The sequence below is a fragment of the Oncorhynchus clarkii genome, chromosome 6 (assembly GCF_045791955.1).
Source record: "Oncorhynchus clarkii lewisi isolate Uvic-CL-2024 chromosome 6, UVic_Ocla_1.0, whole genome shotgun sequence".
In the NCBI taxonomy this organism is placed as follows: Eukaryota; Metazoa; Chordata; class Actinopteri; order Salmoniformes; family Salmonidae; genus Oncorhynchus; species Oncorhynchus clarkii.
Window position 1 is genome coordinate 48009744 of NC_092152.1, and position 121896 is coordinate 48131639.

Below are 121896 nucleotides of genomic sequence, written 5' to 3' on the forward strand. Positions count from 1 at the left end.
GTAGAAGCTGTTCAGGGTCCTGTTGTAGCCAGACTTGGTGCACTGGTACCGCTTGCAGTGCAGTAGGAGAGAGGACAGTCTATGGCTTGAGTAGCTGGAGTCTTTGACAGTTTATTGGGCCTTCTGCTGACACTGCCTGGTAAAGAGGTCCTGGATGGCAGGGAGTTCGGCCTCAGTGATGTACTGGGCTATACTCACTACCCTCCGTAGCCCCTTGAGGTCAGATGCCTTGCAGTTGCCATACCAAGCGGTGATGCAGCCAATCAAGATGTTCTCAATGGTTCAGCTGAAGAACCTTTTGAGGATTTGAGGGCCCAAGACAAATCTTTTCAACACTATGGTGTTGAATGCTGAGCTGTAGTCAATGAACAGCATTCTTACGTAGGTATTCCTTTTGTCCAGGTGGGTGGCAGTGTGGAGTGCAACACAGATTGCGTCATCTGTTGATCGTATGCGTATGCGAATTGGAGTGGGTCCAGGTGTCTAGGATGATGGTGTTAATGTGAGCCATGACCAGCCTTTCAGAGCATTTCATGGCTATGGACATGAGTGCTACGGGGCGATAGTCATTTAGACAGGGTACCTTGGTGTTCTTCCACAAGGGGCCTATGGTGATCTGCTTGAAACAAGTTGCTATTATAGACGGGGTCAGGGATAGCTTGAAAATGTCAGTAAAGACACACTGGTCAGCTGGTCAGCGCATGCTCTTAGTTTGCCTTCTAGTATTCCATATGGCCCCGCGGCCTTGCGAATGTGAACCTGTTTAAAGGTCTAACTCACATCGGCCACGGAAAGCGAGACACAGTTGTCCAGAACAGCTAGTGCTCACATGCATGGATCAGTGTTGCTTGCCTTGAAGTGAGCATAGAAGGCACCTAGCTTGTCTTGTAGGCTCGGGTCGCTGGGCAGCTCGATCCACTTATTAATGAAGCCGGTGACTGATGTGGTAAACTCCTGTTATCGGATGAATCATATTGCAGTCTGTGCTAGCAAAACAGTCCTGTAGCTTAGCATCTGCTTCATTGGACCACTTCCGTTTTGAGCTCGTCATTGGTACTTCCTGTTTGAGTTTTTGCTTGTAAGCAGGAAGCAGGTGGATAGCAGGTGGAAAGCACCAAATCTCTCTTAGGGTTCCTAAAAGGCTGGAGCCGGTCCTGGGCCTGTTGATATTGCTAGGGAGGATTAATATATGTTATCTTGCTAAACAAGTACCTGGATGTCAATGAGGCTGTATGAATCAGAGTGTTGAATGATAACAGCTCGGGGAGAAGAGGACAATCGCATTTCTTTGCTTACCCTGGGTTTGTGTTTTTCATGTGGTCTAACACAGTCTGCAAGGTTTCTTGTTTTCCAATTACAACCTTACAACCACCCTAAACTAACACATATAGAAGTAGACCTTTTTGAAAGATACGTCTGCATTAGATGTTTGAAAAGTCACTTTATTGCGATGAAGTGACTAACAAAGTAAAGGACAGAGAAATATACATACTACAGGTTTATATTTCAATCTTACATACATGTCGGTCTTCTTTATCATAGCATAGTAGGTTGCTGCTGTGTTGCCGAGGTTCTGGAAAATGTAGTGTCATAATCAAATTTAAAGGAGGATAATTTACCTGTCACTACAAGATCATCATATACTCAAAGTTTCTGTTTATTAAATCTATTATTTCTTGTCATACAGTGTTAGTGAAATCCACAAGGAGACTTGTCAGCTAATTCTTTAGAAATATTCCATTCGAAAAAATACTGCGAGACAGGCAGCCAAAGTATGCAGAACGGTGGCATAACCTGAATATGTATTATCTTAGAGCCCTGTCAAAGGCCAGAACAATGGGGTCAACAGGTATTCTGTCTTCATCAGCGAGTGAAAGTGATGTATTATATAGCAGCACTGCTCTATCAATGAGCAGCATGAGGGCAGCATGACCTGCCTACGCATTCCATCAACAACACAATGGAGCAGGTAGAATGGATTTGCAACCTTGGAGCATGTGTCAATAGGTCACCATATCCACGAGAGCACATATTGTTCATCACACCACACTCTTGCAGAAAAGAGAGCAGCGGGAAGATCTCAATTGGAAGAATGCAAGCAATTTTTTCAGCTATTAATATTTGAATTTTAATCTAACAATTTAGCAGCATTTTTCTTGGTAAACATTGATTGATTAATCATCGTTGATGAATGTTTTTAGAGAACATTTGCCTATAGAAAAGTCACAGTCTAGAAATAAAATGACTGCTTGCAAATCGCTCCACAAGTGGAGAAAGTGAAAATGGGGAATTATGGTTTAAGGGGAAGAACATACTGACATGAGCCATGGTTGTAGATATGTGCATTTAAAGCATTGCTTTGTTCTGCTCATTGTCAGTGAGAGGACCTAAAGTGAATATGAAGGCCACCAAGCCATCCACTGTGCTTTCATTTCAGCGAATCAACCTCCCATGTCCCCCCTTCCCCCCAACCCACAAGCCCTGCTTGCTTTTTAATTGTAAATTTGTAAAGACTTTAAGGCAGTCTGCATAACTGCTGTTATGTCTATACTCCTGCTTTGGGCCAGATGACTGGGCCTGGAATAACAAGGACAAACACTCTTTATATGTCATCATTAATGAATGAATAAATTAATACCACATTTGATTGAGCATTCCATCTCAGAATGCAGTGCACATATAAAGTATGTTGATGGGAATATGGAAAAAGGGTAAGAAAAATAAATAGTAAATATCAAATACAAACAAACAAATATTTCACTCATGAAAACTTGTGAATATGAGGCCTGTCTGGTCCAGCGGTTACAGCCGCTGCCCCCGGCACACATGTATGTTAGTTGGCATGGGTTCAAATCTGTCCCACTGCCCTTTGGCTCATCTTTCCAACACTATACCACACTGAGTGTATAAAGCATTATGAACACATGCTCTTTCCATTACATAGATTGACCAGGTGAAAGCTATGATCCCTTATTGATGTCAATTGTTAAATCCACTTGAATCAGTATAGATGAAGGGTAGGAGGTTAAAGAAGGATTTTTAAGCCTTGAGACAATTGAGACATTATGATTATGTACACTACAAGACAAAAAGCATTTGGACACCTGTTAGTCGAACATCTCATTGCAAAATAATTTCCATTAATATAGAGTTGGTCCCCCTTTGCTGATTTAACATGCTCCACTCTTCTGGAAAGGCTTTCCACTAGATGTTGGAACATTGCTGTGGGACTTCGATGGGGTTGTGGTCAGGGCTGGTGCAGGCCAGTTAAGTTCTCCAACACCGATCTCAACAAAGCATTTCTGTATGGACCTCGCTTTGCTGCTGAAACAGGGAAGAGCCTTCCCCAAACTGTTGCCAAAAAGTTGGAAGCACAGATTTGTCTAGAATGTCACTGTATGCTGTAGCATTGAGATTTCCCTTCACTGGAAGGGAACCATGAAAAACAGCCCCAGACCATTATACCTCCTCCACCAAACTTTACAGTTGGCACTATGCATTGGGGCAGGTAGCGTTCTCCTGGCATCAGTCAAACCCAGATTCGTCCGTTGGACTGTCAGATGGTGAAGCGTGATTCATCATCACTCCAGCTGACGCTTAGCATTGCACATGGTGACCTTAGGCTTGTGTGCGACTGCTCGGCCATGGAAACCCATTTCATGAAGCTCCCGATGAACAGTTTTTGTGCTGACGATGCATTCAGAAGCAGTTTGGAACTCAGTAGTGAGTGTTGCAACCGAGGACAGATGACCGCAGCCCCGTTCAGTGAGCTTGTGTGGCCTATCACTTCGCGGCTGAGCCGTTGTTGCTCCTAGACGTTTCCACTTCACAATAACAGCACTTACAGTTGACCGGAGAAGCTGCAGCAGGGTAGAAATTTGATGAACTGACTTGTTGGAAAAGTGGCATCCTATGGTGGTGCCACGTTGAAAGTCACTGAGCTCTTCACTAAGGCCATTCTACTGCCAATGTTTGTCTATAGCCATTGCATGGCTCTGTGCTCGATTGTATACACCTGTCAGCAACGAGTGTGGCTGAAATTGCCGTATCCACTAATTTGAAGGGGTCTCCATATACTTTTGGATTTACTGTATAGTGTATGTGTGCCACTCAAAGGGTGAGTGTACAAGACAAAACATGAAGTACCTTTGAACTGGGTATGGTAGTAGGTGCCAGGCGCACCGGTTTGAGTGTGTCAAGAATGCTCAACAGTTTCCTGTGTGTATCAAGAATGGTCCACCACCCAAAGGACATCCAGACAATTTAACACAACTGTGAGAAGCATTGGAGTCAACATGGGCCAGCATCCCTGTAGAAAGCTTTCGACACCTTGCAGAGTCCATGCCCCTACGAATTGAGACTGTTCTGAGGGCAACACAATATTAGGAAGGTGTTCCTAATGTTTGTACACTCAGTGTACTTCTTCAATAAAGCAAAGAAATTACGAAAGGAGTGGAACTCCCCCAATCCTGGAAAATAAAATTAAACTGGTAATATGGACTGCTGTTCAAAAATCTCTAAATGATAAATAAATAATAAATGCAGTGAAGGGACTACAGATGTAAATTTGCTAAATCTGGTGCAACACATCATTTCTCAGTGCTCTGAGACGTATGGTTTTGTACATTGTCCCAGTTCAAACAAACTCCAATAAATACATGCATGCAATGCTTGAATACTAAATTGGAATGTGAAAATGATAAATGCATTTGTCATGTTTCACATGACAATTTACAAAGATTGGATCTCTAGACCATTGGCATTAATAACCCTCCATAATGCTATGGCATGCTGTGCTGTGCTGTGATGCATGCACGAATGCACACAAAAAAGACTGAATCTGTAGTTCATTATCCTGACCGTGCGCATATTAATTTTTCTAATAAGTGTAATATTTTATCAGCCCTTTATATGATTCATAACATGCCATGTAGGATTTGTCCAATAACCACCGTAACATCACAACTGATAACCTTGCTCGTTCAATTAAGTTTATTTTCCTAGTGTCGAGTAGTTCTATCTCACCTCTCATGTCATCATGCAGAAAATACAACCCAACTCCCTTTTTCTGGACAGTTGTGTATTGGAGCTGGTACAGCTAACATTACTTAAACATGTATAAAAATGGGGTGGAGGGGGATTGGGGGGGGTCGTCAGTGGGGTCACTGCTGGTCGATAGGCAATTTCTCAGCAGTGGCGGAAGTGATGAGACTATTTCAGATGAAATGGCTCTTCTCTAGTGGAAGGAAAAGGCTAATGCGGTGCCAAAAGGCCAGTGCCAGCAGGTGTGCTCTGGTCAGACGACCTGTGCGGACAGCGCCAGGGATAGGCTCAGAGGGGACTGGCTCATACATAGAACCTTTACGGACTCTTCTCCTGTACTGGGAGATCAAACACCATCTCTGTTCTCTGTCCTAATCTTCATTACTGTGGGACAACTCACTTCCATATGCAGCACCAAAATAAAAGGTGAGCATGGTGGTGGTCATTTTGGGCTAGATAATCCACCACCACCATACACAGTTGAAGTCGGAAGTTTACATACACTTAGGTTGGAGTCATTAAAACTCGTTTTTCAACCACTCCACAAATTTCTTGTTAACGAACTATAGTTTTGGCAAGTCGGTTAAGACATCTACTATCTGATTTTTCCAACAATTGTTTACAGACAGATTATTTCACTTATAATTCATTGTATCACAATTCTAGTGGGTCAGAAGTTTACTGTGCCTTTAAACAGCTTGGAAAATTCCAGAAAATGATGTCATGGCTTTAGAAGCTTCTGACAGGCTAATTGACATTATTTCAGTCAATTGAAGGTGTACCTGTGGATGTATTTCAAGGCCTACCTTCAAACTCAGTTCCTCTTTGCTTGACATCATGGGAAAATCAAAAGAAATCAGCTAAGACCTCAGAAACAAAATTGTAGACCTCCACAAGTCTGGTTCACACTTGGGGGCAATTTCAAAAACACCTGAAGGTACCACATTCATCTGTACAAACAATAGTACGCAAGTATAAACACCATGGGACCACGCTGCCGTCATACCGCTCAGGAAGGAGACGCGTTCTGTCTCCTAGAGTTGAACATACTTTGGTGTGAAAAGTGCAATTCAATCTCAGAACAACAGCAAAGGACCCTGTGAAGATGCTGCAGGAAACGGGTAGTAAAAAGAGTCCTATATCGACATAACCTGAAAGCAAGGAAGAAGCCACTGCTCCAAAACCGCCATAAAAAAACCAGACTACGGTTTGCAACTGCACATGGGGACAAATATCGTATTATTTTGGAGAAATGTCGAAACAGTGCCAAAATCACTTTTGATAGTAGCCGGGTCCACATTGTAACAATTGTATTTAGCATGAAACATGCAAATAGAACTGTTAGGCCATAATAACCTGAATTTATGTTTGGAGGAAAAAGGGGGATGCTTGTAAGCCGATGAACACTATCCCAACCGTGAAGCACGGGGTTGGGGTTCTTTGCTGCAGGAGGTACTGGTGCACTTCACAAAATAGATGGCATAATGAGGTAGGAAAATTAGGTGGATATATTGAAGCAAGATCTCAAGACATCATTCATTTTCAACATCAGGTTGAAAATGAGTCTTCCAAATGGACAATGACCCCAACCATACTTCCAAAGTTTTGGCAAAATGGCTTAAGGACAACAAAGTCAAGGTATTGGAGGGGCCATCACAAACCCCTGACCTCAATCCTATAGAAAATGTGTGGGCAGAACTGAAAAAGCGTGTGCGAGCAAGGAGGCCTACAAACCTGACTCAGTTACACCAGCTCTGTCACAAGGAATGGGCCAAAATTCACCCAACTTATTGTGGGAAGCTTATGGAAGGCTACCCGAAACGCTTGACCCAAGTTAAACAATAATAGGGGCAATGCTACAAATTCTAATTGAGTGTATGTAAACTTCTGACCCACTGGGAATGTGATGAAAGAAATAAAAGCTGAAATAAATAATTCTCTCCACTATTATTCTGACATTTCACATTCTTAAAATAAAGTGGTGATCCTAACTGACCTAAGACAGGGCATTTTTACTAGGATTAAATGTCAGGAATTGTGCAAAACTGAGTTTAAATGTATTTGGCTAAGGTGTATGTAAACTTCCGACTTCAACTGTACGTTTTCAAAGACGAGATCATCAGATTGTGGTACATGTTGTCATAATTTGGTTCTAAATCGATAGAGAGGGATGGGATTGGGGAGGATGGGTCATGGGGGAACCTCAGAATCCCTGCTGATCGCACTGACAGGGAGAACCGGTCTGCCGCTGCTCTAATATTTCACAGGCATCCTAACCTGTTCAATTATACTGCAATCATGATTCAACCTCTTTGGTAACCCCACAAGCCTCTCCATCTCCATGCTCCATCACGCCAGGCCCACATACATCATCAGATCAAACCTGGGTTCAAATAGTATTTAAATACTTTTCGAGCCTGCCTGGAGGACCAGACGGGCAGGGTTTGCACTTTTGGAACCCTTTGGTTCCCTTGGCAAGACCAATAAAATGCTGTAGCACAACAAAGCAACAAAGTGTTTAGCTACAACTCAGTGAGGCTAAAGAGAATGCCAGATTGCCATGGCAACAGTTCAAATGAGGTAGTTCCAGTCCAGATGAATCACAGTGCAGCCAAAAGTGCCATGGTCTGAATATTACCTTTGTGTACTACTGCTTGTTTGGAATAACAGAAGTGTAGCTCATGGCCATAGGAGGGGATGATGTCAGAGGAAAGGGCAGAGACAGAGGGGTTAAGGGGAATTGCTCCGCCCCAGTGAACACCTGGCTATTGTTATACTGCTGGACTCATGTTGCTCATTTCTCTGTTGCCAGGAGTCAAAAAAGGAGGAGAGGCGGGGAGGTGGGATTCCTATCAGGGGTAAAGCAGTTTTGTAAGCAGAGGTAATGATGCTTGACCTACATCAATTATAGCTGATTAACAAACACATGGGCCACAGGGTCCTCCAAAGAGTATCTCATGAGAATCCTATTAGCCCGAAGATGATAAAACCACCCTGATATTGTTACTAAGAAAACATCCTAATTGATTCACTTTCTATTCCTTGGAGAACACTTCCCTCCTCACTCTCTCAAAAGGGCCTTCTTGTGTCACCCGGTCTTTACTCTCTCATAGGTTCGGGTCTCCCTGCTTGGGCAACACATTTGAAAATGTATGCCTGCACTTCTATAAGTTGCTTTGAATAAAAGCATCTGCTAAATGGCATGTATTAGAGTTTTCAGGTACATGCGCACTGATGGTTATACCTACTGTAGATTGGACATTATTTGTATTTTCAGAATCATAGTTATTGAGTAAGTGGTTTGTTCAGTTTGTAAAATGTCTGTGGGTGTAATGTGTTTAAATTCAATATACAATACGCAGTGTTTAGTACCATTCTGACATTATGTAGGAGCCATATAAAAATACAATTTGAGAAAAAAAATATACATCCATAATCCAGCCATAATATTCAACTTGTGAAACAAACATCATGTAATACTATAAAATCCTATAATAGGGTATGATATGGATTGAAATACCAGTATCTGAAAGTGCAACACGTAAAAAATGTATAACTGTGCACCATGAAGATGGCCACTTATCACCAAATGTTTCTGAAGGTGTTCTAAAGTTTGTATTTCAACAACAAATCCATTGTTTACAACTCCTTTGGGTATATAAATGTAAGTACGAACCCTGAGGGCAAGCTAGAGGGGAGCAGATGACATAGAATAAAATAAGTAGATTCCCCAACAGAAGGAGCAGTCTTCCAGTGGTCATTCAATCCTGCCTGACATTCATGTGTCAGGGTCCTGATTCGCTGACCTCACCGCTGTCTGCTGGATTCCACAAAGGCCATTCGACAATGACCGCAGACTGTCCGCTACCAATTAGGGATCCTCAGCGCTTGCAACCTGTAACCTTAGAGCCCTGGTGCTTGTATGTGGTGCACAGGGAAAGCTGGTCCTATAACACCCAGCTGAATCTACGGCAGAGACCCGCAAAGGCGGTGCCCAATTAGACAACAACAAAGACAGCTCGCGTGGGGGAAAGCATGCTCACGCGAGAGAGGGAGTGCCCACTTACACAGACCGAGACCTTGAAAAAACAGAGATTGATTTTTTTTTTTTATGGTAAACAATTTGAGTCTTTCATCTTAATTTGATCCACCATCTTAGGCTACGGCTATGAGCAGAGACTGAATGGCAATAGGGCAGTTCTTAGAAACATTCTTAGAAAAAACAGTTCCAAAAGGGTTCTTCAGCTGTCCCCATATGATAACCATTTTTGGTTCCAGGTATAACTCTTCTGGGTGCCATGTAGAACCCTCTGTGTAATGGATTCTACATGGAACTGAAAAGGGTTCTTCAAAGAGTTCTCTTATGGGGACACCCGAAGAACTCTTTAAGGTTCTAGATTGCACCTTTTTTTCTAAGAGTGCAGTGGGCATGTCTAAATTGTGTTTCTTGCAAAGAGTTATCATTATTTGGATAATTATAGGTAACTGGAGGAAAAACATAGGAAGGTGTGAGGGAAATTTCTGGTTCCAGTCCGTACCTCTAATCAAATCAAATTGTATTTGTCAAATGCTTCATAAACAACAGGTGTAGACCAAAAGTGAAATGCTTACTTACAGTGAACAAGCGACTCCGGGATGCTGGCTTTCTAGCCAGGGTTGCAAAGAAAAAGCCATATCTCAGACTGGCCAATAAAAAATAAAAAATTAAGATGGGCAAAAGAACACAGACAGAGGAACAGAGGAACTCTGCCTAGAAGGCCAGCATCCCGGAGTCGCCTCTTCACTGTTGACGTTGAGACTGGTGTTTTGCGGGTGCTATTTAATGAAGCTGCCAGTTGAGGACTTGTGATGTGTCTGTTTCTCAAACTAGACACTCTAATGTACTTGTCCTCTTGCTCTGTTGTGCACCGGCGCCTCCCGCTTCTCTTTCTATTCTGGTTAGAGCCAGTTTGCATTGTTCTGTGAAGGGAGAGGTACACAGCATTGTACGATATCTTCAGTTTCTTGGCAATTTCTCGCATGGAATAGCCTTCATTTCTCAGAAGAAGAGTAGACTGACGAGTTTCAAAAGAAAGTCTTTGTTTCTGGCAATTTTGAGCCTGTAATCGAATCCACAAATGCTGATGCTCCAGATAATCAACTAGTCTAAAGAAGGCCAGTTTTATTGTTTCTTTAATCAGAACAGTGTGCTAACAATTGCAAAGGGGTTTTCTAATGATCAATTAGCCTTTTAAAACAATAAACTTGGATTAGCTAACACACCGTGCCATTGGAACACAGGAGTAATGGTTGCTGATAATGGGCCTCTGTCTGTCTATGTAGATATTCCATTTTTTTTGTGGTGTACTCCTCAAAGCCATCGGAAGAATCTCAAAACATATTTCAGTCTGTGATAGCAAAACAGTCCTGTAGCTTAGCATCGGCTTAATCTGACAACTTCCTTATTGACCGAGTCACCGGTGCTTCCTGCTTTAGTTTTCCCAGGAGGATAGAATTATGGTCAGATTTGCCAAATGGAGGGCGAGGGGAGAGCTTTCTACGCATCTCTGTGTGGAGTAAAGGTGGTCTAGAGTTTTTTTCCTCCTCTGGTTGCAAATTTAACATGTTGTTAGAAATTAGTTAAAAAGGATGAGTTTCCAGGCATTAAACTTCACGCCACTAGGAGCACCGCCTCTGGATGAGCGTTTTCCTGTTTGCTTATGGCCATATACAGCTCATTGAGTGCAGTCTAAGTGCCAGCATCGGCATGTGGTGGTATGTACAGTCGTGGCCAAAGGTTTTGAGAATGACACAAATATACATTTTGCTGCTGGAGCGCGTGCTACGGGTGGGTGTTGCCATCGTGACCAGTGAACTGAGATAAGGCAGAGCATTACCTAGCATGGACTTGTAGATGACCTGGAGCCAGTGGGTCTGGCGACGAATATGTAGTGAGGGCCAGCCGACTAGAGCATACAGGTCGCAGTGGTGGGTGGTATAAGGTGCTTTAGTAACAAAACAGAAGGCACTATGATAAACTGCATCCAGTTTGCTGAGTAGACTATTGGAAGCTATTTTGTAGATGACATCGCCAAAGTCGAGGATCGGTAGGATAGTCAGTTTTATTAGGGTAAGTTTGGCGGCGTGAGTGAAGGAGGCTTTGTTGTGGAATAGAAAGCCGATTCTAGATTTGATTTTGGATTGGAGATGTTTGATATGAGTCTGGAAGGAGAGTTTACAGTCTAGCCAGATACCTAGGTACTTATAGATGTCCACATATTCTAGGTCGGAACCATCCAGGGTGGTGATGCTAGTCGGGCGCGCGGGTGCAGGCAGCGAACGGTTGAAAAGCATGCATTTGGTTTTACTAGCGTTTAAGAGCAGTTGGAGGCCACGGAAGGATTGTTGTATGGCATTGAAGCTCGTTTGGAGGTTAGATAGCACAGTGTCCAAGGAAAGGCCAGAAGTATACAGAATGGTGTCGTCTGTGTAGAGGTGGATCAGGGAATCGCCCGCAGCAAGAGCAACATCATTGATATATACAGAGAAAAGAGTCGACCGAGAATCCCCAGCTTTCCAGTCCTTGGGGATCTCAGACGATATGAAAGAGAGGTTGAACAGGCTGGTAATAGGGGCTGCGACAATGGCGGCGGATAGTTTCAGAAATAGAGGGTCCAGATTGTCAAGGCCTGCTGATTTGTACGGGTCCAGGTTTTGCAGCTCTTTCAGAACATCTGCTATCTGTATTTGGGTAAAGGAGAAGCTGGGGAGGCTTGGGCGAGTAGCTGCGGGGGGGGCTGTTGGCCGAGGTTGGAGTAGCCAGGAGGAAGGCATGGCCAGCCGTTGAGAAATGCTTGTTAAAGTTTTCGATTATCATGGATTTATCGGTGGTGACCGTGTTACCTAGCCTCAGTGCAGTGCGCAGGTGGGAGGAGGTGCTCTTGTTCTCCATGGATCTTGCAGTGTCCCAGAACTTTTTGCAGTTAGAGCTACAGGATGCAAATATCTGCTTGAAAAAGCTGGCGTTTGCTTTCCTGACTGACTGCGTGTATTGGTTCCTGACTTTCCTGAACAGTTGCATATCGCGGGGACTATTCGATGCTATTGCAGTCCGCCACGGGATGTTTTTGTGCTGGTCGAGGGCAGTCAGGTCTGGAGTGAACCAGGGGCTATATCTGTTGTTAATTCTGCATTTTTTGAACGGAGCATGGAGTGTTGACCCTTCTTTTTCAAGACCTCTGCAATCCGCCCTGGCATGCTGTCAATTAACGTCTGGGCTAATTCCTGACTGATGGCAGCCCATTCCTGCATAATCAATGCTTGGAGTTTGTCAGAATATGTGGGTTTTTGTTTGTCCACCTGCCTCTTGAGGATTGACTACAAGTTCTCAATGCAATTAAGGTCTGGGGAGTTTCCTGGCCATGGACCCAAAATATTTATGTTTTGTTCCCCGAGCCACTTAGTTATCACTTTTGCCTTATGGCAAGGTGCTCCATCATGCTGGAAAAGGCACTGTTCGTCACCAAACTGTTCCTGGATGGTTGGGAGAAGTTGCTCTCGAAGGATGTGTTGGTACCATTCTTTATTCATGGCTGTGTTCTTAGGCAAAATTGCGAGTGAGCCCACTCCCTTGGCTAAGAAGCAACCCCACACATGAATGGTCTCAGGATGCTTTACTGTTGGCATGACACAGGACTGATGGTAGCACTCACCTTGTCTTCTCCGGGCAAGCTTTTTTCCGGATGCCCCAAACAATCAGAAAGGGGATTCATCAGAGAAAATGACTTTACTCCAGTCCTCAGCAGTCCAATCCCTGTACCTTTTGCAGAATATCAGTCTGTCCATGATGCTTTTCCTGGAGAGAAGTGGCTTCTTTGATTCCCTTCTTGACACCAGGCCATCCTCCAAAAGTCTTCGCGTCACTGTGCATGCAGATGCACTCACACCAGCCTGCTGCCAGTCCTGAGCAAGCTCTGTACTGGTGGTGCCTCAATCCCGCAGTTGAATGAACTTTAGGAGATGGTCCTGGCACTTGCTGGACTGAAGCCTTATTCTTCACAACAATTGAACCGCTCTCCTTGAAGTTCTTGATGATCCGATAAAAGGTTGATTTAGGTGCAATCTTACTGTCAGCATTATCCTTGCCTGTGAAGCCCCTTTTGTGCAAAGCAATGATGACTGCACGTGTTTCCTTGCAGGTAACCATGATTGACAGAGGAAAAACAATGATTCCAAGCACCAGCCTCCTTTGAAGCTTCCAGGATGTTATTCGAACTCAATCAGCATGACAGAGTGATCTCCAGCCTTGTCCTCGTCAACACTCACACCTGTGATAGCGAGAGAATCACTGACATGATGTCATCTGGTTCCTTTGTGGCAGGGCTGAAATGCAGTGGAAATGTTTTGTTGGGGATTCAGTTCATTTGCATGGCAAAGAGGGACTTTGCAATTAATTGCAATTCATCTGATCACTCTTCATAACATTCTGGAGTATATGCAAATTGCCATCATACAAACTGAGGCAGCAGACTTTGTGAAAATTAATATTTGTGTCATTCTCAAAACTGTTGGCTACGACTGATGACAGCTACGAAAAGTACAGATGACAACTCTCTTGGTAATTAGTGTGGTCTACAGCTTGTCTTGAGATACTCTACCTCAGGCGAGAAAAACCTTGAGACTTCCTTAGATTTCGTGCACCAGCTGTTCTTTACAAATATACATAGACTGCCACCCCTCGTCTTACCAGAGGCCGCTGTTCTATCCTGCCAAAAAAGCTTAAAACCCGCCAGCTATATGTTATTCATGTCGTCATGACGACTCGGTGAAACATAAGAAATTACAGTTTTTCAATGTCCCTTTGGTAGGATATACGTGATCATAGTTTGTCTATTTTATTATCGATTGATTGTACGTACATTGGCTAATAAGACCGATGGTAAAGGTAGATTATCCTCTCGGCGACGGATCCTAACAAGGCACCCGGATCTTCATCCACGATACCTCCGTCTCTTTCTCTTGTGAATTACAGGGATGAGGGCCTTGTCGGGCGTCTGAAGTAAATCCTTCCCATCCAACTTGTTGAAGAAAAAGTATTCCTCCAGCATGGGCTGAGTAGTCGCTGTCCTGATATTTAGAAGCTCTTTTTGGTCATAAGACACAGTGGCAGAAACATTATCTACAAAATAAGCAAAGAAAGCATACACAATAGCACAATTGGTTACGGGATCGTAAAATGGCAGCCATCTCCTTTGGCGCCATTGTTATTATTCACTACATAGAACCATTAGTCCCAAAAACATATCAAAAGCAAATTTGTTCTTAAGTGTCTTTCCTATATATTCGAGAGATTTTTTTTTAATGTATTTAACCCCATATGTTTGTCATTAAACAGTCTCCATTCATTATATACTGTACTTCCATTATATACTGTACTACTTGTGAGGCCTTTTGCATCCTAGATCAAAACAACCAACATGTACATGTTTGTGAGAGTCTCACCTTTGCACAGAGGGGTTATATTAATTTGTAGCCCTAATGGTTCGGACGATACATACAGAAGTTGGCAGATCGGCTCTACCGACCTCAGACGAGTCCACTGACACTTGGAGGTTGTAGAGCAAAATGGAGAACACCATCGTTTTCTTGAGAGTCTCATAGTTTGTATGCCAAACCGTTCGCCACAGGCGATTTTGTGAGAAGACCAATTTTCGGGATGTCTCATGGTCTGACAAACACTGCTCTAGCTCTGTCATCTTTCACCGCAGATGTGAAAGTGCGACATAGGCAGATGCGGTTGACTGAGATGCATCCAATGCAAAAAAACATCTCTCGCTTAAATTGGCAGATTTTAATGCAGATTTTTTTTATGCTAATTCGATTTTGGTGCGGGCACAGACACGACCTTTGGGGGTTTTAATTTCCACTTGTTAAAACAACAAGATATTTAGTGCATATGCTGTTTGTAAGTTGCTCGTAAATAAAATAAACATTTAAAAAGTAATATGATTACTATTGTGACACGTATATTTAGGTAGTACATTTTATGTTTTCAATATGTCACAAACTGTTTATTGATTTGGACACGTCAAAACTGTGTTTTGACATTGGGCTATTTATCAAAAGTTATTGTCAACATGAAGCAGCGACAGCATCATTTTCAACTTATGTTTTAGGAATATAAATGGACTTCTCAACATTCCTTTCCCTTAGTATTCTACTTAATTAGGTAGAAACTGCTGAATGAGTCCAAAAACATTTGATTTATTTATTTTGATGATCTACCAGAAATCATGAAAACGGGTTTGACATGCCTATAATAAGGTACATCTAATCAAAATCAAATCGCATTTTATTGGTCACATACACATATATAGCAGATGTTATTGCTGGTGTGGCGAAATGCCTGTGTTCCGAACTCCAACAGTGCAGTAATATCCAACAGCGCAGTAATATCCAACAGCGCAGTAGTATCTAAAAACAATTCATCATAATACACACAAATCTTAAAGTAAAATAATACAATTAAGAAATATATTCAAATCGAGCAATGTCGTGGTGGCATTGACTAAAAATACAGTAGAATAGAATACAGTATAAACATATGAGATGAGTAAAGCAGTATGTAAGCATTTTTAAAGTGACTAGTGTTCCATTATTAAAGTGGCCAGTGATTCCAAGTCTATGTATATAGGGCAGCAACCTCTAAGGTGCAGGGTTGAGTAAACGGGTGGAAGCCGGCTAGTGATGGATATTTAACAGTCCGATGGCCTTGAGATAGAAGCTGTTTTTCAGTCTCTCGATCCCAGCTTTGATGCACCTGTACTGTCCTCGCCTTCTGGATGATAGCGGGGTGAACAGGCCGTGGCTCACGTGGTTGATGTCTTTGATTATCGTTTTGGCCTTCCTGTGACATCAGGTTCTGTATGTGTCCTGGAGGGCAGGTAGTTTGCCCCTGGTGATGCATTGGAGAGACCGCACCACCCTCTGGAGAGCCCTGCGGTTGTGGGTGGTGCAGTTGCTATACCAGGCGGTGATACAGCCGCCCGACAGGATGCTCTCATTGTGCAAATGTAAAAGTTTGTGAGGGATTTAGGGGCCAAGCCAAATCTCTTCAGCCTCCTGAGGTTTAAGAGGCGCTGTTGCGCCTTTTTCACCACACAGTCTGTGTGGGTCAACCATTTCAGAACGTTAGTGGTGTGTACGCCGAGGAACGTGAAACTTTCCACCTTCTCCACTGCTGTCCCGTCAATGTGGATAGGGGCGTGCTCCCACTGCTGTTTCCTCAAGACCACGATCGGCTCCTTTGTTATGACGTTGAGTGAAAGGTTATTTTCCTGGCACCACTCTCCCAGTATATTTAACATTAACAAACAAGATAAACATTTCGCATCTGCTATAGTAATACAGTGACTAAAAAAACGAGATAGAAATGGCTATAACGTAGCTAGCTAGTCAGCTGACAGGCAAAATGTGGCTAACAGTAACTTAATTTCTTAGCTAGCATCAAAACAAGTACATAAAATGCTGCACAATGACAAAAAGATGACTAAAACAATGACAACATCGTCAGGAAAATATAAGGAAACAAATACTGTACTCACAGTTGTTGTATTCTCGCACAGTGAGGGATAAAACAGTTTGAATAATAATGTTAGAAGACCAGGGATTCTATGCACAGCCACAGGCAGCGAGCTGGACTTGGTAGTTAATTAACATTGCACGATATAAATCTAGGATTGTGATAATCCCATAGAATTCTATTGGAAAATAATGTATTCTATATGATATTTTGACTAGGGCAATAGCTAAAGAATCACATTCAAATCAAATTGTATTTGTGGCATGCGCCAAATACAACAAGTGTAGACCTTACCGTGAAATGCTTACTTACAAGCCTCTAACGAACAATGCAGTTTTAAGAAATTCGAGATAAGAAAATATTTATTAAATAAACTAAAGTAAAAAATGATAAATAAAAAAAGTAATAACAAAATAACAATAATGGGGCTGTGTACAGGGGTTACCGGTACAGAGTCAATGTGCGGGGGTACAGGTTAGTCGAGGTAATATGTACATGTTGGTAGGGGTAAAGTGACTATAAATAGATAATAAACAGCAAATAGCAGCAGTGTAAAAATAAAAGGGGGCGGGAGTCAATGTAAATAGTCCGGGTGGCCATTTGAATGTTCAGCAGTCTTGTGGGTATAAGCTGTTAAGGATCCTTTTGGACCTAGACTTGGCGCTCCGGTACCGCTTGCCGTGCGGTAGCAGAGAGGACAGTCTATGACACGGGTGACTGGAGTCTTTGACAACCCCTGAGGGGCCCCTGTGTTGTGGATCAGCGTGGCAGATGTGTTGTTGCCTACCCTTACCACCTGGGGGCGGTCTGTCAGGAAGTCCATGGTCCAGTTGCAGAGGGAGGTGTTTAGTCCCAGGGTCCTTAGCTAGGGAAAGAGCTTTGAGGGCACTATGGTGTTGAACGCTTAGCTGTAGTCAATGAACAGCATTCTCACATAGGTGTTCCTATTGTCCAGGTGGGAAAGGGCAGCGTGGAGTGCGATTGAATCATCTGTGGATCTGTAGGGGCGGTATGCGAATTGGAGTGGGTCTAGGGTTTCTGGGATACTGGTGTTGATGTGAGCAATGACCAGCCTTTTAAAGCGCTTCATGGCTACCGGCCTGAGTGCTACAGGGCTGTAGTCATTTAGGCAAGTTACCTTCACTTTTTTGGGAACAGCGACTATGGTGGTCTGCTTGAAACATGTACAGTTGAAGTCGGAAGTTTACATACACCTTAGTCAAATACATTTAAACTCAGTTTTTCACAATTCCTGACATTTAATCATAGTAAAAATTCCCTGCCTTATATCAGTTAGGATCACCCCTTTATTTTAAGAATGTGAAATGTCAGAATAATAGTAGAGATAATGATTTATTTCAGATTTGATTTCTTTCATCACAATCCCAGTGGGTCAGAAGTTAACATACATTCAATTAGTATTTGGTATCATTGCCTTTAAAATGGATTAACTTGGGTCAAACGTGTCAGGTGGCCTTTCACAAGCTTCCCACAATAAGTTGGGCAAATTTTTTTTGTGCACGCTATTTCAGTTCTGCCCACAAATGTTCTATTGGATAGAGGTCCAGGCTTTGTGATGGCCCCTTCAATACCTTGACTTTGTTGTCCTTAAGCCATTTTGCCACAACTTTGGTAGTATGCTTGGGGTCATTGTCCATTTAGAAGACCCATTTGTGACCAAGCTTTAACTTCCTGAATTATGTCTTGAGATGTTGCTTCAATATATCCACCTAAATTTCCTACCTCATGATGCCATCTATTTTGTGAAGTGCACCAGTCCCTCCTGCAGCAAAGCACCCTCACAACATGATGCTGCCACATCGTGCTTCACGGTTGGGATGGTGTTCTTCGGCTTGCAAGCCTCCCACTTTTCCTCCAAACATAACGATGGTCATTATGGCCAAACAGTTTTTGTTTCATCAGACCAGAGGACATTTCTCCAAAAAGTACGATCTCTGTCCCAATGTGCAGTTGCAAACTGCAGTCTGGCTTTTTTATGGCGGTTTTGGAGCAGTGGCTTCTTCCTTGCTGAGCGGCCTTTCAGGTTATGTCGATATAGGACTTGTTTTACTGTGGATATAGATACTTTTGTACCCGTTTCCTCCAGCATCTTCACAAGGTCCTTTGCTGTTGTTCTGAGATTGATTTGCACTTTTCGCACCAAAGTACTTTCATCTCTAGGAGACAGAACATGTCTCCTTCCTGAGAGGTATGACATCTGCGTGGTCCCATGGTGTTTATACTTGCGTACTATTGTTTGTACAGATGAACATGGTACCACTTGTGGAGGTCTACAATTGTTTTCTGATGTCTTGGCTGATTTCTTTTGATTTTCCCATGATGTCAAGCAAAGAGGCACTGAGTTTGAAGGTAGGCCTTGAAATACATCCACAGGTACACCTCCAATTGACTCAAATGATGTCAATTAGCCTATCAGAAGCTTCTAAAGCTATGACATAATTTCGGGAATTTTCCAAGCTGGTTAAAGGCACAGTCAAGTTAGTGTATGTAAACTTCTGACCCACTGGAATTGTGATACATTGAATTATAAGTGAACTAATCTGTCTGTAAACAATTGCTGAAAAAAAAACTTGTGTAATGCACAAAGTACATGTCCTAACCGGCTTGCCAAAACTATAGTTTGTTAACAAGAAATTTGTGGAGTCGTTGAAAAACAAGTTTTAATGACTCCAACCTAAGTGTATGTATGTAAACTTACGACTTCAACTGTAGGTATTACAGACTCGGTCAGGGAGAGGTTGAGAATGTAAGTGAAGACACGTGCCAGTTGGTCCACGATGTTGTAAGTACAAGTCCTGTTAATCCGTCTGGCCCTGCGGCCTTGTGAATGTTGACCTGTTTAAAGGTCTTGCTCACATCGGATACGGAGAGTGTGATCACAGTCACCCAGAACAGCTGGTGCTCTCATGCATGCTTCAGTGTTGCTTTCCTCAAATCGAGCATAAAAGGCATTTAGCCCATCTGGTAGGCTCGCGTCACTAGGCAGGTCACGGCTGGGTTTTCCTTTATAGTCCATAATATTGAATCTTAATCCTGTATTGACACTTTGCCTGTTTGATAGTTGGTCTGAGGGCATAGCAGGATTTATATAAGCGTCCGGATTAGTTTCCCGGCAGCTCTACCCTTTAGCTCGTTGTGGATGTTGCCTGTAATCCATGGCTTCTGGTTGGGATATTTACGTACAGTCACTGTGGGGACGACGTCGTCAATGCACTTATTGCTGAAGCCGGTGACTGAGGTGGTATACTCCTCAATGCCATTGGATGAATTCTTAAACATATTCTCCCGTCTGTGCTAGCAAAACAGTCCTGTAGCATAGCATCCGCGTCATCTGACCACTTCCATATTTTGAGCGAGTCACTGCTACTTCCTGGTTTAGTTTTGCTTGTAAGCAGGAATCAGAAGCAGATTTTGGTCAGATTTTCCAAATGGTGGGCGAGGGAGTGCTTTGTATGCGTCTCTGTGTGTGGAGTTAAGGTGGTCTAGAGTTTTTTTCCTCTGGCTGCATTTGACATGCTGGTAGAAATGAGGTAGCTTCTGGGTGAGCATTTTCTTGTTTGCTTATGGCCTTATACAGCTAGTTGAGTGTGGTCTTAGTGCCAGCGTCGGTTTGTGGTGGTCAATGGATGGCTAAGAAATATATATATATATATATATATAAACTCTTGGTAGATAGTGTGGTCTACAGCTTATCATGAGGTACTCTACCTCAGCCGAGCAATACCTCGAGACAACCTTAATATTAGACATTGCGCACCAGCTGTTATTGACAAATAGACATACCCCCGTCTTACGTAGCTGCACAGAAAACGATGCACAGAAAACCCAGCCAACTGCATATCATCCGTGTTGTCGTTCAGCCACGACTGGGTGAAAACATAAGATAATATACTTTTCAATGTCCCGTTGTTAGAATAGTTTCGAACAGAGCTCATCCAGTTTATTCTCCAGTGATTGCACGTAAGCCAATAGAACAGATGGTAGAGACGGGTCACCCACTCGCCAATGAATTCTCACAAGGCACCCTGATCTCTGCCCCCTCTATTTCCTTTTTTTCTTTATGTGAATGGCAGGGATTTGGGCCTCGTCTGGGAGCAACATTATATCCTTTGCGTCAGGCTCATTAAATAAATAATCTTTGTCTATTTTCGGTCATAAGAGACAGTAGCATCAACATTATGTATAAAATAAGTTACAAACAATGCAAAATCCCCCACAAAATAGCACAATTGGTTAGGAGGCCGTAAAATGGAAGCCATCCCCTCCGGTGTCATTCTTTCAATGAGAAAATTATGTACACCCTTGATTACTGTTCACTGTCAATGGTCCACTTTCAGTGCTAACAAAAACAGTGTTTTCCTGATCTACTATTGTTCTCCTTTTCAGAGGTTGCAAAAATAGCTCTGCTGTATTTGTTTCACAGGGTGTGAAACCTGGGACCATCGACAAGATGGTTATATCCAAATTGCATGGCAGAAGGAGTGAGGTAAGCTATGAAGTTACTTTATTTTATTGTTTAAGATCTCATAATTTCTGTCTACATTCCTTCTGTGTATCTATGTTGTATTCTACAGAAGCACACTCTGCAAAGGAATGGTTGGACTTTTGCCAGATCTCTCTGTGCTGAAGGTAGAAGAGACCTACATGGATTTCCACTTGTAATCACCATTGGCATGACTGTCGACAGGCCTCTAGTGTGACTCTGCTTCCGGGTTTGTGTAGAAGGAGAGGGTCCTATCTTACCAGCAGCTGAAGCTTACTATTAAGCACATCAAACTCCACCAAGATGCTCCACCAAATCCATCCCTACCTCAAGACCCGGAGGTACCAGGGGTGACCAGAGAGAAGGCAGACTCCTATTACTTCAAAGTCTGCATGCAGAAGTACTTGTCTGTGAAGCCACAGCACTAAACAGCCCTAGTCAAAAGATCCTTTAGGATTACATTTTTTTAAAAATCCTATTAGAATCCAATACAAAATCCTATCTGATTTTGGAATCTGTCCTACAATACACTTGGTCAAAAAATCTGATAGTGTTTTTCTATTGGATTCTTGTATTGAAATCCTATAGGATCCAATAAGATAAAATCCTATCCACCTCATTTTCTAACATTGCTTTGGGCACAGCCAAACAACGGAAGTGATGGATTTGACTTTCGCTTTACTGACCTACTATAGCGCGCCAATGGCAAACTTGCTCGAGTAAATTATTTGAAGGAGTTAATTTATAGAGTACAAAAGTCAAGTAAACAAGTGCAAGTATAACTTTCTATGTATTTACATTTTTAGTTGTGTCATGTAAGCGTTAAGGGCCATCCACCAATCCAATAACTATAATGATAAACTATAGGCTACATAACTAGAAAACGTTGGTGAGCATCCACACTAGAGGATGGTTTATCGTTCTACAGTCCTGAACCTGTCATTCAACTGAAAAACGAGGCCTACTGCAAGCTGACAATTATTAAGATGGTAACAAGACCATTCATGAGGTCTCTAACGTGCAGATAATGATTCAGACCATTGTTTTCATGGTGTGTTCATTATCATAGTATCAACTGCAAATAATACATATATGTACATGTATGCCTAATGAAAAATAATATATTCACTTAAATGTAGCAATTCACGTGCCTACAACAGCCAAAACACACAGGCGGTGATCCATACAGTGAAGCCCCACTCAGTGAACTTTACTAAGGGCCCTCTTTACCTGGAAGAGAGCTGCGTTCCCACTCTCCTTGACACCGGTGTGAAAGTGTCTTTGCTAAATGCAACAACATACAACCAGTTCTTCCAGCACGTACCGCTGCAGGGTGCAAAGATTATGGGCCTGGACCTTTTTGTCAGTCTTGGATTCTCTTTACAGGACAACAGTGGGGCCAAGATACTACATGTGTCTTCTCCATGGCATCAACAGTATCCTGAGCTGTTTGTGCAGTGGTTTGGGGTGCCTGACTGCATTCACACACAAACTGCTGTTTGACTCCAAGATTCCTCCTGTAATTCAACCGCTGCGTCATATTCCCCTGGCCCTCCGCAATGACGTCGTGGAGGATCTCCAATGTCTCTTGGCTGAGGATCTAGTCAGTTGGTGCATCTTGTCTACTCTCCTCTACATAACATGGTGTCCCTGCAGAAAGTTGAGGACGTATCGAACCTGGAACCATCATTTAGCACACTCATGGAGTACTTCAGGAACCAATGGCCTTCCCGTGTCCCATCATAACTGGAGTCATTCTCACGTGTGGAAAACAAACTGTCATACTGGGGTGATGCCTGCATCGCATGGGGCCAGTGTGCAGTCATCCCTTCAGCCCTCAGGGGTCATGTAAAGGAGATGGCGCTTGAAGGTCATCTCGGGATTGTCAAACTGAAACAGAGGGGTTGTGATATGGTGTGGTGGCCTGGCATAGATCGTGACCTTGAAGAGCTCGTCTGGTCCTACATGTCATGCCTCATCAGTGGGAAGACTGGCTCACCTGCTCCTCTCCCTCTACAGCCCCTGGACTGGCCATCTAGTCCTTGGGAGCACTCAACGTCTGTGGGGAGCTACACAACGTCCCACACCATCAAAGGTTTCTCTCTGTGCTGTATGAAATTCACTCTAAATGGCCCGAAGACACTCCAATGGGCAATGTCACAGCGGAGACCATAGTCAACTTTCTGGATCAGCTCTTCGCTCGCTGGGGCCATTACCATGGACAATGGTGTCCAGTTCCTGTCGAACCACTTCCTCTCTTACCTCACAGCCAAAGGTTAACCACATCCATACTGCTTTCCATCATATGCAGGTCATGCCACCTGCTCAGCCTCCTGAACAACAGCCAGCTCTGGCTGCCACTGAGCCCAGACTTCGTGGGTCTTCAGTGAAGAAGCATCAGCATGATATGAAGCAGAGAGCTCAGCCGCCAACCATCGAGGTGTCTGACTGGGCCGGAGTCCGTTGACCTCATCTGGCTAAAAAACGGAGCACGTTCAGGTCAGTCGTCAACTGGTGCAGTGACATTTCAACTGGTAGATGGATCTCGGTGGCATGCCAGCTGTCTATACAGGGTCCCTGATCCCGCGAACACACTGAATATGGTCAGGCAGGACAGTCCTGTTGCCATGCCACCTGCTCAGCCTCCTGAACAACAGCCAGCTCTGGCTGCCACTGAGCCCAGACTTGTCAGGGCTCGTGCACGCACTGGGCGTTTTCAGAACTTTGATATTACCTTCCATACATAGACTTTGGGAGGGGGGGAATTGTTAGGTTCGTTATTTAGCTCCTGCGAGTTTGTTGCAACAGAACAAAGACAGACAGGCTCGATCTGTAGCCTATAGGCTACTGTCAGTAGAAGCGTTTGGATATTAGACCATAATTCATAAGCTCAATGTTAGGCTTTAATACTGCAGAGAATACAACCAGTCAATTTACACAGCAAAATATTTTGTATTATTATCAGATAACGACATCATATGTGCGCACCCAAGGTTGAGTCACTCCCTCCCAGGCATGCATCTGGAAAAGCTACCATATGCTTAGGTTTTTTTAGGGACAAGAAATGTATCCTACCTAGGCTACAATAATACAATGTAATGAATAATGTTATTATTGTTTTCAAGAGATTACAAAACTAGTCTAGGCTGTAAACTGCAGTGAATAACCTATGTCATTTGAATAACCGCCAAAAAGCCAACAATTGTGCAAGTTCTCTCACTTAAAAAGACGAGAGAGGCCTGTCATTTTCATCATAGGTACACTTCAACTATGACAGACAAAATTTGAAAAAAAAATCCAGAAAATCATATTGTAGGATTTTTTATGAATTTATTTGCAAATTATGGTGGAAAATAAGTATTTGGTCAATAAGTTTATCTCAATACTTTGTTATATACCCTTTGTTGGCATAGACAGATTCCTCCATGCAGATCTCCTCTAGAGTAGTGATGTTTTGGGGTTGTTGCTGGGCAACACGGACTTTCAACTCCCTCCTAAGATTTTCTATGGTGTTGAGATCTGGAGACTGGCTAGGCCACTCCAGGACCTTGAAATGCTTCTTACGAAGCCACTCTTTCGTTGCCTGGGCAGTGTGTTTGGGATCATTGTCATGCTGAAAGACCCAGCCACGTTTCACCTTCAATGACCTTGCTGATGGAAGGAGGTTTTCACTCAAAATCTCACGATACATGGCCCCATTCATTCTTTCCTTTACACGGATCAGTCGTGCTGGTCCCTTTGTAGAAAAAAAGCCCCAAAGCATGATGTTTCCACCCCCATGCTTCACAGTAGGTATGGTGTTCTTTGGATGCAACTCAGCATTCTTTGTCCTCCAAACACAACGAGTTGAGTTTTTACCAAAAAGTTATATTTTGGTTTCATCTGACCATATGACATTCGCCCAATCTTCTTCTGGATCATCCAAATGCTCTCTAGCAAACTTCAGACGGGCCTGGACATGTACTGGCTTAAGCAGGGGGACACGTCTGGCACTGCAGGATTTGAGTCCCTGGCGGCATAGTGTGTTACTGATGGTAGGCTTTGTTACTTTGGTCTCAGCTCTCTGCAGGTCATTCACTAGGTCCCCCTGTGTGGTTCTGGGATTTTTGCTCACCGTTCTTGTGATCATTTTGACCCCACAGGGTGAGATCTTGCGTGGAGCCCCAGATCGAGGGAGATTATCAGTGGTCTTGTGTCTTCCATTTCCTAATAATTGCTCCCACAGTTGTCCTTTGACAGCTCTTTGGTCTTGGCCATAGTGGAGTTTGGAGTGTGACTGTTTGAGGTTGTGGACAGGTGTATTTTATACTGATAACAAGTTCAAACAGGTGCCATTAATACAGGTAACGAGTGGAGGACAGAGGAGCCTCTTAAAGAAGAAGTTACAGGTCTGTGAGAGCCAGAAATCTTGCTTGTTTGTAGGTGACCAAATACTTATTTTCCACCATAATTTGCAAATAAATTCATTAAAAATCCTACAATGTGATTTCCTGGATTTTTTCCCTCATTTTGTCTGTCATAGTTGAAGTGTACATATGATGAAAATTACAGGCCTCTCTCATCTTTTTAAGTGGCAGAACTTGCACAATTGGTGGCTGACTAAATACTTTTTTGCCCCACTGTATGTAAATAAAGATATATGAATGAATGATGGTACAGAACGGCATAGGCAAGATGCAGTAGATGGTATCAAGTACAGTATACCCATATGAGATGAGTAATGTAGGGTATGTAAACATAAAAGTGACATAGTTTAAAGTGGCTAGTGATACCTTTTTTTTTACATCTATTTCCATTATTAAAGTGGCTGGAGTTGAGTCAGTATGTTGGCAGCAGCCACTTATTGTTAGTGGTGGCTGTTTAACAGTCTGATGGCCTTGAGAAAGAAGCTGTTTTTCAGTCTCTCGGTCCCTGCTTTGATGCACCTGTACTGACCTCGCCTTCTGGATGATAGTGGGATGAACAGGCAGTGGCTCGGGTGGTTGTTGTCCTTGATGATCTTTATGGCCTTCCTGTGACATCGGGTGGTGTAGGTGTCCTGGAGGGCAGGTAGTTTGCCCCCGATGATGCGTTGTGCAGACCTCACTACACTCTGGAGAGCCTTACGGTTGTGGGCGGAGCAGTTGCCATACCAGGCGGCGATACAGCCCGACAAGATGCTCTCGATTGTGCATCTGTAAAAGTTTGTGAGTGCTCTTGGTGACAAGCCAAATTTCTTCAGCCTCCTGAGGTTGAAGAGGCGCCTGATCAATTCTAAAATTGATTCAATAGTTTTTTCCCTCATCAATCTACAAAAAATACCCCATAATGACAAAACAAAAACAGGTTTAACTTTTTAGGGACAGGGGGCAACATTTTCACTTTGGATGAATTGCGTGCCTATAGTGAACTACCTCCTACTCTGTCCCATATTATTATTACTATTGGATAGAAAACACTCTGAAGTTTCTAAAACTGTTTGAATTATGTCTGTGAGTATAACAGAACTCATATGGCAGGCAAACTTCCAAACAGGAAGTGGAAATTCTGGGGCTGGTTGATGTTAAACTCATCGTCAATTCACATCCCAGTAAGATATGGATCTGTTCGCACTTCCTACGCCTTCCACTAGATGTCAACAGTCAGTAGAACGTGGAATGAAGCCTCTAGTGTGATGTGGGGCCGGATGGCAGCTATTTGAGTCAGTGGTCTGGCAGAATGCCAGTTCCTGGTCAGGCGCATTACTCATGATATCGCCATGCGTTCCATTACTCTGTATACAAAAACGAATGCTCCGGTTGGAACGTTATTGGATATAACAAGATCCTGAAGATTGATTCTCTACTTAATTTGACCAGTTTATTCGACCTGGAATATAACTTTTTGAAGTTTTCCGGCGCCAGCGTTTGGACATGTGAACTAACGTGCTAGCAAAAGTACCTAATTGGACACTAGTAATGGACATTATCGAACAAAACAACGATTTATTGCGGAACTAGGATTCCTGGCCCTGCATTCTGATGAAAGATCATCAAAGGTAAGGGAATATTTATGATGTAATTTCGTATTTCTTTTGACTCCAACATGGCTGAGAAATTGTTGTGTACTTCTGAGCGCCGTCTCAGATTATTGCATGGTATGCTTTTTCATAAAGTTGAAAAAAAATCTGACACAGCGGTTGAATTAAAAATAAGTGTATCTTTAATTATATGTAAAACATGTATCTTTCATCAAAGTTTATGATGAGTATTTCTGTTATATGACGTGGCTCTCTGTAATTACTCTGGATATTTTGGAGGCATTTCTGAACATGGCGCTAATGTAAACCGAGATTTGTGGATATAAATATACACATTATCGAACAAAACATAAATGTATTGTGTAACATGATGTCCTATGAGTGTCATCTGATGAAGAATATCAAAGGTTAGGGATTAATTTTATCTCTATTTCTGCTTTTGTGACTATCTTTGGCTGGGAAAATGGCTGTGTTTTTTGGATTTGGTGGTGATCTAACATAATCATATGGTGTGTTTTTGCTGTAAAGCATTTTTTAAATCGAACACAATGGGTAGATAAACATCTTGTTAATCTTTCATTTGCTGTATTGAACTTGTTAATGTGTGAAAGCTACATATTTAAAAAAATAATTTTTAAATTTCCCGTGCTGCCTTTTCAGCGGAATGTTGTGGGGGGGTTCTGCTAGCGGAACGTGTGTTCTAGACAGGTTAAGGAAACGTTTGCTAATTTATTCAACAACAAAAAACTGGCCTCCCGAGTGGCGCAGTGGTTAAGGGCGCTGTACTGCAGCGCCAGCTGTGCCATCAGAGTCCCTGGGTTCGCGCCCAGGCTCTGTCGTAACCGGCCGCGACCGGGAGGTCCGTGGGGCGACGCACAATTGGCCTAGCGTCGTCCGGGTTAGGGAGGGCTTGGTCGGTAGGGATGTCCTTGTCTCATCGCGCACCAGCGATTCCTGTGGCGGGCCGGGCGCAGTGCGCGCTAACCAAGGTTGCCAGGTGCACGGTGTAGCCTCCGACACATTGGTGCGGCTGGCTTCCGGGTTGGATGCGCGCTGTGTTAAGAAGCAGTGCGGCTGGTTGGGTTGTGTATCGGAGGACGCATGACTTTCAACCTTCGCCTCTCCCGAGCCCGTACGGGAGATGTAGCGATGAGACAAGATAGTAGTAGTACAACAATTGGATACCACGAAATTGGGGAGAAAAAGGGGTAAAAAAAATAAAAAATAAAAATAACAAAATATAAAAAAATACAACAAAAAACTGAATCAGGAATCAGACCCTTTACTCAGTGATTTGTTGAAACACCTTGGCAGCGATTACAGTCTTCTTGGGTATGATGCTACAAACTTGGCACACCTGAACTTGGGGAGTTCCTCCAATTCTCTGCAGATCCTCTCAAGCGCTGTCAGGTTGGATGGGGAGTGTTGCTGCACAGCTATTTTCAGGTATCTCCAGAGATGTTTGATCGGGCTGGGCCACTCAATGACATTTAGAGACTTGTCCCGAAGCCACTCCTGTATTTTCTTGGCTGTGTGCTTGGGGTCGTGAACCTTCGCCCCAGTCTGAGATCCTGAGCGCTCTGAAGTAGGTTTTCATCAAGCATCTCTCTGTAATTTGCTAACCTTCGCCCCAGTCTGAGATCCTGAGCGCTCTGAAGTAGGTTTTCATCAAGCATCTCTCTGTAATTTGCTATGTTCATCTTTGCCTCAAACCTGATTAGTCTCCCAGTTCCTGCTGCTGAAAAACATCCCCACAGCATGATGCTGCCACCACCATGCTTCATTGTAGGGATGGTGCCAGGTTTCCTCCAGACTTGACGCTTTGCATTGAGGCCAAAGAGTTCAATCTTGGTTTCATCAGACCAGAGAATCTTCTTTCTCATGGTGGCTGATGAGATGGTTGTCCATCTGGAAGGTTCTCCCATCTCCACAAGGAACTCTAGAGCTCTGTCAAAGTGACCATAGGGTCTTGGTCACCTCCCTGACCAAGGCCCTTCTCCCCCGATTGCTCAGTTTGGCCAGGCGGCCAGATCTAAGAATAGTCTTGGTGGTTCTGAACTTCTTCCATTTAAGAATACCCTCCCCAGATCTGTGGCTCGACACAATCCTGTCTCGGAGGTCTACAGATAATTCCTTCGACCTCATGCTTTTTGGTTTTTGCTCTGACCTGCACTGTTAACTGTGAGACCTTATATAGACAGGTGTATGCCTATCCAAATCATGTCAAATCAATTGAATTTACCACAGGTGGACTCCAATCAAGTTGTAGAAACATCTCAAGGATGATCAATGGAAACAAGATGCACCGGAGCTGAATTTCGAGTCTCATTGCAAAGGCTCTGATTACTTATGTAAATCTGTATTACAGTGCCTACTTTCCGGAGGCACCGTATATACACACACAATACAAATAGAAGGACCTGAGAGAAATTGCGAGCTAATACTAATATGAGCGATCAATGGCAAAAAACAGGAAATAGTTCGCCGAAAGCAGATCGCCATGACATTTATTGGGCCTCCGAGTAGCGCAGCAATCTAAGGCACTGCATCCCAGTGCTTGAGGCGTCACTACAGACACCCTGGTTCGAATCCAGGCTGTATCACAACCGGCCGTGATTGGGAGTCCCATAGGGCGGCGCACAATTGGCCCAGCGTCGGCCGGGTTTGGCTGGTGTAGGCCGTCATTGTAAATAAGAATTTGTTCTTAACTGACTTGCCTAGTTAAATAAAGGTTCAATTAAAAACACACCCTTTCCCCCTATCCCCGCCTCCACGTCAAAAGAGTACCAAGACTCGGTGGAAAGAAAAGATGACTTGAAGGAGCGAAAAAATTAAAAATGTCCTCAAGGACAAGAACCGAGATTAAAAACCAAAGAAAGTTCCAGATTGGATGCAAACATAAACTTAAGGCTTTCATTTGAATTCTATGTTTTTTCATACAATTCTATATTTTAATTTTTTTTAAATTTTCAGTTTCTATGTGCATTACTTCATATTTGCATACAATAAAAAATATACAGGGCTTGCAAACTATCACAGATTACAAAGAGAAACCTAGCCGCAAGCTGCCCAGTGAAGCAATTCGCATACCGCCCCAACAGATCATGCAATCTTTATTGCATTTCACACTTGCCTCTCCCACCTGGACAAGAGGAACACCTAGATGAGAATGCTGTTCATTGACTGTGTTCAACACCATACTGCCCTCCAAGCTCATCACTAAGCTCAGGACACTGGGACTGAACACCTTCATCTGCAGGTGGATCCTGGACTTCCTGACGGGCTGCCCTAGGTGGTGAGAGTAGGCAATGCTTCTTCCTCCTCAGGAGGCTGAAAATATTTGGCATGGGCATCTCAAATCTTCAAAACGTTCTACAGCTGCACTATTGAGAGCATCTTGACTGGCTGCATCACCGCTTGGTGTGGCAACTGCTTGGGATCTGACCGCAAGGCGCTACAGAAGGTACATACATCACTGGGGCCAAGTTCCCTGCCATCCAGGACCTCTATACCAGGCGAGGTCAGAGGAAGGTCCTAAATATTGCCACAGACTCCAGCCACAGAAGACATAGAATGTTCTCTCTGCTACCGCATGGCAAGAGGTACCGATGTAGAAAGACTGAACAGCTTCTACCCTCAAGCCATAAGATGGCTATATAGTTAGTTAAATAGTTAACCAGTAGCTACCCGGACCATCTGCATTGATCGTGTTGACAAGCTGAAGGTACCGAGCTGTCTGTTTAAAATACCAGCACACAGCACAACATACCCCACAAGACTTGCCACCAGAGGTCCCTTCACAGTCCCCAAGTCCAGAACAGACTATGGGAGGCACACAGTACTACATAGAGCCACGACTACATGGAAGTCTATTCCACATCAGGTAAGTGATGCAAGCAGTAGAATCAGATTTAAAAAGCAGGTAAAAATACACCTTATGGAACAGCAGGGACTGTGAAGTAACACAAACATAGGCACAGACACATGCCTACACACACGATAACATACGCACTATACACACACGTACACATGGATTTTGTGTTGTAGATATGTGGTAGTGGAGTATGGACCTGTAATGAATGTATTGTAATGTTTTTAAAATGGTATAACTGCCTTAATTCTGCCGGACCCCAGGAAGAGTAGCTGCTGCCTTGACAGCAGCTAATGAGGATCAATAATAAAAATACAATACACTATATGGACAAACGTGCGTGGACATCCCTTCAAATTAGTGGATTTGGTTACTTCAGCCACACCCGTTGCTGACAGGTGTATAAAATTGAGCACACAGCCATACAATCTTTGTAGACAAACATTGGCACTGTCATAGGATGCCACCTTGCCAACAAGTCAGTTCGTCAAATTTCTGTCCTGCTAGAGCTACCCCTGTCAACTGTAAGTGCTGTAATTTTGAAATGAAAACTTCTAGGAGCAACAACGGCGCCGCAAAGTGATAGACCACACAAGCTCACAGAACGGAAGCGACGAGTGCTGAAGTGGGTAGCTCGTAAAAATTGGCTGTCCTTGGTTGCAACAATCACTACCAAGTTCCAAACTGCCTCTGGAAGCAACGTCAGCACAATAACTGTTTATCGGGAGCTTCATGAAACGGGTTTCCATGGACAAGCAGCCACACACAAGCCTAAGATCATCATGTGCAATGCCAAGCTTTGGCTGGAGTGGTGTGAAGCTCGCCGCCATTGGAGTCTGGAGCAGTGGAAACGCGTTCTCTGGAGTGATGAATCGAACTTCACCATCTGACAGTCCGACAGATGAATCTGGGTTTGGCAGATGCCAGGAGAATGCTACCTGCCCGAATGCATAGTGCCAACGGTAAAGATTGGTGGAGGAGGTATAATGGTCTGGGGCTGTTTTCATGGTTCATGGTTTTTCATGGTTCAGGCCCCTTAGTTCCAGTCACAGGAGGCTGCTGAGGAGAGGATGGCTCATAACAATGGCTGGCATGGAATGGTATCAAACACATGATTTCCATGTGTCCAATACCATTCAATTTTTTCCATTCAAGCAATTATTATGAGCCCGTCCTCCCCAATTAAGGTGCCACCAGCCTCCGGTTGTTCCAGTAAAGGGAAATCTTAACGCTACAGCATACAATGACATTCTGGACGATTCTGTGCTTCCAACTTTGTGGCAACAGTTTGGGGAAGCCCTTTCCTGTTTCAGCATGACAATGGCCCCGTGCACAATGTGATGTCCATACAGAAATGGTTTGTCGTTATCAGTGTGAAAGAACTTGACTGATCTGCACAGAGCCCTGACCTCAACCACATCGAACACCTTTGGGAGGAATTGTAATGCCGACTGCGAGCCAGGCCTAATCGCCCAATATCAGTGCCCGACCGCACTAATGCTATTGTGGCCTAATGGAAGCAATTCCCCACATCAATGTTCCAACATCTATTGGAAAGCCTTCCCAGAAAAGTGGAGCTTGTTATAGAAACAAAGGGGGGACCAACTCCATATTAATGCTCATGATTTTGGAATGAGACTTTTGGCCATGTAGTGCATCTACCTTAATTACCTCACACCCTTGCACATTGACTCAGTACTGGTACCTCGTGTATAGCCAAGTTAGCGTTACTCATTGTGTATTTCCTTGTGTTAATATATTTCTGTTATTTATCTTTATGTCTCTCTGCATTGTTGGGAAGGGCCTTAAGTAAGCATTTCACTGTTGGTCTACGCCTGCTGTTTACAAAGCATGTGACAAGTAAAATGTGATGTGATTTGATTTGAGATAAGAACCACTCATGGTGATGAATATGTTGGATTGTTAGTTTTTACATTTCTGGTGAAATTATTGAAATAGAGTATCTTACTAGCTCATTGCAGCATATGTGGTGGGTATCTGTGCCTGACTGTTGTGTATTCAGCAGTACTTTTCCATACTGTATGGCTTCTGTATCCAAAACGAATTCTCAAGAGATTCTGTTCCATTTTCACAGAGCGAGTCAGAGCTACATCTGTTCTGCCATTTTAAACTCCTTGTAGCATCCTCTTCACATTCTTCTCTTTCACTCAACCAACTCCAATATGGAGTGGACAAGAAGGTCGTCTGGAGTCAATTATTGACCAGTTCCAAAATAGAGATGACAAACCCACAGAGGAGAACAGGGGGTGGGAGAGGTCCCTAAACCTTTGCCACAAGCTGGCTTATGTTTAGTCCCTCTTTCCATTTCAACACAGAACCACACACCTTCAGCCTCCTACATCAACCTCAGGGTAACAATAATTCAGTGCTGGCTCATGCCAATCAATACAATCCTTTCACTCTCAATGATGTCTCCTTTAATCTCTGGAGTCCTGTAGTTTGTTTGCAAGCCTTCTTATTATGGCTTTCGATTTGTTTCTGTAATGCATTGTGGATGGCTAGATCAGCTTTCACGTTCAGGGTATGTCTATGGCAACAACAACCCATCTGCTTGAGCACAGGGAGAGCATGTTTTGATTTTGACAATGTCACAGGCTAAGTCAACTTCATAATGCTCCTTTAAAACCTCTTGAACAATAGGGAAACATGTAGATTTCTGCCTAAAGAGACATACCCAAACAACATTATATTTCATGAGATGGCCATTAATAATAACTGGTAATGCTGTATAGTTGTAGAAAGGTATGGAACTCACATTGAAGATAAAAATAGTTATACATTGCTGAGGTTTCCTCACATTTGAGGACACAAGCTCAAGTACATACTAGAAATACAGTATTATGAAAATATTCAACATAAGTGGGGCAATAGCACTTGAAATGACTGAAAGGCTTTCTAAATATAGTAACAATAAAATTATAAACTACTAACTATAAGATGTCACATTTCTTATAACGTAAAATAAATATGATCATACTTATGATCATACAATATTGGCATCATTTCATATAACTGATGACAGAGTTCACTGCCAAGCATCCACTCAGATGCACAGACACCAAAGCATAGAGTGATTTTGTACTTCTGTGACTAAGAGAAAGTGGTCTCGTTTCAATCCAACTAAATGATTTTGTATTTTTCCTGATTGAGAGCTATAAAATCAATCTGAGAACATCACAGTGAGATGAAACTGCTATTTTTGTATTTGCTACTCTCCCATTTTATATGCGCTATTGCAAGCACAGCTACAAGGTTCACGGGCACAGGAAATCTTTATTTTGTCTGCTTAGGCCAGAAAATGGGAAGTGTTGCTCCCTATGAAAAATAGCAGATGTCTTGTGTCTGTGAACCTTCATATGCGCTTGCATTAGCGCATATGAATCGGGGCTATGGAGCCAGATACCTGCCAAAAGGTTGAACGTACATATTGTTAGGATCGTAAGAAAATCCATATGTAAATGGATTGGATTTAAATTTAATCTGTGAACATACAAACACCATGTTACGATTATGGACTAGCATTTCTAGGCTTGAACAGTAGCGGTTTGTGGGTAAAATCACTGGGGAAGTTAAGCACCCCCCACCCCAAAAAAAAGCCATACAACAATCGATGTGTTGTGATAATTGCGTTGTTTGCTCTATAACATGTTAATTCATGATACATTGGCCAAGACAATAAGAAGTCCACAAAGCATATCGCGTGTACAGCAACAGACAGTTACATGACCTACAGCATGGTCAAGCAAGTCAATGTTTCTGTCATTTTCGGACCACTAAACAACTATTGATTTAGAACCACAGAGAGTTACAGCAAGTCAAAGAAAACAGAAGCTGCCTCCACTATTCCAGCACCATTTCAACATAATCAAATCACCTCTGCTTAGTCTAATACAGTGAAAACTAAAAAGATACCAAAAACTATTTAGTCCAATCAACGTAATCTAAATATGATGTGGCTGTCCATGGTTCTGATTTCTGTGTGTGCGTATGTGTGTGTGCATTCGTGCAAGTAGAAAACATGACTCACCCTACTTGTAGAGAAACGCCAGTGCCATCCTTCTCTCTTTAATGTTGATGAAACGGTCTATCACTCTGGCATACAGTTCACGCTTTTCTTTTTTGTTGTCCTAGGCTACCTGCTAGAATGCTTGCTCGCTACCCTAACTTCCATTAACATTCTACATATTGAACTTCCATCCTCAGGCCAGGGGCACTAAATGTATGAATGAATGGTTAGTTCAGAATCGCCATTATAATCATTGGCCAGTAAGGAGAATTAAGTAAAACCACAAGTCCAAATCACTATCTCCATCCATGGCTAATTTAGGAAAGGGACAATTTTAGCTAGCTGACTAGCTAGCTACTGGAGAACAACAACGCAACAATTAGATTTTTCAGTCAGTGCTGGCGTATGCCAATGAAGTATGCTCTCAATGGGATTGGATAGGAGTGACGCCAAATCCAAGCTGGCTTCCTTTGACAATTTTTTTGTGCACAAGGACCATTCACAGTTGAGCTCGCTCAGTTTAGGTCAATGCTGATTGGCACATTTAAAAAAATTATTGGTCAAGGGAGGCCAGACGCTCGCTGACTTCCCTTACCTTCAATGATACGGGCGGCAACAATGTCATACTCGTTCTCCTGTGAGATACATTATTTTCCTTCACTCTGCGGTCGGACTCATCCCAAACTATCTCAATTTGGTTTAGGTTGGGGGATTGTGGAGGCCAGGAGGCCTTGAATTCTAAATAAATCAGACAGTGTCACCAGCAAAGCACCCCCACACCATAACACCTCCTCCTGCATGCTTTACGGTGGTAAATACACACGCGGAGATCATCCGTTCACCGACACCGCATCTCATAAGGACACAGCAATTGGAACCAAAAATGTTGAATTTGGACTCCAGACCACTTTTTACAGAGTGGAATTCACTAATACAACAGTCAGAATGCCTAACAAAAGGCCTACACCACAATAGCGGTACGCGGCTATAAAAATAAATGATGCAATTATATGACCATTAAATAACACACAAAAGCATGGCTTATTTAGATAGCGGAATAGGTCTAGCCTAAATCATATTTACATTGTATTTTGCAGCTCAGGCGGTTATTCTACACATGTTCTCACACATTTTCTGAAGGCCCAAGCCTATACTACGCCATCTACTGGTATAACGTCATCGTTGAACGCAGTTCTAAAACAAGCTGTAGACTTGTATTTTGGAAATGAAACCAGAAGCTGCAAAGCAACTCTAACATCTGGGCTAGAGTTGCTTGATTGACTAGCTAAATTCGACTAGCTACATTCGGTTCATGTCCTTTGCAAATGCCAAATTACTGACACAAGTTTGTACGCATAAAAAGATCTGTAACTGAGTAAAGGGAGACAAAGTAAGAATTTAGCGTATAAATGTTCATTCATAGTCGTAACATAGGGTTTGTTTGTTTACAGATCTATTTAAACATTTACGTTTCATGTATGGCTTTTCTTACGATACGTACCAGTGCTTTTATTAGGGAGTGTAAAGCAGTTGATGTTGTGCTCTTCACAGAGCGTGCTTTACACAGAAATATTGGTCAGAACCAATCCAGAACCTCAAAGTCCCCTAAATAGGGGACTTAACATCTAAGAGATTTTTAAACATAAACCTTGTTCATTCGTATCAGTACAGACAATAGGCTACATTGTTTATTGCTGCAACAGCATAAATATGTGTTTGTACTGACACTATAAATCAGCATATAAGAACTGATGCTGTAATTAATTTTTCAACCTTGTACAACGGCACATACCGTGGGGCAAAAAAGTATTTAGTCAGCCACCAATTGTGCAAGTTCTCCCACTTAAAAAGATGAGAGAGGCCTGTAATTTTCATCATAGGTACACTTCAACTATGACAGACAAAATGAGAAAAAAAATCCAGAAAATCACATTATAGGATTTTTAATGAATTTATTTGCAAATGATGGTGGAAAATAAGTATTTGGTCAATAACAAAAGTCTATCTCAATACTTTGTTTATATACCCTTTGTTGGCAAAACAACAAAGTCAAGGTATTGGAATGACCATCACAAAGCCCTGACCTCTATCCTACAGAAGATTTGTGGGCAGAACTTAAAAAGGGTGTGCGAGCAAGGAGCCTACAAACCTGACTCAGTTACACCAGCTCTGCCAGGAGGATTGGGCCAAAATTCACCCAATTTATTGTGGGAAGCTTGTGAAAGGCTACTCGAAACGTTTGCCCCAAGTTAAACAATTTAAAGATAACACTACCAAATACTAAATGAGTGTATGTAAACTTCTGACCCACTTGGAATATGATGAAAGGAATAAAAGCTTAAATAAATCATTCTCTCTACTATTATTCTGACATTTCACATTCTTAAAATAAAGTGGTGATCCTAACTGACCTTACTAGGATTAAATGTCAGGAATTGTAAAAAACTGAGTTCAAATGTATTTGGCTAAGATGTATGTAAACTTCCGACTTCAACTGTATCATTATTTGTTTATGCTTTATTATGAACGTTTGTGTGCGTGTCAACATTGTGAATGTGTGTGTGCATGTGGGTGTGTGTGTCTGCATGTGCATGTGTGCGTCCATGCACGTATGGTTGCGTCCATGCACGCATGTGTGCATCCACACGCACGCATGTGTGCATGCACACGCACAACAGAGTAAATAAGACTGTTCCATCAACACAGCTCTTCACCACATGGCAGGGCTGTGCTGGTCTGTTTAGAGGTCTGTCAAGTGGAAAATAATGGTTTCTGAAGAGCTCTTTGAACAACAACAGGAAGCATACAGCCAAAAGCCAAGAGTGCATTAGGATGGTGAGAGGCACATCTGACCTCCCCACCATTAATTTCTCCTCCACTTAACCTTCTTCTTGTTTTCTCATACTAGAATATTAGAATAATGCGATATAGAATAGGCAAGCGTACCCAAGCATTAAGATACTCAGATATATTTCTGCAGATGGGACTCCTTGGACCAATCCATCCAATGCATTGGTTGTAGTACTATATATGTTTTCTAATATCTGCAAACAGGCACCAGAGGCATTACAGCAACTTAGAGAATGAAAGAATGAGCGAGTGAGTGAGTGAGTGGGTGAGTGAGTGAGTGAGTGAGGAGACAGAGGGAGAGAGATGGGGGGGGGCAGACAATTGAGCCAATTAGAGCAATACTAACAACCAAAGCATTGATGCAATAAAAAAGGAGCGATCATTTCACTAAAAGCTCTCTCCATTGAATGGGTTTTACTTCTTCAGATCAGCCCTGATTAAAGGACAATACATATTTCTCGTTAAGAAAACAGGTGGAAAATCTAAAGAAGTTAACGGTCAGAGAATAACTTAATGTTAGAGATCCATGAGCAAAGTGCACTCACTAAAATGGATTCATATAACAACTACAAGAAGCATTGTAAATGTTTATCCAGTTACAGTTAAGTGAGTTTACAATTGGGAGGCAACCTTCAGACTGATGCCTAAATGTGTGGGCTATGGTGATGGCAACATTTTTAGACTTATTGGCAACCCTATTTGAATGCCTTGATACTCACTTGTGAACTGAACATTGGAATACCTGATGTATTTAAATACGCATCAGGATCACGTAAATATGCTGAGGAATCTTTAGTATGAGTTCACGTCATTTCAGCTGTTTAAAATAATGTACCTGATTTGATACTAAATGTTTCTGTCCCACTGTGGGTATATTTATCAAAACTGCACCAAAGTCAAATCAAAGTGTATTTGTCATATGCACAGGGTACAGCAAAGTGTACACAGTACATTGAAATGCTTTGCCTACTTGCAAACTATCCTCTCAATTATGTTATCTAATAAAAGTATAAAAATATAGAATTCAAATTGAGATTAAATACCATATTTACACTGGAAATTAGTCATTGGAGACAGCTGTTTTGCATATACTTTTTCAGAGATGATTGCAGAGGAATTACAACCCAACGGCAGAGCATGTTAGCCGTGATGGTAAAAGTATCTCTCTAACAACTTAATTCACCTTTCATTCTCCCTCTGCATTCAGACAAACCTCAATGTGTGAATGTCTGGGAGAGATGGGCGAAATGGGGAATAGCATAGTGAGAAGAGTGATGATAGGATAGGCAAGGTAGAGAAATAGAAAAGGCCAGGGGGGGGGGGATCCTCTATCCTCTTGTCCCAGCAGAGAAAGGTATGGGGAAACATCTGTAATTTTCACCACAGGATGCAGTGTAATTGAGTCGCTAAAAACACAGATACAGAGATGAATAAAAGCAAAGGGGTGTAATAATGCAGGGGACTACCCTAAAGAGATTAGATTGTGCATCTCCTACTACCAAGTGTTTTCCTTCTTTTCATTCTACAGAGCTTTTGGTGTGTTCATCTCAGGAATAAATCTACCGTCACTTGGGTTTCATTTATTGCCTTTTTTCTTTAACTTTCTCAGAGAAAAATAATTTGTCAAAATAAATAATTTGTTCAAGCAAATAATATATGAAATATAATGTGTGTGTGTGTGTGTGCGCATGTGAGTGTGTGTTTGTGACCTAGATGCAACTCATCAATTCAAAGTATCCAGGGTTGGGGAGTAACAGATTACACAGTAGTCTGTTAGGGTAAATATGCCTATTAAGGCCACGTACCCACTAAACCCACAATTTTGGATTAAATGTTTCAACCAATTAATCTGGTTATTATATCCATAGCAGTTTTTAGTCTAAGCCAGTCAGATGTTTTATTATTAAAGTTATTGACAGTTGTCATCACACCCTGATCTGTTTCATCTGTCTATGTGCTGGTCTCCACCCCCCTCCAGGTGTCTCCCATCTTCCCCAGTATATTTATACCTGTGTTCTCTGTTTGACTGTTGCCAGTTCAATTTGTCCATCAAGCACTCAAACAATTTTAAAATATATATTTCTTCATTTTCCACTAACCCTTCCAGCCCTCCCCTAATTGGAGTAAACTAATGAACAACATTCTGAACCTATATACATCTTAAGGACACAGTATATTTTACATTAGTTATCTTGTTATTAGTCCCACCCTTCAGCTCCACTCAAACTCTCCCATCTATGTCTTAACACCATCCATATTGGATTTCTATTTGCCATATTTTTTTTCCCACAGTGCTGTTATGGTTGACAAAAGTTCTGAACCTTTCTATTCTCATAGTTTCTACAGATTGTGAATGAAAGATAATACCTTTAGAAAAACATTGTATTATACTATTGATCGATTGACTATGACTTTTCAAATCACCCAGTTGCGCTATCTGAAGATTTAGCTCCAGGTAAATGTTGCAATTCTTCAGCCATTCCTGGATCTGCGACCAAAGACAAGCTACATATGGACAGTACCAAAACAAATTATCTAATGATTCGGTCTCTTCGCAGCAAAATCTGCAGAACTAGGATGTTGTATTCCCCATATACAGTGCGGAGAACAAGTATTTGATAACCTGCAAAATCGGCAGTGTTTCCTACTTACAAAGCATGTAGAGGTCTGTAATTTTTATCATAGGTACACTTCAACTGTGAGAGAAGGAATCTAAAACAAAAATCCAGAAAATCACATTGTATGATTTTTAAGTAATTAATTAGCATTTTATTGCATGACATAAGTATTTGATCACCTACCAACCAGTAAAAATTCCGGCTCTCACAGACATGCTAGTTTTTCTTTAAGAAGCCCTCCTGTTCCCCACTCATTAACTGCACCTGTTTGAACTCGTTACCTGTATAAAAGACACCTGTCCACACACTCAATCAAACAGACTCCAACCTCTCCACAATGGCCAAGACCAGAGAGCTGTGTAAGGACATCAGGGATAAAACTGTAGACCTGCACAAGGCTGGGATGGGCTACAGGACAATAGGCAAGCAGCTTGGTGAGAAGGCAACAACTGTTGGCGCAATTATTAGAAAATGCAAGAAGTTCAAGATGACGGTCAATCACCCTCGTTCTGGGGCTCCATGCAAGATCTCACCTCGTGGGGCATCAATAATAAATAATAATAAATAAAGTTTTGAATCCGGTGTCCTTTTGCATATCAGTTCATAAACCACGTGTGTCATGGAATCGGTAAATCAAAAATCTATTATGCAATCTATATGGCACAGTTGTCCATTTTTTTGTTCCTTTAAAAAATGTCTAATTAAACGGGTATACTTTTTTATTTATCACAATTTTCCTTAAGCAATTTTGGTCTTTAATGCAGGACCTACAGACAAGTACCTTACTTTCCCCCCCTTCCACTTGCCTCTTCCATTTTTGCAGTAACGTTGCAATTAGTAATTTTGTGTAGAGCCCACATTTCCATACATTTTTGTTAACTGTATGAATGACATAACTCCACCAGTCCTATTTATGATATAATTGACAAGGATTATACCTTTTTAAACATTTGTTAAAAAATATATATGTTTTTTTATCAGTTAGTAGATTTGATTTTTACCACAATATTTGTTGTATATTTGTTCTGTCTTTTATGGTGGATTAAACTGAAATTGCAACCAACTTTCTATGGCTCGTTTTAAAAATATTTATATTTTGGAGATTGTTTCATTTTCAAATAAACGAAAGTGAGAGGTTGTAATCTGAATTAAGGGGGAAAAAGGCCTTTCTTGAACATGGGGTGAGACGTTCTTACTAATCTGCTAGAGAACCAGGTTGGATTTAAGTATAACTTTTGTATGACTGACTCCTTTAGTGAGAGGTCTAATGCTTTAATATTTAATAATTTCTGCCCACCAAATTCATATTCATTATATAAATAGGCCTAATGAATGAATGAATGAATTTTGCCTGGCTTGCCATTTCAAATAAAATGTCATATTTTTTGCTCATAAAATAAAAATCAGGTCGCTAGGTGTAGGCAAGACCATAAGCAAATAGGCAAACTGGGATATGACTAAAGAGTTAATCAGGGTGATTTTTCCACAAATAGACAGGTTTTTTCCTTTCCATGGTAGCAAGATCTTATCTTTTTTTGATAACTTTCTATTAAAATGTATTGAGAATGTATTTATTTTGGGATATATATACAGAGTATGTCAACATGTTTTTGATGCAATCTCTATTGCATTCCACACTGCCCTTTCCCACCTGGACTAAAGGAATAGCTATCTGAGAATGCTATTCATTGAATACAGCTCAGCATTCAACACCATAGTCCCCATAGGACCCTGGAACTAAACATCACCCTCTGCAAATGGATCATGGACTTCCTGACAGACCGCCCCGAGGTGGTAAGGGTAGGTAACAACACATCTGCCACGCTGATCCTCAACACGAGGGCCCCTCAGGGGTAAGTGCTCAGTCCCCTCCTCTACTCCCTGTTCACTCATGACAGCATGGCCAGGCACGACTCCAACACCATCATGAAGTTTGCCGATGACACAATAGTGGTAGGCCTGATCACCGACGACGATGAGACAGCCTATTGGGAGGAGGTCAGAGACCTGGCCGTGTGGTGCCAGGATAACAACCTCTCCCTCAACAGGATCAAGACAAAGGAGATGATTGTGGACTACAGGAAAAGGAAGACCGAGCATGCCCCCACTCTCATCGACAGGGCTGTAGTGGAGCAGGTTGAGAGCTTCAAGTTCCTTGGTGTCCACCTCACCAATAAACTATCATGGTCCAAACACACCAAGACAGTCGTGAAGAGGGCAGGACAAAGCCTATTCCTCCTCAGGAGACTGAAAAGATTTGGCATGGGTCCTCAGATCCTCAAAAGGTTCTACAGCTGCACCATCGAGAGCGTCCTGACTGGTTGCATCACTGCCTAGTATGGCAACTGCTCGGCCTCCGATCGCAAGGCACTACAGAGGGTAGTGTGTACTCCCCAGTACATCACCGGGGCCAAGCTCCCTGCCATCCAGGATCTCTACCAGGCAGTGACAGAGGAAGGCCCTAAAAATGGTCAGACTCCAGCCACCCTAGTCATAGATTTTTCTCTCTGCTACAGCACGGCAAGCGGTACCGGAGCACCAAGTCTAGGTCCAAAAGGCTTCTAAACAGCATCTACCCCTAAGCCATAAGACTTCTGAACAGCTAATCAAAGGTCTACCCAGACCCCTCTTTTAAGCTGCTGCTACTCTCTGTTTATTATCTATGCATGGTCACTTATTACCTCAATTACCTCGACTAACCGGGACCCCCGCACATTGACTCTGTACCGGTACCCTCTGTATATAGCCTCGCTATTGTTATTTTACTGCTACTGTTTAATTATGTTACTTTTATTTTTTTTTTATTGTGACAAATAAAATGTTTTGATTTGAATGGCTTGCTCAAAGTCTTTTGTTACCCTAGCACTTGCGCAGTAACGTTGTCACAGAAGAAATGGTGGTTAAAATATTGAATTCAAATTTTTATATCTGACAACTTGAAAAGATACATTTGTGGGTGAAAAAAAACATATATTCATGAATATTTTGTTGTGGATATTTCCATGAAAACACCTAAATTTAATCAATATAGATTTTTATTAGAAAGGAGCATCAAGCTCATCATGTGCACTTTCACCATTCTGTGATGTTCATCATTTCTTTCATCTGTAGCCTAAACAACTGCCTTTTTTCCTGAGTTGTAATGGGAGAACCACACAACACATTTGTTTCTATTATGGATCTCCATTAGCTACTCTTCCTGGGGTCCAGCAAAAATTAAAGTAGTAATATTCATTATACAGTTGAAGTCGGATGTTTACATACACCTTAATATATTTAAACTCAGTTTCACAATTCCTGACATTTAATCCCTGTAAAAATTCCCTGTCTTGTGTCAGTTAGGATCACCACTTTATTTTAAGAATGTGAAATGTCAGAATAATAGTAGAGAGAATGATTGATTTCAGCTTTTATTTCTTTCATCATATTCCCAGTGGCTCAGAAGTTTACATACATTCAATTAGTATTTGGTAGCATTGCCTTTAAATGTTTAACTTGAGTCAAACGTGTCGGGTAGCCTTCCACAAGCATCCCACAATAAGTTGGGTGAATTTTGGCCCATTCCTCCTGACAGAACTGGTGTAACTGAGTCAGGTTCAGTGGGGGAAAAAAGTATTTAGTCAGCCACCAATTGTTCTCCCACTTAAAAAGATGAGAGAGGCCTGTAATTTTCATCATAGGTACACTTCAACTATGACGGACAAAATGAGAAAAAAAATCCAGAAAATCACATTGTAGGATTTTTAATGAATTTATTTGCAAATTATGGTGGAAAATAAGTATTTGGTCAATAACAAAAGTTTATCTCAATACTTTGTTATATACCCTTTGTTGGCAATGACAGAGGTCAAATGTTTTCTGTAAGTCTTCACAAGGTTTTCACACACTGTTGCTGGTATTTTGGCCCATTCCTCCATGCATATCTCCTCTAGAGCAGTGATGATTTTGGGGCTGTTGCTGGGCCACACGGACTTTCAACTCCCTCCAAAGATTTTCTATGGGGTTGAGATCTGGAGACTGGCTAGGCCACTCCAGGACCTTGAAATGCTTCTTACGAAGCCACTCCTTTGTGTGTTTGGGATCATTGTCATGCTGAAAGACCCAGCCACGTTTCATCTTCAATGCCCTTGCTGATGGAAGGAGGTTTTCACTCAAAATCTCACGATACATGGCCCCATTCATTCTTTCCTTTACACGGATCAGTCGTCCTGGTCCCTTTGCAGAAAAACAGCCCCAAAGCATGATGTTTCCGCCCCCATGCTTCACAGTAGGTATGGTGTTCTTTGGATGCAACTCAGCATTCTTTGTCCTCCAAACACGACGAGTTGAGTTTTTACCAAAAAGTTCCATTTTGGTTTCATCTGACCATATGACATTCTCCCAATCTTCTTCTGGATCATCCAAATGCTCTCTAGCAAACTTCAGACCGGCCTGGACATGTACTGGCTTAAGCAGGGGGACACGTCTGGCACTGCAGGATTTGAGTCCCTGGAGGCGTAGTGTGTTACTGATGGTAGGCTTTGTTACTTTGGTCCCAGCTCTCTGCAGATCATTCACTAGGTCCCCCTGTGTGGTTCTGGGATTTTTGCTCACCGTTCTTGTGATCATTTTGACCCCACAGTGTGAGATCTTGCGTGGAGCCCCAGATCGAGTGAGATTAGCAGTGGTCTTGTATGTCTTCCATTTCCTAATAATTGCTCCCACAGTTGATTTCTTCAAACCAAGCTGCTTACCTATTGCAGATTCAGTCTTCCCAGCATGGTACAGGTCTACAATTTTGTTTCTGGTTTCCTTTGACAGCTCTTTGCTCTTGGCCATAGTGGAGTTTGGAGTATGACTGTTTGAGGATGTGGACAGGTGTTTTTTATACTGATAACAAGTTCGAACAGGTGCCATTAATACGGGTAACGAGTGGAGGACAGAGGAGCCTCTTAAAGAAGAAGTTACAGGTCTGTGAGAGCCAGAAATCTTGCTTGTTTGTAGGTGACCAAATACTTATTTTCCACCATAATTTGCAAATAAATTCATTAAAAATCCTACAATGTGATTTTCTGGATTTTTTTCAAATTTTGTCTGTCATAGTTGAAGTGTACCTATGATGAAAATTACAGGCATCTCTGATCTTTTTAAGTGGGAGAACTTGCACAATTGGTGGCTGACTAAATACTTTTTTGCCCCACTGTATGTAGGCCATGCTTTTTCAGTGTCGCCCACAAATTCTCTTTAGGATTGAGGTCAGGGCTTTGTGATGGCCACTATAATACCTTAACTTTTCTGTCCTTAAGCCATTTTGCCACAACTTTGGAAGTATGCTTGGGGTCATTGTCCATTTGGAAGACCCATTTGTGACCAAGCTTTAACTTCCTGACTGATGTCTTGAGATGTTGCTTCAATATATCCACCTAATTTTCCTACCTCATGATGCCATCTATTTTGTGAAGTGCACCAGTCCCTCCTGCAGCAAAGCACCCCCACAACATGATGCTGCCACCCCCGTGCTTCACGGTTGGGATGGTGTTCTTCAGCTTACCAGCCTCCCGTTTTCCCTCCAAACATAACAATGGTCATTATGGCCAAACAGTTCTATTTTTGTTTCATCAGACCAGAGGACATTTCTCCAAAAAGTACGATCTTTGTCCCCATGTACAGTTGCAAACCGTAGTCTGGCTTTTTTTATGGCGGTTATGGAGAAATGGCTTCTTCCGTGCTGAGCGGCCTTTCAGGTTATCTCGATATAGGACTATATAGATACTATATAGATACTTTTGTACCCGTTTCCTCCAGCATCTTCACACGGTCCTTTGCTGTTGCCCTGGGATTTATTTGCACTTTTCACACCAAAGTACGTTCATCTCTAGGACAGAACGCGTCTCCTTCCTGAGTGGTATGATGGCTGTGTGGTCCCATGGTGTTTATACTTGCGTACTATTGTTTGTACAGATAAACTTGGTACCTCCAGGCTCTTGGAAATTGCTCCTAATGATGATCCAGAGCGTGGAGGTCTCCAATATTTTTTATGAGGGCTTGGCTGATTTCTTTGGATTTTCCCATGATGTCAAGCAAAGAGGCACAGAGTTTGAAATACATCCAATTGATTCAAATGACATCAATGAGCCTATCAGAAGCTTCTAAAGCCATGACATAGTTTTCTGGAATTTTCAACTTAGTGTATGTAAACTTCTGACCCACTGGAATTGTGATACAGTGAATTGTAAGTGAAATCTGTCTGTAAACAATTGTTGGAAAAATTACTTGCGTCATGCACAAAGTAGATGTCCTAACCGACTTGCCAAAACTATAGTTTGTTAACAAGAAATTTGTGGAGTGGTTGAAAAACGAGTTTTATTGACTCCAACCTAAGTGTAACTTCCGACTTCAACTGTATTATAATAAAAATATGTAACAATTAATAGATTTTAAAACAGATTTCAAAATACATTAAGTATGTCCCTTCAGGCCACTACAACACACAATCCAAGTGTACATAGTGTGTATGTTATGTGTGTTTGTATCTCAGTGTGTGACTCTTCACAGTCCTCGCTGTTCCATAAGGTGTATTTTATAAAAAAAAATCTTCTATGTATCTGATTTTACTGCTTGCGTGAGTTACTTTATGTGGAATAGAGTTCCATGTAGCCATGGCTCTATGTAGTACTGTGTGCCTCCCATAGTCTGTTCTGGACTTGGGTACTGTGAAGAGAACTTTGGTGGCATGTCGTGTGGGGTATCAAATCAAATGTTATTTGTCACATGCGCCGAATAGAACAGTGAAATGCTTACGTACAAGCCCTTAACCAACAATGCAGTTAAGAAAAATACAAAAAAAATAATTCAGAAATAAAAGTAACAAATAATTAAAGAGCAGCCAAGGTGAGTAATCGATGATTTGATGTTCAGAAGCTACTTTCGGTCATAAGAGACGGTAGCAGCAACATTATGTACAAAATAAGTTACAAACAGTGCGAAAAAACTACCAAAATAGCACAGTTGGTTTAGAGGCCATAAAACAGCAGCCATTCCCTCCGGCGCCATTATCACAATATGCATGGGTGTTCGAGCTGTGTGCTAGTAGTTTAAACAGACAGCTCGGTGCATTCAACAAATCAATACTTCTTACAAAACAAGTAGTAATGAAGTCCATCTCTCTTCTACTTTGAGCCATGAGAGATTAACATGCATATCATTAATGTTAGCTCTACATATAAGGGACAACCTTGCTGCACTGTTCTGGGCTAGTTGTAATTTTCCCAAGCCCCTCTTTGTGGCACCTGATCACACGACTGGGCAGTATTGTTTCTTGTATTGTTGTTAAGAAGGCAAAGTAGCGATTTATTATGGACAGACATCTCACCATCTTTGCTACTGTTGCATCAATATGTTCTGACCATAAATTTACAATCTAGGGTTAAGTTTAATCTCCTCAACTCGCTCAATTTCCTCATTATTAATTACAATATTTAGTTGAGGTTTAGGGCTTAGTGAATGATTTGTCCCAAATACAATGTTTTTGAAATATTTAGGAATAACTTATTCTTGCCACCCATTCTGAAACTGACTGCTGCTCTTTGTTAAGTGCTCCAGTGATTCAGTGACTGCAAGATATTTTTGTATAAAGGCCTTTCCACCGCCATTTCTCGCATAAATAATGTTACAGACACAAAAAGATCCGACCATGTCGAACAAATTGTCTGAAAGCATTTATAAAATTGTACCAGCATATTGTGTTTCCATCAGCCTGGTCATTACTTTTTTCATGAGTCAGGTAATTCATCTGCATAAAATAGCTGTATGGAAACCAGGTTAATTATGTTTTTTCCAAGCAAGGCTTGTATTGCCATTGTGAATAAAAGTCTATCTTTATAATGTAGCCAACAAATAAACATGTCTCCAACTCATATAACACACACACTCGCAAACTGAAAACGTGCACATTGTACAATACATTATCACATTAATTTGCACATATCCACTGTAGGCCTATTTTACGAACTGCCGCAAAATTGGTTCCTGCTTCAGTCACGTCTTTGGTCATGTCCGCGTGCGTCAAACAAAATCACCCACATGATTGGTTGACAATAGAGCCTCCCACAAGGCAAGCGATGGCTGCAGGGTGAATATTACGAGCAACTGCAAACAAAAAACTTGTGCCATGTTCAAAACAACTGGGAACTCTTCCGAGATTTCAACACAACTGGGAACTCAGAAAAAACGAGCTCCGACTGAGAAAATTCGTTTTAAACGGTCATCCAACTCGGAATTCCCACTCGGGAACTCGGGCCTCTTTCTAGAGCTCCGACATGAATTACACTAACGTCATGATCTGACCTCGTATTTTTCACAGTTTCCAGTTGTCTTGAACGCACCATTACAGTCGGCTGCTGTCAAAACGGCATAACCTCTGATCGGACAATTTCCAGACCAGCCTTGGCCGGAAATTCGTCACTCGTTCATCCCGTGATTGTGTTTTCAGCCACCGGTAGCTGTGTGCTTTATATGAGCTACAGTCAATTATGAGTGCATGTATACTTATATTAAATATATAATTATTAATATAAGCCTACACTATGATAGCCAGCACATTAATTGGCTAAATAACGTTAGCCTGCCTAGCTGGAACTTCTGAAGAAGGAAAATGTTTTTCTACAATTTCCAAAAGATTACCAAACAAAAACATATGTACTTTTTAACGAGACGTTTGTGCCGTCATGTGCATCAGTATCACAGTTTCTAACATATTTGCATTCGTTTTTACTTACACTTGTAGACTTCTCCAGTGATTTTGTTTTTAAATTATGGATTTTTATTAGCGGATTATGGGGCGGTTCTGGCCCCTGAGTTAACATAATTGTACACTCGCAAAACTGACTAAGAACGAGGGCTTAGGTTGCAAATTTCCCTTGCTTGGCTAATTATTTGGACCACCGGCCAAGATGGCGACGGTGATTCCCCCAAGGGAAAAAGGCTAGGGTAAGTGGACGAGGGTGTCTTAATTGTTTGTACTGCAGCCCTGACAAAAGTGATTTACTCGAACGCGTCCAACAACTGAGCAGTCTGGCCGTCACTGGTTATCACAGCTACAAAGTAAAAATTATAGCTAAGCCCCACCTGTTTCCACAATGTGATTATAAACCTAACATTAACCAAACTGATAACCCTGTGCCTAACCTTAAATTAAGACAAAAGTGCATTTTTTAATTTTTTTACAATAGCCAATTCTGACTTTGTGGCTGTGGTAATTATTTACAACCGAGAAGTCTGGGTGGAGTTGATGATGGCGGAGTTGGTGCAGGGACAGGCCTCCGTTGCTCAGTCCGGAATGAAAGCTGACGGCTTCGCCCACGCTTTACATCGGGCCCGACAGGTAATAGGAGTAGAGGAATTCGCGAAGGAATCAACTGAGGTTGAGCTAGACCTTTTAAACGACTATACATAACTTTTATTTTAACTCGCCCATCTCTGCAGCTTGTGCTATGTGTTCATGAAAAACACTAGCCAGCGACCTAGCCAGCTAGCTAACATTCTAAGCTAGTTGACAACCACAATAGTTTCGAGTTTGCAATGAGTACTCGCGTGTGTTCATTTTGGCTGCAACAGGTCACGACTGGAAACGATGTTTTTATGTAGTTTACCGTGTTGTTACCACGAAGTCTTCAAGTTAATTTATGTTAAGATCTACAGTAGCTAGCTACGTTTTCCACACGTGTCCAAATGCAACTTGTTGTTCAGTCACTGAAGTTCTGGGGTTGAACTGTGTGACCGTGCTCTCAAACCCATAACAATCCGTGACAAGTAGGCAAAGATTCCAAACACACCCACACGTTTTTAAACAGATCGTTGTCCATATTGTTTCCCAGTTGTAAACATCATTGAGTCAATTGCCCCCCCCCCCCCCAAGTAGGCTCCATTATGTAACTGGCAAGCACCATATTATGCACTGTGCTGGTGTGTCTATTTAGGAACCCGATTAAAGAGCAGGTAAGGGTAGATTGTCACTAGTATTAGGGTGTTAGACTCCTGACCCAAATTTAACCAGGTTGTCTCAGTCTTGAACCAATATTCGCATCACCAGAATTAAATCTGGAAAACTATTTTTGATGCTATATTTATAGTAAATGTAGCAATAAATGTAGCAATTATATGACAAACATTTCCACCTCTTCCACTGTCAGCAATTACTTATGTTGATATTCTTGAGGAATGTTAATAAACTCACTGGTTTGAGACCAAATATTGAAAATACTGTGATTGAAGAAAAATTGTTCAGAGATTAAATTAATTATAATTTCTACACTTCAATATGGTTTAATTAGTTCAAACTGGAGTAGAGATTAATAACATTTTTTTTTTTACTCAAGACACCAATGGCGCATTAAAAATACTGTTTTAGAGGACAAAATTAAACTGTGGTTTTTGTGTTATACTTTGTATTCCATGTTCTAGAGAAGCTTCCCAGGAACACAGCACATTTTATATCATGAGGATAGGATTTACCAATTCTGAGATATCTTATTTAAAATTGATCGTAAAAGGACAGGCCAATATTGATCCCTTGTCAATAAAGCACCAAATAACCTGTCTGGATTCTTAAATTCAACACCTTTTGTCCAAAAACACAAGATCGGGTGGTCAGAATTGCTGTAGAACACAGAGATGACGACCCCCCCCCCCCAAAAAAAGATTAAAATGCTATATTATGCTAAAGATGCACTTCAGATGGGGTGGCTACTAATTAGGTAGTACGGAATACGTAATTTCAGTCATTTAAGCCCAATAATTTGAAGTAGGGTGGTCATATTAACAAATCTTCATGGTTGATGAAAAACAGAGTGGGTAACAATTTATGAAATTAGAATACAACTTTGTATACTGCTTTATGCAAATTAGATACATATTATGCTAATTCGTTTTGTATGGAATGAAATTAAGTATTGCCGTTTTATGCGGAACTGGGAGTTTATACTGAGGAGTAAGGTGTAGCCCGCGCACGTACCTGGGATGGTAATGGAGGACATATAATTGAGATGACATAATCATGAACAAAAAGCAGGGATACTATTTACCAATTAGTAACTGTTAGGCTGTATATATCACAGTAATGTTCTATTCAGTAGGCCAACTGATTAGGCATAGTGCAAAATAATACGCCCAACCCTGTGCCTGTGCCACCTACACACACACAGTCTAACACAGACACACACTTCTCAGCATCCCCACACACACTAGTGATGAACCGATATGACATTTTTGGCCGATACCGATATCTGATAGTTTCCTTGCCAAAAGAACTGATACCGATAACCGATATTAAATATTTTAGTGGCCTTTTAAGCATTCTAGTACAGTTAAATAGTTAACACACACATGGATGAAGCGGTCTAAGGCACTGCATCTCAGTGCAACAGGTGTCACTACAGTCCCTTGTTCGAATCAAGGCTGTATCATGTCCGGCCGTGATTGGGAGTCCCATAGGCTGGGGTAGGCCGTCATTGTAAATAAGAATTTGTTCTTAACTGACTTGCCTAGTTAAATTAAGGTTACACACACACCACACTGACCAAAAAGTTATTTTGTTGGCATTTACTTATGTCCCCATTACCAGTAAAACATAATCAAAACCTATTTCTTTCACTTACTTGCTGTGTTGACTTGACTTTGACTTGTCAAATAAGTTTGTTGACCAATCAGGACCTGAGTATGACTGCACGTCGCATAATAATTTAACGCGTTCATACATATTTTGCTAAAGTAGTTATTACACATTGATTACACTCACTTGTATTTCATATGTCACAACGATTAATCGATACGTGTACTATGATGGTGGTAAAGTTGTCTCGCACACCTACAGTGCTGGCTATAAAAAAAAGCTAGCTAGCTCATGGATGCAAACAATGTTCTTCCCTAAAAACATAGAAAAAATACATAATCTGTTTCAGTAGCTATAGTTAGTTGTAGCTATTTATTTTCATGAACTGAAGTTCAATTTCAATAGGTGAACAACAAGTTACAACCTAGCTAATACTTACTCACAAGGATTCCTAAATCATTGCTAAGAGTAATGAAAATGACTGCAGTTTCTGTTTTCAGGCTGGTTGTATTGGTGCTAGCTAGGTACCAAGCTAAAGCTAGCTACCACAGAAGTTGTGGTCGAACAAATTATGCTTTATTACCAACTCTGTATTGCAAATACATCGTTCGTGGCTGGTGTTTGCTGACTTTTTTTGTACAGCTTTGACAGTGCTACTGTATATTTTTTGACATGCAAAGACTCAAACGGTGTTCCATAGTATGTATGTCGTGAAGCTACTAGCAGTGACGCTATTACTGTGTAACTTCGTTAGGGCAACATCTGAAAAATAGAGCACTTGGTAGTGTGTACCGGTGCTCGACCAGTCGGCGAAAGTCAACATCACCCATGACAGAGAACGGTTCATTGTCAAGGGCAATGAATTCCATTATCTTGGCTTTAATGGATTTCGCCTTTGAGATGTCTCTGAAATGGTCTTACTCTTTCAAATGACTGCTTGACTTGTTGACTGCTTGATCCACACAGCAGACATTGTGGGCTAGTTTAGGAATGCTGTGTTGCATGTATAGAGCAAAATTGTATGTGGCGTCGTTACGTCATGTACCTACGTTATACAGGTATGCACGTCAGCTTTGACATCGGTTTTGCAAATCGGGCGTTGAACTAGACATCAGCCGATACCGATGTTGGCATTTTGAGCTTTTATCGTCCGATTCCGATATGTTCACTGATATATCTTGCATCTCTAACACACATCACACATAGGCTGGGTATGTCTGTGTTAGGCTAGCACAGACACACACTTCTCACTAAGTCTAAACTGTAACACAGTTTAAGGTAGGTCTACACCTGAGTTGGGTTACATTGTAATGTATTTTTTGGTGTTGATGCGTTACATTGGTGATGGGAGGATAAACTCCACCATTTCCAGTAAGAGACAGTTGGTGAGCTCTCTGCGAGCCAGCTGCACAGAAAGATAGTTAGGACACATTTTCAATTCACTGATATTTAGCTATGTTTTTATTGATTGTAGGGCTGTAGCCACTGTTATTGTAGTTTTTACTTGAAAGAATAAAACCATCAGTCACAAGAATAGCTTTTGGTACAATACAGCTGCAATGGCACGTTACAACGGTATCAGGCTCTCCCACACAGCTAGCAAGCTAGCACAAGTCATGGAAATGGGGGTGGTGAATTTGGACCAATCCCTGACAACCCATCATCAAAACGTAGCTACGAAGCTCTACTTTGTAACCTGCAATGTTTTTTCAGTGTCTCTGAGAACATTTAACCTTATATTTCAGTCCAAAGTATGTTTGATGACCGTAGAACACACTCAGGATTTTCCAATACTTGTTGGCAATACAATGTCATATCAATCTTACTCTGGTATAGTGAAGAATACCATTCGCAAAGAGCAAATATGAACACACCGATTTCACAGGATTCAGAAAAAGGGCTGTCTCACAGATTTGAACGTTTTAAGCATGACGCTTGATTTAAATTTGGGCTCATATTGCGTAAATATCATGACGTACAGTACTGGGATTTTTAGACAACTCCCACATTCATGTTTTCAAATGATTTATGTATTTTGACGACAACATTATTGACATTTAGTGAAAATTTATTTGATTACTGCAGTTATCTTTGTAGAATTCTCGCATAGCGTCCATTGTTTATCGCGTCACCTAACACCTTAGTACTATATTATGTTTTTTCACTAGATACCATAGATAATATGCCTATTTGTGCTACATAAAGGTTTTGGGTAAACGTAGATATTACAATGCTCCCTCTCATGCAAAATATATGTGATTTGTTTGATTGAACCCTCTATCACATTGTTTGACAGAATGCTCACTAACTAGCTCTTTGGCCCCAAAACTCATGGATAGAGGTGATAACAATTCGGCCTCTGAAAGATTCAAAATCATCTCAAGTGTCGACAATACGTTTTTTGGAATGGGAATGGTTGAACTGCATGGCTCCATTGGCTACTCAAAGCTCAGATGATACATTATTAAATGGATAAGAGATAAGATAATAAGAGAAACAGAAAATGATTCTATACAGTGTTGCACATTTTTATTTTTTATTTTTTTTCCTTGGTTGTCATTTGATTTCTCAAGGTTAGGCTATTTGGTTTAGGCATTTCAGTTGCCGATGAGTCAACCTTGTTGTGTTGTTCAGCAGATAATAGCTCTAGCACTCATGGTTACAAGTGCTTTTGACGCAATTGCCTGACGTGGTCATATAGCCCAATAATGAACTAAATGGCTTAACATTACTCCTTATAGTCCAAGGACCTTACATGTTCTGTTTAGAGGCGAATTGGCTCTGGCAGTCAAAACAGACAAATACTCCACCTAAACGTAGTTGCAGCCAACAGTATTTTTCAGCGACAAGACGTTTGTGGCGCCAGTCTTCCCTTTACACACAGGTCTTCTTGAGTCGCCGATGGCTAATTAGCGCATGTACGCTTCTGTTTTCCATAAACAAGCACTGTAACATGGACAGTGTAGCCTTTGGGCTGGGCTGTTACATGACACACTGCATTTCAGACAAGCCCACTCTGATTCTCCAGTTGTTTTCGGCCTGTTGTATTATTATCTCTGGTCTGTAAATGATGAAGGAATAGCTAGACTTGGTGCCGTCCCACCCTTCGTCCCCTGGCCCATTGGGTTCTGGCTAGGGGAGGACTGTCTAATATGCTATTAACTCAGCCTGCTCCTTACTGGCTGGGAGTGGGTTAGTTTAGCCAGCACACTCAGTTTTATACCTGCCGTAGGCTCATCCCTTAGTGTACCGCACTTGTGTGTCTGATATAGAAACTATTGACAGATCAATCTAATTCCATTTTCACCCCATCTGCCAGTCGCTTAAAACCTGCGATCAAATCAAATGTTATTTGTCACATGCTTTGTAAACAAAATATGTAGACTAACAGTGAAATGCATACCTACGGGCCCTTCCCAACGATGCAGAGAGAGAGAATTGAGAAATAATAACTCATAATATATACAAAATGAGTGACAAAAACTTGGCTATATACACAAGGTACCAGTACCAAGTCGATGTGCAGGGGTCTTCTGTCTGCTTTTCATAAACAAGCACTGTAACATGGACATATGGCTGTGTGGGAACCCTAACCCTATAAAGGTGTGTAGTAATTTGCTTAAAAATAATAATTTCCTGCTGATATGAACAATATGTTCCTTATGTTTCCAAAACCGTACTGCAAGCAAAGCATTTTAATGTTCAGAACAAGCGTCGGAGCTCTTAACAAAACTTCCCCGGCCAGATAATACTATCGTCACTAAAGGTAGCGTATAATGGGCTTTAGTGGTCATAGGACTGGCAATTTTGATAAATGTAATAAGCAATTTTTTGGTGAAATGTTTCTCAGATTGTAACAACAATGAATACAATGGATGGATGAACTGTTGTATAGAAAATCTGTGAAGTAATTATTATTTTCCTCACATTTCAGATGGCAGGAAAAATGAGGAATGAGCAGATTTCTCACCTAAACAGTTCCCCACCTATTGTAGACCCCTCCATGTATGGCTACGGGGACCAAAAGCGATCGGTGGAAGACGGAGGTAAGCTAGTTGCTATTAGCCATTTCATTCTTCTCTTGCCGGCGATTTTAAAGGGATAGTTTCCTGAGGTTTTCACAGTGTCTTAACTTTTTTACCTTGAAACGAGTCCATGAACGATTAGTCACCAATCAGACATGCTTTATCTACTCATTTGCTGGATGCAGAGTTCATCAGAGTTCAAGTGAAGGTCAAGAAAATCATAGAGAAAGCAAGACTGTATTGCAATCATCTCTGGTGAGTGTCGTTGAATGTTCGTGGGCAAGGAATAACTAACTACATCATCTCCACCCCTCAACCAGTATTCTACCAGAGCACAGACACAAGGGACAACAGACACACTGGTCTCTACATTGCAGATGAGCTGAATGCAGTCATCAATGACCTTGGACCACAGAAGGTATCTGCACTGGTGACAGACAATGCTGTGAACATGAAGGCTGCTTGGTCTAAAGTGGAGGAGTCCTACCTCACATCACACCCATTGGCTGTGCTGCTCATGCATTGAATCTGCTCCTCAAGGAAATCATGGCACTGAAAACGATGGATACACTCTACAAGAGAGCCAAGGAAATGGTTAGGTATGTGAAGGGTCTTCAAGTTATAGCAGCAATCTACCTCACCAAGCAAAGTGAGAAGAATAAGAGCACCACATTGAAGCTTCCCAGCAACACCCGTTGGGGTGGTGTTGTCATCATGTTTGACAGTCTCCTGGAGGGGAAGGAGTCTCTCTATGAAATGGCCATATCACAGTCTGCCGATATGGACAGCCCCATCAAGAGGATCCTCCTGGATGATGTATTTTGGGAGGGAGTGGTAAGCAGCCTGAAACTCCTGAAACCTATAACAGTAGCCATTGCATAGATGGAGGGAGACAATGCCATCCTCTCTGATGTTCAGACTCTGCTTGCAGATGAAAGAGAAGAAATCCGTACTGCCCTGCCCACTTCACTGTTGCTCCAAGCAGAGGAAACTGCACTTCTGAAATATATCAAAAAGCGTGAAGACTTCTGCCTGAAGCCCATACACGCCACGGCATACATGTTGGGCCCCAAGTATGCTGGCAAGAGCATCCTGTCTGGTGCAGAGATCAACAAGGCCTATAGTGCCATCACTACCATGTCTCGCCACCTTAGCATGGATGAGGTCAAGGTTCTTGGCAGTCTGGCGAAGTACACTTCCAAGCAAGGGCTTTGGGATGGAGATGCAATATGGCAGTTGTGCCAACATATCCATCAGCCAGCTGGTGGAAGGGACTTTGTGGATCTGAGGTTCTTTCCCCTTTTGCCTCCACCATCCTCCAAATCCCACCAACATCAGCCGCATCAGAGCACAACTGGTGCTTGTTTGGGAACACACACACCAAAGCATGCAACAGGCTGACCAATACAAAGGGTTTAAAAATTGGTGGCAATCTGGGCAAATTTTAGGCTTTTTCGAGCCTGACAGCATACCATCCTCAACAAGATTGGACAGTGAAGATGAGGCCTCAGAGTCTGATGTTCAAGAGGTGGACATTGAGGAGGTCCAGGGAAAAGACATGGAAGCTTGAGAAGAAGACAACCAAAGCTTTAGTTTCAAGACTATCATTTTACTGATGTATGTTGAAAATGTTTTTGGGAGATGCAATGGATCATTGGGGATCATTCAATATTTCCTTTTTGTTGTTTAGTGAAATCATCCCATGTGGAGAGTTAACTAATTTAATTAAAGTTCAATTCCACCTCTGAATATTCCCCCAAATGTGCAACCCTTTTTATGTACATAAAACATAGATTTAAATATTATTCCAATGTAGCAAGGTAGAACTTTTCTACCTTTGGACCCTGGTAATCTGTCAGGATCCAAAGGTATTTATTCAATATTACAGTTTTTATTCTCTTCATCACAAATCCATTCATCCACAACCCAATCTAAGCTAGGTACGAAGATGATAAGGGGCAACAGTTTAGAGACACTTTCATCAATTTCATCTTAATACAAATGACATTGAGTCTGAAAACATATGGGAGTTGTCGAATGGACCATAGGAAAGGGGTAGAGATTTGTATTTGAGATCCCAAACAATCAGCATTTTGACACTACTGAGCTGAGCCAAGTTGTACTGCGCTGGCCTCGTTACGCATGCACTGTCGTTGCTGTAACCAGGACAATGTGAAAAGAAAATATCAGAGCCAGCATGACAGTGTGAAAAGGGTATAAGAGTTGGCCAGTTCTCCTGCACTGGACGCTCTATCCTGCGGCGATGGAAAAGCGTACAGTCTTAAAAAGCCAAGCTAAGGAAAGTTGGATTTGAGTGACAAATGCCATTGTTTGCTATGATGGCACTATCCCGCTGCTCCTCTAAGTCATTTCTTTTTATTTGTCCATTTTGGGGGCCTGCCAGGCTGATCGTGGGAAGATCCATACTGAGTTGGAAGATTAAATACTGTTTAAATGTGGTCCTACTGGAGCTGACTGTAGCCAATGACACCCGACTGGATTACTGTTTGTGTATTGTCTGTCGGAGAGAGAAAAAAATGTAAAATTTGAAATCCATGACTGCTGGTTTGCTACAATGGAAATCCTCCATAAATCTCTTAGGCCTAAGCCACCTTTCTTGTGAGGCACCTACTGTAAAAGTTCCCATCAGCTAGGGATAGTCTTCTAATAGTGTCACACTATGCAAAAACAAAATGTCTGACCAATTAGAATATATTTTGCCAATTAAAAGATATCGTCAATGCACTGTGGGGGGGTGGTGTTGTAATCGCAGATCATTTAGATATTCAGTTTGGAATTTTAAGACCCCTTTAGGTATATATAAAATTTAAAAAACTTTAATGTTATTAGCCCATAGGAACACTTTGATTAACCAATGGAAAAACAGATGGTCCAAAAAGGAAGTTTGTCCTATATATGAGAGATGTGAAACTCCAGGAAAAAAAAGAAACGTCCTCTCACTGTCAACTGTGTTTATTTTTAAGCAATCTTAACATGTGTAAATATTTGCATGAACATAACAAGATTCAACAACTGAGAAAGACATGTGACTAACAGAAATGTAATGTGTCCCTGAACAAAGGCTGGGGTCAAAAGTAACAGTCAGTATCTGGTGTGGCCACCAGCTGCATGAAGTACTGCAGTGCATCTCCTCATGGACTGCACCAGATTTGCCATTTCTTGCTGTGAGATGTTACCCCACTCTTCCACCAAGGCACTTGCAAGTTCCCAGACGTTTCTGGGGGGAATGGCCTTAGCCCTCACCCTCCGATCCAACAGGTACCAGACGTGCTCAATGGTATTGAGATCCGTGCTCTTCGCTGGCCATAGTGGAACACTGACATTATTGTCTTGCAGTAAATCACGCACAGAATGAGCAGTATGGCTGGTGGCATTGCCATGCTGGAGGGTCATGTTAAGATGAGCCTGCAGGAAGGGTACCACATGAGGGAGGAGGATGTCTTCCCTGTAACGCACAGCATTGAGATTGCCTGCAATGACAACAAGCTCAGTCCGATGATGCTGTGACACACCGCCCCAGACCATGACAGACCCTCCACCTTCAAATCGGTCCCGCTTCAGAGTACAGGCCTCAGTGTACCGCTCATTCCTTCGACCATCACCCCTGGTGAGACAAAACCACGACTCGTCAGTGAAGAGCACTTTTTGTATCTGTCCCGCAGGTGTGGTGTTCGGGTGTACCGATCCTGTGCAGGTGTTGTTACACGTGGTCTGCCACAGCGAGGACGGACAGCTGATCGTCCTGTCTCCCTGTGGCGCTGTCTTAGGCATCTCACAGTACGGACATTGCAATTTATTGCCCTTGCCACATCTGCAGTCCTCATGCCTCCTTGCAGCATGCCTAAGGCACATTCACGCAGATGAGCATGGCATCTTTCTTTTGGTGTTTTTCAGAGTCAGTAGAAAGGCCTCTTTAGTGTCCTAAGTTTTCATAACTTTGACCTTAGTTGCCTACCGTCTGTAAGCTGTTTGTCTTAATTGGATCTACCCATCCCGGATCCGGGAGCGTTGTCATCAACCACAGTAATTAGCATAACGCAACGGACAAAAAATATTTTCTAGAAAATATTCATATTCATGAAATATAGTGAAACACAGCTTAGCCTTTTGTTAATCACCCTGTCATCTCAGATTTTGACATTATGCTTTACAGCCAAAGCAAGACAAGCATTTGTGTAAGTTTATCGATAGCAATCTGGTCACGAAAAGCAATCAAATTAAATCATTTACCTTTGATGAGCTTCGGATGTTTTCACTCACGAGACTCCCAGTTAGATAGCAAATGTTCCTTTTTTCCAAAAATATTATTTTTGTAGCCGAAGTAACTACGTTAGTTCTTCACGTTTGGCTGAGAATTCGACCGGAAATTGCGGTCACGACAACGCCGAAAAATATTCCAAATTAGCTCCATAATATCGACAGAAACATGGCAAACGTTGTTTATAATCAATCCTCAAGGTGTTTTTCAAATATCTATTCGATAATATATCAACCGGGACAGCTGTATTTTCAGTAAGACCGGGAGGAAAAATAGCTACCTCTGTCTATTACGCAAGAATTACTCTGAGAGCCCTCAGCCGGACACTTACGCAATGTAGTCGCTTGCGCTCATTCTTCAACATAAGGTGTGAAACTACGTCAAAATGCTGTAGACACCTTGGGGAATACGTAGAAAAAGGAATCTGGTTGATAGCCCATTCACTGCTCAATAGGGACGCATTGGAACGCAGAGCTTTCAAACATGAGTCACTTCCTGATTGGATTTTTGGAAACTTTAGAGTGTTTTCTATCCTAAGCTGTCAATTATATGCATATTCTAGCATCTTGTCCTGACAAAATAGCCTGTTTAGTTTGGGAACGTTATTTTTCCAAAAATGAAAATAGTGCCCCCTATTTTCAACAGGTTAATGACCGTTCCACAGGTGCATGTTCATTAATTGTTTATGGTTCATTGAACAAGCATGGGAAACAGTGTTTAAACCCTTTACAATGAAGATCTGTGAAGTTATTTGGATTTTTACAAATTATCTTTGAAAGACAGCGTCCTGGAAAAGGTTATATAAAAAAGACCAGGACATTTGTGGGAACATATTTACCCCCCTTTTTTAGGCACTAAACTACTTCCATATATACACCAAAAGTATGTGGACACCTGCTCGTCGAACATGTAATTACAAAATCATGGGCATTAATATGGAGTTGACATATACCTGTTCGTGAGAGACTCACCTTTTGATAGAGGGGCCATAATAGGTTGTAGGCCAAACTGTTCGGACGCTACAGACGTTTTCGTGATAAGACCGATTTTCAGGACATCATGGTCTGACACACACCGCTGTAGCTCAGCCACCTTACATCGCAGATGCGAAAGGATATCTCTAGCTTAAACAGAGAGAAATAGACTTGAGGGTTAATGAAGCCGGTGACTTATGTGGTAAACTCCTCAATGCCATTGGATGAATCCCAGAACATATTCCAGTCTCTGCTAGCGAAACAGACCTTGAAGCTTAGCTTAAAATAGAGTTATTGTCAGATTTGCTAAATGGAGGGCTAGGGAGAGCTTGTATGTGTTTCTGTGTGTGAAGTAAAGGTGATCTAGAGTTTTTTTGTCTTCTCTAGTTGCACAGGTGATATGCTGGTAGAAATGAGGTAAATTTGATCTTTAGTTTCCCTCCATTAAAATCATTAGCCACTGGATGAGCATTTTCTTGTTTACTAATGGCCCGATACAGCTTGTTGAGTGTGGTCTGGTTGCCAACATCAGTTTGTGCTGGTAGGAAAAATATAGATACATTATCTTGGTAAATAGTAGCTTATCATGAGGTATTCTAACTTTGACCTTGAGACTTCCTTAATAATAGAGAGTGCGCACCAGCTGTTCTTAAAAAACTGCTTAGGGATAGGAGTCCCGCTAGCGAGACAACTTCCGGTGAAACTGAAAGGCATGCAAATTCAAATAAATGATCATAAATATTATGGATTTTAAACATTTATGTACATATAAGTGTCTTATATCAGCTGAAAGCTTAAATTCATGTTAATCTAACTGAACTGTCTGATAGCTATTACAGCAAAAACATGCCAAGCGATTGTTTGAGGACGGCACCCCACATCAAAATATTTTTCCACCGGCACAGGTTTCATACATTCACAAATAACGATTTAAATAAATATTCACTGACTTTTTGAAAATCTTCCTCTGATTTGTCATCCAAAGGGTCCCAGCTAAAACATGTAGTGTCATTTTGTCATATAAAATTCTTCTTTATTTCCCTAAAAGGCAGTTTAGTTGGCGCCATCGATTTGAGTAATCCACTCGTTCAACAGGCAGAGAAAGGAATCAGAAAATCTACCCCTAAACTTTGTTTCAACAAGTCAAAATAGGTTTCTATTTACTCCTCAGATACCCTAAAATGTTTCTGTATGAACCTCGCTTTGTGCACTGGGGCATTGTCATTCTGAAACGGAAAAGGGCCTTCCCCAAACTGTTGCCACAAAGTTGGAATCACAGAATCGTCTAGAATGTCATTGTATGCTGTAACATTAAGATTTCCCTTCACTGGAACTAAGGGGCCTAGCCCGAACCATGAAAAACAGCCCCAGATCATTATTCCTCCTCCACCAAACTTTACACTTGGCACTATACATTGTATAGTATAATACATTCTCCTGGCATCCGCCAAACTCAGGGTCGTCCGTTGAACTGCCAGATGGTGATGCGTGATTCATCACTCCAGAAAACGTGTTTCCACTGGTCCAGAGTCCAATGATGGTGAGCTGTACACCTCTCCAGCTTGGCATTGCGCTTGGTGACTTTAGGCTAATGTGTGGCTGCTCGGCAATGGAAACCCATTTAATGACACTCCTTATGAACAGTGATTGTGCTGATGTTGCTTCCAGAGTCAGTTTGGAACTCGGTAGTGAGTGTTGCAACCGAGGATAGACTGTTTTTACGTTCTCCATGCTCCAGCACTCATTGGGCCCGTTCTGTGAGCTTGTGTGGTCTACCACTTTGCAGCTGAGACGTTGTTGCTCCTAGACCTTTCCACTTTACAATAACAGCTCTTACAGTTTACAGGGGCAGCTCGAGTAGGACAGACATTTGATGAAATAACTTGTTGGAAAGGTGGCATCCTATGAAGGTGCCACGTTGAACGTCACTGAGCTCTTCAGTAAGGCCATTCTACTGCCAATATTTGTCTATGGAGATTGCATGGCTGTGTGCTGGATTGTATACACCTGTGAGCAACTGGTGTGGCTGAAATAACGGAATCCACTAATTCGAAGGGGTGTCCACATAGTTTTGTATGTAGAGTTAATGTCTTCGTTGAAAGTAAATCAAAGAAGCAGTTGATCTGTTCTGTGTGTGCTATTTCTATGCTTTCCATTCTTAAGTTTAGTTTTTGTCTTTTACTTTTGGTTTTGTACACCAGGTTTGAACAGCTGAAAATAGAGTGTTTTTGGTTATGGAAAAGATATTTCACAGCAGTATAGACGGTACATTGATTCCCTAAGGAATGACTGCTTGTTTTGTCACAAACAGAAATTTTAGAATTTTTGCAACCAGTAAATGGCGGAGCAATTTCTGCATATTGCACCTTTTTATTATCAGCTCCAAAAAACATACAAAATAGTAGAATTGGAACCTGTAAAAGGGCATCCATTGCAGCGCATTTCAGGCTCTTTGGCATGGGTGCAGCCAATAATTTTGTCTTAATATATTTCGTATTAAAATATTTTTTAAGAAAAAAAAGTTACCTTCACTAATATATTTTTCTCTCTCCTCTGCATCTCCCTCTGGCCCTGGTCTCCTTTCCGGCTGGCTCTTGCCGACTCCCCTCATAGTAGGTAACCAGCTGGGAGCCATGGTACATCAAAGGTAAGCCTGTAGCCAGCACCAATTTACCCGCTGTATTGACAGACAGTAAATACATATTGATTGAACAATCTGTGGGATTACTCCCTCTCCTCCACTTCATTTTAGCTCACTATCCAACCCAAATACACAACACTGGATCCCCAGCGGGATAGCGCTGAAGTACTTAGACCAGATAATGATTTGTGGACAGCTTCACCGTCTTCTGCTTTGCAAATATAGCGAAGTCTAAAGTATTATGTGTGTAGGTAACTGCCAAAATAAAGGAAACACCAACATAGTGTCTTAATAGGGCGTTGAGCCACCTTGAGCCAGAACAGTTTCAATGCCCTTTGACATAAATTCTACAAGTGTCTGGAAATCTATTGGAGGGATGCGACACCATTCCTCCACAAGAAATTCCATGATTTTGTGTTTTGTTGATGGTGGTGGAAAACGCTGTCCCAGGCGACGCTACAGAATATCCCATAAGTGGTCAATTGGGTTGAGATCTGGTGACTGAGATGGCTATGGCGTATATTGTTTTCATGCTCATCAAACCATTCAGTGACCATTCATGCCCTGTGGGAGCATAGCATCTTATGGGATGTTAATTGTTTAATTCACTCAGGAACCTCACCTCTGTTGAAGCACCTGCTTTCTATAATATACTTGGCATCCCTCATTTACTCAAGCGTTTATATTATCTGTAGTTCATATGCTCTATCACAGCGATGGAACAGCAGATAAGTGTTATCCATAGCCCTGTAGTGTAGGTGCGCAACATAATCATTTATTGACTCATCTGATGGCCTTTCTACACTGTATCCGTCTACTGCTACTGCCCACAAAAATATTAAATTGTCGTTTTTTTACGCGTACAAAACATTAAGAACAGCTTACTAATATTGAGCTGCACCCCCCCCCCCCGCCCTCAGAACAGCCTCAATTCATCTGGGCATGGACTCTACAAGGTGTCGAAATCATTCCACAGGGATGCTGACCCATGTTGACTACAATGCTTCCCACAATTGTGTCAAGTTGGCTGGATGTCCTTTGGCTGATGAACCATTCTTGATAGACCTGGGAAACTGCTGTGTGAAAAACCCAGCAGCGTTGCAGCACTTGTCAAAACAGGTGCACCTACTACCATTCCCCATTCAAAGGCACTTAAATATTGTGTTGCCCATTCACCCTGTAAATGGCAGACATTCACAATCCACGTCTCAATTATGTCAAGGCTTAAAAATCTTAATTTAACCCATCTCCTCCCCTTCATCTGCACTGATTTGAAGTGGATTTAACAAGTGACATCAATAAGGGATCATAGCTTTTACCTGGTCAGTCTATGTCATGAAAGAGCAGGTGTTCTTAATGTTTTGTACACTCAGTATATATCTTGTCTCTTTTCACCACACCCTCTTGTAATTTAGGGCTGTTTTGACAGAAGACTTCAAAGTGCCTGATAGAATGGTTGGATTCAGTAAGTACATGTTATGGGAGGTACGTTATGTGGTTTGGGATGTTTTCGTCCTTGGATGCTTGATTTTGAGTTACGTTAAAGGATGTACAGTGCCTTGCGAAAGTTTTCGCCCCCCTTGAACTTTGCGACCTTTTGCCACATTTCAGGCTTCAAACATAAAGATATAAAACTGTATTTTTTGTGAAGAATCAACAACAAGTGGGACACAATCATGAAGTGGAACGACATTTATTGGATATTTCAAACTTTTTTAACAAATCAAAAACTGAAATTGGGAGTGCAAAATTATTCAGCCCCCTTAAGTTAATACTTTGTAGCGCCACCTTTTGCTGCGATTACAGCTGTAAGTCGCTTGGGGTATGTCTCTATCAGTTTTGCACATCGAGAGACTGACATTTTTTCCCATTCCTCCTTGCAAAACAGCTTGAGCTCAGTGAGGTTGGATGGAGAGCATTTGTGAACAGCAGTTTTCAGTTCTTTCCACAGATTCTCGATTGGATTCAGGTCTGGACTTTGACTTGGCCATTCTAACACCAGGATATGTTTATTTTTGAACCATTCCATTGTAGATTTTGCTTTATGTTTTGGATCATGGTCTTGTTGGAAGACAAATCTCCGTCCCAGTCTCAGGTCTTTTGCAGACTCCATCAGGTTTTCTTCCAGAATGGTCCTGTATTTGGCTCCATCCATCTTCCCATCAATTTTAACCATCTTCCCTGTCCCTGCTGAAGAAAAGCAGGCCCAAACCATGATGCTGCCACCACCATGTTTGACAGTGTGTTCAGGGTGATGAGCTGTGTTGCTTTTACACCAAACATAACGTTTTGCATTGTTGCCAAAAAGTTCAATTTTGGTTTCATCTGACCAGAGCACCTTCTTCCACATGTTTGGTGTGTCTCCCAGGTGGCTTGTGGCAAACTTTAAACAACACTTTTTATGGATATCTTTAAGAAATGGCTTTCTTCTTGCCACTCTTCCATAAAGGCCAGATTTGTGCAATATACGACTGATTGTTGTCCTATGGACAGAGTCTCCCACCTCAGCTGTAGATCTCTGCAGTTCATCCAGAGTGATCATGGGCCTCTTGGCTGCATCTCTGATCAGTCTTCTCCTTGTATGAGCTGAAAGTTTAGAGGGACGGCCAGGTCTTGGTAGATTTGCAGTGGTCTGATACTCCTTCCATTTCAATATTATCGCTTGCACAGTGCTCCTTGGGATGTTTAAAGCTTGGGAAATCTTTTTGTATCCAAATCCGGCTTTAAACTTCTTCACAACAGTATCTCGGACCTGCCTGGTGTGTTCCTTGTTCTTCATGATGCTCTCTGCGCTTTTAACGGACCTCTGAGACTATCACAGTGCAGGTGCATTTATACGAGACTTGATTACACACAGGTGGATTGTATTTATCATCATTAGTCATTTAGGTCAACATTGGATCATTCAGAGATCCTCACTGAACTTCTGGAGAGAGTTTGCTTCACTGAAAGTAAAGGGGCTGAATAATTTTGCACGCCCAATTTTTCAGTTTTTGATTTGTTAAAAAAGTTTGAAATATCCAATAAATGTCGTTCCACTTCATGATTGTGTCCCACTTGTTGTTGATTCTTCACAAAAAATACAGTTTTATATCTTTATGTTTGAAGCCTGAAATGTGGCAAAAGGTCGCAAAGTTCAAGGGGGCCGAATACTTTCGCAAGGCACTGTATTTATTTTGTCAAACTGACACATTACCTGAACTATTTTCTCCACTCCCATCCCACTTTTTTTCTCCCCTCCTTCTCCCGCTTATTTTAGTCATAGGCAGAGGAGGTGAACAAATTACGAGAATCCAGCTGGAGTCCGGGTGCAAGATTCAAATTGCCTCTGGTAAGCAGTTCTAAATATACAAATAAAATGTTATTGGTCACATACACATATGTAGCAGATGTTAATGCTTGTGTTCCTAGCTCCAACAGTACAGTAGTATCTAACAATTCACAACAATACACACGAATCTAAAGTAAAATAATGGAATTAAGAAATATATAAGTATTAGGACGAGCAATGTCGGAGTGGCATTGACTAAAATACAGTAGAATAGAATGCAGTATATACATATGAAATGAGTAAAGCAGTATGTAAACATTATTAAAGTGGCCAGTGATTCCGTGTCTATGTACAGTGTAGGGATTCATGATATATTGGTGAACATATCGGAATCGGCTGATGTTAGCTAAAAATGCCAACATCGGTGTTGGCCAGATGTTTAGTTTAACGGCAATGTTAAAAACCAATGTCAAAGCTACCATGCATACCTATATAATGTAGGTACAGGATGTAATGACACCACGTAAAATGTTGGGCTTCACGTGCAACAAAGCATTGTTAACCTAGCCCACAATGTCTGCTGTGTGGATCAAGCAGTCAACAAGTCGAGCAGTCATTTGAAAGAGTAAGAAAATTTCAGTGAGACAACTCAAAGGCGAAATCCATTAAAGCCAAGATAATGGAATTCATTGCCCTTAACCAATCAACCGTTCTCTGTCATGGGTGATGTTGGCTTTCGCCGACTGGTCGAACACCGGTACACACTACCAAGTGGGCTATTTTTCTGATGTTGCCTTACCGGAGTTACACAGTAATAGCGTCACTGCTGTTAGCTTCACGACATAGATACTATGGAACACCGTTTGGGTCTTTGCGTGTCAAAAAATATACAGTAGCACTGTTAAAGGGCAATACTGGAATTTGCGGTTTGCTTTCAGAATAAAAGTATGTCATTGACAGTGATGCAAATTATTACAAATAGTAGCATTATGCCATACTTTTATTTTGAAGGCTAACCGCAAAGTCTACTTTTATTTTGAAGGCTAACCGCAATAGCTAACCGCTATTGTGACTAATCCTTATTGTGGCTTCACATAGATGGTCCAACCACCATTAATCAAATAAGAACTGTCTTATAAATTAGGGTTAATTTAGATGACATCTAGCTATATAGTTAGCTAGCTAGCTATAGCTACTGAAACAGTGTCGTTTTGCTATGTTTTTGGGGAAGAACTACATTGTTTGCATCTATGAACTAGCTAGCTTTTTTTTAATGATCAACTTTACCAGCGTCATAGCATACATATCGATGAATCGTTGTGACATATGGAATACAAGTGATGGTGTAATCCATGTGTAATAACTACGTAAAAAATTATTATGTGACGTTCAGTCATATTCAGGTCCTGATTGATCAACAAACTTATTTGACATGTCAAATTGTGTTATTTGATGTGTTAAATAGTATATTTTTTGACACGCAAAGACCCAAACAGCGTTTCATAGGAATCCTGGTTGAGAATGAAACGACTGAACAAATGAACAACGTAACAGCACAGCAAGTAAGTGACAGAAATAGGTTTTGATGATAATGGGGACATAAGTAAATGCCAACAAATAACTTTTGTGTGTGTGTGTGTGTGTGTGTGTGTGTGTGACCTTTATTTAACTAGGCAAGTCAGTTAACTTCTTTGGGATAGGGGGCAGTATTTGCACGTCCGGATGAAAAGCGTGTCCAAAGTAAACGGCCTGCTACTCTGGCTCAGACGCCAGGATATGCATATTATTAGTAGATTTGGATAGAAAACACTCTGAAGTTTCTAAAACTGTTTGAATGATGTCTGTGAGTATAACATAACTTATTTGGCAGGCAAAACCCAGAGGACAAACAATCCAGGATTTTTTTTTTTTGAGGTCACTCTCTTTTCAATGGGTTTTCATTGGGAATCTAGAATTCTAAGGCAGGGGCTTGCAGTTCCCATCACTTCCACTGGATGTCAACAGTCTTTAGAAATTGGTTGAGTTTTTCCCTTTGTGTGTAATGAAGAAGTACGGCCATCCAGAATGAGGGTAACTTGAAGTGTACTGTTAGATAGAGGCGCGTGACCAGAAATCCTGTATTTAACGCTGTTTATCCCGTCTTCAATTTTATCGATTATTTACGTTAAAAAATAGCTAAAGTTGTATTACAAAAGTAGATTGAATTGTTTGGACAATGCTTACAGGTAACTTTTGAGATATTTTGTAGTCACGTTGCGCAAGTTGGAACCGGTGTTTTTCTGGATCAAACGCGCCAAATAAATGGACATTTTGGATATATATATCGATGGAATTAATCGAACAAAAGGACCATTTGTGACCTGCAGGGTTGAAATATGCTTTTCTCTCTTTGTTTACTATGGTGCTATCCTCAGATAATAACATTGTTTGCTTTCGCGGTAAAGCATTTATGAAATCTGACACATTGGCTGGATTCACAGCAAGTGTAGCTTTAATTTGGTATATTGAATGTGTGATTTCATCAAAGTTACATTTTTATAGTAATTTATTTGAATTTGGTGCTCTGCATATTCACTGGATATTGGCCAGATGGGACGCTACCGTTGCACATATCCCAGAGAGGTTAAGAACAAATTCTTATTTACAATGACGGCCGGACGACGCTGGGCCAATTGTGTGCCGCACAATGGGGCTCCCAATCATGGTCGGATGTGATACAGCCTGGATTCGAACCAGGGACTGTAGTGACGCCTCTTGCACTGAGATGCAGTGCCTTAGACCGCTGCGTCCATGTGTGTTTGTGTGTGTGTTAACTATTTAACTGTACTGGAATGCTTAAAAGGCAGCTACAATTTTAAATATATGTTATTGGTATTGGCCAAAAATGTAATATCGGTGCATCACGAGTACAGTGCCTTCGGAAACTATTCAGACCCCTTGACTTTTTCCACATTTTTTTTCTTCTTCACACAATACACAGTAATGACAAAGCAAAAAGTTTTTTTGTTTTTTTTTACTAATTTAGAATAATAAAAAAAACAGATATGATGTTTACATTAGTATTCAGACCCTTTACTCAGTACTTTGTTGAAGCACCTTTGGCAGCGATTACAGCCGTTTTGTCTTCTTGGGTATGACACTAAAAGCTTGGCACCTGTATTTGGGGAGTTTCTCCCATTCTCTGCAGATCCTCTCAAGCTATCTCAGGTTGGATGGGGAGCGTTGCTGCACAGCTATTTTCAGGTCTCTCCAGAGATGTTTGATCGGGTTCAAGTCCGGGCTCTGGCTGTGCCACTCAAGGACATTCAGCGACTTGTCCTGAAGCCACTCCTGCGTCTGTGTGTCTTGGCTGTGTGATTCGGGTCTTTGTCCTGTTGGAAGGTGAACCTTGATACCAGTCTGAGGTCCTAAGCACTCTGGAGCAGGTTTTCATCAAGGATCTCTCTGTACTTTGAAGAGGTGCAGTTGCACCTTCTAAATCACACTGTCTGTTTATTTGGACCATTTCAGAGTGTCAGTGACATGTACGCAGAGGAACTGAAGCTTTTCACCTTCTCCACTGCGGTCCCAGCGATGTGGATAGGGGCATGCTCCATCTGCTGTTTCCTGAAGTCCACGATCAGCTCCTTCGTTTTGTTGACGTTGAGGGAGAGGTTAATTTCCTGGCACCACTCCGCCAGGGTCTTCACTTCCTCCCTGTAAATTGAGGTCAGCGAAGTGGCAGTGTTGTTTTCTACCTTCACCACCTGGGGGCGTCCAATCAGGATGCACAGGGCGGTGTTCAGTCCCAGGGCTCCAAGCTTAATGATGAGCTCTGAGAGTACTATGGTGTTGAAGGCTGAGCTATAGTCAATATGTGGATATGTGGTTTCCGGTTTGCACACAGTCCAGTGTAGCTCCTTGAGGGCCGCCGTTGTATCGGCTTGACGCGGAATATACACGGCTGTGACTATAACCGAAGATAATTTTCTTGGGAGGTAATTCGTCGGCATTTGATTGTGAGATATACTAGGTTGGGTGAACAAAAGGACTTGAGTTTCTGTGTGTTATCATGAAACATACACTACCGCCTTTCTTCTACCAGGAGAGTTCTTTATTCTTGTCTGCGGGAGGTACTGAGAACCCAGCTGGCTTTATGGATGGAGACAGTATTTCGGGAGAGAGCCATGATTCTGTGATACAGTGTATGTTACAGTCCCCGATGTCTCTCTGGAGGGAGATCCTCACCCTGAGCTTGTCTACTTTATTGTCCATAGACTGAACATTAGTTAGTGATATACTCGGAAGTGGTGGATGGTGTGCACGCCTCCTGAGTCGGACTAGAATACCTCTTCTCCTCCGGTGGCATCTTGGAGCAGCCTCTGGGGTAAGTTCAATTGCCCTGGGGGGGTAAGAACAAAGAATCCAATTCGGCAAAGACGTATTCCTGGTCGCAATGCTGGTTAGTTACCGCCGCTCTGATATCCCAAAGTTATTTCCGGCTGTATGTAATAACGCAAAAAACATTCTGGGCTACTAATGTAAGAATTAACACACCAAAAAAACAAAATACTGCAAAGTTGCTTAGGAGCTAGAAGCAGAGCTGCGATGTTTGTCAGCCCCATTGTACAGTATGTCCCTTAATGTCTGTGACTACACACACTTCCCAACACTTCCTGTCCTTATGTTAGATAATAACCAATATCAGATTGCTTTTACTTTTATATCTCATTAACATACAGTAGGACACAAGCTAATCAAGGCTGTCAGCAATGAGGTGATGATGCAAAATGCATTATCATGAGCGTTTATGTTCTGTACCGAAAGGGTTCTATCTCAAAAACTTGACTCCTTTAACTGTATGCCAGCGGTTCTTTCTCGTTGTAGAGAGTGGCGGTATGATGGACAGAGCCTGCTCCCTCAATGGAACCCCAGAGAGCATTGAGTGAGTTTCTATATTGAGACGTTGAACGTGACAGAAATTCTATAAACTCAGTAGCAGTATCGTCAACAATCCTTTGTCATTTTTGAAAAGAACAATATGTCCCATTATTGATGGTCTATAGATGCTCACACACTGTATTAACTTCAAAACTACACATTTATTTAACTGTTACTCCATAATATTACAGTAATTGACCATACATAATACAGTTTTAAAAACCACATTGTGGACTAATCATAAAATGTTGACACTGTAGGCAGTCATATTAGGCAATCATGGTACAGTATGTAATTGGGTATTACCTAAAAATACATCACATCTATACATCATTGATATGCAACTGTTTGCTCTCCACCAGGCAGGCCAAAAGAATGCTTGGGCAGATAGTGGACCGCTGTCGAAACAGCCCTGGGTTCCACAGCGAGGCTGAGGACAACAGCTCAGTCCACGAGATGCTCATCCCAGCCAGCAAAGTGGGCCTAGTCATCGGGAGGGGAGGGGAAACCATCAAGCAACTGCAGGTATGCCTTCTAAGATATATATTTTTTAAATCAGTTCTCTTGGGCTATAGTACTTCCTCTAGCCTACTATACTAATCCTCTATGATCTACAACTAGCCTTATTACTACCATTATAACTGCAGTCACTACTGGTACTAGGCCTACAAAGCTTTTTTTAACCTCTTAGAGCTCCCCCTACTTTGTGCAATTTCCGCCTGAAGACATACCCACATCTAACAGCCTGTAGCTCAGGCACAGAACTAAGGATATGCATATTTTTGGTACCATTTGAAAGAAAACACTCTGAAGTTTGTGTAAATGTGAATTGAATGTAGGAGTGTTGAATGTAGGAGAATATAACACAATAGATCTGATAAAAGAATGGAAAAAAACATACGTTTTTTATTTTCGTATCATCATCTTTAAAATGAACAAGATAAAACAAACATTCAGATAGGATGATGAGAACAATTTCAGTGAAAAATATAAGAGGGCAACAGTACTTGTGCAAGGTTTCAGAATGATAACTTCCAAAATGAGTGTGCTACATGACATTTATCATGAAGTCACCCAGGTGTCCCACACAAGTAGCCCAAATGTACCCAAGTGGCCAAATTGGTGAAGGTATACATTTTGAAACAAATAACTGTATACATAATACCAAAATGGTATTCTAACTATTTACACACTTTCAATATTTGGAAGACCCTCAGTCCTCTATCAAAACAAATCAATTTATATAGCCCCAGCCTAAAACCCCAAACAGCAAGCAATGCAGGTGTAGAAGCACGGTGGCTAGGAAAAACTCCCTAGAAAGGCAAAAACCTAGGAAGAAACCTAGAGAGGAACCAGGCTATGAGGGGTGGCCAGTCCTCTTCTGGCTGTGCCGGGTGGAGATCACAGTGGTTGTAGAGGGTGCAACAGGACAGCACCTCAAGAGTAAAAATGAACAGTTTAGGGTTCCATAGCCGCAGGCAGAACAGTTGAAACTGGAACAGCAGCAAGGCCAGGTGGACTGGGGACAGCAAGGAGTCATCATGCCAGGTAGTCCTGACGCATGGTTCTAGGGCTCAGGTCCTCACAGAGAGAAAATTAGAGAGAGCATACTTAAATTCACACAGGACACCGGATAAACTCCCATTCGGAGTCAGTGTCACTGTGAAAGAAAATGTTCAGTTAGAATAGTTTCACATATGAGCCCTTATTCAACAGGTATAATAAACATATATATATATATATGGAGTACGGGGAACATAAGGTTGAATATATTATGACCTGCTTGATCTACTGTCTCTTTTATATTATGACATTTCAGCTAGATCTACTGTCTTTATTATATTACAACAGACCAGCTGTATCTACTGTCTCCATTTCACTTTGGCCATTGTTGTGGGCCTGCCCTCCCCTCAACAGCCTCAAATAGGCTATTTCATGTGAGTTGGGGTGGGGCGGCAGACACACGCATCTCACATTTCATGACATTACATGTTTATATATTGCTTCTAAAATAAAATAAAAATCACAAATAATATTTTATATTATTAATTTCAAACAAGGGCATTAGCATGATAAGAACTTACCAGTCCAAAACGATGTCCTCTCCCGTTCAAAAATATTCCTCCACAATCGCTAAATGAATCGTCCTACAACAATCTGTCTCACTTTCCCAATCAATTTATTCTAAAATTGTGTGTACATCTGTATATCTAGACTTAGATTTAGCTTTCCCTGACTTAGTCGCCAAACTGATTGATATATAAACAGCTAAATCTACACGTTTACCAAACAATGCAGTGCGTAATATGTGTTTCTCCTTCCGGTATGAAACCCCAATGGCGAATTACTCTTTATCCTGGAGCTTGCTTCATGGGTTGGTCTTGCAACACATAAACTTGACCTATTGCCGTTTACCTCAGCTCATTGGCTATCTACCCAGCTAGATTTCAAGACGATCAGTGGTCATTGGGTTAAAAGACAGTCAATCAACGAAACAGCGGGCAAATCATTGGTGCACAATGATGTCATGACTTGTTGTCTTCAAATCGTTTTTTTTCAGTCAATACGTCCCGCGAAATGGCCCATCGCTTTTGATTGTGTTACAAACAAACCAGTTGATTGCAGTGAAACCAAACATGACTGGAAAAGTCACGTTCTGTGGGGGTTATTTACCCGGAATGTGTCGTCGAAAATGGAATGAGACGGAATTCACGACACAAGCGGTTCACAAAATGTTTCGTGTTGGGCTATAAAAACACATTTTATCAAACAAAAGATCATTAATTGTGTAACAATGAGCATTGGAATTGCAAACAGACGAAGATCGTCAAAGGTAAACAATTTATTTTAATGCAGTTTGTGCTAGTAAAATTGTTGTTTTTTATGGGGCTCTATGCTCAGATAATCGCATCGTATTCTTTCGCAGTAAATCCTTTTTTAAATCTGACAACGCAGTTGGATTAGCAAGATTCTAGGCTTTCGATACATGTGAGACACTTGTATTTTCATGAATGTTTAATATTACTATTTATGTAGCGATCACCGTATGTTGTGGAATTTCAGCCCGCTAGTTAGTTCAGTGCGCAGACAGGTTAACCCCACTACAACTTATTTCGCAACCATAAATACTTGCACACACATTTTCATTTGGAAATGTTCATTGTCTAGTCTCTGCAGTCTTTTCTCAACTGTATCCACCTGTAAAGCTCATTTGTGATTTGAACATCAAGTAATTACTGCCAGTAACTGCCAAAACAAAGGAAACACTTGAGTAAATGAGGGTTCTGGCAGCTCTGTTATGGTGTGGGGTCAGGGGTTAAAGTTCTCCCTTCCTCTCAGACACACTTATCCATCCATCCATCGACTTACCATTCCCACACAACATATAGCCTATACATCCACACACCCATTCTCTCCCACCCTCCTAGACATAATCATATTCACTATCCCTTACTCTTCCCTCATACTCCCGTTCGTATACACAAACACACCCACGCACATCTATAGAACAGCTATAAGATAAGACTTTATTTTAAATACATTTTTTTTAAATATAACCTTTTTTTAACTAGTTAAGTCAGTTAAGAACATTCTTATTTACAATGACGGCCTACACCGACCGAATCCGGACGACGCTGGGCCAATTGTGAGCCGCCCTATGGGACTCATTCACAGCCGGCTTTATTAGTCCATACAGGCTTGAAATATGACTTCTGCTTTTTATCCAACCTAACAGATATACACACACATCCACACAAACACACACTAGTTTGGATAGGCACTAAAATGAATAAACATTCTGGGTAGTCATTATTATTCCTTGTTTGCCATTTATAGCTAATTTATATATTATATTATAGCTAATATTCAATGGTTGTTATTGGTGAGAGTGGAGATGGGATTGGGATGGTGTGGCTGGGAGGGAATCAGACACTCCTGAATTAGGCTTGATGCCTTCGGTCTCTTTGTGGACCCACTCTCTCCAAGTAGAGCCCCACCAGCCACTTTATTTTAATTTGTTAGGAGAGGAGTTGGAGTTTTAAAAGCCCTAAAAAGGCACAGTGCCTCAAAGTACAAAGAAGTGCTTTATATATTTTTTAAATATTTTATATTGTTTTCTGTTAAATGTCTGTTCTTTCTACATGGTCACACGTTATATAATATGCCGTGGCCAATTTTGCCAGTTTTGAGAATGACACAAATATTAATTTCCACAAAGTTTTCTGCTTCATTGCCTTTAGATATTTTTATCAGATGTTACTATGAAATACTGAAGTATAATTACAAGCATTTCATAAGTGTCAATGGCTTTTATTGACAATTACATAAAGTTGATGCAAAGAGTCAATATTTGCACTGTTGACCCTTCTTTTTCAAGACCTCTGCAATCCGCCCTGGCATGCTGTCAATTAACTTCTGGGCTAATTCCTGACTGACGGCAGCCCATTCTTGCAAAATCAATGCTTGGAGTTTGTCAGAAATTGTGGGTTTTTGTTTGTCCACCCGCCTCTTGAGGATTGACCACAAGTTCTTAATGCAATTAAGGTCTGGGGAATTTCCTGGCCATGGACCCAAAATATCAATGTTTTGTTCCCCGAGCCACTTAGTTATCACTTTTGCCTTAAAGCAAGGTGCTCCATCATGCTGGAAAAGGCATTGTTCGTCACCAAACTGTTCCTGGATGGTTGGGAGAAGTTGCTCTCGAAGGATGTGTTGGTACCATTCTTTATTCATGGCTGTGTTCTTAGGCAAAATTGCGAGTGAGCCCACTCCCTTGGCTGAGAAGCAACCCCACACATGAATGGTCTCAGGATGCTTTACTGTTGGCATGACACAGGACTGATGGTAGTGCTGTGCTCACCTTGTCTTCTCCGGACAAGCTTTTTTCCAGATGCCCCAAACAATCAGTGAAAATGACTTTACCCCAGTACTCAGCAGTCCAATCGCTGTACCTTTTGCAGAATATCAGTCTGTCCCTGATGTTTTTCCTGGAGAGAAGTGGCTTCTTTGCTGCCCTTCTTGACACCAGGCCATCCTCCAAAAGTCTTCGCCTCACTGTGTGTGCAGATGCTCTCACACCTGCCTGCTGCCATTCCTGAGCAAGCTCTGTACTGGTGGTGCCCCGATCCCGCAGCTGAATCAACTTTAGGAGACGGTCTTGGCACTTGCTGAACCGCTCTCCTTGAAGTTCTTGATGATCCGATAAATGGTTGATTTAGCTGCAATCTTACTGGCAGCAATATCCTTGCCTGCGAAGCCCTTTTTGTTCAAATGATGACGGCACGTGTTTCCTTACAGGTAACCATGATTGACAGAGGAAGAACAATGATTCCAAGCACCACCCTCCTTTTGAAGCTTCTAGTCTTTTATTTGAACTATATCAGCATGACAGAGTGATCGCCAGCCTTGTCCTCATCAACACTCACACCTGTGTTAACGAGAGAATCACTGACATGCAATGACATTTTCTTCCCTTATATCCCAGCCCCAGACCAAGAAGGTTGTTTTTTAATCTTGTAATGTACCTTACATGGGGTGAAATACACATTATTTCATTGCATATCCACATAGGGGCAAATCTGTTTTCTTTAAATATACACTACCGTTCAAAAGTTTGGGGTCACAAAGACATTTCCTTGTTTTTGAACGAAAAGCACAACAAATGTGCATTTCTTTCAAAGACAAGGGGCATTTCTAAGTGGCCCCAAATGTTTGAACGTAGTGTAATTCAAGCAATAGTAGATAAAATCCAGACAGGAACTATTTTTTTAGCAGGTGACTTAAATCACATATTTGACAAGTTAGACAGACATAGCAATTCAAAAGGCACATTTTAAGGAGCCTCCAAAGAGGTGGAAAAATGTCATATCTACATACAAATAATTTACAGGACACCTGGATATTACTTTTCCCAACTACAAATAACAGTTAGTGACAGAATATGGAGAATGAACAGGCACATTTTCAAGACCCTGAAATTTATGAAATTCGTGATTTAAAATAAACCTTTACCGTTGCAAATGTAGACAGAAAAGAAGACAAACTTTTTTTTTTTTTTAGAAAGAACCCATAAGAAATATTTACAAGGAAAATAAGAAAATACAATTCCTGAACTTAAGCAGGAATAATATATTTTACTTTTGAAGAGAGCCAACAACTACAGGTTAAACTCCAGTAAAGCATACGATTTAATAGAAAATAAACCTGGTAAACATCTCACACATCTCACAAAACGAACACTCGCCAAACCAGTTAAACTCAGCAAAAAAAGAAACGTCCTATCACTGTCAACTGCGTTTATTTTCAGTAAACTTAACGTGTAAATATTTCTATGAACAAAATATTCAAGAACTGAGACATAAAATAAACAAGTTCCACAGACATGTGACTAACAGAAATTGAATAATGTGTCCCTGAACAAAGGGGGGTCCGATAAGCTCAGTCCGATGATGCTGTGACACACCGCCCCAGACCATGACGGAACCTCCACTTCCAAATCGCTCCCGCTCCAGAGTACAGGCCTCGGTGTAACGTTCATTACTTCAACGATCAACTCAAATCCGACCATCACCCCTGGTGAGACAAAACTGCGACTCGTCAGTGAAGATAACTTTTTGCCAGTCCTGTCTGGTCCAGCCCATAGGTGACGTTGTTTTCAGTGATGTCTGGTGAGGACCTGCCTTACAACAGGTCTACAAGCCCTCAGTCCAGCCACTCTCAGCCTATTGCGGACAGTGTGAGCACTGATGGAGGGATTGTGCGTTCCTGGTGTAACTCTGGCAGTTGTTGCCAGCCTGTACCAGGTGTGACGTTCAGATGTACCGATCCTGTTGCGGTGTTGTTACACGTGGTCTGCCACTGCGAGGACAATCAGCTGTCCGTCCTGTCTCCCTGTAGCGCTGTCTTAGGCGTCTCACAGTACGGACATTGCAATTTATTGCCCTTGCCACATCTGCAGTCCTCATGCCTCCTTGCGGCATTGTTAAACACTTTACAATGAAGATCTGTGAAGTTTTTGTATTTTTACGAATTATCTTTGAAACGTTTCATTCAGTTTATCATTTTTAAAGATAAGGATACAAATGCTTTAATTAGGAGCAACAACACTATTAATGACAAGATTGTGTTTATTGACACACCCGTGCGTCAATCTAAGTAACATAATAAAAAAATCCCTGTCAAACCGCGTCAGTTTAAGCTACATATATCTGTTTTCTTGCATGGGCTTCGTTTTAATCCATTGCACTGCCTATGTCGGCCTTCCCTCCTTAATCCGCCACACCCCCCCCCCCCCTCTTTGTGGATGACTTTGTCAACCACTTTGGAAAAAAGCTTGACAAATTCACTCACACAGATCAACCCTACACCTTGACTTCTTTCTCCAGATGACATCCTGAGGTCTAGCCGCCTGACAACTTACCCACTTGACCACATCCCCTCCTCCCTTCTCAAGACCATCTCTGGAGACCTTCTCCCATTCCTCACTTCCCTCATCAACTCATCCCTGACCACTGGCTCTGTCCCCTCTCGACTTCAAAATGTCCAAAGTTCCTCCCCTCCTCAAGAAACCAACACCAACTTTCTCATTATCGCTCTCAGAACGATCTTCTTGACCTGAGACTGCTCTTCTCTGTGTCCCAGAGGCTCTCTGCACTGCCAAAGCTGACTCTCTCTCTCTCTGTTCTCATCCTTCTAGATCTATCCGCTGCCTTCGACACAGTGAACCATCAAATCCTCCTCTCCACCCTCTCAGGGCTGGGCATCTCAGGCTCTGAACACTCTTGAATTGCAACCTACCTGACAGGCCGCTCCTACCAGGTGACGTGTGTCTGCACCACGTACTCTCGCCCCCAGTGCTCGGTTCTCCTCTATACACCAAGTCACTCGGCTCCGTCATATCCTCACATGGTCTCTCCTTTCATTGCTATGCAGATGACACTCAACTACTACCCCCCCCTCCCCCTTCTGACACCCAGGTGGCGACACGCATCTCTGCGTGCCTGGCAGATATCTCAACTTGGATGTCGGCCCACCACCTCAACCTCAAGCTTGACAAGACCGAACTGCTCTTCCTCCCGGGGAAGGCCTGCACGCTCAAAGACCATCTCCATCACAATTGACAACTCCACAGTGTCACTCTCCCAGAGTAAAAAATAACCTTGGTGTGACCCTGGACAAACACCCTATCGTTTTCTACAAACATCAAAGCAGTGACCCACTCCTGCAGGTTCATGCTCTTCAACATCCGTAGAGTACGACCCTACATCATACAGGAAGCTTTGCAGGTCCTAATCCAGGCACTTGTCCTCACCTGGCTAGATTACTCCAACTCGCTGTTGACTGGGCTCCCCGCTTGTGCCATCAAACCCCTGCAACTTATCCAGAACACTGCAGCCTGCCTGATTTTCAACCTTGCCAAGTTCTCTCATGTCACCCCTCTCCTCCACACACTCCACTGGCTTCCAGTCGAAGCTTGCATCCGCTACAAGACCGCGGTGCTTACCTACAGAACAGCAAGAGGAACTGCCCGTCCCTATCTTCAGGCTATGCTCAAACCCTATTCCCCAACCCGGGCACTCCATTCTGCCACCTCAGGTCTCTTGGCCCTCCAACCCCTATGGGAGGGCAGCTCCTGCTCAGCACAGTCTAAGCTTTTCTCTCTCCTGGCACCCCAATGGTGGAACCAGCTTCCCCCTGAAGCTAGGACAGCAGAGTCTCCTCCCTATCCTAAACATCTAAAACCCTACCTCTGCAAACAGTATCTTAAATAATGCTCCCCCTCACCAGCACTTGCAGTAAGTTGCTCTGGACAAGAGCATCTGCTAAATGACAAAAAAGGAACTGGAAAGGCCAAATTCAATATTTTATCCCAAAGGGGGTAGATCAGCTTTAACATTACACATACAGTTCCTACACCTTGGACACACCTACTCATTTAAGGGTTTTTCTTTCTTGATACTATTTTGTACATTGTAGAATAATTGTGAAGACATCAAACCTATGAAATAACCCACATGGAATCATGTCCTAACCAAAAAAGTGTTAAACAAATCAATGTATTTTAGATTTTAAATCATTTAAAGTAGCCACACTTTGCTTTGATGGCAGCTTTGCACAATCTTGGCATTCTCTCAACCAGCTTCACCTGGAATGCTTTTCCAATAGTTTCCAATAGTCTTGAAAGAGTTCCCACATATGGTGAGCATATGCTTGTGTTTATAGCTCCGACAGTGCAGTAATATCTAACAATTTCACAACATTTACCCAATGCACACAAATCTAAAGAATGGTGTCAGAGCGGCATAGACAAAGATACAATATACAGTGCCTTGCGAAAGTATTCGGCCCCCTTGAACTTTGCGACCTTTTGCCACATTTCAGGCTTCAAACATAAAGATATAAAACTGTATTTTTTTGTGAAGAATCAACAACAAGTGGGACACAATCATGAAGTGGAACGACATTTATTGGATATTTCAAACTTTTTTAACAAATCAAAAACTGAAAAATTGGGCGTGCAAAATGATTCAGCCCCCTTAAGTTAACCTGTTGGATCTCTGGGGGCGCTATTTCATTTTTGGATAAAAAACGTTCCCGTTTTAAGCGCGATATTTTGTCACGAAAAGATGCTCGACTATGCATATTCTTGACCGTTTTGGAAAGAAAACACTCTGAAGTTTCAGAATCTGCAAAGATTTTGTCTGTAAGTACCCCAGAACTCATTCTACAGGCGAAACCAAGATGATGCATCACCCAGGAATTAGCAGAATTTCTGAAGCTCTGTTTTCCATTGTCTCCTTATATGGCTGTGATTGCGCAAGGAATGAGCCTACACTTTCTGTCGTTCGCCCAAGGTCTTAGCAGCATTGTGACGTATTTGTAGGCATATCATTGGAAGATTGACCATAAGAGACTACATTTTCCAAGTGTCCGCCTGGTGTCCTGCGTCGAATTCGGTGCGCAATTGCCAGCTGCTTCCACTTTACCATTTGATTCAGGGGAGAAAGCATGTGTCCAAGAACGATGTATCAATGAAGAGATATGTGAAAAACACCTTGATGATTGATTCTAAACAGCGTTTGCCATGTTTTCAGTCGATATTATGGAGTTAATTTGGAAAAAAGTTCGCGTTTTGAGGACTGAATTTTCGGGTTTTTTTTGGTAGCCAAATGTGATGTATAAAACGGAGCTATTTCTAATACACAAAGAATCTTTTTGGAAAAACTGAGCATCTGCTATCCAACTGAGAGTATCCTCATTGAAAACATCAGAAGTTCTTCAAAGGTAAATGATTTTATTTGAAGGCTTTTATGTTTTTGTTGAAATGTTGCGTGCTGGATGCTAACGCTAATGCTAACGCTAAATCCTTTGTTTGCTAGCTACTGTTACACAAATTATTGTTTTCCTATGGTTGAGAAGCATATTTTGAAAATCTGAGATGACAGTTTTGTTTACAAAAGGCTAAGCTTGCGAGATGGCATATTTATTTCATTTCATTTGCGATTTTCATGAATAGTTAACGTTGCGTTATGGTAATGAGCTTGAGTCTGTATTCCTGATACCGGATCCGGTATGGGGAGTTCCAAGAGGTTAATACTTTGTAGCGCCACCTTTTGCTGCGATTACAGCTGTAAGTTGCTTGGGGTATGTCTCTATCAGTTTTGCACATCGTGAGACTGAATTTTTTTCCCATTCCTCCTTGCAAAACAGCTCGAGCTCAGTGAGGTTGGATGGAGAGCATTTGTGAACAGCAGTTTTCAGTTCTTTCCACAGATTCTCAATTGGATTCAGGTCTGGACTTTGACTTGGCCATTCTAACACCTGGATATGTTTATTTTTGAACCATTCCATTGTAGATTTTGCTTTATGTTTTGGATCATTGTCTTCTTGCAAGACAAATCTCCGTCCCAGTCTCAGGTCTTTTGCAGACTCCATCAGGTTTTCTTCCAGAATGGTCCTGTATTTGGCTCCATCCATCTTCCCAACAATTTTAACCATCTTCCCTGTCCCTGCTGAAGAAAAGCAGGCCCAAACCATGATGCTGCCACCACCATGTTTGACAGTGGGGATGGTGTGTTCAGCTGTGTTGCTTTTACGCCAAACATAACGTTTTGCAGTGTTGCCAAAAAGTTCAATTTTGGTTTCATCTGACCAGAGCACCTTCTTCCACATGTTTGGTGTGTCTCCCAGGTGGCTTGTGGCAAACTTTAAACAACACTTTTTATGGATATCTTTAATAAATGGCTTTCTTCTTGCCACTCTTCCATAAAGGCCAGATTTGTGCAATATACGACTGATTGTTGTCCTATGGACAGAGTCTCCCACCTCAGCTGTAGATCTCTGCAGTTCATCCAGAGTGATCATGGGCCTATTGGCTGCATCTCTGATCAGTCTTCTCCTTGTATGAGCTGAAAGTTTAGAGGGACGGCCAGGTCTTGGTAGATTTGCAGTGGTCTGATACTCCTTCCATTTCAATATTATCGCTTGCACAGTGCTCCTTGGGATGTTTAAAGCTTGGGAAATCTTTTTGTATCCAAATCCGGCTTTAAACTTCTTCACAACAGTATCTCGGACCTGCCTGGTGTGTTCCTTGTTCTTCATGATGCTCTCTGCGCTTTTAACGGACCTCTGAGACTATCACAGTGCAGGTGCATTTATACGGAGACTTGATTACACACAGGTGGATTGTATTTATCATCATTAGTCATTTAGGTCAACATTGGATCATTCAGAGATCCTCACTGAACTTCTGGAGAGAGTTTGCTTCACTGAAAGTAAAGGGGCTGAATAATTTTGCACGCCCAATTTTTCAGTTTTTGATTTGTTAAAAAAGTTTTAAATATCCAATAAATGTCGTTCCACTTCATGATTGTGTCCCACTTGTTGTTGATTCTTCACAAAAAAATACAGTTTTATATCTTTATGTTTGAAGCCTGAAATGTGGCAAAAGGTCGCAAAGTTCAAGGGGGCCGAATACTTTCGCAAGACACTGTATACAGTTGAAGTCGGAAGTTTACATACACCTTAGCCAAATACATTTAAACTCAGTTTTGTGCAATTACTGACATTTAATCCATGAAAAATTCCCTGTCTTAGGTCAGTTAGGTTCACCACTTTATTTTAAGAATGTGAAATGTCAGAATAATAGTAGAGTGGTTTATATCAGCTTTTATTTCTTTCATCATATTCAAAGTGGGTGAGAAGTTTACATACATACACTCAATTAGTATTTGGTAGCATTGCCTTTAAATTGTTTAACCAGTTGCGGCGAGCAAACCCGGATCCGGGATCCTAAGCTCATTACCATAACGCAACTATTCATGAAAATCACAAATGAAATGAAATAAATATGCTAGCTCTCAAGCTTAGTCTTTTGTTAACAACACTGTCATCTCAGATTTTCAAAATATGCTTTTCAACCATAGCAAAACAAGCATTTGTGTAAGAGTATTGATACCTAGCGTAGCATTTAGCGTAGCATTTAGCGTAGCATTCAGCATGCAACATTTTCACAAAAACAAGAAAAGCCTTCAAATAAAATAATTTACCTTTGAAGAACTTCAGATGTTTTCAATGAGGACACTCTCAGTTAGATAGCAAATGTTCAGTTTTTCCAAAAAGATTCTTTGTGTATTAGAAATCGATCCGTTTTGTACATCACGTTTGGCTACCAAAAAAACCTGTATCCAGGAGTGTATTTATCCCTGCAAGCTCATTAGCATAACGCAACGTTAACTATTCATGAAAATCGCAAATGAAATGAAATAAATATGCTAGCTCTCAAGCTTAGCCTTTTGTTAACAACACTGTCATCTCAGATTTTCAAAATATGCTTCTCAACCATAGGAAAACAATCATTTGTGTAACAGTAGCTAGCTAGCATTTAGCGTTAGCATTAGCGTTAGCAATTAGCAGGCAACATTTTCACAAAAAACAGAAAAGCATTCAAATAAAATAATTTACCTTTGAAGAACTTCAGATGTTTTCAATGAGGAGACTCTGTTAGATAGCAAATGTTCAGTTTTTCCTGAAAGATTATTTGTTTAGGAGAAATCGCTCCGTTTGGTGCGTCACGTTTGGCTACCAAAAAAAAAAATGAAAATCCAGTCATCAATACGCCAAACTTTTTTCCAAATTAACTCCATAATATCGACTGAAACATGGCAAACGTTGTTTAGAACCAATCCTCAAGGTGTTTTTCACATATCTCTTCTATGATATATCGTTCGTGGAAGTGTGCTTTCTGTTCTGAATCCCAGGAGAAAATGAACGCAACTGGAGATTACGCACCAATTTAGACAAAGGACACCGGGCGGACCCCTGGAAAATGTAGTCTCTTATGGCCAATCTTCCAATGATATGCCTACAAATACGTCACAATGCTGCAGACATCTTGAAGAAACGACAGAAAGCGCAGGCTCGTTCCTGCTGCATTCACAGCCATGTAAGGAGACATTTGAAAACAGAGCTTCAGAGATTCTGCTCATTTCCTGTTTGAAGTTTCATCTTGGTTTCGCCTGTAGAATGAGTTCTGTGGCACTCACAGATAATATCTTATATCTTAACGTTAGACTGTTTTCTTTCCAAAGCTGTCAATTCTATGCATAGTCGAGCATCTTTTCGTGACAAAATATTGCGCTTAAAACGGGCACGTTTTTTTTATCCAATAATGAAATAGCGCCCCTATAGACTCAACAGGTTAACTTGGGTCAAACATGTCGGGTAGCCTTCCTCAAGTTTCCCACAATAAGTTGGGTGAATTCTGGCCCATTCCTCGTGACAGAGCTGGTGTAACTGAGTCAGGTTTGTAGGACTCCTCCCTCGCACACGCCTTTTCAGTTCTGCCCACATATTTTCTATTGGATTGAGGTTAGGGCTTTGTGATGGCCACTCCAATACCTTGACTTTGTTGTTCTTAAGCCATTTTGCCACAACTTTGGAAGTATGCTTGGGGTCATTGTCCATTTGGAAGACCCATTTGCGACTAAGCTTTAACTTCCTGACTGAAATCTTGAGATGTTGCTTCAATATATTCACATAATTTTCCTACCTCATGAAGCCATCTATTTTGTGAAGTGCACCAGTCCCTCCTGCAGCAAAGTACCCCCACAACATGATGCTGCCACCCCTGTGCTTCACGGTTGGGATGGTGTTCTTCAGCTTGCAAGCCTCCCCCCTTTTCCTCCAAACCTAACGATGGACATTATGGCCAAACAGTTCTATTTTTGTTTCATCAGAACAGAGGACATTTCTCCAAAAAGTACGATCTTTGTCCCCGTGTGCAGTTGCAAACCGTAGTATGGCTTTTTTATGGCGGTTTTGGAGCAGTGGCTTCTTCCTTGCTGAGCGGCCTTTCAGGTTATGTCGATATTGGACTCGTTTTACTGTGGATATGGATACTTTTGTACCTGTTTACTCCAGCATCTTCACAAGGTCCTTTGTTGTTCTGGGATTGATTTGCACATTTCGCACCAAAGTACTTTCATCTCTATTAGACCGAACACATCTCCTTCCTGAGCGGTATGACGGCTGCATGGTCCCATGGTGTTTATACTTCTGTTCTATTTTTTTGTACAGATGGAAGTGGTATCTTCAGGCGTTTGGAAATTGCTCCCAAGGATGAACCAGACTTGTGGTCTACTATTTTTTTCCACTCTGTGGAATGTTGTCCCACTCCTGGCGGGAACTGGAACACGCTGTCATACTTGTCATTTCAGAGCATCCCAAACATGCTCAATGGGTGACATGTCTCGTGAGTATGCAGACCATGTAAGAACTGGGACATTTTCAGCTTCCAGGATTTGTGTACAGATCCTTGCGACATGGGACTGTGTATTATCATGCTGAAACATGAGATGATGTTGGCGGATGAATTGCACGAAAATGGGCCTCAGTATCTCGTCACGGTCTCTCTGTGCATTCAAATGGACATCAATAAAATGCAAATGTGTTTGTTGTCTGTAGCTTATGCCTGTCCATACTGTAATCCCACTGCCACCATGGGGCACTCTGTTCACATTGTTGACATCAGCAATCCGGTCGCTCACACGACGCAAGCGGTTGTGAGGCCAGTTGGACATACTGCCACATTTTCTAAGACGACGTTAGAGGCAGCTTATGGTAGAGAAATTAACATTCAATTGTCTGGCAACTGCTCTGGCCGGCATTCCTGGAGAAATACTCACTAGTAGGGATGTAAACAAATTTTTGCACAACATTTGAGAGAAATACGCTTTTTGTGCTTATGGAACATTTCTGGCTTGTTTTTTCAGCTCATATAACATGGGACAAACATTTACATGTTGAGTTTGTATTTTTGTTCAGTGTAGATTTAAGTGACTAGACTTAAGATATTAATGTTTCAAGAAAGGAGTGTATATTTGGCCTGGCAAAGTGTATTTTTTTCTCTGACTGAATGGAAATTGATAATTTAGTTTTTTACTCCACTGATCTCGGCTGGTCTCGAGAAGAAAATAGAGTCAAGACCGAGTACAAATGTATCTGACACCGAGACGAGACCAAGACACTCTGTCGTCTCAAGAACAGACTCGTAACACTGCTTTCAACCATCTTGAATGCCCTTTTTTCTATTCAAAACTTTGGAAACCTTCAACTTTCCAGCTGAAACAATACGTTTCATAAAAATATTATATAAATATCCAGAAGCAAAAATATAAACCAATAGTACATTATCTGATGAATTTGTTTTAGAAAGGGGCACAAGACAGGGATGTCTTCTCTTCCCCCTCATGTTTGCTTTGGCAATTGAACTGAGACAGGACCCAAACATAACAGGTATCAGTATTGGTAAACATGAATATAAACTACATTTATTTGCCGACGATCTCCTGATATACCTGACTAATATTTAAAACTTTCAGAACTCTAAAATCTCAGGATATACAATTTACATGGGGAAAAAATGAAATAATGGCATTAGGAAAAATAATATCTCATGGACCACAAAAAATATCTAACACTTATGATGTTTAATAAGTGACAACAAACAATAAATATTTAAAGGTAACTTGATCCCATTACTCAACAGGATGAAAGCAGATCTAGTTAAATGAAACAATCTTCCCATGAATCTTACTGTTAGAATAAACCTCTTCAGAATGGCATTCATTCAAACGTTTTTATATTTATTCTCTGTAATATCAATTACCTCTACCAAAGACATTCTTTAAAAAAGTAAACTCTGCTATAACATACTTTATGTGGGCAAGATAAACTCATAGAATAAAATACGTTTTACATCTTCCTAACTTTCCGGACTTGGAATTGTGTCAACTCGCCACCCAAGCTTTTACTTGCAATATATTGTTAAATGAACTTAAAGAGGAACAATCAGTACATATTGAAGATGTGCATGCTAATCCTGCGAACCTTTACGTCTATTTTCAAATCAAATTGTATTGGTCACATGAACATTTCTTTTGTTGATATTATTGCGGGTATAGCGAAATGCTTGTGTTCCTAGCTCCCACAGTGCAGGAGTATCTACCAATACACACAAGTCTAAAAGTAAAAGAATTGAGTTCAGAAATATATAAATATTAAGACGAGCAATGTCGGAGTGATATTGACAAAAATACAGTAGAATAGAATACAGTATATACACATGAGATGAGTAAAGCAGTATGTAAACATTATTAAGGTAACTAATGTTCCATTATTTAAGTGGCCAGTGATTCTATGTTCATAAAGCAGCAGCCTGTTAAGGTGCAGGGTTGAGTAACCGGGTGGTGTTTTTCAGTCCCTCTGTCCCAGCTTTGATGCACCTGTAATGGCATCGCCTGCTGGATGATAGTGGGGCGAACAGGCAGTGTCTCAGGTGGTTGTTATCCTTGATCTTTGTGGCCTTCCTGTGACATCCATCGGGTGTTGTAGGTGTCCTGGAGGTCAAGCAGTGTGCCCACAGTGATGCATTGGGCAGACCGCACCACCCTCTGGAGAGCTCTGCGGTTGCGGGCGATGCAGTTGCCATGCGGTGATACAGCCCGATAGGATGCGCTCAATTGTGCATCTGTAAAAGTTTGTGATGGTCTTAGGGGCCAAGCCGAATTTCTTCAGCCTCCCGTCTGTGTGGGTGGACCATTTCAGATTGTCAGTGATGTGTACACCAAGGAACTTTGAAGCTTTCCATCTTCTCCACTGCAGTCCTGTCGATGTGGATAGGGGCGTGCTCCCTCTGCTGTTTCCTGAAGTCCACGATCATCTCCTTTGTTTTGTTGATGTTGAAGGAGGCATGCGTGGCCACAGTGTCATTGGTGAACAGGGAGTACAGGAGGGGGATGAGCACGCACCCTTGTGGGCCCCCTGTGTTGAGGATCAGCGAACTGGAGGTGTTGTTTCCTACCTTCACCACCTGGGAGTGGCACATCAGGAAGTCCAGGACCCAATTCACAGGGCTGGGTTCAGACCCAGGGCCCTGAGCTTAATGATGAGCTTGGAGGGTACTATGGTGTTGAATTCTGAGCTATAGTCAATGAACAGCATTCTTATGTAGGTATTCCTCTTGTATGGGGGCTGGGGTAAAAATAATAATATAGCAAGCCAGCAACAAATGACAACACAGCGTGGTAGCAACACATGACAACAACATGGTACACACATTAGTCAAAACAAATCAAATACAATTTTATTTGTCACATACACATGGTTAGCAGATGTTAATGCGAGTGTAGCGAAATGCTTGTGCTTCTAGTTCCGACAATGCAGTAATAACCAACAAGTAATCTAGCTAACAATTCCAAAACTACTACCTTATAGACACAAGTGTAAGGGGATAAAGAATATGTACATAAATATATATGAATGAGTGATGGTACAGAGCGGCATAGGCAAGATACAGTAGATGGTATTGAGTACAGTATATACATATGAGATGAGTATGTAAACAAAGTGGCATAGTTAGTGGCTAGTGATACATGTATTACATAAAGATGCAGTAGATGATATAGAGTACAGTATATACGTACGTATACATATGAGATGAATAATGTAGGGTATGTAAACATTATATTAGGTAGCATTGTTTAAAGTGGCTAGTGATATATTTTACATAATTTCCCATCAATTCCCATTATTAAAGTGGCTGGAGTTGAGTCAGTGTGTTGGCAGCAGCCACTCAATGTTAGTGGTGGCTGTTTAACAGTCTGATGGCCTTGAGATAGAAGCTGTTTTTTAGTCTCTCGGTCCCAGCTTTGATGCACCTGTACCGACCTCGCCTTCTGGATGATAGCGGGGTGAACAGGCAGTGGCTCGGGTGGTTGTTGTCGTTGATGATTTTTATGGCCTTCCTGTGACATCGGGTGGTGTAGGTGTCCTGGAGGGCAGGTAGTTTGCCCCCGGTGATGCGTTGTGCAGACCTCACTACCCTCTGGAGAGCCTTACGGTTGTGGGCGGAGCAGTTGCCGTACCAGGCGGCGATACAGCCCGACAGGATGCTCTCGATTGTGCATCTGTAGAAGTTTGTGTGTGCTTTTGGTGACAAGCCGAATTTCTTCAGCCTCCTGAGGTTGAAGAGGCGCTGCTGCGCCTTCTTCACTATGCTGTCTGTGTGGGTGGACCAATTCAGTTTGTCTGTGATGTGTACGCCGAGGAACTTAAAAGTTACTACCCTCTCCACTACTGTTCCATCGATGTGGATAGGGGGGTGTTCCCTCTGCTGTTTCCTGAAGTCCACAATCATCTCCTTAGTTTTGTTGACGTTGAGTGTGAGGTTATTTTCCTGACACCACACTCCGAGGGCCCTCACCTCCTCCCTGTAGGCCGTCTCGTCGTTGTTGGTAATCAAGCCTACCACTGTTGTGTCGTCCGCAAACTTGATGATTGAGTTTGAGGCGTGCGTGGCCACGCAGTCGTGGGTGAACAGGGAGTACAGGAGAGGGCTCAGAACGCACCCTTGTGGGGCCCCAGTGTTGAGGATCAGCGGGGTGGAAATGTTGTTGCCTACCCTCACCACCTGGGGGCGGCCCGTCAGGAAGTCCAGTACCCAGTTGCACAGGGCGGGGTCGAGACCCAGGGTCTCGAGCTTGATGACGAGCTTGGAGGGCACTATGGTGTTAAATGGCGAGCTGTAGTCGATGAACAGCATTCTCACATATGTATTCCTCTTGTCCATATGGGTTAGGGCAGTGTGCAGTGTGGTTGAGATTGCATCGTCTGTGGACCTATTTGGGCGGTAAGCAAATTGGAGTGGGTCTAGGGTGTCAGGTAGGGTGGAGGTGATATGGTCCTTGACTAGTCTCTCAAAGCACTTCATGATGACGGAAGTTAGTGCTACGGGGCGGAAGTCGTTTAACTCAGTTACCTTAGCTTTCTTGGGAACAGGAACAATGGTGGCCCTCTTGAAGCATGTGGGAACAACAGACTGGGATAGGGATTGATTGAATATGTCCGTAAACACACCAGCCAGCTGGTCTGCGCATGCTCTGAGGGCGCGGCTGGGGATGCCGTCTGGGCCTGCAGCCTTGCGAGGGTTAACACGTTTAAATGTTTTCCTCACGTCGGCTGCAGTGAAAGAGAGTCCGCATGTTTTGGTTGCGGGCCGTGTCAGTGGCACTGTATTGTCCTCAAAGCGGGCAAAAAAGTTATTTAGTCTGCCTGGGAGCAAGACATCCTGGTCCGTGACACAGATAACAGCACAAAGGGCAAGAAGGTAGAAAACAACAATACATGACGCAACATAGCCAGAACTGTCAGTGTGTCCATGATTGAGTCTTTGAATTAAGAGATTGAGATAAAGCTGTCCAGTTTGAGTGTTTTGTTGCAGCTCGTTCCAGTCGCTAGCTGCAGCGAACTGAAAAGACGTGCGACCCAGGGATGTGTGTGCTTTGGGGACCTTTAACAGAACGTGACTGGCAGAACGGGTGTTGGATGAGGGCTGTTGTAGATATCTCAGAAAGGGGGGAGTGAGGCCTAAGAGGGTTTTATAAATAAGCATCAACCAGTGGGTCTTGCGACGGGTGTACAGAGATGACCAGTTTACAGAGGAGTATAGAGTGCAGTGATGTGTTCTATAAGGAGCATTGGCGGCAAATCTGATGTCCGAATGGTATAGGACATCTAGCCGCTTAGAGCAACCTTACCTGCCGATCTGTAAATTACATCTCCGTAATCTAGCATGAGTAGTAGGATGGTCATCTGAATCAGGGTTAGTTTGGCAGCTGGGGTGAAAGAGGAGCGATTACAGTAGAGGAAACCAAGTCTAGATTTAGCTTTAGCCTGCAGCTTTGATATGTGCTGAGAGAAGGACAGTGTACCACCTAGCCATACTCCCAAGTACTTGTATGAGGTGACTACCTCAAGCTCTAAACCACATGACCTTTATTTTGGAGGGGTTCAGAACAAGGTTAAGGGCAGAGAAAAGCTTGTTGGACACTAAGAACGCTTTGTTGTAGAGTGTTTAACACAAAATCCGGGGAGGGGCCAGCTGAGTGTACGACTGTGTCATCTGCATATAAATGGATAAGATTCTAAATAAATTGAGAATAGCGTGGGGCCTAGGATCGAAACTTTGGTGACAGCAGTTGTTCTGACTTTATACACTGCATTCTTTGAGAGGGGTAGTTAGCAAACCAGGCCAAAGACCCCTTAGAGACACCAATACTCCTTAGCTGGCCCTCAAGAATGGAATACTCTACCGTATCAAAAGCGGTAGAAAAGTACTTTAGTTCAGTTGCCTTTGCTTTCTTGGGTACAGGAACAATGTTGGAGATCATGAAGCAAGTGAGGACAACAGACTGGGACAGGGAGAGATTGAATATGTCCATAAACACTTCAGCCAGCTGGTCTGCTCATGCTCTGAGGATGCGGCTAGGAATGCAGTCTGTGCCGGCAGACTTGCGAGGGTTAACACGCGTAAATGTCTTACTCACACGTCGGCCACATCGGTTGTACTGTGTTATCCTCAAAGTGGGCGAAGGTGTTTAGCTTGTCCAGTAGCAAGATGTCAGTGTCCGTGACTGGTTCTCCCTTAGTAATCCGTGATTGTCTGTAGACCATGCCACATACGTCTCGTGTCTTGGCCGTTGAATTGCAACTCCACTTTCTTTGTGCTGACATTTTTCCTGTTTGAATGCCTTATGGAGGGAACAACTACACTGTTTTGTATTCAACCATATTCCCAGTCACCTTGCCATGGTTAAATGTGGTGGTTCACCCTTTCAGTTTTGTGTGAATGCTGTCATATTTCCACGGTTTCTGGTTTGGGTAGGTTTTAATAGTCACAGTGGGAACGCCAATGTTATTCTCATAGGCTACCCGGAACATATCCCAGTCCGCATGATCAAAACAATCTTAAAGCATGGATTGAACCAGCGTTGAAAATACTTTAGCACGGGTACTTCCTGTTTGAGTTTTTGCCTATAGGAGGGAAGGAGCAAAATGGAGTCGCAATCTGATTTGCCAAAGGGAGGGCTGGGAAGAGCCTTGTAGGCATCTCGAAAGGGGGATTAGCAGTGGTCAGGTGTTTTTCCAGAACGAGTACTACTGTCTGTGTTGACAGAACGTCAGTAGTGTTTTAAGCAAATTTGCTTTGTTAAATCCCCAGCTACAATAAATGCAGCCTCAGGATATGTGGTTTCCAGTTTGCAAAAAGTCCAGTGTAGTTCCTTGAGGGCCGTCGTGGTATCGGTTTGAGCAAGAATATACACGGCTGTGACTAACCGAAGAGAATTCTCTTGGGAGGTAATACGGTCGGCATTTGATTGAGGTATTCTAGATTGGGTGAACAGAAGAACTTGAGTTTCTGTATGTTATCATGAAACATCTTCCCGGAGATATCTTTTTTCCTGTCTGCACGATGTACTGAGAACCCACCTGGCTGTATGGAGGCGACAGCATATCCCAAGTGAGCCATGATTCTATGAAACACAGTATGTTACAGTCCCTGATGTCTCTCTGGACGGAGATCCTCGCCCTGAGCTTGTCTACTTTATTGTCCAGAGACGGAACATTAGCAAGTAATATACTCTGAAGCGGTGGATGGTGTGCACACCTCCTGAGTCGGACTAGAAGTCCACTCCGAATACCTCTTCTCCGCCAGCAGCATCTTGGAGCAGCCTCTGGGATAAGTTTGATTGCCCTGGGGGGTAAGAACAAAGGATCCAATTTGGGAAAGTGGTAATGCTGGTGAGTTACCAGCACACACAGAACATTAACAACTTCATAGTTAATAACGCTATAACGATATGGAAGAAAATTAAACGTATTCTACAAGAACCAATATTATTCCCTAAAAACACAACCCTATGAAACAATCCTTGGATAGCTTTTCAGAATTGGCCCACATGGAAAAATAAAGGCATAAAAACCGTAAATAACTTAGTAATAGGAAATTCAATTATTTCCGTCACAGATTTCAAAAGCAATTTTTGACTGACCAATGTAGACATTTTCCAATACATGCAACTTAAAAGTTATATATATATAAACATTTCCACCTGAAATCTTTTGGACATCAGAGCAATGTTGATGGAACCCTATTTGACTCAGAAAAGGATACCCATATGATAGGTAATATATACAAACCTTGCAGAAATCCTATCCAACTGACAATCTCTAGAAAAAAAAAATTAACTATTGGAATCAAGACTTGCAGGTTTAATACATGTACAAAATTATCCTCTTTCCCTAAAAGCATGGTAGTCATGACTTTCTTACATGAAAAGGAGGTTAACTTGTCCCCAGACAATCGATCTGAGATGGATTTAATTTTCAGTCATGGGATTTTTGTTGTTGTTGCTTTAACCCCTGCGTGGGGTGTGTCGTGTCTTTACTATCATTAACTGAAGACTTATAGTTTTTATCAAAGATGCTTTGTAATTAGCATTTCGTGTTGAACTAATCAGGCAAATGTAATTAACTAGGAAGTCGGGGCACCAAGGAAAATATTCAGATTACAAAGTTATAATTTTCCTAATATAACTTTTCAGATGTTTTAATATCTGATCAATTAGTCTTCTGATTAATTACTTATTCTCACTTTAGTCTCATTTGAATGAATGCTTATGAGTGTGCTGCTGCCTACCACCGCTCAGTCAGACTGCTCTATCAAATATCAAATCATAGACTTAATTATAATATAATAACACACAGAAATACGAGCCTTTGGTCATTAATATGGTCGAATCCGGAAACTATAATTTCGAAAATAAAACGTTTATTCTTTCAGTGAAATACGGAACCGTTCTGTATTTTATCTGACGGGTGGCATCCCTAAGTCTAAATATTTCTGTTACATTGTACAACGTTCAATGTTACATAAAATTCTGGCAAATTAGTTCGCAACGAGCCAGGCTGCCCAAACTGTTGCATATACCTTGACTCTGCGTGCAATGAACGCAAGAGAAGAGACACAATTTCACCTGTTTAATATTGCCTGCTAACCTGGATTTATTTTATCTAAATATGCAGGTTTAAAAATATATACTTCTGTGTATTGGATTTTAAGAAAGGCATTGGTGTTTATGGTTAGGTACAGTCGTGAAATGATTGTGCTTTTTTCGCAAATGCGCTTTTGTTAAATCATCCCCCTGCGTTGCATCGATTATATGCAACGCAGGACAGGCTAAATAAACTAGTAATATCATCAACCATGTGATTATGATTGATTGATTGTTTTTTATAAGATAAGTTTAATGCTAGCTAGCAACTTACCTTGGCATCTTACTGCATTTGGGTAACAGGCATGCTCCTCGTGGAGTGCAATGAGAGGCAGGTGGTTAGAGCGTTGGACTAGTTAACTGTAAGGTTAAAAATCTGTCATTCTGCCCCTGAACAAAGCAAGTAACCCACTGTTCCTAGGCCATTATTGAAAAAATGTGTTCTTAACTGACTTGCCTAGTTAAATAAAGGTGTCCAAAAGTACCGATTTCTGAGTGTTATGAAAACTTGAACTCGGCCCTAATTAATCGGCCATTCCGATTAATCGGTCGACCTCTAATATTTACGCTCAGTGTGTCGTCGGGATCTCTGTTGAAAAGTTTGTCTCTGTTGAAGAGTTTGTCCGCCCTCTCTCTGTCGCGGTTAGAATGGATAGTTCAGAGTGACATTTATTCATGTCGTTATAGATAGATGTTTCGGCGGTTGTCGGTCTTTGCGTTCAATGATACCGAATTCCTAGCTGCAGACTTGTAATTAATATCAAAGACTTATTCTTATTCTGTCGGTATTGATAGTCTAAGAGTTTAATCACGTGGAATGGTTAAAAGATTCAGCAGTCTGGTCTCAAACCTTGGCCCTCTCGTTATCGAGATAAGCTGGTCTGCAACCTTTTGTCCTCTCGTAATTTAGAGAAACATGGTCTGTTGAGAAATTCTCACGGTGGGGGTTTTATTCGGAAGAGCAGAAAAGGGCTCATGACGCCAGGTCCTAACTGTGTTCATGGGGGCGTGCCAGTGACTTAAGTGAAACTTTACACAGAAATACGATTCTCTCGCATTACATCATTACATAGCATCCCATAATTTCACAAATAGTTTAATCATTCCTCATTCATCCTGTACAGCAATTAGATGCAAGCCTCATAACTGAGGCTATTATATAAACAGTGTTATGGTAATTTGGCCGTATTGTCTCCCATGAGTTTCACAAAATTGTACCAAACGGACCAGTTCGTAGCTGGATTCTTCACCGATCTGTTATACCTTCTCCAGAACATAAATGTTGTTCGGACCTCAAGTTTTGTGAGGTGGAAGAAATTCATTTTTTCTCTCTATGAAAACACTCTATACTGTGGCCATGAGGAGATGATCTGCTCCAGGAATTTATGACCTGAGGTCGCAGCAGCCTGAGTGTAGGAGATAGAGAGAGGGGGATGGGGCTTGCTGTACCCAAAGAGGGCAACGTCATGACAGGTGCATTTTCCTGGCATGGTTTAGGTCCACTCAACTCCTTAGAGGGAAAGGTAATCGCCAATAAATACATAGCCATTCTGAGTGATCACCTGCAACCTATGGTGAATCATTTCTATTCTGATGGGAGTGGTCTCTTCCAACATAATGCCCCCATCCACAGAGTGGTCACTGAATGGTTTGATGAGCATGAAAACGATGTCAACCATATGCCACGGCCGTCTCTGTGGGGTATCTTTTTTTTAAAGCTGGCCTTTTTGGCATTATCTCAATAAAAGTGGTAAAATAACACAAAGCTATATCAAATCAGGTAATGCCAAATTTCTGTCTGAAGGAAGTATGCTTTGAAATTATTAAAATGCGTCAGAAGGTTATTGGAAAGTTTTAGGAAAACATCAGGGATCAGGCAATCTTTGTGTATGATGTCATGTTCTTTAGAGAATCAATTGATTTTCCCCAGTCATTTTGTGCGGATTTGTGACACTCCCTTCTAACAAGCCCTGCACTGCTTGCAAGTGTCATACGGAAGACATGGACATGAAACGGAAGACATGGACATGAAAGTCTTAAGCTTTCAGCATTGGGGTCATAATAGATAATAGCTCCAAATGTTCAAAGCTAGATGCAATTGCAAGATTCTACACTGAAACTGCTCTGTTTGTCCCAGGATGGTTACGCGTATAACCACAGTTCTATGAATTAAGCGATGCGTTCAGCTGACTGAGAGGGAAACAACTTGCACAACACATTCATTCACTGTGTGTGATCTTTCTTAGGAGAGAATAGGAGTGAAGATGATGATGATCCAGGACGGCCCCATGCCCACCGGGGTGGACAAACCCCTGAGAATCACTGGGGATCCCTACAAGGTCCATGTGAGTGAAGAGTGGGTGGGGTGCGGCTTCAGTCGACAGCCACGGCGCACGCATAATTATTTGCAGAAATCCTCACTTTTCAATCCAATACAGACCCTCCTCTACATTCCAGTGAGGCTTTCTGTTGACAATTATTTTTTAGACTTTTTCTGATTTGTGATACAGATCATTTTGCACTTTGAAAAATGCATTAGGTGGTCACTCTTTACTCTTTGAAGATCCCGTTATTCCATCTGTCACCTCTGGGATGTACCGTCACGTGAATCCCATTTTCTTCTCCCCTTCACAGCAAGCGCGGGAATTGGTGATCGAGATCATCCGCGACAAATACCAGGGAGACTTGCACAGTGGCCGAAACGACTTTGCGTCAAGATTGGGTGGAAGTACTTTGGATGTAAGAATGCAATGTAGGGACGTCCAGTGAATGTCACAACCAATGACTATGGTGCCATTTTGAACACACCCTTGATGTTTGAGCTCACATGCTTCAGGCCAATCCCTCCCTTCAGGTGGCAGTACCCAGGTTTGCAGTGGGGATTGTCATCGGCAGGAGTGGCGAGATGATCAAGAAGATCCAGGGAGATTCCGGAGTGAGGATCCAATTCAAACCAGGTGTGTGCGTGTATTTCTTTTAACATATGTCAGATGTGTCATATGAACGAAGGTAGAGTTGGAATTATATTGGGGTATGCCATGTCTCTTATCGTACCATGACCAATTATATATGTGGAAAGGCGACTTTCTGTGTGTTGGTGTGTGGCTGTATCTGCTGTCAGTCACCACTGTTAGCTTAGTGTTGACCCTACTCCCTCCCACCAACAGATGATGGCATCAGCCCAGAGCGCATCGCCCAAGTGATGGGACAACCAGACAGGTGTCAGCACGCTGTCCAACTCATCAACGAGCTCACCCAAACAGCACAGGTACACACACACACACACACACACACACACACACACACAAAGACAGAACAAATGAATAGCTTGCAAGTAAACACTCAGAGCAAGGCACACATTGCACAGAACACACACATTATGGACAAGTAGAGTGCACACACAAACGCATAACAGCAAGCAAACACACATACACACTCGGCACAGAACACAAAACTCATGTGCCAAGCAAGCACACGTACCACTTGTGATTCTTATTTCCCAGTCAATTTATTTCCAACCAAGCTGCCTCTTGACCCAGGGTTGCGTCCCAATGGCATCCTATTTCCTGCATACTGCTCTGGTCAAAAATAGTGCACTACGTATGGAATAGGATGTCATTTGGGACTTGGCCTATGTTGCTGGAGTCTCCTGGCGTGTATTGCTCAGGTGGCTATTACAAGAGAATTACCATTTAGATATGCAGATACGATCTGCAACTCCTAGTCAAATACAGTTTACAGATATGTCATACCTTTGGTTGACTTTGTAGGCGCAGACGATATCAGGGTTGATAAGATATTGTATGGCATGTATTTGAATATATGCATTGAAATGTCATACATTTGGTTGACTTTGCAGGCATAGACGATATCAGGGTTGATAAGATATTGCATGGCATGTATTTTAATATATTGTTTGAAATGTCTTATCAGAAGGACATTGTCAATAAATGTCACTCCATGCTTGGGTTAAGCACCCAGGGTATATCTGTACTAGCTGGTGAGTGTCTCGTTGCTGTATGTAAAAAGTTTTAATTTAATGTTGGATCATTATGCATTGCTGCCCTCTATTCTCATTGTATTTATTGTCTGTAATTGTCTTGATTTGTCCATTTGTCTATGCTTGATGATTTGTTTTAATGTATGCCACAAACAAAATTTCCCCATGGGGATAATAACGTCATTATCTTACATGTGATTGGAGCAGGAACGTGATGGCTTTGGAAGCTCTGGAGGACCAAGAGGAAGGGGACGAGGCCGCGGGGACTGGGTCATGGGCTCACCAGGGGGACTGCAGGAGGTCACCTACACAATACTTGCAGACAAGTGTGGTCTGGTGATCGGCAAAGGTAAGGCAACTCAGTCCCTCAGTGCGCAAAGCAGTGTAGAACCTCAGAGCTACAAACACAAGTGTACAGTGCATTCGGAAAGTATTCAGACCCCTTGACTTTTTCCACATTTTGTTAATTTACAGCCTTACTCTAAAATTGATTAAATTGTTTTTTTTCTTCATCAATCTACACACAATATCCCATAATGACAATGCAAAACAGATTTTCAAACTAAAATATGACATTTACATCATTATTCAGACCCTTTACTCAGTACTTTGTTGAAGCACCTTTAGCAGAGATTACAGCCTCGAGTCTTCTTGAGTATGACGTTACAAGTTGACACGTGTATTTGGGGAGTTTCTCCCATTCTCTGCAGATCGAAGCTCTGTCAGATTGGATGAGGAGCGTCGCTGCACAGCTATTTTCAGGTCTCCAGAGATTTTAGATCGGGTTCAAGTCTGGGCTTTGGCTGGGCCACTCAGACATTGAGACCTGTCCCAAAGCCACTCCTGCGTTGTCTTGGCTGTGTGCTTAGGGTTGTGGTTCTGTTGGAAGGGGAACCTTAGCCCCAGTCTGAGGTCCTGAGCGCTCTGGAGCAGGTTTTCATCAAGGATCTCTCTGTACCTTTCTCTGTTCACCTTTCCCTCTATCCTGACTAGTCTCCCAGTCCCTGCCGCTGAAAAACATCCCCACAGCATACTGTAATTCTCTCACCACCATGTTTCACCCTAGGGATGGTGCCAAGTTTCTTCCTGACGTGACGTTTGGCATTCAGGCCAAGGAGTTCAATATTGGTTTCATCAGACCAGAGAATCTTGTTTCTCATGGTCTGATAGTCTTTAGGTGCCTTTTGGCAAACTCCAAGCGGGCTGTCATGTGCCTTTTACTGAGGAGTCGTTTCTGTCTGGCCACACCATAATGGCCTGATTAGTGGAGTGCTGCAGAGATGGTTGTCCTTCTGGAAGGTTCTCCCGTCTCCACAGAGGAACTCTAGAGCTCTGTCAGAGTGAACATCGGGGTCAGCTCTCTGACCAAGGCCCTTCTCCCCTGATTGCTCAGTTTGGCCAGGCAGCCAGGTCTAGGAGGAGTCTTTGTGGTTCCAAACTTCTTCCATTTAAGAATGATGGAGGCCACTGTGTTCTTGGGGACCTTGAATGCTGCAGAAATGTTTTGGTACCATTTCCCCAGATCTGTGCCTCGCCACAATCCTGTCTCGGAGCTCTACGGACAATTCCTTTGACAACTCAAGCCGGTTGTTTCTCTGACATGCACTGTCAACTGTGGGACCTTATATAGACAGGTGCCTTTCCAAATCATGTCATGTCCAATCAATTTAATTTACGACAGGTGGAGTCCAAGTTATAGAAACATCTCTAGGATGATCAGTGGAAACAGGATGCACCTGACATCAATTTCGGGTCTGAATATTTATGTAAATGAGGTGTTTGTTTAAAAAAAAAAAAAAAATGTTTTTGCTTTGTCATTATGGGGTATTGTGTGTATGTTTTATTTAATTAATTTTATATTAAGTCAAGGGGTCTGAATACCTTCCGAATGCACTATATGTCGTTCAGAACACTGAAATGTCCGAAATTCACTTAATTGTATTGAACCATTGTAGAAATATATGGATTGCCTTTACCACGTGTTTTCTACTCATTTAGCCTGATGCTGTAAATGTTGGAAGTATGTATGCGGATGACTCAACACTATACGCGTCAGCTACTACAGCGACTGAAATTAGTGCAAAACTCAACAAAGAGCTGCAGTTAGTTTCAGAGTGGGTGACAAGGAATAAGTATGCCCTAAATATTTCTAAAACTATAAGCATTGCATTTGGAACAAAACACTCACTAAACCCTAAACCTCAACTGAATCTTGTAATAAATAATGTGTAAATTTAGCAAATTGAGATGACTAAACTGCTTCTTGTAACCCTAGATTGTAAACAGTCATGGTCAAAACATATTGATGCAGTAGTAGCTAAGATGGGGAGAAGTCTGTCTATAATAAAGCAATGCTCTGCCTTCTTAACAACACTATCAACCAGGCAGGTCCTACAGGCCCTATTTTTGTCGTACCTTGACTACTGTTCAGTCGTGTGGTCAGGTGCCACAAAAAGTACTTAAAAAAATTGCAATTGGCTCAGAACAGGGCAGCACGGCTGGCGCTTGGATGTACACAGAGAGCTAATATTAATAATATGCAAGTTAATCTCTCCTGGCTGAAAGTGTAGGAGAGATTGACTTCATCACTACTTTTATTTATGAGAGGTATTGACATGTTGAATGCACCGAGCTGTCTGTCTAAACTACTGCACACAGCTCGGACACCCATGCATACCCCACAAGAGGTCTCTTCACAGTCCCCAAGTCCAGAACAGACTATGGGAGGCACACAGTACTACATAGATCCCTTGACTTGACTACATGTAACTCTATTCCACATCAAGTAACTGACGCAAGCAGTAAAAATTGTTATAAAAACACCTTATGGAACAGCTGGGACTGTGAAGCAACACAAACATTGGCACAGACACATGCACGCACGCACGCACACACACACACACAGTGGGTGTATGAGGGCACACAGTGTATTGTTAAATCTGTGAATGTATTGTAATGTTTTTAAAATTGTATTAACTGCCTTAATTTTGCTGGACCCCAGGAAGAGTAGCTGCTGCTTTGGCAGCAACTAATGGGGTTCCATAATAAATACAAATACCTGTGTCTGTAACCTACAGAAGTATATATTTGTTGTTTAATACATGTCTGAATTTGATATGGCCCATTGGGTTGACCGGTCAGTCTGTAACTCTGAAATTGGTATCTTTGAGGTTCTACTGTATATCATATACAGTGCCTTACCTCTTGGTGTTAGGGGGCAGTATTTTCATTTTTGGAAAAAAAAACGTTCCTGTTTTAAACGGGATATTTTGTCAGGAAAAGATGCTAGAATATGCATATAATTGACAGCTTTGGATAGAAAACACTAACGTTTCCAAAACTGTAAAGATATTGTCTGTGAGTATAACAGAACTGATGTTGCAGGCGAAAGCCTGAGAAAAATCCAATCCGGAAGTGCCCCAGGTTTTGAAAGCGCTGCGTTCCAATGACTCCCTATTCAGCTGTGAATGTACCATCAACAAGCTTATGCTTTCTACGTATTCCCCAAGGTGTCTACAGCATTGTGACGTAGTTTTACGCATTTCTGTTGAAGAATAGCCGTAGGCGGCCACATTGCGTAAGTGGTCACAGGGTGGCTCCGAGAGAGATTCTCGAGTAAAATACAGAGGTAGCCATTATTCCAATCTGTCCTAGTGAAAAACGAATTGTCCCGACGGATATATTATCGAATAGATATTAGAAAAACACCTTGAGGATGGATTCTAAACAACGTTTGCCATGTTTCTGTCGATATTATGGAGCTAATTTGGAATATTATGTGGTGACTGCAATTTCCGGGCGATTTCTCAGCCAAACGTGAAGAACAAACGGAGCTATTTCGCCTACAAAAATAATATTTTGGGAAAAAATGAACTTTGGCTGTCTACCTGGGAGTCTCGTGAGTGAAAACATCCGAAGTTCATCAAAGGTAAACTATTTAATTTGATTGCTTTTCTGATTTCCGTGACAAGGTTGCCTGCTGCTAGCAAGGCATAATGCTATGCTAGACTATGATAAACTTAACCAAATGCTTGTCTAGCATTGGCTGTAAAGCATATTTTGAAAATCTGAGATGACAGGGTGATTAACAAAAGGCTAAGCTGTGTTCCAATATATTTCATCATTTCGTGATTTTCATGAATAGGAAGATTTTCTAGGAAGATTTATGTCTGTTGCGTTATGCTAATTAGTGTCAGATGATGACAACGGTCCCGTTCACGGGATGGGGTGTCACTACAGGTTAAAGATACCATACTTTAGACAAGTTAAACACACCAGGCAGAAGGCTACAAAAGTTAAAGGGCAATCTATAGTACAGGGACAGAGCAAACACCTCACCATTGTTCCTGTAAACAGTCAAGGGATAGGGGTGGAGAAATGCAACCACACAGACAGTCATGGCCACAGACTGACCATCCATTGGACCAAAAATAAAAAGTTTACAATGCTTTAAAAAAAAAAGATAAAGAAGAAGAATCATTTTATGTAGGCGTGAACAAAATGTAAAAAATAAAAAATAACTGGGAAAAACAAGCTCACATCTTAGTCCCTCCCTGGGCAATGTGAACAAGGCATCCATCCGCAGGTCACAATCAATAAGCACATCAACCTTAATGCCCCCCCCGGAATGGAATGGAGCCCAAGCCTCATTAAACAGTTTGGGGTTCCCACATGAATTGAATTGAATTTTTTCTTGTTTCAGAGAGCACAACACGTCTCTCACCCAATATTTATAAGATGGGGGAGCTGCCATCTTCCAGTTCTGTAGTATTAGCCGGCTAGCTAAAAGAGTTGTATAAGCAACAGTGTCCGACTGGATTCTTGACAGGGGGTACCTATGGGCAGTACTCCAAAAAGGGCTGTAAGGGGAGACGGCTCTATAACAGTGTCATATATATATCAGACACATTTAAATATTAATTCCCAAAAACCTGACAGTTTATGACAGCCCCAAAACATATGCAACAGTGTGGCTGGTTCCATTTTACATCTGACACAGGTAGGATCAAAATCAGGGAATATTCTTCCAAGTTTGGCCCCAGACCAGTGGATACGGTGAACCACCTTGAATTGAACGAGGCTGTGTCTAGTGCTAAAAGAGGACGAATGCACCCTGTGCAGCACAGATTCCCAGGTGTCTTCCCCAAGTTCCTCCCCCAAATCCTTTTCCCATCGAGTCTTTGAAGGCACCAAAGAAGGGTTCTGTAAGTCATGAATGATTGCATATACATCTGAAATTGCGCCCCTAGGAAGCTTGTTCAGCTCCAAGATGCTCTCTATCTATAGCTGTATTCGCAGACCTATGGGGAAATTCAGGTGTGTTAGCTCTGACAAAGTTCCTAGTCTGGAGATAGCGGAAAAAGTGGGATTGGGGCAAGTTGAACTTTTCCTGTAGCTGAGCAAAAGAGGCAAATGTATCATCAAATAATAATTGGGCTAGTCAGGAGAGGCCTAGTGAGTGCCAGATGCCAAAAGCCCCATCATTCAAAGATGGAGGAAATAAAATGTTCTGATTGATTGGGCCTGATAGAGAAAAGCCTCGGAGGCTAAAGGCTAAACGGAACTGATTCCAAATTTTAAGAGACTGCTTTACAATTGGGTTGACACACCTTTTGCCTAGGGACACTGGGAGAGACGAGCACAACACAGAAGAAAGTGCAGCAGGTTTACATGATTCAGACTCCATCTGGACCCAGAGTGGTCTAGGGCCAGTAGGATCAGTCTGCAGCCAGTACAGAAGGGCTCTGAAATTTGCAGCCTAATAGTATGTCTGAAAATTTGGTAGAGCTAAACCCTCCAATGACCTAGGCTTCTGTAAATGTTTTCTACCAATCTGTGGTACCTTGCCATCCCAAATAAAATGCATGAATGTTTGATCCAGTGAAATAAAAACAGATTTTGGAATAAAAATGGGTAAACATTGAAATAAATATAAACATTTGGGCAACAAACTCATTTTAATGACATTAATCCTTCTGATAAGAGAAAGAGGTAGCGAATTCCAAAAAGTAAAATATTGTTTCAAACTGTCTGCTAGAGCAACAAGGTTTTCCTGAAACAAATTTGAATATTTCCTTGTCACTTTAACTCCCAAGTAGGTGAATTGATCCTGGACAATCCTAAACTGAGTACTTGTAAAAAAGCACTTTAAAGCAGCCTTGTTTACAGGAAAAAGCTCACTCTTGCCTAGATTCAGCTTGTACCCTGAGATTGATCCAAACTTTTTAAAGATATATATTGTTAAAGTATTATTTGTATTCTTCCTAGTTGAGTATATTATTTATATTGCTTTGTGTTGTCTTGTCTGTGTGTGTGTGTAGAACTTAATAAACAGAGTTTTCAAAAAAAGTACTAACATGTTTTTTTGAATTGAGAGACGAGCTTAAAGTTTTCTTTACTGACCATTATTTTCAACTGTCTGACCGCTTGCATGATGACGAGTTTCTCACACGACTGGCCTATCTGGATGATGTTTTGTCTCGCCTGAATGATCTGAATCTAGGATTACAGGGACTCTCCACAACTAAGTTCACATAAACCTTAGCCAAAAACATTTAAACACAGTTTTTCACAATTCCTGACATTTAATCCTAGTAAAAATTCCCTGTCTTAAGTCAGTTAGAATCACCATTTTATTTGAAGAATGTGAAAGGTCAGAATAATAGTGGAGAGAATGATTTATTTCAACTTTAATTTCTTTCATCACATTCCCAGTGGGTCAGAAGTTTAAATACTAATTGAGTGTATTTGGTAGCATTGCCTTGAAATTGTTTAACTTCATATGGCTGCAGGGGCAGTAGAGTAGCTTGGATGAAAAGGTGCCCATTGTAAATGGCCAGCTCCTCAGTCTCAGTTGCTAATATATATTATGTATTATTATATTATTATATATTATATTATTATTATTATTATTATTGGATAGAAAACACTCTAAAGTTTCCAAAACTGTCACAATATTGTTGTGAGTATAACAGAACTGATATTGCAGGCGAAACCCAGAGGAAAATCAAAGCAGGAAATGGCTTCTATTTTGATAACTCCATGTTCCATAGCCTCCCTTTGCTCCATTTAATCTTGGAACTACCCATCCCAGATCCGGGAGAATTGTCATTAACTACACTAATTAGCATAGCGCAACGGTCAAAAAAATATTACTAGAAAATATTCATATTCATGAAATCACAAGTGAAATATAGTGAAACACAGATTAGCCATTTGTTAATCACCCTGTCATCTCAGATTTTGAAATGATGCTTTACAGACAAAGCAAGACAAGCGTTTGTGTAAGTTTATCGATAGCCTAGCATAGCATTATGTCCAGCTAGCAGCAGGAAGCTTGGTCACGAAAATCAGAAAAGCAATCAAATTAAACGTTTACCTTTTAATGATCTTCGGGTGTTTTCACTGACGAGACTCCCAGTTAGACAGCAAATGTTCCTTTTGTTCCATAAAGATTATTTTTATACCCAAAACACCTCCTTTTGTTGGTCACTTTGTGTTGAGAAATCCACCGGAAATAGCGGTCACAACAACAGCGGGAAAAAAATCCAAATTATATCCATAATATCGACAGAAACATGGCAAACGTAGTTTATAATCAATCCTCAATGTGTTTTTCAAATATCTATTCGATAATATATCAACCGGGACAATTGGCTTTTCAGTAGCAGCGAGAGGAAAAATGACTACCTCTGTCTTTTACGCAATAATCACTCTGAGAGCCGTCAGCTGGCCACTTACGCAATGTAGTCGTTAACGATTTTAGATTTGCATGAATTCACTTGGGTCTAAATGAGAACCTTAGGAATACAGGGGTAGCTTTTAAAAATAGACTTGTTATTTGGCCAATTAAGCTACAAGACCGACTTTAAAACATTCAGGCTATCCCAACTTAACATTCTTTAAAATCTTTAACTGCACATTTGCATGAAATAACTCAACAACAGTAACCATTGAGACAACAAATCAACTTTCACATGTTTGGGCTATCCTAACTTCTGATTCTTAAAACTTCTATTAGCAATAACTATATATATTTGCATAAATAAGTGTAAATTAACTCACTAACAGTAACTCTTGAACCGTTCAAGCTAGCGACACCAAATCATATATTCAGGCTATCCTAACTTTGATCAACTTTCACTATATTAAAAATAAAAAACTACCATTTAAATGAGAATAGGCATTAGTGTGAAGCCTAAAAGAGAAAGGAAATTCACATGAGCACCACAGTGCCAATTCCACCCATGCTCTACCAAGTTTTTCCCAGCACACAGCTTTGAGCTACTACAGTAACTATGTTTGTATTCTACTTCAAACTATGTGTAGGCAGGTTGCGTAGGATTTAAACCTTCTCTAACAGCTTAATTCATACTATTAGAGGAGGTGCTTCCACAATAATGTGATTTGTACCACATGCAAGGTAAATGATTCACACACCACAGTAACACATTATCCCATTACTCTACCTTTTCATGCTTCTTTTTTTATATATATACTGAAATAAAAGATTCCAGAAATGTTCCATACTCACAAAAAGCTTATTTCTCTAAAATGTTGTGCACAAATTAGTTTACATCCATGTTAGTGATTTTTTTGTGTGTCGGGGACAGCCCTAATTCAGAGACATCAGTATCAAGCCCGTCTGTCAATTTGGACTTCATCACATCATCTTGCAAGTCTTTGTGTGCTGGCTCCATACATGTTTTTGTGAACACATACACAATTACGGTTCTATTACCAATAGCAGTTAGGGATAGGTGATATCTGACACAAACATATACTATGTTGAAGTTTGAACAGGTCAGACTAAACATACCAAATTATTTTCTCCCCATCAGCGACCATTGGAGAGCAGGCAAGAGGTGAGGCTGGAGGTGAGGTCTTTTCCAGAGCCCCATTGATGGGCATAGCAGCGTAGATCAGCTCCTGGCCCCTCATCAAAAATACTGGTCGGTCACACACACACACACACACTGATGAGGGCCCCCTTGCTGGTCTTCTCTATGCTGCATGTTCAGCTACAAGCTGGACATCTCTCAAACAGCTGCAGCAGGCAATCTTATGAGGTGGTGTTGACTGGGAGGGCCTGTGACAGGGTGATATAATAGACAGCAAAGTTGTATTTTGTTCTAAAGAAGGACAAAGCTTTTTACTAATGTACTTCACAACCAAAATGGCTCTACTAATTGTATCTGCTTGCCTGTGAAATTAGCCTACTTGTTTATAAAGCTGTGTTTTTTAATACAACTTTTCAGATATACTGTACATAACCACATACACGACCAGCAGTCTATGGTCTAGTTACCTGTATACTCACCACCATTGCACTACGAACTCCAACCACGTATTCTGCATGATAGGGTCCTTCGGCAGGGCATGCAAACCATAGTTGGTTAGTACGTATAGGGTTTTTGTCTCAAACGGCCATGATAGTTTGAATACGTTGGGGGCGATGAAACAACAGGGGAAGCTGAGCGGAGCTAATATTTATGTAAACTCTACACAGTTGTGTTCTGTGAGTGTCACGAAGTAGGCTGATACCCCATTTCTTGGGTGCACAAATCCATAAGTTAGGCTGTACTTTAAGTATTTTACATCCACAGTGCGATTTCAACCGTCTTTTGTTGAATTTATATAACATACCAACCTGGTTCAGCATTATCTAGTCCAAATATGGCATGATTCCACTATTTGTATCAGTTTGAATCATTTTCACTGGGGGACATTTATTTTAAAGGCGAACCACAAATTACACTGAAATTTCACATATGAAATTGTGTCATTCCGAACTTTATCCGCAACGTTATAATCCATCTTGTGTGACTCGGACATTTCTCCTACCTGCTGTGCTGCGCGGGCTGTGTCCGTGTACTATAGGGACACGCTCGGGCCAACACAGCTCTGTGGGGGAAACGGCGCAACTCAACCAAAACGGATTATAACGTTGTAGAGTCCCCTCTCTCCCTTTCTGTCTCACTTTCTCCCCCTGCACTCGTGTGTGTGTGTGTGTGTGTGTGTGTTATATATATATATATATATATATATGGCTTTTAAAAGTGCTATTCTTACCTACGTAAAGTGCTTAATGAGGGGAATAATACATGTGAAGAAATGTGATATTAATTGTTTGAGTTTCATTATAACAGCCCTCAATCATCTGGAAGATTGCCCCAGTCCTTCTAATGAGATCCGTTTTCCGGGCAATGGGCTCAAATGAGTGAATGACGGTTTCAAATTAGCTTATTTGCTATTCATGCTCACTCTATTGCCTGCTATGTAAAAGTCATTGACCATTTAGCGATTGGCTCGCCGCGAGTGTGCGAGCCGCGGCGGGGGTATTTGTGTTTAGGGTGGGTCGGTTGAAGGGGGGGGCTTCACCTATAATAAAGAACTGAGCAATAGAAATGTCAAGTGCCTTCTGTGCAGAGGTGAATGGGACAAATAAACCTGGTTGCAGAGGGCCCCATCTTGGCATTACCATAAGAAACGGCCAATATGGATGGAAGGCAGCCGTTCTGTGCCCTGTCACGACGCCCTTTTCGGCACAGTGATTGATGTCTTTACGATGCCACATGCAGCCAGTGCCTCTGCTCACCCCTCTGTCAGACCTACATCCCCCACAAACCCCTGAATTCCACCACAACCCTAGTGAGAAGAAGGGGACAACCAAAGCGACGAGCCATGTTCCTTCCTAGCCCCAGTGTATAATATATGGCCATGGCAATAGAACAATCCCCTATGGAATTCCTCAAAGAGGTGCATAGTGTGTTAGTCATATATATATATATATATATATATATATATATATATATATAATATATTAGTCATTTACAACATTAACAAAGTCTACACTGTATTTCTGATCAATTTGATGTTATTTTAATAGACAAATGTGCTTTTCTTTCAAAAACAAGGACATTTCTAAGTGACCCCAAACTTTTGAACGAGTGTGTGTGTGTGTGTGTGTGTGTGTGTGTGTGTGTGTGTGTGTGTGTGTGTGTGTGTGTGTGTGTGTGTGTGTGTGTGTGTGTATACTGTTGAAGTTGGAAGTTTACGTACGTTTTTCAATCACTCCACAAATTTCTTGTTAACAAACTATAGTTTTGGCAAGTCAGTTAGGACATCTACTTTATGGATGACAAAAGTAATTTTTCCAACAATTGTTTACCGACAGATTATTTCACTTATAATTTACTATCACAATTCCAGTGGGTCAGAAGTTTACATACACTAAGTTGACTGTGCCTTTAAACAGCTTGGAAAATTCCAGAATATTACGTCATGGCTTTAGAAGCTTCTGATAGGCTAATTGACACAATTTGAGTCATTTGGAGGTATACCTGTGGATATATTTCAAGGCATACCTTCAAACTCATTGCCTCTTTGTTTGACATCATGGGAAAATCAAAAGATATCAGCCAAGACCTCAGAAAAATAATTGTAGACCTCCACAAGTCTGCTTCATCCTTGGGAGCAATTTCTAAACACCTAAAGGCACCACGTTCATCTGTACAAACAATAGTACACAAGTATAAAAACCATGGGTCCACGCAGCCGTCATACCGCTCAAGAAGGAGATGCGTTCTGTCTCCTGGAGATGAACGTACTTTGGTGCGAAAAGTGCAAATCAATCCCAGAACAACAACAAAGGACCTTGTGAAGATGCTGGAGGAAACGTGTACAAAAGTATCTATATCCACAGTAAAAACGAGTCCTATATCGACATAACCTGAAATGCCGCTCAGCAAGTAAGCCACTGCTCAAAAACCGCCATAAAAAAGCCAGACAATGGTTTGCAACTTCACATGGGGACAAAGATCGTACTTTTTGGAGAAATGTTCTCTGGTCTGATGAAGCAAAAATGGAACCATTTGGCCATAATGAACATCATTATGTTTGGAGGGAAAAGGGGGAGGCTTGCAAGCCAAAGAACACCATCCCAACCGTGAAGCACTGGGGTGGCAGCATCATGTTGTGGGGGAGCTTTGCTGTAGGATGTATTTGTATTTGGCTAAGGTGTATGTAAACTTCCGACTTCAACTGTATATGTGTGTGTGTGTATATATATGTGTGTGTGTGTGTGTGTGTGTGTGTGTGTGTGTATATTGATATAATATATATATATTCATATATATATATATATATATATATGTGTGTGTGTGTGTGTGTGTGTGTATATTGATATAATATATATATATATATTCAATTGCCACCTTGTAAGTACTTAAGTCAATAATAAGAAAAGATTATTGACTTGGGAAGTACTTACAATGTGGCAATTGAATTCACTTGTTAAGTCATAACAGAGTTCTGCCTTCCGCTACTTGTGCTACTGAATGCTAGCAGCAGGTATCTGAAATGGTAGGAAATGGATTCAAGTGTTTTGTACAACAATATTGATAGGAGACAAACATGATCAGGACCTACCTACACTGTTTACTAAATTCTTCAGAAATGCTAGTTAATCCAACAACTTGATTGACTTTCAAAATGCATTTGTACAACACTGGCTCTAAACCATTCAGAAATTAATTTCCAACCTATATGGATATGTGAAATTCCTCTGCACAGATTAAAGCTCAATTTTAATACACCCGCGTCGGAACAACAGGTGTGGTTAACACCCGTGACACACGCAGTCATACAGGTCGGAAGAAAAGATTATGTGGGTTTGACTGCTACAAACTCTTATTCATATATAAAGATATAGTACTTAGTGATCCTGTGTCTCCCTCATTTAAATTAATCTTAAATCCAAATCCCCCCTCTCTGTCTCTGGCAACCTGAACCAGCAGCTTCATTGATAGAGCCTTATTATCTCCACTAACCATGGCCCACTCCTTGGCACTGAATAGTCAGTGCCTTTATTCCTCTCTCCTTCTGACTGGAGACCTCATAATGGCTTCATTAATGCAGAAGTTTCATTTGGTTGACAATGGGTTAATGGCCCGGGGTAGTCTATTGGCAGCGGGAGGAGGACTCTTTTCTCCGGCTTTTTCAGCCCGGGTTCAAGCGGGGTTGACAACGTGTCACCAAAATGTGAACAAACATGTAATTGATGTTCGGACATCAGCGGCCCCTACTTGAGAAGCCAGCCTGCTCTTTTGAGTCGAGGTGGAAGGAACGGGTGGCCGTCCGGGGGTCTTTGAGAGGACTTGGCACAGGGGGGAACCAATTTCTGAATGCCTGCCCTGCTCGCTTCAAAAGAGCCACAGACTGCAAAATTCAACAACAAAAAAAGGGATACGGTTTAATAAAAGAAAAATCCTTCCCCAGCCGTAATGATTCTGTTTGGCCTGATGTGTAATTGCTCCCCACATACAGAAGTCGAGTTGCAGACAGTACATAGACTGGTGGCACTCACCCTTAATGTCGGGTCGGTGGGAAGTGCAATCTATTTTTGTTGCAAATTTTCACGGATGTAAAGGAAAATTGAGACGTGGAGAGGTGTATACTTTTTTGCTTCCTTTATTTAGTTAATTAGCGTACAACATTCCCTTACACTTCAAATACGAACTCCAGACCTCTCGGCCATTGAGTCATAATATTAGAAATGCACCTTTTTATATGCAGTGTGTATGAATGCAGGTGAAGTACTAGTTGATCATATTATCATCAAAAGATTTAAAGGGATATTCGATATCGTTTTGCGCCTCTAATGACTAAATAATTCCAGATTGCTATTTGTGTACTTATTTGTGATGATAATATAGTTGCTCATTGAAAATACTGTTATGGTGAAAAACATAATTCGTCATTTAAAAATAATTTTGTGAAACTGCATGGTTTTGATGTCAAATGGAGAATATTCTTGCGCATCACGATATCTTAACCATATATCATCGAGGTCAAATATTGCCAATTCCCAACATTACCATTACGGCCCAACACTATTGAATCCAAAACATCAAGGGCGTTGACAAAGGATGTGTTATTCCCATCCGTCAGTGGCCTCATGTGGTGTGATGTGTGTTGTTTGTCTAGGTGGAGATACCATCAAGAGCATCAACCAGCAGTCTGGAGCCCACGTGGAGCTGCAGAGGAACCCCCCTCCCAACACCGACCCCAATGTTCGCGTCTTCTCCATCAGAGGCACCCCGCAACAGATGGAGGTAGCATGCCAGCTCATTGACGACAAGATCGGAGTAAGTTCCCCCAAGTCAAGTGCCTTTAAGTCCAAAGACTAAGTCTCGATAAGTCAACATGACTACCTATTTATTGTCTGACGACTTAAACTGTATTGCCTGACCACTTAAACTGAATTATTCCGCTGCTCTGTGTTCGCTACATACTTCAGTCTGAGATGGCCGTCTTTGAAGTCGTTTGTGGAGACATCAAAATGAGGGGTGTTGTACAAAACAAAGTCACCAGCGATTGGATAATCTCTAACAATTCAGATTATCAAAGCCAATGGTGAATTTTCACAATGCCGCTTTACCCACGTATGTTCTTACTCTGGCCCAACCCATGGGTTTCTTGGAACAAGCATTGTGGAAGTACTTAGATCCAGACTCATTGCGGAGAAGAAACTAACGTTTGTGGGCGTGGCGTAGCGTTTGGATGGAGCAACGAGTTTAGGTAGCTGAAATTTGATTTTTATTTTCGTAATGAGGCTTGCTTCCCACTTATGGCTAGAAAGAAGCTTGTTCAAGCCACTTTTCTCTCTGTAATTGATTATGGTGACTTGTTGGATATGCATGCAACCACCTCCGTCTTACAGAGACTGGACTCTGTTTATCATGCATCCTTGCGCTTTATTACAAATGCCAAGACACTCACCCACCATTGCACATTGTACCAAATGGTATGTTGGAGCTCCCTTTATATGCACAAGATGCATGGAATAGTCTACAATCCATGCTTCATCTAGATTTGTTAGTGCCACTGAATTAATTTAAAATATTGATGGAGACTCTGTTACAGAGGAGTGTAAATGCTGTTTTTAGGCTGGATCATGTTGTTTGTTTTAATTAGGTAATGTATTGATTGTTGCTGCCTTCTTGGCCAGGTCTCCCTTGAAAAAGAGTCTCAATGGTATTTTCCTGGTTAAATAAAGGTTAAATAAAAAATAAAAGCTAGGCAAGGCTACCTAGGCAAATTGCAATTTCTATGTTTCATTATTAGCTGTTAGTCGACTAAATAAATACCACCATGATTTAAATTAAACTGTCGTTATTTACTCTAGTTAACCATGTTGATTGTCTCGTGTTTTTTCCAGGGCTCAGGAATAGTGAGCAATGGTAGTTTTGGGTTGAGCCCTTACACTCAAAGCCCTGCAACTCATCAAAAGTAAGTCACAGTTTCTGTTCATCCCTGTCATTTTTTTGTTTACTATATGCATTTTCTTTGTGTTGCTGTCGTTCTGCCTGTTTTCTGTCTTGATCAGTTGTGGCAGTGGAGCCCAGACTTTAATGACAGGGGGATGGGGGACGGCTTATCAAACATGGCAGCCTCAAGGCCAGCAAGACCACAGTAAGTCACCTTAGCGCTACAACTTGTCTTAAGCACATCTCGTAAACATTTGGCAACGTTGTCTTGTATTTTACAATTAATATCAACTCTGCTAACATGGTGGAGCCAGGCTGATCTCTATGTTCACCACTGAAACAAAATGGTCAACGCAACGATCAAGCTGGTTGCACTTGGCTAAAACACTGCAGCCCCTTCCCCTTTTCCACATTTTGTTACAGTACAGCCTTATTCTAAAATAGGTTAACCTGTCTAGGACTGGGGTTCCGCTGAACCCCTCGCCAACAGCCAATGAAATTGCAGGGCGCCAAATACAAATCGTCAGAAATCTCATAAATCAAATTTCTCAAACATACAAGTATTAGGCACCATTTTAAAGATACAATTCTCGTTAATCCAGCCACAGTGTCTGATTTCAAAAATGCTTTACAGCGAAAGCTCCACAAACGATTGTTAGGTCACCACCAAGTCACAGAAAAACCCAGCCATTTTTCCAGCCAAAGAGAGGAGTCACAAAAAGCACAAATAGAGATAAAATAAATTACCAACCTTTGATGATCTTCATCAGATGACACTCATAGGACTTCATGTTACACAATATATGTATGTTTTGTTCGATAAAGTGCATATTTATATCCAGAAATCTAATTTTACATTGCCGTGTTATGTTCAGTAGTTCCAAAACATGCAGTGATTTTGCAGAGATCCACATCAATTCACAGAAATACTCATTATAAATGTTGATGATAATTCAAGTGTTATGCATGGAAATTTAGATAAACTTCTCCTTAATGCAACCGCTGTGTCAGATTTAATAAAAACTTTACGGAAAAGCATACCATGCAATAATCTGAGTACGGAGCTCAGAGCCCAAACCAGCCAAAAGAAATATCCGCCATGTTGCGCAGTCAACATTAGTCAGAAATAGCATTATAAATATTCACTTAGCTTTGATCTTCATCAGAATGCACTCCCAGGAATCCCAGTTCCACAATAAATGTTTGATTTGTTCGATAAAGGTCATCATTTATGTCCATATACCTCCTTTTTTTTAGGGCGTTTGGTAAACAAATCGAAACGGGCGTGCAACTTCCAGCGGAAAGGTCGGACGAAACAGTTATATTCCAAACAGTTATATTACTGGTTGTAGAAACATATCAAACGATGTATAGAATCAATCTTTAGGATGTTTTTATCATAAATGTTCAATAATGTTCCAACCGGAGAATTCCATTGTCTGAAGAAAAGCAATGGTACGAGAGCTAACTCTCTCATGACCGCGCATGGTCAGCTCGTGGGACTCAGGCAGACCTCTGACTCATTCCCCTCTCATTCAGCCCCCCTTCATAGTAGAAGCATCAAATAACGTTCTAAAGATGGTTGACATCTAGTGGAAGCATTAGGAAGTGCAACATAACCAATATCCCACTGTATCTTCAATAGGAGCTGAGTTGAAAAATGACAAACCTCAGATTTCCCACGACAAACCTCAGAAAGGAGACATGTTCTGTCTCCTAGAGATGAATGTACTTTGGTGCGAAAAGTGAAAATCAATCCCAGAACAGCAGCAAAGGACCTTGTGAAGAAGCTGGAGGAATCGGGTACAAAAGTAAATATCCACAGTAGAACAAGTCCTATATCGACATAACATGAAAGGCCGCTCAGCAAGGAAGATGCCACTGCTCCAAAACGGCCATAAAGCCAAGCCAACGGTTTGCAACTGCACATGGGGACAAAGATTGTACGTTTTGGAGAAATGTCCTCTGGTCTGATGAAACAAAAATGCAACTGTTTGGCCATAATGACCATCGTTATGTTTGGAGGAAAAAGGGGGACGCTTGCAAGCCGAAGAACACCATCCCAACCATGAAGCACGGGAGTGGCAGCATAATGTTGTGGGGTGCTTTGCTGCAGGAGGGACTGGTGCACTTCACAAAATAGATGGCATTATGAGGTCGGAAAATTATGTGGATATATTGAAGCAACATCTCAAGACATCAGTCAAGAAGTTAAAGCTTGGTCGTAAATGGGTCTTCCAAATGGACAATGACCCCCAGCATACTTCAAAAGGTGTGGCAAAATGGCTTAAGGACAACAAAGTCAAGTTATTGGAGTGGCCATCACAAAGCCCTAACCAAAATCCTGTAGAAAATTTGTGGGAGCAAGGAGGCCTCCAAGCCTGACTCAGTTATACCAGCTCTGTCAGGAGGAACGGGCCAAAATTCACCCAACTTATTGTCCTAAGTAACAACGAGTAAACTATAAAAACAGACGTTGCACGCGGCTGAGTGGCATTTGATAATTTCGCCGCCTCTTGCGATATGTATATCGCATGTGTCAATATCGCAATTTCAATGTTAACTGTGCAGCCCTACAATGAACCAGGTGTAGAAGGTACACATTCGCTTTCATCCACTCATCTATTTTACTTCTAAGCCAATTGGAAGGGGAGTCTACCATGGCTTTTTTATTATTATTTTTTTTTGTTACCTTTATTTAACTAGGCAAGTCAGTTAAGAACAAATTCTTATTTTCAATGACGGCCTAGGGGTGGGTTAACTGCCTGTTCAGGGGCAGAACGACAGATTTGTACCTTGTCAGCTCGGGGGTTTGAACTTGCAACCTTCCGGTTACTAGTCCAACTCTCTAACCACTAGGCTACCCTGCCGCTTGAACCAATGACGTCGGGGAAACATAAATGTGCAACAAATAACACATAAAGATTGTCAAGAAATTGCCAGACAGGCTTTTAGTTAGTCAACCGTTTCATTTAAATATTCCTATTATTCCCAAATCAAATTACTTCTGACAGGTTTGGGCAAAAGGCTGTATAGCAAGAAAAAAAAGTTAAGTCCATTTGAAATAAACTGGTATTTGTTCTATGTTTAATGCAATGTTATTTTATTTGGGTACAGGTCACAATGGATCCCAGGCAGGCCAGATGGACTACTCTACAGCTTGGGAGCAGTATTATAAAAAGCTAGGCAAGTGCTCTGACAGTGAAAACGCTGTCATACCCACATTACTTTTCGAACAATTGCATTATTTTTGCCATACATTTAGTGCAACTGCAGCAAAGCTTGCGGTTCGGCATTTGGCGCAGTATATCTCCAGTGGTAGATATTGCAGATAACGTAATGATTATGATTCTCCATGTCCACCGTCGTGTAATGGCCAGAGTTGTCTCATTCATTTTGTCAGTTGTCTTTAGACATAGTCAAGATTGCAATTTCAATTAGGATAGCTTTATTTGATGCTGTTTTCTCGGAATGTCTATACGCTTGTGTCCCAAAAGGTCAGACATCTCAGCAGCAGAGCTCACTCCCAGAATACAGTGCAGCTATGGCAGAATACTACAGGCAGCAGGGAGCGTACCTCTGGCCGGGTGCACAGGCAACCCAGGGCCCAGGTCTTCAGGTAATGTACAACACTGCCAAACGTATACTAACACTGGTTCTAAACAGCTCTCTAAACAATGGTTTCTTCCACCAATTAGGCCTCCCTCTTTATGACTCTAAACAGGTCTCTGTCTTTAAACAAGCTGTCTCTAAACAAGCTGTCTCTAAACAGCTCTGTCTCTGCCTCTAAACAACTCTGCCTCTAAACTTATGTCTCTAATCAGCTCTGTCTCTGCTTCTAAACAGCTCTCTCTGAACAGCTCTGTCTCTGCCTTCAAACAGCTCTGTTTCTGCCTCAACACAGCTCTCTCTGCCTCTTAAAAGTGCCTGCTCTGCCTATGAACAGCTCTGCCGCTAAACAGCACTCTCTGTTTATATACACTGAGTGTACAAAACATTAAGAACACCTTCCTAACATTGAGTTGCACCCCCTCCTCCATTTTGCTCTCAGAACAGCCTCAATTCGTCAGGGCATGGACTCTACAAGGTGTTGAAAGCGTTCCACAGGGATGCTGGCCCATGTTGACTACAATGCTTCCCACAGTTGTGTCAAGTTGGCTTGATGTCCTTTGGGTGGTGGACCGTTATTGATACACACGGGAAACTGTTAAGCGTGAAAAACCCAGCAACATTGAAGTTCTTGACACATACTACCATACCCCATTCAAAGGCACTTAAATCTTTTGTCTTGCACATTCACCCTCTGAATGGCACACATACACAATTAATGTCTCATTCTATCATGGCTTTAAAATCCTTATTTAATCTTTCGCTTCCCCTTCTACACTGATTGATGTGGATTTAACAAGTGACGTCGATAAGGGATCACAGCTGTTCTTAATGTTTTGTACACTCAGCGTATGTCAACTATTACTGGCAAGTCTTGAAAAGTTTACATGCATGTGTGTATTGGGATGTGTGCTGTTGCATACATGGTTAAACTACATAACGTTTTCCTTTTTAAAATATCTTCCAGGAGCATTAGAGTGGACACCCATCTAATTAAGACTTTGGAATCATTGAGACGAAAAGAGAGCTATTAACAGTACTATTGAGGTTTCTAAAGTATATTTTCAACACTTTGCGGCGTACCTTTCCTTTTTGTAATGCATTCGCTGTAGAATAACTAAACCTAAAAACTGATATTTTACTTGGCAATTTTGGGATACACTCGTCTTAAGTATACTTTTTTTTTATGTATCGCCTTGTCTTTGAACAAGATGTAGTATAATCTATTTTGTCTAGTTTTTGCAATAAAATGGTATTGGCTTAGCAGTCTTGAGGATTGGGTATAATGACAGGTGTGTTTTTGTGAACAATAATGTTTTAAGCATGCGTTTGCTTTTTGATTTGTGTTTTTACGTAGAACATTTTTAATTTTGAGAGATTGAAATGTAATGTGTGATTGTTGGGAAAAAGTTTTAATTTCTAACTATATTCCTGGTATGGTATCTCATTTCTTATTCAATCATGTTATTCTTCTGTGTCATTTTTGTTTTCTGTTCAGGAAGAGTTGGTTATCTAATTTCGGTTTTGAGACACATGCTGATAAATGAGTTATTATTCCTACATTAGACATCCTAGTTTTAAGCCTAAGTGTAATAAATGCTTATCAAAATGATATTTTAGAGAGCTGGGATATTATGAGTTTGATTTAATCTTATGTATGTATCCTCATGTACATGGGTATTTAAGTATATTTGTTGAATAAGGATTGTTAGTGTAATATTCACAAGGATGCTCTCCCAATTTTATGTATTCACTGCTAATATGGTAAATGTTGTTTTGAAATTTGATGTTGCATCTCTCACCAAGTGCAAATATAAACCCAGCATGTCTTCTGTGCTCAAGACTGCTAAGCCGCTTTCATTCTACCTGTTCAAAATATTTGTTTTTGTATGGCAAATGTAAGTGGATTTATTTATATTTTTGAACCGCATAGCTTCCACAGTATCCCAACCAGTACACTTTGTTTCTTGCTAACATAATTGTTTTTGTTTAAGCAAGAATGTATGCTATGATTCATTAAATGATTACTCCCTACAATTTTTTTTGATGACAAGACATACATTAACCTATGAATTTTGTGTAAATTTTTCTCATATGCACAGATAACCTTGTATTTAAAAGTCAAGTAATTTGTTTGTTTCTAGGGCAGTTGATATCATTTGGGCTATTGTAATGCACATTCCTGTTTTTAGATGTTTGCTGCCTTTTCAATGGCAAATTAGTTTAACGGCGGAGTTACCCAAAGAGCCATATCACTAGACTAACAAGTTCATCTTTCTGTAGCATACAGTTTGATTTAGATACCTTAAGTATAAAGTTTTATATGCCATAAACATGAAAAGAGACTATACATTCTCACTTGTTTATTTCTATGCTTTCTTATTTGTTTAACTCAGTAATTTGCCACAATTGCTTTTGTGGTGAAAATATAGAATCTTTATTTTTGTACTGTTAAAAAGTTTATCTGTATAATGATTTGTCACTCTCCCTAACAGTTTTCTTTGTTGCTGTATACCGTGCTTCAATTAAATCTACTCTCTCAAGATTGAGTATGAATTTAATCTGATCATATTTGACTTTTTTCCAGATATAAGGACAAATAATGATTGCATGTGGACAGCAAATGTAATAACTAGTTTTCTGCTGGAAAAAAATACCATAAGTGTAATGTCTTTTCTGTTCTGTCATTCTTAATTTAGTCCATTAGTGAAATACATGCCCCCATCCCCTCACTTATGCAGTAAAACACATTAGCAAACAAAGTTGTAGAAGTCTGTCAACTTGCGGTCTAATCCTTTATGACTGTTGCCATCAAGCCCTAGCCCCAGATGGTCATGTGTTTCGAAAAGAGAAAGGCTGTGTCCCAAATGGCATCTTATTCCTTACATAGTGCACAGCTTTTTCATCAAAAGTAGTGCACTATATAGGAAATAGAGTGCCATTTGGGATGCAGGCGATGACGTCAACCCCTTAAAGTCTTCCAGTAATTACACATCAGATGACCTCTGCTTTAAATTGATGATCAGAATGGGAGTGCTAAATGGGCATTTTAAAAGTTGGAGACAGGAAGCCAAGCGGATCCAGTACATGGGATGTCGGCATGGGAATTACTGGCACGGCTCTACTGCACTTGCACTGCACTAATAGACGGTGGTTCCCATGCCAAAAGCACATTTGTCATCAATAACAAATGAGTAATAATTCCATAATGACCTCAAGGTGTCCCCTAATTGAGTAGTGTGTGTAGGCAAGGGGGTTGCCAGAAGTAATAAAAGCCTCTGTATTAGCAAAGGAAACATATTCTTAAGTGGAATTGTAAATAAAGATGAGCCTGCATTTATTTTGTGTGCCCCTGAGGTAGCTGACCCTAGATTAAAGATTTAACTGTTGCTGGAGGATAGCCATTTAGTCTTTAGTGTTTTTGTCATAGTGTTCAGAGTGGGACTCGACCTAAAGA

The 121896-nt window shown here is 41.5% G+C and overlaps 1 protein-coding gene across 5 annotated transcripts; it reads left to right on the forward strand.

Moving 5' to 3' along the window:
• The first annotated feature begins 49549 nt into the window (after positions 1-49549).
• LOC139411240 (far upstream element-binding protein 3-like) lies at positions 49550-121000 on the forward strand. 5 transcript variants are annotated; one of them, XM_071157271.1, is made up of 18 exons: positions 49585-49832; positions 55993-56104; positions 63953-63983; positions 65393-65442; positions 67237-67308; positions 72115-72172; positions 72531-72693; positions 97808-97906; positions 98196-98300; positions 98416-98518; positions 98729-98829; positions 99769-99910; positions 113548-113708; positions 114782-114852; positions 114950-115035; positions 117948-118020; positions 118333-118449; positions 119407-121000. In XM_071157271.1, the coding sequence occupies exons 1-18, from the start codon at positions 49740-49742 to the stop codon at positions 119471-119473; spliced, it is 1704 nt and encodes a 567-aa protein (XP_071013372.1). In that variant the 5' UTR covers positions 49585-49739; the 3' UTR covers positions 119474-121000. The 5 variants fall into 5 exon arrangements, with proteins under 5 accessions (XP_071013375.1, XP_071013372.1, XP_071013371.1 ...); XM_071157270.1 differs by having other exon boundaries at positions 49644-49832; positions 63950-63983; XM_071157273.1 differs by having other exon boundaries at positions 49644-49832; positions 63950-63983; positions 117948-118016; positions 118328-118449.
• The last annotated feature ends 896 nt before the right edge of the window (positions 121001-121896 follow it).

What these genes read in the sequence shown, in the direction of transcription:
- LOC139411240 (XM_071157270.1), top strand. Translation starts at nt 49,740, where the DNA reads ATGATGGCGGAGTTGGTGCAGGGACAGGCCTCCGTTGCTCAGTCCGGA. An exon ending in TGATAGAATGGTTGGATTCA is followed by an intron (nt 65,443 to 67,236) that starts GTAAGTACATGT and finishes CGCTTATTTTAG; the next exon opens with TCATAGGCAGAGGAGGTGAA. An exon ending in GGGATCCCTACAAGGTCCAT is followed by an intron (nt 97,907 to 98,195) that starts GTGAGTGAAGAG and finishes TCCCCTTCACAG; the next exon opens with CAAGCGCGGGAATTGGTGAT.